This window comes from Hyperolius riggenbachi, chromosome 10, assembly GCF_040937935.1.
Source record: "Hyperolius riggenbachi isolate aHypRig1 chromosome 10, aHypRig1.pri, whole genome shotgun sequence".
Classification (NCBI taxonomy): domain Eukaryota; kingdom Metazoa; phylum Chordata; class Amphibia; order Anura; family Hyperoliidae; genus Hyperolius; species Hyperolius riggenbachi.
In genome coordinates this window covers 251,857,350-252,001,528 of record NC_090655.1, presented here as the reverse complement: position 1 = coordinate 252,001,528, position 144,179 = coordinate 251,857,350, and the positions used below count along the sequence as shown (strand labels likewise).

General features: G+C 45.6%; 2 protein-coding genes across 9 annotated transcripts in view; one reads left to right on the top strand and one right to left on the bottom strand.

The window, feature by feature from the left end:
- LOC137535317 (oocyte zinc finger protein XlCOF8.4-like) overlaps positions 1-20,101 on the bottom strand; it is a 42,292-nt gene extending 22,191 nt beyond the window's left edge. For both annotated transcript variants that reach the window (XM_068257147.1, XM_068257146.1), the window contains exons 1-6: positions 20,031-20,101; positions 7,800-7,916; positions 7,109-7,240; positions 6,905-7,022; positions 6,679-6,776; positions 6,129-6,567 (exon numbers count right to left, since the gene is read on the bottom strand). In XM_068257147.1, coding sequence (XP_068113248.1) covers positions 6,129-6,567; positions 6,679-6,776; positions 6,905-7,022; positions 7,109-7,240; positions 7,800-7,916; positions 20,031-20,093 — 967 coding nt within the window. In that variant the 5' untranslated portion in view covers positions 20,094-20,101. The remainder of the gene's footprint in view (positions 1-6,128; positions 6,568-6,678; positions 6,777-6,904; positions 7,023-7,108; positions 7,241-7,799; positions 7,917-20,030) is intronic.
- A 22,735-nt stretch (positions 20,102-42,836) lies between these two features.
- Positions 42,837-140,554, top strand: LOC137535296 (zinc finger protein 585A-like). Of its 7 annotated transcripts, none has more exons than XM_068257123.1 (8): positions 42,842-42,877; positions 43,086-43,164; positions 43,504-43,623; positions 51,696-51,830; positions 51,948-52,026; positions 52,150-52,247; positions 124,969-125,404; positions 138,783-140,554. In XM_068257123.1, the coding sequence occupies exons 2-8, from the start codon at positions 43,150-43,152 to the stop codon at positions 140,387-140,389; spliced, it is 2,490 nt and encodes an 829-aa protein (XP_068113224.1). In that variant the 5' UTR covers positions 42,842-42,877; positions 43,086-43,149; the 3' UTR covers positions 140,390-140,554. The 7 variants fall into 7 exon arrangements, with proteins under 7 accessions (XP_068113225.1, XP_068113224.1, XP_068113223.1 ...); XM_068257122.1 differs by having other exon boundaries at positions 42,847-42,877; positions 43,039-43,164; XM_068257127.1 differs by lacking the exons at positions 42,842-42,877; positions 43,086-43,164; positions 43,504-43,623; ... (2 more) ...; positions 52,150-52,247; positions 124,969-125,404 and adding exons at positions 88,369-88,388; positions 90,357-90,476; positions 91,006-91,140; ... (2 more) ...; positions 92,061-93,051; positions 102,854-104,342 and having other exon boundaries at positions 139,015-140,554.
- Positions 140,555-144,179: the final 3,625 nt, after the last annotated feature.

Sequence of the window (144,179 nt, the reverse complement as noted above, 5' to 3'; positions counted from 1 at the left end):
ATGGGCCAGATGTTACAGAGCAATGGCATCAATGGATTGTAGCGGCCAGCTGTGTCTCGGGTACCGCTTGCTGCCATAACCAACCTGCTCAGAGCACGTGCGACACACTTCCCCTCTGTGCTTCCTTGTTTCGGATGACGTCAGCCCGTGGCTCCTCCCTATGCATTTCGTTTCCAAAGAAACTCATCAGGGGCTAACGGGCGCGTCAACCTCCCTCTCTGATGTACTTCCCACAACCCCTCCCCTTCCACTGTCACATTCTCTACCCCACGTCGCCGTTTTAGTTACTGGCATCCAGGAAGTAGTTGCCCACTATTATAAAAGTCTATAGTTACAAAATTTAAATAGACAGCTTTATCTCTATCCTCCCTGCAATACATTTATACAGCTCTCACTGCATTTTAACTTTATTTTCATGTCTGAAATCCTATTGTACGCTCTGTATCTGCCATCTTGTGGACACACATAGGTACTACAGCATAACTCATATATATTAATTTCCTCAACATTTGTTGCACTCAGGAATCAGGAAGGGTCCAAGGTATCAGATCAAACTATGAGTCCATCCCCTCTAACCCCTCCTCCCCGGCCAGTACCCTATATCTTTACTTCAACTATTGTCTATGAAACTATTAAGATCCAACTCAATGTTTAACCCATTGGGGGTAAGGCAAACCATTTTGTAAATCCACTTTGTTTCAATTTTGGAAATTTCCCTCTTTGGGTTACAGCCCCTCCAGCTCCTAGTGAGTTTTTCTACCCACATGCTGACAAGTAAATGGGGTCACGCTCATGTTTATCCCTAAAATGGGCTAAGACGCTATGATTAGTAAACCCCTTTTTAATGTTATTCACATGCTCCCCAAACCTTAATTTTAGTGGCCTTGTGGTCCTACCTATGTATTGTAGGCCACAACTGCACCAAAGCAAATACATAACAAATTTTGTAGCACATGTAATTAACTCTTCTGATTCCCATTGACAGAGGAGGTGACATTACTAGCCCTCTTCATCACCCCTATTTTACATAGATTACACCCCCTACATGGGAAAAAAAACGGGCTGTTGGCAGGGGTTAGTGGTCCTAACCGGAGGTGATACACAGCTGGGTGCTAGCAAATTTTTAAGGTTTGGGGCCCTCCAATAAAGAAAATTGGGCTTATCAGGGAGATGATTCCTTAGAACACAGTCCTCATGTAATATTGACCAGTATCTCTGTATGATACATTCCAACTGCCTATAATGACTATTATAGTTTGTAACATAAGAAATTGTAGGGGCTTTATCATCTGGGGCCCTATCCTCCAGTAACCTGGACCTATCCATTTTTCTTACTTGATCTTTTACCCTTTCAAGCTGTTCTCCTCTATAACCCTTTTGTAAGAACTTCTGCATTAGAATCCCTGACTGGATATGAAAATCCCCCATTGTGCTGCAGTTCCTGCGTACCCGCATTTATTGTCCTTTAGGGACATTCCGTAGCCATCTATGGTGGTGACAGCTGTCCATCTGTATGTATCTGTTTCCTTAGCATGCGTTCTTGTGGACAGTCCATCACCATCCTTGTATATTTCCATATCAAGGAAATGTATCTTAGACTCCGGTACTTGCCCCTCCAATTTTATATTGAGATCATTATCATTTAAACTTTTAATTAAAGGATATGTCTAGGCAACTAAAAAAAAAAAAAAAAAAAGGATCCATTTACCTGGGGCTTCCTCCAGCCCCAGGCAGCCATCCTGTGGTCTTGCTGCAGCTCTGGTGGCTCCCGGTCTCCTCCGCTGCAGAAGCCTCGCCAGGTCAGCTTCCAGTTCGGCTTCTTCTGCGCTCCACTGCGCAGGTCACGTCGACGTCATCAGGCCGGTACTGCGCAGGCGAATAACTGCATCTGCGCAGTACAGTCTTAATGACATCAGCGAGACCACGTGACCTGCTTTTTGGAGCGCAGAAGAATTGTATTTAAAAAAAAAAAGATGAAATTAATAATAATAATAAAAAAAAAATGCAGCAGCGAACAGATGCCACTCTGTTGGTGGCAAGAAAAGGAGGCACAAGGCATTTGTGTGCTAAGTTGTATGGCCCTGCAGCAAGCTTTTAAAGCAACAGTGGCCTGAATTGTAAAAAAAAATGGCCTGATCACTACCGGGGTGTAAGCCCGTGGTCCTTAAAGTAGATCCGAGATAAACTTTTACTCATTGCATAATTGTGTTCCTTTCATATAGTTTATAAAGCATTGCTCAAGCTAAATATTTTTTGTTTTGTTTTAATACCCTAATTCCCTATAAACTAAACAAGTCTCGCCCACCGCTTCTCCAGAGTGCCTTAGCACTCTGAGCCTTAGTAGCAAGGGCTTATGGGAGCTCAGTCTGGGCAGGAGGAGGAGGGGTTTACTTACTAGCCAGAAATTTCAGAGGCAGAGGGGAGGGTGGAGGAGGATAGGGGAGTGAAGTTTTCATATGCTGTGGGGTGAAGATGCAGAGCAGTTTGCCTGTGTGTAATGTGACAAACAGAACATGGCCGCTCTCATTGTATCACAGGAATAAATAATCAAACTATTGAAGCTGTTTGCAGCTAGAGTTTCTGTGTAAACTTTAGATAAGATATATAGACAAGTTACTTGTTATAGTTAGTTTTCATCTCGGATCCACTTTAAGTGGTTAAAATTCAGTGAGAACTGTATAAATTTATTGCAGGGAGGATAAGGATAAAGCAGTCCATTTAAGTTTCATAATGAGAACTACACACTTTTATAATAGTGGGCAACTACTTCCTGGATGCCAGTAACTAAAACAGCGACGTGGGGTAGAGAATGTGACAGTGGAAGGGGAGGGTTTGCGGCAGGGCTGTGGAGTCGGTACAAAAATCCACCGACTCCGACTCCTCAGTGCGCATGCTATGCAGCATTACCATGTGTAACATAGGAGCGCATGCTATGCAGCATTACCATGTGTAACATAGGAGCGCAGGCTATGCAGCATTACCATGTGTAACATAGGAGCGCATGCTATGCAGCATTACCATGGGCAACATAGGAGCGCATGCTATGCAGCATTACCATGTGCAACATAGGAGCGCAGGCTATGCAGCACTACAATGTGCAACATAGGAGCGCAGGCTATGCAGCACTACCATGTGTAACATAGGAGCGCATGCTATGCAGCATTACCATGTGTAACAGAGGAGCGCAGGCTATGCAGCATTACCATGTGTAACAAAGGAGCGCAGGCTATGCAGCACTACCATGTGTAACATAGGAGTGCATGCTATGCAGCATTACCATGTGCAACATAGGAGCGCAGGCTATGCAGCATTACCATGTGTAACATAGGAGCGCAGGCTACACAGCATTACCTTGTGTAACATAGGAGCGCAGGCTATGCAGCACTACCATGTGTAACATAGGAGTGCATGCTATGCAGCATTACCATGTGCAACATAGGAGCGCAGGCTATGCAGCATTACCATGTGTAACATAGGAGCGCAGGCTATGCAGAATTACCATGTGTAACATAGGAGCGCAGGCTATGCAGCATTACCATGTGTAACATAGGAGCGCATGCTATGCAGCATTACCATGTGTAACATAGGAGCGCAGGCTATGCAGCATTACCATGTGTAACATAGGAGCGCAGGCTATGCAGCATAACCATGTGTAACATAGGAGCGCAGGCTATGCAGCACTACCATGTGTAACATAGGAGCGCATGCTATGCAGCATTACCATGTGTAACATAGGAGCGCATGCTATGCAGCATTACCATGTGTAACATAGGAGTGCAGGCTATGCAGCATTACCATGTGTAACATAGGAGCGCAGGCTATGCAGCACTACCATGTGTAACATAGGAGCGCATGCTATGCAGCATTACCATGTGTAACATAGGAGCGCATGCTATGCAGCATTACCATGTGTAACATAGGAGTGCATGCTATGCAGCATTACCATGTGCAACATAGGAGCGCAGGCTATGCAGCATTACCATGTGTAACATAGGAGCGCAGGCTACACAGCATTACCTTGTGTAACATAGGAGCGCAGGCTATGCAGCACTACCATGTGTAACATAGGAGTGCATGCTATGCAGCATTACCATGTGCAACATAGGAGCGCAGGCTATGCAGCATTACCATGTGTAACATAGGAGCGCAGGCTATGCAGAATTACCATGTGTAACATAGGAGCGCAGGCTATGCAGCATTACCATGTGTAACATAGGAGCGCATGCTATGCAGCATTACCATGTGTAACATAGGAGCGCAGGCTATGCAGCATTACCATGTGTAACATAGGAGCGCAGGCTATGCAGCATAACCATGTGTAACATAGGAGCGCAGGCTATGCAGCACTACCATGTGTAACATAGGAGCGCATGCTATGCAGCATTACCATGTGTAACATAGGAGCGCATGCTATGCAGCATTACCATGTGTAACATAGGAGTGCAGGCTATGCAGCATTACCATGTGCAACATAGGAGCGCAGGCTATGCAGCATTACCATGTGTAACATAGGAGCTCAGGCTATGCAGCATTACTATGTGTAACATAGGAGCGCAGGCTATGCAGCACTACCATGTGTAACATAGGAGCGCATGCTATGCAGCATTACCATGTGCAACATAGGAGCGCAGGCTACGCAGCATTACCATGTGTAACATAGGAGCGCAGGCTACGCAGCATTACCATGTGTAACATAGGAGCGCAGGCTATGCAGCACTACCATGTGTAACATAGGAGCGCATGCTATGCAGCATTACCATGTGCAACATAGGAGCGCAGGCTACGCAGCATTACCATGTGTAACATAGGAGCGCAGGCTACGCAGCATTACCATGTGTAACATAGGAGCGCAGGCTACGCAGCATTACCATGTGTAACATAGGAGCGCAGGCTGCGCAGCATTACCATGTTTAACATAGGAGCGCAGGCTATGCAGCATTACCATGTGTAACATAGGAGCGCAGGCTACGCAGCATTACCATGTGTAACATAGGAGCGCAGGCTATGCAGCATTACCATGTGTAACATAGGAGCGCAGGCTATGCAGCATTACCATGTGTAACATAGGAGCGCAGGCTATGCAGCACTACCATGTGTAGCGGGCGCACGTTGATGTCTTGCCTCACACTGCTCAATTTATTTTACAGTGCTATAGCAGTGCAGCTTAATGCATCAACCCCTGTGTGAGAACTGAGCATTACCGCTTCCTCCTCCGCCCCAGTGGCCGGTTAGAAAAGCAATTATAAATGCTGCATTATAGACGTGCTCGTGGCCAGGAACAAGCGCTTTTCAACAAGGCTGTTACTAAACAGCTGTACTTCTGGGTATTTAAAGGGGAACTGAAGTGTGAAGAATATGGAGGCTGCCATATTTATTTCCTTGTAAACAATACACATTGCCTGTCAGGCCTGCTGATCTATTTGGCTGCTGAAGTGTCTGAATCCCACCAGAAACAAGCATGCAGCTAATCTTTTCAGATCTGACAATAATGTCAGAAACACCAGATCTGCTGCATGCTTGTTCAGGGTCTGTGGGTAAAAGTATTAGAGGCAGAGGATCAGCAGCACAGCCAGGTAATGTGCATTGTTAAAAAGGAAATAAAAATGTCAGCCTCCATATCCCTCTTGCCGGGCGCCGTGTACTCACAGTCGGCTGCTGTCACGATACTCCGCCCCTGGGTCTAAAGCCATGCGTCTCAGCTGTGGCAGACACACAGGAACATGGGAGACGCAGGCAATTACCTATAGATAGCGATTTCTAAGCAACCAAGGATCACACTAAGGTGGCCAAACCATGACGGCATCAGCACTGGCACTAATTAGCAGAAATGTAGCACTGTATTAGGTTAATCAGCGCTGCTGAAACTAGCAAAAGACCACTGATTAAGTCACAGAGGAAAAGAGGGCAGCCCAGTGTGAGAGAATAAAGAGACCTTTCTCTTCCTCAGGGTGTCTGTACTGCTAATATTAGCAAGCTGTCACCAAATACTATCATGAATGATAGATTTTTGCCATCTATAGTTAACATGAGCACATAGCACAACCCCTAATATGGCCAGTCTGTGAGCAGTGACAGTCATAAGAGCAATACAGATACACTTCATTCCATATTTACTGCTGATTACTCACCTGTACTGCCCTCTGTAACAGTGTCCTCCTCTTTACTTGTCCTCATCATGTCACCCTCCTCCATAGACTGCTGATCACTCCTCACATATGTCTCTTCTTCTTCCTTTTTAATTGTCTTTATCATGTCACCTTCCTCCATAGACTGCTGATCACTCCTCACATATGTCTCTTCTTCTTCCTTTTTAATTGTCCTCATCATGTCACCCTCCTCAATAGACTGCTGATCACTCCTCACATATGTCTCTTCTTCTTCCTTTTTAATTGTCCTCATCATGTCACCCTCCTCAATAGACTGCTGATCACTCCTCACATATGTCTCTTCTTCTTCCTTTTTAATTGTCTTTATCATGTCACCCTCCTCCACAGACTGCTGATCACTCCTCACATAGGTCTCTTCTTCCTCTTTAACCACAGCACTTTCATGTATAAGTTTTACACCCTAAGAGTGCAAAGTGAGAGATAATGTAATATGTGGACACAGATAACAGCATACACAGGAGGAAACAATGTCACACAGTTTCGTGTCTCTGGGACCCTCAGCCCCACCTACCTGATAATGGTTGGGGATGGTGGTATCTTCTTGTGGACAATCCTGGAAATAAAGTGGACCTGTGCATCTTTTTGGTGGTTTACTGTTACTGGATCTATCTGCAGGAAACACACACTGACTGATTACATTGTTTCTATGTGTTTATCAGACTATGGGGGGGGGGTAGGATCTAGGTGGACCCTCCGTACTGCTCTCTTCTTTACAAGAAATTAAAGAATTCTCTTACCCGGTGTTGTGAGGTGCAGCTGATTCTCCATCATAGTGTCCTTGTAGAGGTCCCGGTGTCCTAATATAAACTGCCACTCCCGCATGTAGAAATAGACATCCTGACACCTTATAGGTACCTGACACACACAATTATTAAAGTCACCACACAGACACACCTCTTGCTGTTGCTGGATAATGTCCCATAATTCCCAGCACCGCTCACCTGTCTTGTCAGCAGCTCCATCATCTTCCTCATGATTTCCACAATCTTCTGCTTGTGTTTCTCAGATATCACAAAGTGAGGTGGAGGCGCCATAATGGTCACATAATCGCCAGACTTCACTGGAGGAAAACTCTGTATAGAAAGACCAAGAGTAATGTCACATGTCCTCCCAAAATCCTCCTCAAGTCTCTAATCAGCTAAGTGCAGGGCCGCAACACTGCTCCCCAGCACTAGAGGTGGATATTTCAAACCCCCCCCCCCCCAATTGTGCCCCCCAGTATAGGTAGTCAGATGCACCCCCAGAATTAGGCAGGCCCCACACACACACAAACAGAGTTGTAAGCAGAGCCTGCAGTGCTGCCTACTCACCTCCCCGGGAACTCAGCTGTGTCCCTGTAGTGATGAAAATAACAAAAAACGACACAAGAGGGAGACGGAGAGAAGATGCCACAAGCCTGCGACATGGCTGAGTTCCCAGTGTAGTGAGGAGCAGCAAGGGCGGGGGAGGCAAAAGGAGAATTTGAGGGGGTAGGGTCCACAGGTGGGTCCTCAAGGCTGTGTGCCCAGAAGCTAGTGCATTTCCCGCCTCTGCATGTGACCTACCAGAATCCTCCTCACCTCTCCAGTCAGGTGTGTGTTTTATTATTAGAGAAAAAAGTGGTATCATGTGACCTCCCAGAATCCTTCTTACCTCTCCAGTCAACAGAAAGGTGATATCCAGGGTGAGGTTAAATATCTTCTCGGTCATATGACTCTGGTCCTCATCCATCCTCAGTGATGTGGTCATGTGATCTGTATGAGATGCTGCCTTTTGATAGATAATAAGGGGAGAGTAATGTAGGCTGTACAATTGTCAGTGGTGAAACTACAGATGCAGGATCCCCCCCTCAACCCAGCACTTCCCATTGCTGTCACTTCCCATTCCTGTCATGGTAAAGCTGTCTGTCTCCTCTCCATCTGGCATTCTCACCTCACATCCACCTCCCACTGTTACCATTCCTGTGATGTTACAGCAGTGCTGGTAGTGGTAGATGGATGAGGCTATGAGGAGAGGCAGAGAGGCTAATGGGAGCAGAGGACTGGAGAACACTGTGACAGCTAGCTATAAATCAATGTAAATCCCTCCTTTTACTACTCTACATGGAGGTGGGGAAGGGAGCAATACGGGAGTAATGACATGGCTATCCTAAAGGAGAATTAACATTACTGGAAAATAATGGCAATGCTGGGGGTCACAGGGAGGACATGGCTGTACTGGAAAAGAAATGGCATTACTGGGGTGGGGAGACATTATATACTGGGGGGATAATTGATGAAGTGGAAGTCAATTGCACAACCAGCAAAGTAACGTTGGGATGTGCCTGGAGCCGACAGCCAGCAGTTCCAACCATAAAGTAATAAAGTTAAGTCCAGCACCATCCAATATTATTGCGCTTTCACTTTATTAGAAGATTACTGACATAGTATATTACTATGTCAGTAATCTTCTAATAAAGTGAAAGTGCAATAATATTGGATGGTGCCGGACTCAACTTTATTAATTAATACTGGGGGATAATGGCATTGCTGGGTTCACTGCTACACTAGGAAATACATGGCATTACTGTGGCATACCTCCCAACTTTTTGACATAAAAAAAATGGACACTTAAGCCACACCCCTAGTCATGCATATCAAACATTTCATAGGAAAAATATGTTTTAGAATTTAAAAAAAAAAATCACACTGGTCCTTTCTATTCTGGTTTATTTTCCTTCATATTAACGTGTAAATAAGAAATATATCAAATTAAAGGATGTGAATAAAGTGTAGATTCAATGAAAAACATTTTTCAAATGAGAAATTCATATATTTACACAGATTTATATATTAGTCCTGAAAGAGGGACAAATGAGGAAGAAAATAGGGACAAAGGGAACTATGTTGTGGTGGCGGGACATTACATACTGGTGGATAATGGCAGCACTGGGGACACTGTGGAGATACGGCTATATTGGGAAAAAAAATGGCATTACTGAGGTGAGGGAAATTATGTACTGGAGGATAATGGCAATGCTGGGGGACACAGGGAGGACATGGCTATACTTGATGGACAGATTGCCTTGGCTCTGTGATGTGACAGAACTAAATATGTCCACTCCAACGTCTGCTCCATATATAACAAGAATCTACACAATTACCTCTTCCAACCACAGAGGCGCTCACACGCTTTATGGACTGAACCAGTTTTATATGCTCCTGTACTGCCTGATGAAGCGGGACTGTTGACCGCGAAATGTGTTGTGATTTTATGGAGTTGTGAATAAATTGTATATTTTTTACTCTGCATTTGAGTATATGTCCACTACCAGAGGGAGGCAAGTCCACCTCGACTTCCCTCTTTTTATCATTTTTAGAACATTGTTTTACTCTGCTTGGCGCCTCTGTTCGTACATATTACAGCACTCTTCCAACAATGTCTCCTCGCCATCTCCTGCAGCTTCTATTTCTGGGGTGTTACATCACTTCCTATCTTTGGCTTAATTTTTTTCCTTTCTGTGCATTCCACCTGGGAGAGGCGAGGTTGCCTTCTTGTGGTGAATGGGCTAACTGCAGCCTGTTTGTGGAATCGCCTGCACTCAACCATACGGTAGCCATCAGAGTAGGCCCGGATTTACCTCGCAGGGCACAGATGTCCTGGCACCTTAGACTTCGCCCTTCATGAACCAAACTGCACTAGCACTGCAAGTGTGCTGGCTGGTCCAGCTGTCACTTCTCCCTTACCTGTCATATGTAGCTACAGGTGCCCCTTAGTATTAGGTAGCCAGAAGTACCTTCAATAGTAGCTAGAGGTTCCCCCAAGTATTAGGTAGATAGAAGAACCTCCGTATTAAGTATCATTGTTAAGAAGCAAGAGGTACCCCTGACTGAAGGGAGATCTCATCAGTAGCATGCCGATAGCCGGGTGAGTAACCTCTCATTTACACTCTCATCAGGACTCTGCATAGGGAAGAAGGCGCTCTGGAATGGGAGTGAGCCGTCTTTCCATCATCAGGCGCCCATAGGCATCTGCCTACAGAGCCTTATGGTAAATCCAGCCCTGCAATAGAAGCATGAAAATGAACAGGTCCGTAACGCCCATGACGCAACCTAAATTGCGTGTCAGGTAGTGTCGTCCAAATTTGCCTCAGGCAGCAAAAAGTCTAGAGCACGGCCCTGAAAATGAAATTAAATATTTAAAAACAGTTATAAAGAAGAGGAAAATTACCCCTTCTCAAGGAACACTGTTAAATAAAAGAATAGAGGTGGCAGCCGCCCTCCTAGCCAGAGCAGGTCTCACCTGATGTATGGTAGCCATCCAGAAGGATCAGCCAAATAGAACTTTGTCCCTCTTACGCCAGAGACCAGGCTTGCGAGCACTCCAACCGGATACGGGTCATTAGCCCGTGGGAGCAGTCAGTTAGCAGCAGTGATAGGTGTCTGGGGCCGGCGGCCAGCCGCTCTCTCACTTCGTACTATGCAAGGAAGAAGGGGTTTCTATTAGGTGATCACTGAAAGAGGTCGTCACATGGGAAGTAATATATAGGAAGTAATATATTACAGGAATAATAGGGTAATATGACAAAAGCACTTTATCGTGCATAAAGGAGGTATAAAATTATATAAGACGACGCGTTTCAAAGAAAAGCCACTTTCTGTTTCATCAGGTCAATAATAAAGATAGATAGAATTAGATAGAATTGCTCCCTTCTCAAGGAAAACACTCAAGAACGAGATAAATAATTATAGCTTTAATGTTCCAAAAAACTATCACAGAATGCAATGCGTTTTCTCGGGACTAGATTCCCGCTTCATCAGGCAAATATTGAGAGAAAAATCACAAAAAGAGCTGTAAGCCCAGTGCCTCAATGGCAGTTTTTGGAACATTCATGCTGTAATTATCTATATCATTCTTGAGTGTTTTCCCTGAAAAGAGGTACGTTCATATCCGCCGCCTCTTTTTAAACTGTTCTGAAGTATTTTATTTTAGCATTTGTGAAACTTGTGTCCGTGTTCTACCACCCTGAGTGGAGAGTTTTCTCTGGATTTTGTCCAATTCTACAGAGAGCGACATTTTAACCCAAGTGGGGTCGGGTTTGTTCTGCCCACCTGTGTACTGTGTGGCCACTGCTGTGGCACATTATTTTGATCATAATTGTTCACATCTATCTCCCTCCTGTGGTGAAATAAGATACTGCACTATACTGGCTCTCAGTCTCCTCCCACATTCTCCTCTTTATGTGTAGGCTTTACCTGGGGGGGTTGTAGCTCCCCCCACTAGCTGTCTACCATGTAATGCTTTCTTTAATCTGTTCAGTTTGTGAAAGGACAGAGTTGACTTCCTATGAGAGGCATCCAAGATCAGATTGAGAATGATGTTCAAATCTTCCCCTATTACTACACTGCCTTCTGAAAATGAATCAGGGGTTTCTAGAAATGTATTTAAAAGGGGACAGGGTGGGCATGGTCTGGTGCTGCTTCAGGATGGCTGCATGCTAGAGGAGCTCCGCTTCGGCCCCGTTCAGAGCCGACTCTTCAGCTACACTAAGCAGCAACCCCAAGACCCAAGGGGACCTGGACACTCAGCTCTCTAAGCAAATACCGGAGTTAAGCACATTGGTGTAGTGGTTAGTGCTCTCGCCTTGTACCGCTGGGTCACCGGTTCAAATCCCAGCCAGGGCAACATCTGCAAGGAGTTTGTATGTTTTCCCTGTGTCTGTGTGGGTTTCCTCCAGGCACCCCGGTTTCCTCCCACATCCCAAAAATAATAAGTTAACTGGCTTTCCCCTAAATTGGCCCTAGACTATGATACATGCACTGCATGATACATACATATCTATCGTTCTCCCCAGACTCTTTTAGCCGGGTGCTCCACCCGGCTAGATTTGGTGACCACCCGGCTGTCATCGGCTCAGCTCCTCACCTCCTCCTATGCTGTAAGCAGAGTTGCCCTGCATTTTCATCTTAACCCACCCGGCTACTTTTTCATGCCACCCGGCTACTATTCCATGCCACCCGGCTGGAAAAAAATTCTGGGGAGAACAATCTATCTATCTATCTATCTATCTGAGTAAGTGCCTCAATCTTTAAGCAAGAAGAAGTAGCACCCTGCCCCCAGGGCCGGTCCAAGCAAGAAGAAGGGGCAGGTCCAAGCAAGAAGAAGTAGCTCCCTGCCCCCAGAGCTGGAGGGGGTAGCGGGCAGGAAGGGGGTATTGGGCACAGCAGCGGGTCGGACATCCCCCCCCCCTCACCTGGGTCCTCCATCTGCACTCCCCCTCTAGCTTAAGTTCAGCAGCAGCCGCCACTATTAGTAAGAGGCAGTGGGCGGGGATGACTCACCTCTTCCGCGTTCCACTGTAGTCACTTCCTGCAATGCCGTCCACTTACAATGGGTGGCATTGCAGGAAGTAACGACAGTGGAACACAAGCTGGAACGCAGAAGAGGTGAGTCATCCCCGCTCGCTGCCTCTTACTAATAGTGGCGGCTGCTGCTCAGTTTAAGTTGGAGGGGGGACCCAGGTGAGCTTAAGCTGCCAGGGGAGCGTCTGCTGAGCTTAAGCTGGAGGGGGAGCGCACATGGGGGACCCAGGTGAGGGAGGGGCTGTGCCCAATACCCCCTTATGTGGCGTATGCTACGCCACGGTCGGCTAGTCTGTATACTCTGTAGAGCACTGCGTAAGATGTCAGCGCTATATAAATACTAAAAAATAATAATAATAATAATAATAATAAATAAAAGAGGTTGTTTGGACCAAAAAAAAAAAAAACAGGGCAGACAGGCAGCGCTGGAACTAATATGGCACCCACCTGTCCTTCCTCAGCACAGTACTCACCCACCAAGGTGGCAGCTTCAATCCCACAGAAAGAAAGACGAGTCCTGGACTGTGAAGAAGATGCCCACCACCGCTATCATGAGGGACACAGCAGCAGACATAAAAGAGACCCTGTCTGCTGCCATAGTGGATCTCAGAGAGGATATCACATGGATTAATAACTAGCTCACAGTGGTGGAGCAAGATGGACAATACACAAGGCACCAGGTTAGTGAATTCCAGCCTCACTCTGCCTACCAGGACTCTAAATTACTTGAATTATAACATAAATTAGATTTAGATAACAGAAGATGGAGAAATAATAGAAGATTAAGGCTGCTGTCACAGTGGGACGTTACAGGCGCACGTTAGAGCAGCCTGTAACGCAGCCCACCGCACAGTAATGAAAAATCAATGGGCTGTTCACAGTGCCCACATTGCGTTACATTGTAACACTGCACGTTCTGGGAAAGTGCAGCATGCTGTGCGTTATACTGGACTTTAGCTGTGTTAGACTGTTTGCACATCAGTGTTCTCCCCAGGACTTATTAAGTGGGCGGGCCGCCCGGCTGTTTTGAGCCACCGCCCGCCTGTTTTGAAACCCCACCACCGCCTTTTTTCTGAGTATTTACACTTTCTCTGAGCGGCGATCCTCAAGAAAATGGCCGCCGCAAAGCCATGAGCAGGGGACACTTTTCAAGCTCGCAGTGTACTGGGCGGGATGAGTCAGCGTCTTCCACAAATTAATGCGCCTCTGCACCACCCACCGGCCAATAGGAGACCTCGCCGACCCGACCCGCACTTCGGTCACGTGGTGTGGTGTCACCAGGGTCCTAGCGCTGCTATATGGCGAACCTGAGTGATGGAGGAGCGTGTTCACAATGTGGTTGACAACAGCCTTGTTCTCCTTGTCGTAGTTCTGGCGGTAAGTCATGATGCTGGTGGGATTCGGTGTCGTCTCGGTTAATGAACAGTGAGGATCGGTCCGGCGCACAGAAGCCTCTGTTCCGTTCAAACAAGAACTGAGGTATCTGCCAGACGTGTATTTACAGGAGTGCAGTATATCTCACCCAGCCACGCTCTCTGTTTAGATAGCATGAGGTTCTGTTCAGCCAAGCACGCAGCCTGTTTGCAGCATAGCTGTATTCTGCAGGCTGCCTAACGAGTCACTCATCCTCTGTAGTGGCTGCGACGTCATCTGTCTCTGCCTCTGTCCCGTCCCGCGCCCATGGCTCTGCTCATGTTGCACGTGGAGGTCTGGTGTCATTAATCTTTTGGTAAGACACTCTTCTCTGCACTCCCCTCTCCTCCTCTTTAAAGCACACATTCCATTGCGTTTCTGCTTCTCATTCACTGTGCCTGATGCAGGTAACGGCACACCGTTCTCACTTTGTTTATACAATGCTTTCTGCATTCCTCACTCTGGCTGGTATTGCTTTTTTTGTACATAGCTGCTCAGTGATTTATATTTGTTTTTTTTTATCTTGTATGACTGTATTTTACTGTTGCACTGTTTCATCATTTACTATATTTTCATTAACTGCTGCACTGCCACTTTATGCTGAATGGGCAGATCGACCAAGATACAGATCCCTCACTGATCAGAGAGAGATCTATTGGCTGCCCATACACTGCAGACTGATTACTGAGCAACCTTATGACACTGCCTCATCCTCTCCATTGCTGTCCCATCCAAATGTTAATCTGCTCCCCTGCAGCTGCTCCTGGTTCCGAATTCATGTTGCACATGGCTGGTGTATGTGTGATGTTACACGCCTTTTCCTCCACGCACCTGATCGACAACATTGGTCTGAAATTTTACAGCTTGCTCGATTGTTATATTGGTTTTGGCTCAGAATCTGTTGATTCATTGATTGGGCAGGCTTGTTGTGACACCAGTTTTCATTTAATTACATAAAATTATCCAAATCACTAGATGGATGGACACCTTAAGAACGCCTCTATTATTTGCTAAATGACTTCCTGCTTGCAGCTTTACGATTCTCAAAAAAGCATGGTGTATTATATCAATAAACTAGCCATCTGGTCTTCAACCAGTGCAGGTGGGGGAACAACATTCAGAATCTGAGACTAATCATAGTGCTGCATTTATACTTACCTGCGGATTCTTCCAGCCACCTGTGGTCCGTGGGCTCCAACGCCATCCCCACGGGCCACTCTGGTCCTCCGCTGGCTGGCCTAGTCTCTTCCTTCCGTGGCCCAGTTGTGCAGTAATGCCTATATAAGGACAGTGAGCCCACGGTCCACAGGGGGCTAGAGGAAACCCCAGGTAAGTATAAATACAGCACTTTGATTAGTCTCAGGTACACTTTAAAGAATGCATTAACCACACACACCTCCAACTAGTAAATTAGCGTTACTGGCTGCCAATTGATCCCCAGCACCAGCCAGATCTCTGACATAAATCACACTAGCCAGTGGCTTACAGAATATGGCTGTTTAAGATTTGTATATAGAGACACTTGGCTACTGATTTTATCTTGAGGCACCTAGCTATTTAATAAAAAATTGGCTATTTTATCTTGATGCAAAGGAATACTTGTTTCTATTACCTGGATTCATGTGACTACTTGATTCTTGAATCTGGAGGCATGTGATTAATCAGCTATTGGGTAATGAATTTTGTTTTTTAATATATAATCGATGAATTAAAGTTTTTATTCTGCATGAAGGCTAGTTTCCACTAGGGGTTGTTTGCAGCATTACCGCATGTAAATGAATTTGCCTCGCCGTGGACCCACCCCACAGTGGTTGCCATGCACACCACTGGCTGGCAGAGGAGGATGGAGGAATCCGGGCAATCAGCAGGGATGAGTACCGAGGTGGATGGATCACGCCCATTATCCGCCCCATGTCATAGCCATGCCCATTTTACTCCACCCGGCTACTTTTTCATGCCACCCGGCTGGAGAAAAATTCTGGGGAGAACACTGCACATGCTCAGTGACTAGCCACATAACTAATTAATATTCACTGCACTGTGGTGACGTAACATGGACTCATAGTGTTGTCCGGATCATGAATGAATCGTTCATTTGATCCGGATCTTTTTTGTGAGTCGAATCATCCGGATCATCACAATGAACGATTTGGTTCACAGTGGATGTCTGTCTGGAAGAAACAGGAACATAGAGAATGTACAGTGCAGGGAAAGTCCTGTCCTGCTAGTCATTTCACCCCCAGTCTGCTTTCCTAGTAAAATGATTTAAATGAATCGGTTCAAAGATCCGGATCTTTTTAATGATCCGATTCGAATCATCCGAATCCTTGAAAGGATCCGGACTTCCCATCACTATCCTGGAGCGGCTGTTCTATCAGTATGTAACGATTGTGGAACTTTCTCCGTGATCAGCGCACAACGCGTGCGCTGACACGGCGGAAATCCTCCACAAGCGTGTAATTGCAGGCACCCAGCAAAAGGTGCTACGCACCTGTAGAGGGAAATTCCTGTCGGCAGATGGCGCTGGGGAGTGCAGAGGAACCAATCCTCTGTACCTCCACAAATGCCATACAGGAATTGTACGAAGCACAGAACGCAATCGCAAGAGAGGCGATTGCGAATGAGAACGAGCAAAGGGACAGGTTGTATGTGTGTGCACCAATCCAGTCGCCACCCCGTGACCGCGCACACACACAACAGCAGATATGAAATAGGAACGCGATCGCGAGAGGTGCGATCGCCAGACGTGACACAAGGCAGATCAGAATAGAATACGAGGGTAGCAAAAGGCACAGCAAATAAAACAATGAGGAGATACGGAAAATAACAAACGCTAGCTAACCGTGAACACCGCACTCATTCGCAACAGTGCACGCGGTTATGCGTGGTCTGCACGTGATAAGCACAATAGAGACAAGCACGCCTAACTAACCATTAACAGACAAACATGAAACAGAGGACGCGAGCGCTTGCTTAACGGTTACCTCACCGAGCCTCCAGCAAGCGTAGCAGACAAGACAGACACACGAAAACAGGGACAAGCGAGAGATAGGATCCACAGCACTAGCGAAAAGTGGCTAGCGCGATCCAAGTACAGAGTAGCAGAACAGAAGGATCCCCAGCGCTAGCGAAAAGTGGCTAGCGCGATCCCAGAAGACAGAACAGAAGGATCCCCAGCGCTAGCGAAAAGTAGCTAGCGCGATCCCAGGAGACAGAACAGAAGGATCCCCGGCGCTAGCGAAAAGTAGCTAGCGCGATCCCAGGAGACAGAACAGAAGAGATAGCTGGTAGCAACCGCTGCACCAGCAAGAACAGAGATCAGAACCATTTCCTGTCGACCACCGTAGGGACAGGACAATGGCAACAGGCAAGACAAGACAGAACAGGCAATACAGATAATACAATCTTAACTGCACTAGGGAAATCTGCCTAGCGCAGATTCAGGAATTACTCTAAGCTGATGATCAAACAGAGAGCAAGGCTGACACCCCACCAGAACAGAGAGCAAGGCTGACACCCCACCAGGAGTGTTACATAGGACGAAATCCTTATGACCAGCCAAGCATTGTGGGAAAGACATAGTACTTATAGTACACGCCTCCAATGAATGTGGCCAGGCAATTTGCATGACAACGTATGCAAATTCCTCTGCAAGCACAAGCTGCAAAACTGACAGAAGCTCTTCTTTCCAGAGTCCTGCAGCATGCAAACCTACACAATGGTCAAAGGGCTGCCTGCCTGCACAGGCTGCTGAGCAAATAATCACACAGTATAGATAGAACGAAAACAGCGCATTATGCGGCTCAATCTGACGTCCAAATTCAACACCACCATGCGTTGCGTTAGGGGCACGTTATGCGATCTTAACGTCCCCTAAAACGCAACGTCTTGGTGTGAAAGAGGTCTTAGAGGGCTCTCGAATCAGTGTTGACTCATCAAATCGGACCTGCTATAACTGCTATCTGCAATCTGTTGTTGGATAGCCCAAAAGATGTGCAGATTGGCATAGAAAGAGCCCATAGAGCTCTGAGGAAGAGATGAAGATCCACCCCAAGATGATCTAATGTGTTGCCTTACAAGCTTCACCCTGAAAGATTACATTATGAAAAAAGCAAGTGCAGGGCTGTGGAGTCAGTAAAAAAATCATCCGACTCCTCAGTTTATGAAACCTCTGACTCCAACTCCGATTTCAGGTACCCAAAATGGCTCCGACTCCTTAGTCTAATACTTACCAGGGCTGTGGATTTAGTACAAACATCATCTGACTCCCACTACTCAGTTTATAAAAACCACTGACTCCAACTCCAGGTACCCAAAATGACTCCGACTCCACAAGACAAAATAAGATTTTATGATGCTGTAGTTACATTATTTCAGGACTTATTGGCCATTACGCTACAGAACAGAAGGGTACTGAGGCCCCTGTTGCAGTTACTCAGGGATAGAAACATTGCTTATAGATTGTGCTTTCCTTTTTTCTTACAAGCAAATGAAGTGGACAGTTAAAGCTTTGCTGAAGACTCTGGCGTATACGCCACACTTTTGCAGATATTTTAGGCCTACATATTGTAAACCTCCTAGGATGGCATCATGGCAAATCATAACGTGGGGATTGCTGCAGAAGGAGCCACTCACTGACATTGTCCGCAAAGCCTTGGCCCTGATTGGTTGTCACCAAGGGGTCCAAGTGAACCTTGGAGCAGCAGAAGAAAAGATACAGTTTGGATTCCGATCAAAAGGCTGAGACAGGCCATGAGCAGGTACAAGGGCATAGCAGTGGAAATTAGGCACAGCTCCCTCAGGAAGAAACAGAAGTTACTTGATTCCAGTAGAATAACAGGAAAATTAAAATACTTGCCTAGCAGTAATTTTCCTTTCCTGGAGTTTCTCCATGGCAGCATACTAATGGGGCGGGACTTTACCCATTAGTATGCTGCCATAGAAAACACCAGGGAAAGAGACAGTTGATTTGCCTAAAGGTACAATAGTTAGGGTATGAGCCCTCTAACGCAGTTGTGTCTACTTCTTTCTGCTTTTCAGCATCTGTAACATTGATGTGTAACTGAAAAAGGGACACAACTGTATTAGTGGGCCCAGGCCCAACAACTCTGGAGTTCATGAGAAAATGGAAGTTGAATTTCATGCTGAGTTAAACCGGTTCTTATTGCAATGTTCACTTAAGAAGGCAAATTTCACCAAGCATTGCTTATTAGTAGGAGGGCTTTTCGGTCTCTTTTATCCCCCTATACATTCCTGGTGGTTTGGGTCACCCCAAGCTGCTTGGTTACTCGCTTCCTCAAGCCCCTGGCAGCCGTCCTGTGCCCTCGACGCAGCTCCGGTGGCTCCCAGTGTACTCCGCTGCAGCAGCCGACCTCGTCAGGTCGCGTTCCGGGTCGCTTTTTCCACGTTCCACTGCGCGGGTCATGTGGTCTCGCTGACGTCATCAGGATGGTACTGCGCAGGCACAAAACTACTGCGTCTGTGCAGTACCGTCCTAATGACGTCGGCAAGACCACGTGACCCGCGCAGTGGATCACACAAGAAGCCAACCTGCAATAGAGGACAACGGGAGCCACCGAAGCTGTGGTGAGGGCACAGGACGGCTGCCAGGCGCTGGAGGAAGCCCCAGGTAAGTGGATTTTTTTTTTTTTAATGCCTGGACGTATCCTTTAAAGATATACAAAATACCCTGAAATTCTTGGCACTATCACTTTAAACTTTGGTGCTTAGTACAGCCTGCAGCCACAGTGCTCAACATCAAAGTGACATGGCTGCCACCAGGGTATAAACCACAACAGGCTTTTAGTTTATGCACACCAAAAGATAACACTTTGTGAGGTGTGATAAAACAGTTTAAAAACAAAAAACGATTAAAAAAAAAGGTTCTATTCCGTTAGCCGGGCGCAACCGCTAAGATAATACAGTTTAAAAATTGGACCTTAGTTAAAACTCAGAACCTATAAGGTGTATGCACAGATTTTCGGTATCCAGTGCACATTATGATTACAGAATTGTAATTATTCCTAGGGATAGCCCATTCTCCTTCCCTTCCAGGTTTCGGCCTTCTGCCTTCATCAGGGGATAAGGAGAAGGGACAGATATGGGCTATAAATTATGTAAAGATAATTACCGAGTAATGGAGACAGACAGCAACTATCCAGCAGTACCCAGTCGGTAGGCCATAGGACTGCATTGGGCGCCCGTGATTGGGCCCAGGGAGTCAGCTGAACACTAGTTCCTGGGAACATCATTATTGGTCAGTTGCCTCCCAGCATCATTAGCCCAGCTAGGATTGGCCAGCCGTCGGGGAAGTGTTTCAGTTATGTCAGAGCTACAGGCATCATGGGCACTGTAGTTTATGTATATGTATAAAACGCACTCCATGTGCCTAGTGCTGCCATCTAGTGTCCTTTTCGTAGATTGCAGTTGCAGTTCTGTGGAATAAATAAAAATATAGGAGAGCTTAGAGTTGCCAATAAAACAATTTATACTAAAATTTACATTCAGGCCATTTGGTTTAAGAGTTTTAAGAGTATAAACCCACTTATTCTCCAATTTAAAAAAAAGATCTAAAAGATCTTTGTCTCTATATTGTTCCTGACAGTCATTTTTTAATTTATATCACAAAGGTTTTTTTCCATGTTTTTCTTTAAAATGATTAGGAATTGAAAGATCGATCTCTGTTTAGGGCCGGCGCTACCATAGAGGCAAAGGGGGCAATTGCCCCAGGGCCCCAGAGCATGTAGGGGCCCCAAAGGCATCTTCATCCCATCTTAACTGTTGCTCCCTGGGGCCTTTGCAGAATATTTGGCAGAGTAGCACCTCAACTCTACTGGTGGGCAGGTGAGAAACTACACTGCCAAAGACTGTGCTGGAGCCACAGGGAGCACAGTTAAAGAGAACCTGAACTGAAAATAAAAAGTCAAAATAACCATACCCATGTAATACTTACCTCCTGTGTAGTCTACTCCTCAATTTCTTTCTCCTCTCCTGCGTCCAATTTGTCCACTGTGATCAATGGATTTCTCCGTCCTCCATTTTGAAAATAGCCATTACCCCATAACAGCTTCCTGGTCAGCATACTGTTAAACTGTAATATCACCCACTTGAGCCATAAGGAAATATGGACATTACCTTGCACATTCAGTTGTAACTGACAGCTGCTGATATATAACTGACAGCAACTGGTATATTTCAGTTCTGACAAAATATTGTCAGAACTGGAAGGGATCACTGTAAGAAGAAAATGGTGAGCTTCTGAGAGGAACTGATGGCGAGGTAAGTATGTAATATTTATTTGCAGCTACGTCAAGTGTTTATTTTAAATAATTTTCCTCGCTTCAGGTTCCCTTTAAGTTGGGTGGTGATTGGGAAGGAAGGTCAGCAGCCAGCTCAGGGGTCCTGGAGGCAAATTTGTTGCACAAAAGAGCCCCTAATGCCGCTTTTTGGTGTGGGGGGGAGGGTGTCTATTAGGGGGTCCCCAGATTTATTCTGCCATGGGGCCCCACAGTTAGTTCAGGGGGGAATTGGTAATCACCAAATCTAAGAAGTTCACTCTCTCTGTGCTAAAGTCGCAATTAAAAACAAGATTGTCATCATTACCATTAATATATTCAATAAAAAGTTTCAATGAGTTCACATCACCTTTCCAGATAAAAAAAAAGACATAGTCTATAAAACATTTCCATAAAACCAGATTAAAATATTGTCCAACAAAGACACAAGTCTCCCCCCGCCTTGCCATAAAATGGTTAGCTAGACTTGGAGCATAGCAGGCCCCCATTGCCACACCAAAATTTTGTAGATAACCAAAAATAGTTATGCATTAGGATGAATTCTAATGTCTCTATTTGTAAGTTGCTCAAAAGGTCCTGCCCCTTTAAAAAATAGTCCACCACTGATATCCCCGCCTGCTGTTAGATTACTATATACAATGAGGAGACACCGGCAGTGACCAATATATAAGGTTCATTGAAATAAGGGTGGGTTCAGCGGAGTGGCCATTACTTAGAAGGAGCATGAGTAAGTTAGCAGTACAAGCTATGCTGCACTACCGCAGCATAGCATGCACTGAGCTTGCGCTCCTCTCATTCAGCTTTAGCAGCGCAGCTTGATAAATCAACCCCAATATTTCTGGGCGGTTCCCTGGTTTTGACCTAAGGGTGTGGTTGGTATTCTTGGTCAATGTTTGATGGATGAACCATCAGTTGGCCCAGCAGATCATCAAAGATAGTGTGAATAGTGCTGGGGATCAGCTGCTGTGCAGTGAAGGATTCCGGGAGTCCATTAAGTCATATGTTATTGCGGCAGCTGCAGCTTTGCAGATTCCTCCAGTCCGGTCTGTAAAGAGAGTTGATCGCGCACTGCTGTGTTTGTGCTTCTCTCATCTCTGCCATGCCCGCCTGTAAAGCAGCCACATGCTGCTACAATGAAGTGATCCCCTCATGGTGGAGGGAGAGGTCAGAGTGGATCTCCTGAGGGTCAGCCCTCATGAATGCTGATATCTTATCAGCTAGCTTGGCGATATCATCTTTGGTAGAGAGGCTATGGAGATTTTTCATTGAGGGATGTCATAGCTTCTTGCTGTTCCGAGTCCTTGGCAGCCTTGCTTTTAGTGGCATCGGCCATCTTAGCACGGATTTGCTCTAGAGTTTATGCCTTAAGAAACTCAGTCATGACTGGACAGACGGAGGGAGGAGGTGCTGCGTCATGACGTAGGCGCGCCCACGGACCGCGCACCCGGCAGCCGAGGAGACTCCCCCGACATGGAGCTGGCGTCCCGGCGTCTCCACTGATGAGAGGGGGATGACTGGTGGAGCCAGAAAGAAAGCTGTAACGGCGGCGGCCCCTGCTTCTGCCCCCGCTCCGAAAACACCGCAGCGCTCGGCAGCTGAGTTTTTTACACCGCCGGGACCGAGTGCCTCGGCAGAAAAGGTGGCTGAAAGGCATAGCAGACAGGAGAATATGGCCTCACCGCAGCTAAAGAAACCGGCAAATATGGACGAGGTCTGGAAGCACCTAAGGAACTTACCCACAAAGCAGGATATGTCTGAGCAAACAGAGAGAATCCTGGAGGCGACTAGGGCAGAAGTCACAGCAGTAAAAGAGGAGGTAACGGAACTTAAAACTCGGATGACAAAGATGGAAGAGGAACTTGCGGCCTTAAAAGATAGTATAAAAGAAATGAAGATGTCGGGAGATAGGCAGAAGCAAATGAACATTGCCCTATGTACCCAGCTGGAAGATCAGCAAAATCGCTCTCGCAGAAACAATATTAGAGTACGGGGTCTCCCAGAGGCGATTGGACCGGAAAGACTACAGGGAGCCCTGAGAGCCATCTTCAACTCGATCTTGGGCCGGCAAGGAGAACAGGCCATTTTAATGGATAGAGTACATAGAGCCCTAAAGCCGCCCTCACGGAATATAGAAAATACCAGAGACGTCATATGCTGCTTGCATTACCACGCCGAGAAAGAGGCAATCATGGCGGCTGCATGGAAGCAGGAACGTATCGTCTATGAGGGTAAACAAATAATGCTATTCCAGGATCTGGCCCCAGGAACTTTACAGCAGAGAAGAGTACTAAAGCCTCTACTCCAGCAGTTACAGAAGGAAGGAGCCACATACAGATGGGGCCACCCCTTTGCCTTGATGATTAAGAAGGGGTCCATGCTGTTCTCCTTGCAGAGGCCGGAGGAACTCCCGGAGCTGTTTAGAGTTCTGGGGATGACCCCAATGGAGTTGAAGGAGTGGGATCCGGAAAGAATCTTTGCCTACAGGGGTAAAGAGCAAAGGTGGGGCCCTCCAGTATGATGGACCTCGTCACGTGAGTGTAGGCGGATTGCCGTCTTGAGAAAAGGCAGTTTATGACTTCCTTGCGGGTTGCTTGCCCGGTGTTTCCCTGTTTCCCCTGCCCCCCCTGGTGAAGATGAGTGGGGGTTTGGTTGGGGGTTTAATGATTAAAGACTGGCTTACGATACAGACCCGATAAGAGGGGTAGATGGGGGATTTTCTTTTCTTCTCCTTCCCTTTCCCCATGGTTTGGGCTCGGGCAGTGGACTAAGTGTGATATTTAAAGGCACTAGGAACATTTGGATGGCGTTTTCTATGAAGATAAATGGCATCGTGGGGAGGGGGGGGGGGGGTGGAGGGGTAATTATGAATAATGTATGATAGTTGAAATATGGGCGAAGGTGTGATAATGTGCTAAGTAACATGTTTTTGAATTTCGCAGGTTTTGCTGGAGTGGATGGGGGAGGGGAGAGGGCACGGGGGCGACTTTGAACAATGTGTGACATTTGAAAAACGGGGGAAGGTATTAATTAAGTAATATATAATTGAATTGTGCAAGATTTACTGGGTGTGGGGGAGGGGGGGGATTCTTGGGGAGTAGCCAGAGTTGAAGCTATGAATGAGGCACGGGTGTGGGGCCGGGGGGGGCGGGCCCGGGGGGGCCTCCGCTGACGGGGCGTCCTGAGGGGCCCCGCGTGGGCGGCGGCCCCCCCGGTACCCGTCTCCCCTAGGTGCCCTGGAAGGGTAACGGGCTGGAATGGGGGGAAGATCCCTATATTGTAATGCTTTGAATATATGAAAATACATTTTCTGGTGAGGGAAAGATATCTGATGGGACTGGTAAAAGTCATGAAATCCTGCAATGATATTTGAGATAGGGGTGAAGGTGTTGATGATATGCTAAATAACATGTTTTTGAATTCTGCAGGTTTGGCTGGGGTGGGTGGGGGGGGGGGGATATGGGGGGGATTTTGAATAATATGTGATATTGGAAAAATGGTGAAAGGCATCATGTATTTGAATTGTGTAAGATTCACTAGGGTGAATGAAGATGGAGAGGGGGGGACTTTTGGGGTGTAATTAGAGTTGTAGTTAGAGTTTAAGTTACGGATGAAACACAGATATGGGGCTGGGGGGGGCGGGCCCCGGGGGGGCCCCTGCTGACGGGGGGTCCTGAGGGGCCCCGTGTGGGCGGGGGCCCCCCCGGCGCCCGCCTCCCCTTGATGCCGGGGGGGGGTGATGGGCTGGGGAGGGGGGGGAATTGATATATTGCAATGTTTTGTATATGTGAAAATTGAGGGGGGGGGGAGGGGGATGCTGGAGGGGTGGCCCGGAGGGCTAAGGAAGGGGTTAGGAGAACACACCCAGGAGAAGGCGTGACAGTTGTGGTGGGGGAGTGGAAGGAGCGGGGGGGGAGGGGGCTGCCGGGGAAAGAAGGGGGGGATCCTGGGGGCCGGGTGGGCGGATGGGGTTTTGTCTGCGCTGTGGTGCATTCTACGCTTCTCAAGAGCCCGAAGGAACGGGCGTTACAAGGGATTGGAGAATGATCCCGGGGGAGCCCCAAGAAAGATGGGTAGGTGGGGGGAGATGCCCATTGTATACATCAGGGGAGATCCCCAAGGGGCTCCAAGAGCCCTATGGGAGTTGGTGGATTAATGAAAGGGAAAGGTATGAGAGGGTGTATGTCTTGTTTGTCTGGCTCTTTTTTTTCTGTTCACGGCTGGGGTGTATTTGGTCTATGTCTCTGGTGGGGTTTCCTGGGGAAGGGATCACAGTGGTGACGCTGCTCCTCGCCATTTCTCTCTCCCAGTTGCCCAGAGAAAGGGTTTGCTGGAGAATCTTGAGATGGGATAGGTTGGCGGAAGATGGGAAGAGAAATGGAGGAACAAATTAAGTTTATATCGTTGAATGTCTGTGGCCTAATCATCCCAGAAAAAAGATCTTCACTTTTGCAGCTTCTGCATAGAGAGCACATTCAGATAGCCATGATACAGGAGTCACATTTTAAGGGGACCAATCACCCGAAATTAACCAATAATAGATATCCCACAGCTTACTACAGTAATGCCCCGGACTCTAAGACAAAAGGAGTGTTAATATTAATATCTAAAGAAGTTAAAATGCAGGAAATAGAGGTCCATAGGGATGGGAACGGTAGATACCTGTTCATAAAGGGGATATTTAACTCACAAAAGTTAACAATAGGTAATATTTATGCACCTAATACAGGTCAGCTCTCTTTTTTGAACGGTATGTTGAGGTCCCTTGAAACATTTGCAGAGGGTTCCATAGTTCTGGCGGGGGACTATAACATGGTACTGGATCCATTGATAGATACATCCTCGGGGAGATCCAATCTCCCTTATGGAACAATACGAAAAATTAAGCAGCTTCTGAGTAAACATCAGCTCATGGACGTTTGGCGCCTCCAGCACCCTGGGGATAAAGAATATACATTTTACTCATCTCCCCACGGAACATACTCTAGATTAGATTTTTTTTTAGTATCCCATAATCTGCTATCATGTCCTGTGAGAACAGAGATTGGGATAACTACTATTTCAGACCATGCTTCAGTAGTATTCTGGTTAGGCAAGAAAACTCCTCAGGAAAGAACGTTCACATGGAGAATGAATGGATCACTGTTAAAAAGGAAAGAAATAGCGCAGAGGTTGAGTAGAGAAATTAGAGAATATTTTGAAGTAAATAATAACACAGTATCTTCACCGGTATTGGTATGGGAGGCTCATAAATGTGTGATGAGGGGAATATTAATACAGGAAGGAAGTAGGATTAAGAAGGAGAAAGAGATAGAAATAAGAGATAGCTTAAAAAGGATAGAGAGACTGGAGGCTGAACACAAAAGGGGGTTGGCTAGAGAGATATTAGAGGAGTTAACAGCTGAAAGAGAAAAATTAAAATCGATCCTATTTAGGAGAGCAAGGTATGCAGCACAGAGGTGTAACAGATTATACTACGAACACGGAAATAAGACAGGGAAACTATTGGCGCGTGCGTTAAAAAAACAGCAAACAGCCAATTTCATACCCTATATATGTGATGATAAAATAAAGAAACATTATAGGAGTGAATCTCAGGCGAGGGTATTCCGTGCATTCTATGAGAAACTCTATAATCTGAATGGAGGGGATGAAGAAGTAGGAAGGAAAACTAGAAGAGAAGCTGTACGGGAGTATGTAGAAAATGCAGGGCTGGGAAAGCTTACACAGGAGGAAATAGATAGAATGGAGGCCCCTATTACGCTTCAAGAACTAAGAGAAGTAGTAAAGAACATGCCTGGGGGGAAAGCCCCAGGACCAGATGGCTTTGGGGTAGAGTATTTTAAGCAATATATCCATGACTTAGAGGGCCCATGGGTGGAGGCTTTGAATGCCCTGAGTGGAGAGGGGGAGAGATTTAGTAGAGACTCCTTAGAGTCTCATATTACCGTAATACATAAACTGGGTAAAGACCCGTCGGTTTGCTCTAGCTATAGACCAATATCATTGTTGAATGTGGATCTTAAAGTCTTTGCAAAGATTCTGTCCAGTAGAGTGTCCCCATGGCTTCATAAAATTATACAGACAGATCAGGTGGGGTTTGTCCCCAAGAGGGAGGCACGGGATAATACTTTGAGGACACTCAATGTCCTGCAGTGGATGGACTCCTCGACCGACCCTGTCGTATTGCTCTCCACGGATGCGGAGAAGGCATTTGACAGGGTCGGTTGGGAGAGTATTAGAGCAGTGATGCAGTCTATAGGGGTGGGGAAAAGAATGGCTTTATGGATAGGGTCGTTGTATAAAAATCCGACAGCAAGGGTGAAGGTGAATGGGGTTCTCTCAGAGCCATTTGCGATTTCAAATGGCACGCGTCAGGGGTGCCCTATGTCCCCTCTGATATTTGCATTGGCCTTGGAACCATTTCTAAATTATATAAGAAAGAACCCGGATATCGGGGGAATACGGATAGGACAGAGGGAACATCGAGTTGCAGCCTACGCAGATGACTTACTGTTCTATCTCAGAGTCCCTAGAGTATCATTACCAGTCCTGATGGCGGAGTTTAAGAAATTTGGGAGAATTTCTGATTTTAAAATAAACTGGGATAAATGTGAAGCCATGGGGATAAACATAAGTGATCAGGAGAAAGAATGTCTAAAGGAAAGCTTTCCGTTTAAGTGGGTTAAGGAAGCTATCACGTATCTGGGTACTAAGATTACGACAACTGTGGGAGGGTTATATAAGCTGAATTATGGGACACTCCTTGAGGCTATAAAAAAGGATCTCCTGGCATGGAGAAAGTTAAAACTCTCCATGTTAGGGAGAACTAATATACTAAAAATGAATGTGCTCCCTAGATTGCTCTATATATATCAGACAGTACCAATACCGGTACCAGAGATTTTCTTTAGGATATTAAAAAGAGAATTTACCACATTTATATGGAAAGATAAGCCCCCTAGAGTAAAGTACTTACTGGTGACCCAAAAGAAGGCCCATGGAGGATTAGCACTCCCGGACCCTAAAAAATATTATGAGGCGGCAATAGTGGCGAGGATTGTAGATTGGCATAAAAATATACAACATAAACTATGGGTGGAAATGGATCAGAATATGGTCGATATCCCTTTACAATTGTCCCCGTGGACCACACATACTTATAGGACTATACATTCGGCAGGAATATATGTGAATCACACGCTTAAAATCTTTAACAGTCTGAAAGTAAAGCACGAGTTGTCTCCATTGCCTTCCCCACTCATGCCGATAGTAGATAATGACAGGTTTATGCAGGGGGCCAGTGGAAAGCAGTATGCGAGATGGAGAGATTCAGGGGGGGTTAGAGCGGGGGACCTGAGGGAGGGGGGAGAGTGGAAACCCCTAGACACAATAAGAGAACAAAGGGGGCGAGAAGATTTAGACTGGTGGAGTTTTATGCAATTTAGGCAGTTTTTGCTATCGCAAGGACGAAAACAAGATTTTGACAGAGAGCTGACGCAATTTGAGCAACTTTGCAGATTAGAAGGAGATGGGAGAAGATCATTAGCTAGGATCTATGGAATAATAAACGATAAGAGAGATGTGGTTGAGCCTTACAGGAAGAAATGGCAAGATGAATTGAATCTCCAGTTTACAGATGCCCAATGGAATAAAGTAATAACATTCTCATATAAAACCTCAATATCGACCAGAATACAAGAAACAGGGTTTAAACTATTAACCAGGTGGCATCTCACCCCAGAAAGATTGGGGAATATGTACCCAGATTTTGACCCCAGGTGCTGGAGGTGCCAGACGGAGAGGGGTACTTACCTCCATATATTTTGGAGCTGCAATAGATTGGGTGGATTTTGGGGGGGAGTGAGGCGGCTGGGGGGGGAGATCCTAGGAGAGGACCTCCCTATGGATCCAGCTTTCTTTCTACTGCACCATAATGATTGGGGCATCAGGAAATATAGACAATCTTTATGTAGCTATCTGATTAACGCTGCAAGAATACTTATCGGAAGGCATTGGAAAACACAGCAACCTCCCACTCTAACAGAGTGGATAGGAGAAATAACTAGAATACAAAGACTGGAGGAATTAACAAGATACTTGGCGGGTAAAGAGGAGCAGCACAAACTAACCTGGGAGAAATGGGAAGAGTTTAAACACACTGAAGAATATAAGAGGTTGTGTGGTGATGATGGGACACAGACATGATTAATGATTAATTATGGTTTTCGCTCGGAAGCCCTCTTTGGAGAGGTGGTAAAATATGAGATGGGTAGGACTGAGGTGGGGGGGATGGAACGAGGAGCAGGGAAATGGGTGAAGGGTCTTGGATGGGGTTCTTTCTATTTTTTATCGTTTTAGTTTCCTTTTTCTCTGGTTGTGATCGACTTTTTTATGTGGGCTGTGTGGGAGTCCTTGGGACTCATGGTGGAGTGGGGCAGGAAGTGCGATAAGCGGGTTGGAAAACAGGAGGGAGAAGGTATACTGAGTGAGGGTAATCTGCCAATACTGATTTAGATAGAGGTGTATTAGAAGTGTTTAATATAATCGTATGTAAAAAGAATAGGCGGATAAAGCAGGCCCCCATGTGTTTTTGAGAAGCGATATGTTTTATGTATTTAAAATAACCCGTCTGAGTTTTATGGGATATGATTGTATAATATGTTTGTAAAATCACTTTGAGAAATAAAGAATCTATAAAAAAAAAAAAGAAACTCAGTCATCGGCTGCTGGATCGTCTCTGCATTCTTCTGGCTTTTAGCTTTTTTCCTTAGTCTCTCTAGCCATCACTTTGCAGCAAAGTTGGGATGTAGCAAAGGGGTATTATCTGGCATAAGAGCATCGAAAGCGGCATTGGTTATTATACTGACAAGTCCAAGCTGCATAAAATTACCATAATATTTGTATCAGCCCAAAACCATTAACATCTTATTAACCATTTTAACTGCTAGACTGGCCTGGAGGAATCTGCAAAACTGCAGACGCTGCAATAACATGTGACTGATGGGACTGCCGGAATCCATCACTGCACAGCAGCTGAGTGATCCCCACTCTAACCGCTATCTTTAATGCTTGAAAATGGGGGAGAAACCGAGAGCCCAATATGGTGCAGTATGTTAATATGGAGAGATCTGTTGTGAATAAATGAGATGATTATACTCACAAGGGTGGGTCGCCACAAAGGCAACCACTGGAAAGGCCGGCGGGGAGAATTGTAACCTGACCCCGCTCAGGTTAAAAAGTCGCTCTCTGTAGATAGGAGAAAATGGGGATACACCCCTCCACCAAGGGTGGACTAGATAATATTGAAATACGATAACAGAGGCGCCAAGCAGAATAAAATTAGTTAAAATTGTTAAAAAGGGGGAAGTGGGTGGACTCACCTCCCTTCTGAAAAAAAAGGGCCGGACAATGGACAGGTTACTTACAGTCTAAAATAACATTTATTAGTAACTCCAAAAGTGCAACACGTTTCACGGGTAACAGTCCCGCTTCTTCAGGCAAACGATTATTTGGAGGGTGCTGGGGAAGGGAAACAAAAGGAAAAAAAGGGGATTGCCAGAGGAACGCAAATACCAGGCATCCAAAGGTGCACCACAAGTCTACAGCAATAAAATGTGCAATTATGCATTTAACAGCAAGATATGCATACAAAATAGACTGAGAACGTGTGCAAATAGCATGTATAAAGTGACAGTGCACATATCCATAATATAAAGGCAGAGTATGAGTCACTCTTAGTAAAATGATAAAACAGTAAAAAAGTGAATTTAAAACAGGGAGAAACAGAGAAAGGTTTAGTTTTTAAAGGAGTGAGTGCAGCAGTATATTATGATAAGGCAAAAAGGCATACTAAAAAAAAAAAAAAAAAAAAAAAAAGCAGTGTTTGAAGATGAGCAAATGTTCAACTTACTAAAGTTATGAGAAGCAGAGAAAGGTTTCATTTTTGAAGGAGTGAGTGCAGCAGTATATTATGATAAAACAAAAAGGCATACTAAGAAACAGCAGTGTTTAAAGGTGAGCAAATGCTTAACTTACCAAAATCAGGTCATGAACCAGCGCATAGGATTGGAGGTGGCCTAAATCTTAAGTTTTTACTTAAGATTTAGGCCACCTCCAATCCTATGCGCTTTCCACCATCCACTACCAACCCATACAAGGTACACTATGGGAGTAAGCATGTTGTTACTTATGCATATCCCAGTCCCTTTGCCTATATCCCTCTCTTTCTCCCCCCCCCCCTTCCCTTCCCATCCAGCATCATACACATAGGTTTGCATCCTATTCCCACATTGATCACAGTACTGCACCGCCCTACTACCATATGTCATCAACATGCGACCTCTGTCGCTCCCCCTTCCCATCCCCCATTCTGGGCGATTCCAGTCACTTATAAATTTAAGACAGAGCACCCCACACCTCACAGAGGCGCTCTACCTGGTTCATGACCTGTTTTTGGTAAGTTGAGCATTTGCTCACCTTTAAACACTGCTGTTTCTTAGTATGCCTTTTTGTTTTATCATAATATACTGCTGCACTCCTTCAAAAATGAAACCTTTCTCTGCTTCTCATAACTTTAGTAAGTTGAACATTTGCTCATCTTCAAACACTGCTTTTTTTTTTTAGTATGCCTTTTTTGCCTTATCATAATATACTGCTGCACTCACTCCTTTAAAAACTAAACCTTTCTCTGTTTCTCCCTGTTTTAAATTCACTTTTTTACTGTTTTATCATTTTACTAAGAGTGACTCATACTCTGCCTTTATATTATGGATATGTGCACTGTCACTTTATACATGCTATTTGCACACGTTCTCAGTCTATTTTGTATGCATATCTTGCTGTTAAGTGCATAATTGCACATTTTATTGCTGTAGACTTGTGGTGCACCTTTGGATGCCTGGTATTTGCGTTCCTCTGGCAATCCCCTTTTTTCCCTTTTGTTTCCCTTCCCCAGCACCCTCCAAATAATCGTTTGCCTGAAGAAGCGGGACTGTTACCCGTGAAACGCGTTGCACTTTTGGAGTTACTAATAAATATTATTTTAGACTGTAAGTAACCTGTCCATTGTCCGGCCCTTTTTTTCAGAAGGGAGGTGAGTCCACCCACTTCCCCCTTTTTAACAATTTTAACTAATTTTATTCTGCTTGGCGCCTCTGTTATCGTATTTCAACGCTATCTTTAATGACCTACTGGGCCAACTGACGGATAATCAATTAAAGATTGACTAAGCACACTGCGCTCCTAGGCCAAAAACAGGGAAACACTCAGAGATACTGTGTGCTGCATAATCCACTACAACACAGTTAATGCAGGCAGCATGTAAGAAGGCTGAAGTTATGCATGTGAGCATGACTCGCCTTCTTCCTAGACCTCAATCCACAAAGGGTTTTTTTTGGCGTGACACACCTTGCCCGTGGTCTTGGGTGCAAAGCCAACTCAGCCATCAAAGTCAATGCAAATCAAATAAAGGTAAGGTTAGCACACTGCGGTCCCATTGCAGTTTCTTGGTTTATTGCACAAGTCAGCACAGACTTATGGTCCCCTTCTTCAGAAAAATGCACTTTTAAGACCCCAAGTCTGCACTGACTTATGCAATAAACCAATAAACTGCACTGTGACAATGGTGTGCTGCTAACCGTGCCTTTATTTTATTTGCTTCTTCCTAGACCTGACACCTAGCACACTGGCCCAATGTAGATCACTGCAACCTCTTCTTAAAATGCTGCAATGGAGCAAGCTATAGGTGGGGATTCCCATTTCAAGTGATAAATACAACAAACGAGAAAACCTTTGTGGTCCGGCCACCGCTGGATCCACCAGAGCTATTCCGCACACTGGATCTCCTGGTTATTGAGGTTCCAGACTGGCAGCCAGATCAAGCACCAATTGGCTACGCCAGAGAGTTCAGAGACTGAGGCTAGCCAGGGGACAACAGTAAATGGTTCATAAGTGTACATGGAAATTGAGGTCTGGGTCTGGTTCATACAGCAGATGAGTACAATTTAGCATCCTTATGTCTAAGAGTTTATTATAAAAGGCTTGTGCAGTGCCATCCATTATTCCACACATGTGGCACAGACATGGTGACACTGCACCTAGAATGCTGGAGCATAAGTGTGAGATGATACAAAATTGTGCAGAATCATCAACTCTCAGGAAGATAGTGTCATATTGCAACAGGATCTGGATAGGATGGCTATATGGGCACATACATGGCAGATGAAATTCAATGTTGACAAATGTAAAGTCATGCATTTTGGTCGGACCAATGGTCTAGCACCATACAAAATAAATGGGATACAGTTGGGAACATCAAACTTGGAGAAGGACTTAGGAGTACTCATCGACAACAAGTTAAATAATCGTACTCAATGCCAAGCCGCTGCAGCTAAAGCGAACAAAATTTTGGGATGCATTAAAAGGGAAATAAAAACTCGAGATGCTAGCATAATATTGCCCCTGTTTAACTCTCTAGTAAGGCCACATCTGGAATATGGAATTCAGTTCTGGGCACCACATTACAAAAAAGATATTGCAGTTTTAGAGCAGGTGCAGAGACGAGCTACAAAATTGATACGTGGGATGGAAGGTCTCGCTTACCAAGAAAGGTTAGATAAACTGGGTTTATTTAGTCTAGAGAAAAGACGCCTTAGAGGAGATCTAATTAACATGTATAAATACATCAGAGGGCAATATAATAGCTTGGCGGATGAGCTTTTTGTCCCTAGGCCTTCTCAAAGGACTAGAGGACATGATCTGCGCATGGAGGAAAAACGTTTTAGCCATTTATTTAGGAAAGGGTTCTTTACAGTAAGAGTGATTAAGATGTGGAATGCATTGCCACAGGAAGTCGTTATGGCAAACTCTATACCTGCATTTAAAGGGGGCTTAGATGCTTTCCTTGCGTTGAAAGACATCCATGGCTACAATTACTAGGTTATGCCTAATGATGTTGATCCAGGGATTTTATCTGATTGCCATCTGGAGTCAGGAAGGAATTTTTCCCTTTTGGGGCTAATTGGACCATGCCTTGTGGGGGGTTTTTCGCCTTCCTCTGGATCAACAGGGGTATGTGGGGGACGGGCTGGAGTTGTACTTTGTACTGGTTGAACTCGATGGACGTATGTCTTTTTTCAACCAAAATAACTATGTAACTATGTAACTATGTGAGGAGACTACAGAAGGGAACTTATGAAGATAGGCTTTAATGTGTTGGGTCATCAGGCCATGATGCTGCACCATCGCAGGGACCTTGTGCACCTCACTGCGAGATTCACTGCTATCTATTGCTGAGTTACCATAGATGTGCTCCTCTGCAACCCTCAGCACTCCCTGGAACTACTACTGCCCATAGAAGACTTCTCACCCTTGGCTTGGAATATGAGATAAGTAGGGTTTGTATGTAGTTCTGATTGTGACTTTACTCAGAAATCACGACAGAAGGCAGTAGGTAATGTTACAGACAATGATGTCACTATGCCTGCTCTGTTCTCTATTCTTTCCGATATAACTGGTTTGTGTTGTACGTTTCCCCAATTTGTGCTCATCTATCTGCAACATTGAGAGACATGAGCAAAATTACCAATAAGAGACACACACTATAGCTCATGGATGGTATAATCTTGCATGTTGCCTGTGGGCTCTCCTTCACGCCATTTAAAGAGCTTGCTGCACCTAATTTGATTTATGTACATAATCTATGTCTTTATCAGATGAAAAAGCATACTGTATATGACTGTTTATGGAAATAGAAGTATTGCTCTCATCACTTTGCCTTCTCCCCCCATCCATTTACTATACTATACCCCGGGGTGACTTATAATGGCCTCCCATCACTGGGCTCTCCTATGCTCCCATTTCCCAACTCTAATAATATCATGATCTGCCAGCAGCTGCTGATTAATAACTAGACATCTCCATATGCTCCTGGATAACTATTCTTATGTTGTAGTGGGTGAGATAAGTTAAGAAATTGGCTAGCAAAGGGTTGGAAAATCTACAGAGCTGCTTTGATTCAACAGACTGGCAGAGGCGTAGCTATGGGTGGGCAAGGGGGAACATATGGATCATAACGGATTGCACATTTGGCTATCTAAAGGATTGCAACATTTGGCTATTTAAAGGGCTATCTGAATAACATTTGACTCCACCCGTGACCACATTCTGATGTGTGGCCACATCCATTTTATCAAGAGGGGGGTGCAAAAACTGTCTTTGTTCCCGGGTGCTGAAAACCCTAGCTATGCCTCTGCAGACTGGAACATATTTAAAGAATCCACTTGTGATGTAAATGAATAGACTGATGCTGTAACGTCATATATTATTTTGTGACCAGACCTACATCCCCATCAAAAATGTATTGGGTAAGACAACAATAAACCCTGATTTACATCACAGCTTAGGAAGCTGTACCTTAACAAAGAAAGGGCATACCTTGCAGGTGACAAAGTCCTCTATAAAGCTGCTAGATACAAGCTGCAGAATGGCATCACTGAAGTAAAAAACTTTATTCAAAAAGACTTGATGAAAAATGTACAACAATAAACTCTTCTACGGTATGGAAATCTCTGCAGAAGATCACCAATTAGAAATATAAGGCTTCACGATCCGTAGATAACTTGCAGCTTGCAAATGAGCTAAATACATTTTACTGTAGATTTGACAACAAACGGCTGCAATTTAAATTTCCCCAGGTTAAATTTGGTTGTTGGCTTCGCCCACTTTTTCTACTCACAATGAAGCGTACATAACGATTCTCCTACCGATACTGGTCAGATCTTGAACTGGAATCTCTTAAAGAGAACCTCCATACAAAAAATAAAAATTTGTCAGTGCTGCTGTAATGAAAAGTTACATTTACCTCCGGAGTCTTGACCCACGAAGCTGCCCGAAGACCTTGCATCACTTCACTTCCACTGCATGGCCCCGCCTCCCCCTCTCCTCCGATAAAAAACGCCTGGCAATTAAATGCAGCAAATAGCTTGGCATTTTTCTCGGAGGAGATGGGGAGGCAGGGCCAAGCAGCAGCATACATATGAACTGGCCGCCGGGAGACTTGGGCGCAGGATACAGCCGGTATATGGCTTATCCTGCTGCACAAGTTCCCGGTGGTGTTAAATATTCCCCCTCTAGGTACACATGGATAGTGGGGAATAATGTAATTCGGCTTCCAGCAATAGCGATTGATACTGGTCAGATCTTGAGGACCTCCATACAAAAAATAAAAATCTGTCAGCGCTGCTGACAGATGGTATACGGCTTATACTGTTGCTGCACAAGTTCCCGGTGGCGTTAAATATTACCCCCCCTCTAGGTCCACGTGGATAGTGGGGAATAATGTCATTTGGTTTCCAGTTATTGCTGAAAGCCGAATTACAGTGTTTTAAAAGCTACTTCAGCTCCGTCTTGTGACGGCGCTGAAGTTACTGACTCAAAGCAGCGGAAGTGTAGTGATGTGGGGACTTCGGGCGGCTTCCTGGGACAAGACTCCGGAGGTAAATATAACTTTTCATTACAGCAGCAATGACGTATTTTTATTTCCTCATGCTTCCATGGCAGCACACTGGGTAATGGCTCCGCCCCCATTACCCCATTGGACGTGTAGATATTTAAATAGATTCCCAAGGCAGGGAACTCCGCTTTTTTCTTCTGTCCTCACCTCAGTGGATGTGTGCAGTTTTGTGCTGCAATACAACTTTTTTCTTTTTACCCTTACCTGGCTGCATCATGTAGCCGTCCACTCGATCCCTCCCTCCGAGTGAAGACCCTCTGTCCAGACTGTAAATCAGCCTTATGAGGGTGCCCCGTTCTGCTGGTCTTGGGGGCTAGGCTGGTTTGGCCGCATTTCAGGCGCCAGCGTGGTGTTTTTTTTTTTTCCGGCACTCTAAACGAGTGCATAGAGGGCTGTGTCCTTTCCCTTCCTGGTTGTGCGTTCCAGCGGGGGCGGCGGGCGGAAGTGACGCGGAGTATGACGCGGAGTGGCACGCATACTGCGTACCATTGGTCGCTTCCTCCCCGCCGCTGTTCCTGTGCCCTCTCGCGTTATCTCCTCCCCTCGCTTCCGGGTGCGAGGACGCTAGATATGGCGTCCAGGCGGGCAGTCGCTGCGGACACTCTGGCCGGAGAGACGCTGCGCTCCTGGCTGCTACTGTCGCCGTCGGCTGCTCGCTTATTGGATCGCATCCCTGCATCCGTTTTTGTGCAAGTGAGTGATATGTATGCGGAGAAGGGGTAGGCGGGGGGGGGGGGGATGAACCTTGTATCCTTGGCTCTGTTTTAAGCCCGGCTGTCTCTCTCTCTCTCTCTCTCTCTTGCAGAGCGTTTTTGCTCCTGCCTGTCATGGACACTTATGCGCCCAGAAGAGACCAGCACCGCACCAATAGGTAAGGGGGTTCAGGTAGGTTCTGGGCAAGAATTGGGAGTGCCTGATGCTGACGGTCATAATTTTGACCTCTTGCAGCCCACGAAGATCGCACCATCACCACAAGTCGAAGAAACGTTCCTCAAAGAGGAGATCTCCTTCGAAACACAGATCCCGGTCTCGATCACCGCATCGCAGAAGATCGTCGGGGCACACAGGAAATCCCTCTTCAGATGCTGCTCACCCATCACACTTTGTCCCTCAGGGAGACGGATGTTGGGCCTGTGGAAACCAGCCTCTACCGGGGAAACGAGTCTGTGAAGATTGTTTTGCTGAGATGGCAGGCGAACAAGGACACTCGGCGGTGGATGTCTCTGAGCTCATCAAAAAGGCCGTCAAGGAATCCATGGAGTCTTACATTGCCAGTCAGCCCTCCACTTCCTCTCAACCTCCGCAGCTTCAGCCGGCACACCCGACACCAGAGGCCTCAGACACCATTGATGGTGGCTTCGACTTCACCCTGGTGCAACCGTTTGTCAAATCGGTTTGTGAAGCGATTGACTGGGAGCAGGAGTCGGCACAGGAGACAGTGGATCCCAAAGGGAAGAAAAGATACTACAAACACTTGGATAAATCTAAAGAGACTTTTCCCTTTATGGTGGAGATTGAGGAACTATTCAAGGAAGAGTGGACGAAGTTGGAAAAGAAGCCACCACTGGCGAATCGACTGTCTAAGCTCTACCCGTTGCCAGAGGAGGAATCGAGGTCACTGGACAATGCCCCAGTCATGGACGCCTCCGTTATGCGCTTGGCAAAACATATGACTCTGCCCTTGGATGATTCTGTTTCATTCGCAGACGCCCTTCATCGGAAGACGGATCTGGACTTGAGGAAGATCTATCTCCTCGCAGGTGGCGCCTGTAAACCGGGAATTGCCCTTACTGCGGTAGGGAAAGCTATTGCAGCCTGGGTGGATGGCATAGAGGATGCTCTAAACAGGGACGTGGACAAACAGTCTATCATCGCGGCTCTGGACAACCTGAAGATTTCGGCGGATTTCATAGGGGAGGCGGCATTCGACGTCGTTAGATGCTCGTCAAGGGCCATGGTCTACTCAGTGACTGCAAAAAGGGCCCTGTGGCTGAGATCCTGGTCGGCTGACTCCAATTCCAGGCAGCAATGGTGCAAAATACCCTTTGATGGCAAGTCGGTATTCGGGGAGAAAATGGATGCGGCAATCGCAAAGGTTACCGGTGGCAAATCCGGCCTACTGCCACAAGAACGTCGCAACAAGAAACCCACGACTCCCCAGTCTTCTCAGCAGAACAGATTTAGGGCCGCAAGATCATATCGCCCGGGAAAGAGCTACCGTAAAGACTGGCAGAACGCTCACTCCAACCTTCAGAGGGCCACCAAACAGAAGGCTCCCCCCGCGGGGGGTACCCAGAAGAAGTCCTTTTGACGCAAGTATGGGCCAGGGGATGCCGGTAGGGGCCAGGCTGGCGGCTTTTTCTCAACTTTGGCGTCAGAATATTCAGTCAGCTTGGGTCATCAGAACCATCTCCACCGGGCACTTCTGGACCTTCAGGAAACAACCAGAAGACCACTTTGTTGCGACAAGAATCCCACATTCTCCAGAAAAACGGGGAGTATTGTTTTCATACCTAGAGGAATTGCTCCAGAAACGGGCCATCTTAACTGTACCATTAGAAGAAAGAGGCAGGGGGTTCTATTCCCCTCTCTTCTTCGTGCAAAAAAAGACCGGAAAACTTCGGCCTGTTCTAGACCTGAAGAAACTCAACAAGTACATTTCACTGGAGAAATTCAAGATGGAGTCCCTTCAGTCAATCATACAGACAATAATGCCAAACGACTGGATGTTGTCTATAGACTTGGAGGACGCCTACCTCCATATCCCGATACAACAGGACCTCCAAAAATACCTCAGGTTCGCGGTAGGCGAAGATCACTTCCAGTTTGTCTGTCTCCCCTTTGGGATTTCTACGGCCCCCCGGACTTTCACCAAAGTGTTAGTATCCCTTGTTGCGATGCTCCGTCTCCGGGGGCTGCGCCTCCACCACTACCTGGACGATATTCTCCTCTTGTCCGGCAGTCAAGACCTGATACTCCAGCACAGGACTCTGTTACTAGAGACGCTGAGGCAATACGGGTGGCTAATCAACTCCCAAAAGAGCCAATTAGACCCGACGCAAGATCTGATCTATCTGGGAGCACGGTTCAGGACTCTCTTCAATTCAGTATCCCTTCCCACGGAGAAGATACCAGTGGTACAGGGAAGAGTACTCAACCTGGCAGTGAGGACCTCAGCGCCAGCAAGACAATGCCTAAGTCTGTTAGGTACACTATCCTCCACCATTCCGATGCTGCCATGGGCCCACTGGCACATCAGGGGATTTCAGTCGGGATTCCTGAGACAGTGGGACAGGCTGAGTTTGAGTCAAACGATCCTGATTTCAGAATCAATGAGGGCCAGCCTAGTCTGGTGGATGGAGAGGGCCAACATTTCGGCGCAGGTTCCCTTACTTCCAGAGACGCCAGTGACGATCACAACGGACGCCAGTCTGAGAGGATGGGGTGCCACCTGCGGGACACTCACAGCCCAGGGTCGTTGGGACCGAAAGACCTCTCAGGAGCCGTCAAATTTTCTGGAGCTAAAAGCGGTGTTGTGTGCCCTTCAGTTTTTTCTTCCTCACATTCAGAGCAGGAACACGCTGGTGAGGATAGACAACAAGACCGCTGTATCATACATCCAGAGACAAGGGGGCACCCGGAGTGCACCGTTATTGAGACTGACCAGCAAAATATTTCAGTTTGCGGAAGCACATCTGTCAGATCTAAAGGCAATTTACATTCCGGGAAGGCAGAACGCGGAGGCGGATTTCTTGAGCCGCACGAAACTCGACAACAACGAGTGGTCACTACACCAGGAGGCATTCTTGAGCATCTGTCGCCGCTGGGAAACACCAGAAGTGGACCTGATGGCCTCCAACAACAACAGGAAATGTGCCAGATTCTTTGCCAGAACGTCAGCTCGGGGAGCAGAGGGGGTGGATGCCTTGTCCCTTCCGTGGAAATTCTCGGTGGCTTATGCCTTCCCTCCTGTTCCCATCATCCACAGACTGTTGAGACGCTTAACGATAGAGCCAGTGACACTCCTGGCGGTGATTCCCTACTGGCCTCGGAGACCATGGTTCTCCCTCCTACTTCACCTGGCAACGGACGACCCGTTCCCCCTGCCGCTACGGAAGGACTTGCTGACGCAGGGTCCGATAGTGCACCCCAGGCCAGATCAGCTCAACCTAATGGCCTGGAGGTTGAAAGGGGGAAACTGCAGAGATTGGGCTGCTCAGAGGCGGTAGTGGCGACACTTCTTCAGGCCCGGAAGGCCTCAACCAACTCCACGTATAATAGAATCTGGAGAAAATTTATTGACTTTGCAGCATCAAACTTGTTTGACCCCTTGAATCCAAATACACAGCAAGTCCTGGACTTCCTACAATCAGGTCTGGACAAAGATCTCAGCCTCAGTGCCTTGAGGGTTCAGGTCTCCGCCATCTCGGCCCTGACAGACCACAGATGGGCGACCCAACCGCTGATAAAACAGTTTATGACAGCAGTTCTGAAAATTAGACCACCCAGAAAGGCATCATTTCCAAAATGGGACCTGCCGCTTGTGCTTACATATCTATCATCTGAAATGTTCGAGCCCCTGGATAAGTGTTCAGACTGGAATATCACGCTAAAGACGGTATTTCTGGTGGCTATCACATCAGCACGCAGAGTTTCGGAAATCCAGGCGCTGTCCCATAAGGAACCGTACACGGTCTTTTTCCACGACAGGGTACAGATGAGACCAGTCGACCATTTCCTGCCAAAGGTCTCTTCCACTTTTCATCTGAACCAGGAGTGGTCGCTACCAGCCTTTCATGACACGGACTCAGCCCAGTTGCACTCTTTAGACGTCTCACGTTCTTTAAAGGCTTACATTGAAAGAACACAGCATTACAGACAGTCGGATAGACTCTTTATTGTCCCTGGCGGATACAGGAGGGGACAAGCGGCATCCTCCAGAACGATAGCTTCCTGGCTTGTGAAGATAATACAACAGGCTTACCGGGCTATTGGGGCGGATCCCCCGAATGAGATCAGGGCGCACTCGACGAGAGGAGTGTCGACTTCCTGGGCGGCTTTCTCTAGAGTCCCTCCGACGAAAATTTGTCAGGCGGCAAATTGGACCTCCATAAATACCTTTGTTTCACATTATCATGTTGATGTCTCTGCATCCACGTCTGTGGAATTTGGGAGAGCTGTAATCTCCTCGTCTTTAAGTTCTGTTAAATAAAGTTTCCTTACTCTCAAAACTGCAAATTAGCTTCCCTCCCTGTTATTTAATAGTTAGGTCCCAGTGTGCTGCCATGGAAGCATGAGGAAAGCGGAAAATTGTATACTTACCTACCGGTAATTTTCCTTTCCTAATGCGTCCATGGCAGCACAGGGGCCCCACCCTGACTTCGGTGACTAATAGTTACAAAAGCGGAGTTCCCTGCCTTGGGAATCTATTTAAATATCTACACGTCCAATGGGGTAATGGGGGCGGAGCCATTACCCAGTGTGCTGCCATGGACGCATTAGGAAAGGAAAATTACCGGTAGGTAAGTATACAATTTTCCGCTTTTTTGTATGGTGGTTCTCTTTAACTATAGAAAATCTAACTACAAGAGTAGCAATAATAGATGCCTACACAAAATGAGAATCTTGGTAATCTCATTAAGATGAAGGATATCATACCTCTCCACGCCTTTTGTACTAAATGCTGATATTACCTCTCAGGGAAAATACTCAAGAATGATATAAATAATTTCAGTATTAATGTTCCATAAAATTACTCTGACTGAGGCTCTGGGCTTGGGATTTTGCACTGGATATTTGCCTGATGAAGCTGGAAGAGGAACCTAGTCCTGAGTTGCATTTTGCATTCTATGAGAATTGCTTTTTGGAACAGTAAATATATAATTATTTCATTATTGAGTGTTTTCCTTGGCAAGGGGTAATTTCATATCTTTATGTTCACTGTTACACTGTTTTTAAATATTGTATTTCATTTTCATGTCTCTGATGGCTATCTTATATGGTTGAGTGCAGGTGATTCCACAGAGGCTGCAGTTAGCCTATTCACCACAAGATGGCAATCGCACCCCTTCCAGGTGGAACGCACAGAAAGGAAAGAAAATAAACCATAGATAGGAAATTATGTAACAGCAGAGAAATTGCAGGAAGTGAAGGGAGATATTACTGGAAGAGGTAATTGTGTGATTGTTGTTATATATTGAGCAGAGCAGAGGTCGAGGCGGGCATACTTTGTTACAGAGGAGGTCATAGTACACCTGTCACTGTCCTGATCATCCTCCTTGAAGTAAATGCCATACAAGAGACTTATATAACTGCTGTGACTTGTTTGTCAGTTTCTAGTGGTCCCTCTACGATTATGACTGGCATCTTACCTTTCTAGTCACATCACAGGGAGAAGACAGCATGCCTAAGAGAGGTGGCACTGCTGTCCTGACTGAGGAGCAATGGAGTGGCTGAAGGTGAGCAGTTTGTTTGTCACAAATTCACAGCCAGCGTGCTATTGTGTTGAGCTGCAGCATGTCATGTGAGAACATTAAATGAAGCAGAGTACATTGTCGGATGCTGTGCGATCATTCCAGATTGGGGAGGGGGCGCATCTTCACAAGTTTGGTTCAGGCAGCAAAAGGTCTAGAACTGGTGCAGGCTATAAATCAACTTTTTATGCTTTCCTGTGATACTCTGCAAGGCCCTACCACCCACAAGTGACAGCAATGGGGTGAGGGGGGAACCTGTATTGGTAGTTTCACCACTGACAACTATACAGCCTAGATTATCCTCCCCTTATTATCTATCAAAAGGAAGCAGCATCCTGTACAGATCACATGACCACATCACTGAGGATGGATGAGGGCCAGAGTCACATGACCGAGACGATATTCAACCTCACCCTGGAGATCATCTGTCTGCTGACTGAAGAGGTGAGGAGGATTCTGGGAGGTCACATGATATCACTCTTTTTTTAATAATAAAACACACACCTGACTGGAGAGGTGAGGAGGATTCTGGGAGGTCACATGCAGAGGCGGGGTAATGCACTAGCTTCTGGGCACACAGCCTTGAGGACGCACCTGTGGACTCTCCTCCCCCTTCGAGTGCTCCCCTTGCCTGGCCAATGCAAAGTCATGAGTGGAGCTTGTAGTGCTGCTCCTTACCTCTGTCTCCTTCTTACATCATCATTATCACTGGAGGAAGACAAGAGGAGATGCTGTGACTATTAATTGGCCTCAAGCTCCATTTCATCTTGGTTCAAATAGTGAAAACTTTATTGCACATACATAGATCAAGTCACAAAAGGGCTCCTTTACCTCCTGAGCGGTATGGACGAGCTCAGCTCGTCCATTACCGCCGGAGGGTGCTGCTCAGGCCCTGCTGGGCCGATTTTGATAAAATAAAAAGCAGCACACGCAGCCGGCACTTGGCCAGCCGCGTGTGCTGCCTGATCGCCGCCGCAGCGCGGCGATCCGCCGCGTGCAGCGGCGAAACAGGGTCCCCCCAGCCGCCCGAGCCCTGCGCAGCCGGAACAAATAGTTCCGGCCAGCGCTAAGGGCTGGATCGGAGGCGGCTGACGTCAGGATGTCGGCTGACGTCCATGACGTCACTCCGCTCGTCGCCATGGCGACGAGGAAAGGCAAACAAGGAAGGCTGCTCATTGCAGCCTTCCTTGTTAATTATGATCGCCGGAGGCGATCGGAATTATGCTTCAGGAGCGCCCTCTAGTGGGCTTTCATGCAGCCAACTTTCAGTTGGCTGCATGAAATAGTTTTTTTTTAATTATAAAAAAACCCTCCCGCAGCCACCCTGGCGATCTTAATAGAACGCCAGGGAGGTTAAGGGACCAATGCACAAATATAGGTTAAAAAACTATTTTCTGCGCAGAAAGTTAATACGTTAAAAACCACCAGAGCCTGCCCACATTACCCCTTAGTAGATGCTAGGCTTGTGTGCATGGAGTCTGTCCGCAGACTCTTATGCTCCATGCACTCAAGCCCAGACCACCTAACTGTCACTCACCAGCACACCACCAAGCACACAGCAGCTGCCTATCATAGATATGAAGCACAAAGCTGCAGCACAATTGTATTAGCCGGCTTAAGCACAAAAAAGCAGGTTACTAGACTTGGAACATTTTAGGGAAATTGAAGAGGGGAAGGTTGAGATGCCACTATATAAACATTATAGGGAGCAGCATGGAGCTTCCCTGAGGGGTACAAAAGTTAAAGCTATATACAGGCTGAACCTCTCGGAAAGGAGGGGAGATTTTGATGATGTGCTTTTGGGAAAGGAGTCCATGTGGATCTACAGATTAAATACTGTGGAGCCGCATGGATTCAACTCTGAGTTAAATTTAACCCCTTTTCTACGTCAGATGGCCTACAAATGATAAGAATGTAAAAATAATAATAAAAAAATACAGATAACAAGGATCACTTACAATAAAATGTGAGAGAAGAATAAGTTGATCTATGAATAGAGTGGTAAAGGGTGAGATGAGAAAAGAGAGAAAATAAAAAGATAGAAAAATAATAGAATATAAATAAACTCCCTCAATAGATTTACTGAAGGTATAAAAATCAAAACTTAGTCCCCAGTTAACAACAAACAACAACAACAAATAACATTTGTAAAGCGCTTTTCTCCCGTGGGACTCAAAGCGCATAAGCATGGCTCAGACCATCGTGGTACAGAGGAAGACATTTTATAAATCTGGAAATGCCAGGCTAAACAGGTGGCTTTTCAGTCTGGATTTGAATAGCTCCAGGGATGGTGCTGACTTTACTGGGTGTGGTAGGGAGTTCCAGAGAGTAGGGGCAGCATGGCAGAAGGCTCTATCTCCAGATTTTTTGAGGTGCACTCTGGGAGTGACCAAGTTTACAGAACTTGCTGATCTGAGGTTGTGAGAGGTGTGGTGCAGCTTCAGCAAGTCCTTCATGTATCCAGGGCCTAGACTGTGCAGGGATTTGAATGTCAGCAGTCCAATCTTGAAGAGTATTCTCCATTCTACTGGTAGCCAGTGCAGTGAGCGAAGGATCGGTGTAATATGACAGTGGCGAGGCTGGTTTGTTAGCAATCTGGCAGCAGAATTCTGCACTAATTGCAGGCGATGCAGGTCCTTTTTGGGGAGGCCAACATAAAGGGCATTGCAGTAGTCCAGACGTGATGTGATGAAGGCGTGGACTAGGGTTGGAAGATCCTCTAGGGGAATCAGATGTTTAATCTTTGCAATGTTCTTCAGATGAAAGAAGGAGGATTTAACTACAGATGAAATTTGGTTTCTGAAACTCAATTCCCCATCGATTAGTACGCCAAGGCTGCGCACAAAGTTGGAGCTGTTTATGTCTGAATTCCCAATCCTGATTGGTGTTGCTTTAGGATAGAGCTGTTTTGATGGCGGGCACTGGCTTTGGACAAAGAGGACCTCAGTTTTGTCAGCATTCAGTTTCAACCAGTTATCATTCATCCATGCCTGTAGCTCAGCTAAGCAAGAGTTTATTTTTGGGGTAGGGTCTGTTCCACCAGGTTTGAAGGACAGGTATAGCTGTGTGTCATCGGCGTAGCAGTGGTACGTCAGGTAAACAGGCTCCTTTGAAAATTATATAGTGGTACGTCAGGCCATGTCGTTGGATAAGTGTGCCGAGTGGCAACATGTAGATTGCAAACAGCAGAGGGGATAGGATTGATCCTTGTGGCACTCCGAATTGTAGAGGTGCAGGTTTGGACATTATGGGTCCTAGGGATACTCTCTGTGTTCTGTCAGTCAGGAATGATCTGAACCACTGGAGGACTGATCCACTGATGCCACAGTACTCCTGCAGTCTGTTAAGCAGGATTTCATGGTCAACTGTATCAAAAGCCGCTGAGAGATCCAACAGGATTAGGATGGAGCATTCCCCTCTGTCCCTTGCCATGAGCAGATCGTTGCAGACTTGGATGAGGGCTGTTTCACAGCTGTGGTGTTTCTTAAAGCCAGATTGTAGAGGGTCCAGGATGTTGTTTACTGACAGCCAGGTTTCAAGTTGCAGATAGACAGCCTTTTCAATAACTTTACCTAAGAAGGGGAGGTTGGAGACAGGTCTGTAGCTGCTCATAGCATCTGGATCCATGGAAGGTTTTTTAAGAAGGGGCTTGATGATTCCTTCTTTTAGAGAGGTAGGAAACCTCCCTGCTTGTAGAGAGCAATATACTATTTTGTGAAATGCTGGACCAAGCAGATCAGGGCATTTCAGCATATGTTTAGTTGATCCAGGGTCCAGGTCGCAGGTTGTCTGGCGGAGGCGACGGAGGATGTCTGAGATCTCTTCCTCACTAATACTTTTGAAGTCAGTCCAGGGTGTTAGGTTGTTTTTGCAGCTATTTCCAGGAGTTGCATGAGTCTTGGGTGCTGTGGATTGAATGAGAGACTGAATGGAGGATACTTTGTCAGCAAAGTAGCACGCAAATTTCTCACATAGCTCCTTTGAGGGAGTTATAGTAGGTTTTAGACAGGATGGATTACATAGTCTATCAACTGTGCGGAATAGTTGGGCTGGTCTGTTGGCGGCCTTTGCGATCTCCTGTGATAGGTAGAAGGATTTTTTCTTGGTGATCGCATTTTGGTAGTTTTCCAGGTGAGAGACAAGGGTGTGTTTATCTTTTGAATTCTGGGATTTTTGCCACTTCCTTTCTAGTCTGCACACTTCTTTCTTCATGTCCTTTAGTGAGCTGTCAAACCACCGTGCATGGTGAAGTGGTGTAGACTGTTTAATGCGAACTGGAGCAAGGGCGTCATAGGCAGATGACACTGCATGGTTGTACATCAGGACCATGGAGTCTGGGTCTGCGCAATGATTGGTTAATGCGTCGAAGTTGAGGGTATTCTGAATGTGCTGGGGTGAGACATCTTTCAGTGGACGGTATTTTATGAGTTCTTTCCCTCTGTGTTTTATCGCTGGTGCTGTCAGAGAGAAGTGGATGGTGTGGTGGTCTGACCATACCACTGGGTTTATATCCATGTGTGATATTAAAAGTCCGGAATGAAATATAAGATCCAGGGTGTGCCCTTTCGTGTGGGTGGGGAGGTTGACAGCCTGAGAGAGACCCAGTTCATTCATTATGAGAAGTAGTTCACTTCCTAGGTGGGAGTCGTGATCATCCACCCATGCATTGAAGTCTCCCAGGATGATCCATCTAGGGTGTTCCACTGTTAGGCAGGATAAGAGTTCAGATATTTCCTTAAGAAAGGCTGGACCATTTTTTTTTGGGGGGGGGGGGGGGGGGGGGGCGGTATATGAGCAATATGTTGATGTTTACTTCTGCTGACAGTTGGGCTGCAAGACATTCAAAGGTTTCAGTGGGGCCTATGGGCAGGGGCCTTATGTTCAAAGAGGATCTGAAGCATATGGCAACCCCCCCACCCTTGCGGACTTGTCTCTCACAGTGCAAAACTGAATAATTGGTCGGCACGGTTGCTTCAAGAGTTTGGCCTGCATGCTTCCCAAGCCAGGTCTCTGTCAAAAAGGTCAAATCAGAGAGCTCTATTAGGTCATGTATAGTTGCAGTCTTATTATTTATCGATCTGGCATTGCAGAGTGTGGCTGTGATTGAGCTTTGCTGGGGATGTTTTTTAGGCTTCACTGTCAAAGTTGTTATCCTTTGCCTGGTGTTGCTTCCCTGGTGTTTATTTTTGGATCCACTACCAGTTAAAGATATGTAAGAACATAGCCAGTTGTATGCATGACTGATGGGTGAATGTCATAGGGAAAATAGACTGACAGTCTTTCTGGCAATATATATACTTGTAATATTAAGAAAGCCCACTAGATGGCGTTGGAGAACTGAATAATGATGATACATGGGTCAACCCTAACTTGACCCATCCCTACCCTCAAGCTACCGACCAATCTCCCTCCTTCCCTATGCTTCTAAACTCCTTGAACGCCTAGTCCACCAGCGCATTACCCATTACATCAACACCAATACCCTACTTGACCCCCTACAGTCTGGATTCCGACCTGCACACTCAACTGAAACAGCCCTCGCCAAGGTGGTCAACGACCTTACCCTTGCCAGGGCCAAAGGCAGTTATTCCATCCTGCTCCTCCTTGACCTCTCTGCAGCATTTGACACTGTTGACCACTCCCTCCTCCTCCAATCACTACAGTCCATGGGCATCCATGGTCTTGCCTTGGCCTGGATCTCCTCCTACCTATCCAATCGCTCCTTCACCACTTCCTTCAATGGCTCCTCCTCAACCCCTGCCCCCCTCTCAGTTGGGGTCCCCCAGGGCTCTGTTCTAGGCCCCCTTCTTTTCTCCATATACACTTCCTCAATTGGCAAGCTTATCTCCTCCCTGGGCTTCAACTACCACCTTTATGCAGATGACACTCAGATTTACCTCCATACCCCCGATCTCTCATCCACCACCATAAACAAGGTCTCCTCGTGTCTCTCAGCAATTTCCTCCTGGATGTCAGCTAGGTTCCTAAAGCTTAACCTAGACAAAACTGAGCTTCTGATCTTTCCACCCCATGCTGCTGCACCCCTCCCAGATTTCCACCTCACAATCGACAACACAACTATTCTCCCTAGTCCCTACCTCCCAGGCCCGCTGTCTGGGTGTCACCTTGGACTCTGACCTCTCCTTCATCCCACACATCCAAAACATCACCAGAGCCTGCAATTTCCACCTCCGTAATATCTCCAAGATCCGCCCCTTCTTAACCACGGACACGACCAAACTGCTCATCCATGCCCTCATCATCTCCCGCCTTGATTACTGTAACTCCCTCCTTTCTGGCCTCCCCCTGAAACGCACTGCCCCCCTTCAATCAGTGATGAATGCGGCTGTAAGACTCATCCACTCTTCGCACCGCTCTGCATCCACATCTCCCCTTTGTGAATCCCTGCACTGGCTCCCTATCCGTTTCAGGATAAGTTTCAAGATTCTTTGCCTGGCGTATAAATCTGTGCACAAAACCTTCCCTACCTACATCTCGGAGCTTGTTCACAAGTATACACCAGGTCGCCCCCTCCGTTCCTCCAACGACCTTCGCCTCATCACCCCACGCATTTCACACTCCCATGCCCGCCTGCAGGATTTCTCAAGAGCTGCCCCCACCCTCTGGAATGCCCTTCCACCACCCATCAGACTTGCTCCCTCTTTCAACACATTCAAGCAAGCCCTCAAAACCCACCTCTTTATAATGGTCTACCCACCTCCTACCACACAGTAACTCTCTAAGGAATATTTAACAGCCCCACCTAGTGTTTCCACCCCTCCCTTTAGACTGTAAGCCTCTGGCAGGGTCCTCCACTCCCTAGTGTAATCTACAGGATCATGTGCTCCTGTCCTATGACAGCCTGTACTTGTATTACTGGGCCTACCTAACCAGCCCATATTGCATGATCATGTATTCTGTACAATTTGTATGTATAACTTTGTTCTATGTGTATAACCCTATGTATGTCATCCTTGTATCATTGTATATATTTATTGTCCAGCGCTGCGTAATATGTTGGCGCTTTATAAATACAATAAATAATAATAATAATACATCGTGTTCCAGTCAAATATACGATCTTTTCACATTAAAAAGCATAGAAAACGCTAAGAATAGTGGAAGAAATGATGTTTATCTAAGGACTGGATAAGTGACATATGGAGGAGAAAAGAAAGGGACTTGAATAAACTTGTGATGACTATCATGGGATAATTTGAACAATAAAGCTGTCTTCGATTGAATAACAGTGTGACGTCACTAAGAGGTGAGTGAGTCACACGAGGAAGCAATCTGACTCTCCTATAAAGAGATGGACATAGCGTCCTTAAGCCACGCCCTGATGAAGCGTCATGTGAGGTGGGAGGAGCCTGATCTCACACCACGCTGTAATAGCGTCACCCGCCACCTTACACTGACACGGCCAGCCGGCAAGAGTTAGGACTGCTCGCAGGGCCTGACAGGGTGATGGCAGCTGAGTGCGGATAACCCATTGGGGGATACTGCTTGTGGTGACACTGGGGTGAATCAGTGGGCAGCGCCAGGTGAAAAGCTCCCACATAAGAAATACATGCGACAAGTGACTGCCTTAACAGTGATAGCCACAGACCATCTGAAGGAAAAAAGCGCTTTGGCATCTAGTCGGGAGAAGCTTTACCTTGAGGACTAACGCAAGTATAATGATTTATGCATAACGCTGGAGGAAAGATGTTTGGGCAGCATTGTCTCCATGTGGCTTGCAAAGTCTACTAACCTGCTTTTTTGTGCTTAAGCCGGCTAATACAATTGTGCTGCAGCTTTGTGCTTCATATCTATGATAGGCAGCTGCTGTGTGCTTGGTGGTGCGCTGGTGAGTGACAGTTAGGTGGTCTGGGCTTGAGTGCATGGAGCATAAGAGTCTGCGGACAGACTCCATGCACACAAGCCTAGCATCTACTGAGGGGTAATGTGGGCAGGCTCTGGTGGTTTTTAACGTATTAACTTTCTGCGCAGAAAATAGTTTTTTAACCTATATTTGTGCATTGGCCCCTTAAAGGAGCCCTTTTGTGACTTGATCTATGTATGTGCAATAAAGTTTTCACTATTTGAACCAAGATGAAATGGAGCTTGAGGCCAATTAATATTTGCTCTTCTTTTATGTATCTCATACTGGCCGCACCAAACCACGGGTTTATGAAGTTAACATAAGATATCTGCACTACAAGGCCACAACCCTTTGGCAAACCCCAAAGTCTTTGAGGAGATGCTGTGAGCCTGACACAGCTGAGTTCCCGATCTGGTGAGGTGAGTAGGCAGCACTACAGGCTCTGCTCACAACTCTGCATATTGGGCTTGGCTAAAACTGGGGGTGCATCTAGCTACTTATACTGGAGGGGGGGGCACAATTGGCAGGGTGAGATTTGAAATCTCTGCCTCTAGTGCTGGGGAACCTTGTCCCGCCCCTGCACTTAACTAACTGGAGAGGTGTGGAGGATTCTGGGAGATCATGTTTCATTACTGTTGGTCTATTTATACAGAGTTTTCCTCCAGTGAAGTCTGGTGATTATGTGACCATCACTGTTCCCCCACCTCACTCCCTGATATGTGTGAGACACAACAAGCAGAAGATTCTGGAAGTCATCAGGAAGATGACAGAGCTGCTGACAGGAGAGGTGAGCAGTGCTGAGAATTATGGGACATTATCCAGTAACAGCAAGAGATATGTCTTGGAAGTGACTGTATCATTGTGTGTGGCAGGTTCCTATAAGGATGTCTATTTCTCTATGCAGGAGTGGCAGTATTTAGAAGGACACAAGGACCTCTACAAGGACACCATGATGAAGAATCAGCTGCCCCTCACATCACCAGGTAAGAGAAGACTTTAATTTCTTGTAAAGAAGAGAGCGGTATTGAGGGTCCACCCAGATCCCCTCTCCATAATCTGTTAAACTCATAGAGATAATGTACTCAGTCAGTGTGTGTTTCCTATAGATGTATCCAGTAACAGTAACCGACCAGAGAGATGTACAGGTCCTCTTTATTCCCAGGATTGTGCACAAGAAGATCCCACCATCCTCCGCTATTATCAGGTAGGTGAGGCTGAGGATCACCCAAGACTCCAAACTACAAGACATTGAGGTTGATTCACTATTGACAATGGGCCGACACAGTGTGAGTATTAGGCACCCTAATAAATTATCGCAACTTAATGAAATCTCGGGGCACGCTACAGGCAGCATAGTGTGCGTTACTTAGCAACGGCCGATTCTTTCACTTGCCATGTGGTAGTGATGTGTCGCTACCACGATACTTCAGTAGCATGGTGGCTACTATGGAGGTGATACATCACTGCCGAGCAGCAAGTGGAAGGATCGTACGTTCCAAAGCAACCTACGCTACACTGCCACTAGCACCAATAGCTTGCCCTGAGGTTTCATTAAGTTGCGCTAATTTATTAGCGTGTGTAAGAGAAGTTTACTTGCTCTGTGTCGGCATATTATCAATAGTGAATCAACCTCCTTGTTTCCTTCTGCGTATGGTGTTATCTGAGTTCACATTTTACATTATCTCTCACTTTGTGCACTTAGGGTGGAGAATTTGCACATGGAGGTGCTGTGGTTAAAGAGGAAAAAGAAGAGACATATGTGAGGAGTGATCAGCAGTCTATGGAGGAGAGTGACATGATGAGGACAATTAAAGTGGAAGAAGAGACATATGTGAGGGGTGATCGGCAGTTCACAGAGGGGGATGATATGATGAGGACACATAAGGAGGAAGAAGAAGAGACATATGTGAGTAGTGATCAGCAGTCTATGGAGGAGGGTGACATGATGAGGACAATTAAAGTGGAAGAAGAGACATATGTGAGGGGTGATCGGCAGTTTACAGAGGGGGATGATATGATGAGGACACATAAGGAGGAAGAAGAGACATATGTGAGGAGTGATCAGCAGCCTGTGGAGGATGGTGACTTGAGGACAAGTAAAGAGGAAGAAGAGACATATGTGATGAATGATCAGCAGTCTATGGAGGAGGGTGACATAATGGGGACAATTAAAGATGAAGAAGAGACCTATGTGAGGATTGATCAGCAGTTTCCGGAGGAGGGTGACATGATGAGGACAAGTAAAGAGGAGGACACTGTTACAGAACGCCGAACAGGTGAGTAATCAGCAGTAAATGTAGAATAATGTGCATGTGTATTGCTGTTATGACTGTCACTGCTCACAGACTGGCCATATTAGGTGTTATGTTATGCATTCGTGTTAGATTTTTGCCATCTATAACTATCATTCATGTATATATATGGTGACAGCTTCCTAACAATAACAGTACAGACACCCTGAGGAAGAGAAAGGTCTCTTTATTTTCTCACTGGGCTGCCCCCTCTTTTCCTCTGAGACTTTAGCAGTGGCCTTTTGCTAGTGTCAGCAGCGCTGATTAACCTAAAAAAGTGTTACATTTCTGCTAATTTAGTTACAGCACTGATGCCCATATGTCATTGTTCAGCCACCTTAGTGCAGTCACAGGTTGCTTAGCACCCAAGTACGCTACCTATGGGGAATTGTCTACGTCTCAGCTGTTTTTGTACGTCTGACACGGCTGGGATGCACGGCCTTAGACCCAAAGGCGGAGTATTGTGATGTCAGCTACAAGTGAGTACGCAGCCCTGGGTTTAAACATCTGCAAGTATTGCTGTACAGCGATACAGCCTCAGAAGAAGTGGCTGCCTCCCTGAAACTACTGTCAGGCTTTAGTGCCCTGCACCCACTGCCTGACTCCTCTCATCACCTCGGTATGTCAGGCTTGCTTTAGTGCCCTGCACCCACTGCCTGACTCCTCCCATCACCTCTGTGTGTCAGGCTTGCTTTAGTGCCCTGCACCCATTGCCTGACTCCTCCCATCACCTCAATATTTCAGGCTTGCTTTAGTGCCCTGAACCCACTGCCTGACTCCTCTCATCACCTTGGTATGTCAGGCTTTGCCCTCACATTTCAAAGCAACAGATTTTACATCAGCAGTGTCAGGTGTTTTTTGATCTCTTTCTGTGGCTGTAGCGGATCATGGACTCATCTGAAAAGCGCTTGTTCCTGGCCAGGAATGCTTCTATAATACAGCATTTATAATTGCTCTGCTAGCCGGGTGGAGGAGGAAGCGGTAAGGGTCGGTTCTCACTAAGCCTGCAGCCGCCAAATGAACATGTCAGCAGATCCTGTGCTGAGCAAATTCTGACTAGTGATGTCCGGCAGTTCACAGCAAACATTTGCTGTTCATATTTACTGCAAACTTTATGACAAGTTTGCATTCTCCCCATACTTTACTATGTAGCTTTATTTTAACCCTTCACCCTTAAAGTGGACCTAACCTCACTTGCACAGGACAGAAAGAAAACAGAGAAATGCACCCTGTATGTATTAAGAGAGTTTAGCCAGTTTAATTCCCCCTCGTTTGTGTCTAATCATTAGTTGTAATTGGATCTCTCCCCTATGTCACATGACTGCCACGGCAGAGATGGCAGATAAGCTCATTTGAAAGCACAGGCTGTTAGGAATATGTCTGCTTCCATGAATCAGAAAGTTGAAACAGTGCAGATTTATTTTAGGACTAGCTGATGGCCCGGCATTGCCCAGGTATGTATTTGGCTGTTGTTGGCTGCGTCCACTTTTTCTAACCCTAACACACAATTATTCAGTTATTCAATGACCCAAGTTTGTGAGCTTTACGGTCTTTGGCATCAATAATTTGCTTTGAAATGAAACAAATCTGATTGGCTGTTTGTGGCTCCACCACCTTTTCTGAATTTGAACCCCAGTCACCCAATGACCAACTGTACCAGGTTTGAGGCCTCTTCCATTAACATGCTAGAGTAGCAGCAATCAAATATTCCCCTTGAAAATCAAGAGGTGAATTTTGATGGGCTTGTGTAGGCTCCACCAACTTTTCTGAATGTTAATCCCAGTCACCCAGTGACCAACTGTGCAAAGTTTGAGAACCCTGCCATTAACAGTGTAAGAATAGCTGCAGTTTACATTTTCCCAGTGAAATATGTATTTGTCTCCGCCCCCTTTTTGGTTATGGGGATAAAATGTATCCTATACGTTATTCCAGGTAATGTACTAGGTGTGTGCCAAATTTCATTCAAATCCATTCAGCCATTGTTGCGTGATTGAGTAACAAACATCCAAACTTTCACATTTATAATATTAATTATTAGTGAGATTTGTATCATCTTTAACAAAGAAGTGTTTTTTGTTTAAAGGTTATTATGCTGTTGTGTATCTTTTAGAGTAAAGAGGGCGTTCTGAGTTTAAAATTTACCTCTTTTTATTTCAGGATCCTCTTCAGCCTTAAGATGAAAGATGATTTGCCACTTTTCGATGCAGAATGAGGTCTTTGTCCCCCCAAATCCCTGGGCAAAATTCTACGACTTTCCAAGCCGCAGATTTTGCTGCCCAGGGGAGGCAGAGCTTTGTGCTGTAGCTCTGCCTCTAGTCGCGTCAATCTCCACGGATTTCTGCCCCTTCCCGCCCCCCTCAGTGAAAAAGGACTGAGAGGGGCGGGGAGAGGCGGCAGTCGGCTCAGATTGACTGGAGCAGAGGCAGATTTACAGCACAAAGCTCTGCCTCCTCCAGGAAGTACCAGAGAATTTTGCCACGTGGATTTCGGGGGGATGCGGCGAATCATCTTTCATCTTAAGGCTGAAGAGGATCCTGAAATAAAAAGAGGTACATTTTAAGGCTGAATACTTAAAGAGAGTCTGAAGTGTCCCACGAGGTTTTTATTCCCCCCTCCCCCCCCCCCACAAATCACTGGAGCAAAATTCTCCGTTAGCCTCTCCCCGCCCCTCTCAGTCTTCTTTCACTGAGAGGGGAGAGGCAGAGATCATTGGTGAAATAATTGACTGGAGGCACAGCTACAGCTTAAAGCTCTGCCTCCCTGGGCAGCAAAATCTTCGACTTTGAAAGTCGTAGAATTTTGCCCAGGGATTTGGGGGGATAAAGACCTCAGACGGAGAATCATCTTTGCTATTACTGCTCAAGAGGACTCTTAAATAAAAAGAGGTAATTTGGGACACTTCAGAGTCTCTTTAAGTGAGGTCAGACAGGCTGGCATTTTTACCCCCCAATAACAGAAACAAACCTGGCAGCCATTTTACAGTCAGACTGGAGTCAGTGTAAGGAGAACTGTGCTGCTGATTGTGGGACAGAGGGATAGAGCACTGTAAAAACAGTTCAAGAGATTTGGGCACAGCTGACGCCACCATAGGCCGTAATAGGAATTACGGCTATAGCAGCGCTCAGTGAGTGATTTGGGCGCCATCAAAACATGGCGTGCAAATTACTACAAAAACACTTTAATTTGGCAACCAGCAATAGCTTTACGTCTTTCCCCCACTATCCATGGCGGACTGGAGGTAGAATAGTAATTACGAGTAATTCGTAACACCGCCGGCACGTGCTGGAGCAGAGTAAGCTTTTTAACAGCTTTACCTTGCACCCAAATCTCCCATTGGCAGTTGCGTAGGTGTGCTACAGAGATAGATTTCTAACAGTGTTCTGTGTTATTCAGTTGTAGCTGCTTCCATAGGCGTTCTGCTCCTTGCAGTTTACCAACTAAGGACTCCAAAAGTCCTTTTGAGGACTGATCCTGTTATTTTTTTATTTTGTTTTTTAGCTTACATGCACCACCACCAGTGTGTGGCTTTGTCGCTGTTACAGCGCATCACTGTGCTAAAAACAAGTGATTGAGTGACCATATTGTACTGTAAAAATGTAATGTCACTTGACATTGTCACACAAAGGGCTCAATTCACAAAGCGGTGATAACCCAGTTAAAGACTTTAGGCGTGATAACCATTTTATCATGCCTAAACTCAGTTTAGGCATGATAAGTTTAGGCGTGATAAGTTTAGGCGTGATAAGTTTAGATCGCAAAGTCCCGCGTGCAAAGCAGCGCCATTAAACTCTATGCGACATTTCGCGCACCAGACTTTGCTAGCGCAAAACTTTTGATCAGCTGTGCACTGCGGTGCTAACCCAGTTGGTGCTATACTTATCATGCCTAAACTTATCACACCTAAACTTATCACGCCTAAACTTATCATGCCTAAACTGAGTTTGGGTGTGATAAGGGGCATTTCACCAGCGTGCTAACAGTTTGCACCACTTTGTGAATCAGGCCCAAATCGTTTCACATCATTGTTAAGCTTGTAGTGCGGTGTTAGGCCCACACTGCGCAAGCAGCATATTTTGTGACGGCAGTGTACTTTAAAAATTAGGCAGGTATATGTCAAGCCCTCCCTTGGTACGCATATCTACACCCCATAAAACGTCACTTTACCTCACAGGAGCAAGATATGCGTTCACTGTCTCAGATCACTGCTGCCCACGAATGCGCATATGCTAGCGCGGGTGCTGTGAACATGCATGCTTATGCTTGTCAGCTGCAACAGTAGCATTTATTGGAGCAAGGGAACGTGTGATCCCTGAGCCAATGAATGCCTGTTGTTTGTGAATAGTAACTGTTACAGCCAGTAACGGCCAGTAAAGGTGATCATTCTCCGCCTAGGGCTGTCTCATACTGAAAATCATTGAAAAATCTCAATCTTTAAATGCTTAGTGATTGTGATTTTTTAGCAAAATCACCAGAAAAAAAAATCGCAATTGTTTGGCGATTGCAGTTTTTTGGTAATTGTGTTTGCAATTTTTGGTTAGCTATCAAGAATTGCAACAGGATTGTTTCTAATATGCGGGTGCTCATGTGGGCACATATACTCTTGTGTACGTGTACAGGCACACTTCTGATAACTCCCAAGGCAGCACTGATTGGGACAAGGAAACATGCGTTCCCTGAACCAGCTTGTGCCCGTTTTTTGTGAATGATCACTGTTATAGCCAGTAACAGTGATCATTCATAGGCTGCAACCACACTTACATTGTGGAAAAGGGGTACGCTGTTCTGTGGATGACTTTGCATACGTAGTGCGCACTTTAAAGTGCATTTCAACGACCATAGGCCTCCAGCATTTGCTGGCAGTCTATGATAATCACAGGTGCTTTGCGATTTCATGTGGGGGAGGGGGTGGGTACAGTTTTTAAGTGCTTTAGAATCACGCTTGAGAATTCTTATAGTTTGGAACAAATGCACATGTCACTACTGAAAAGCATTGCATGTGGTTCCAGCTCTTGTTGAATATGTTCATAGGATCCCTTGTGCTGGAACAGCTGTGCAAATAAAGAATGTGAAATGAAAAATTGGAAGGGATTAACTCAATCCAACAATAAAGAAAAATGTCATTTTAAACATTATGAACAAATTTGGGGAAGTTTCAGCAAAGATACATGAGCTGGTAGCTCAGAAAACACCCACTTTTGAATAGCCCTGGTTGTTAGCATTGCATATTGGTGATATTTGTGGCCTTTTGGTAATGTCCAGACAATAACAATTTTATTTATTTCGGTTCAGTTTGTCAACTTTTTGCACAAAGTAGTTTAGAGCCATTCTTTGTTTGCATAGCCTCATAAGACTGGGGCTATGCAAACAAAGAATGACTATAAACTACTTTGTGCAAAAACTTGACAAACTGAACCAAAAGCAATAAAATTGTTATTTTCTTATATTCTCTACTGTGAACTGTTACACACTCTTACAGGAGTTAGTCGTGCAGACACAGTTAGAGCGTCTGGCTCCTGCCTATCTCACTCAGTGGCACTATCTATACTAGTAACACAAGATACAATAATCACAGTCAGTGGAAACCTAGAGCAACTTACAATTCAGCAGATTTGCAGGGAATTTGCAATCACTCCCTTACAGCTTTCAGATAGACTGCACATAGAGCTCTCCCTGTGTCAGGCCTGCTGACCTAAATACTACACATGTGTGAGCAGCACACAAACAGGTAAAACCCGGAATGACTCTGGGTGGTCAGGGAACCCACCCAGCTCTTTCTTGACCAGCTCCAGGACCCTTAAAGTGAACCTCCAGACTAAAAATCTACTCAGCAGCACTGAAGCGGCTTGGTGTTTAACAGTTTCACAGCATCAGAACTTTGCTTTTCTTACCAAAGCCTAATTTTTAGCTGAACAGAAGCTAAGCTCCGCCCCATCAAATAAATCTGCCCAGCATTTTTCCCCTGATGCTGTGCAAAGCATGATGGGATTTCTGATGTTGTTCTCGTTGCTTAGCAACCGGGAGGGGTGATCAGGACACAGGAGAGTTGGAACTGTGTCTCCTGCTCACCTCCTTTCAACCAAAAGATGGGTGCCCCCATGAAATCACAAACATTTGGATGTTCTTTTAAAACAGGGTGAGTAAGAGATTATATTACCTATCTATTTTAATTAACATAACTAATGTAACCTAATGACAGTATGTTTGTTAAGGCTTAAGTTCCTCTTTAACTGGCTTTCTTTTATCAAAGCAGCTTCAGGAGAAAAAACAAAAACCCAAACACGCCTGCAGCATTTTAACACATGAAGTGCCGGAATCCTGGTGCAATGTATACACCATCCAGCACATTCTCTGCGTAACATTGTTACACCCTGTCACATGTACCAAAAGAAAAAAGAAAACAGAATTTAAAATAGTATGCACAGATTGTTACCTTAGCGACTCAGCTTTTTAAATATGTATTCTATGAGGGTAAATTACTGTTACTTTTGCAAAAAAAGGGCTTGTATTTATAGAGTACAACATGAAAAAAAAAACAGAAAAAAATACACCTTTATTTTCAAATAATATATTGTCCTCATACTTTGTTCTAGGAACATTATTTAAATGTTGAGATAACCAGGACGAATGGGCAAATAAAATATGTGAGGTTTATCTACAGTAGCATTGTTTATCTTAAAACTATAGTAGATGGAAATGAAGAAATTGTATATTTTTTCCATTTTCTCCTCTTTGAGGTGCATAGAAAATGAATTGCAAAACAAAATAGAACCCACAAAAAGTCTAATTTTTTTGAGAATAAATGAATAATTCCTCTACCTCGCAGCTCCTATAAGTTAGTGTTGTGTAATATAATATCTTTATTTATCGGCAACCTCTGCTGTGCGCTTGTAATCATGTGCTGAGCACTTGTAATCCGGTGGTGTAATGGCCATTTAGTGGTTAATTCACCTCAGAGAGAAAGGAAGACGCTTCACATAGCGTAAGTGTGTAAAAAGGATTCCTGCCTTTATTAAAATGGCTTTAAAAAGGGTCCAATTAGGATCCAAAAAGTATACAGCTAAATGTAAAATATACAGTCCAGCATAGAAAATAAGGAACGGGTATGCAGTAATGGGGAGGCACGCAGGATTACAAGCGCACAGCAGAGGTTGTCGAGGTGGCTGAGGGGTGGCCTATACCCCACATGTGCTGACGGGCCCATTCTGGCCAGCTGATCCGGTGAGTTTATTCATCTTGAGGGGGAGTCGTGCCTGGCATACCCCCCTTATTGTGGATTGAGTGCAAGAGACTGTACCAGAGACTGTTCTATTTGAGCGCTGAACCCATTTATACTACTAATATACAATGTATGACCAATTCTAATATAGTAAACTACTTTTCCTGGTCCCTTGGAGTTTACTATAAAGGGATTCTAATATATAAGTACACATAGGTCTGTTGTGTTTTATCAAGCTCTATAATTTACTACTTTTCCATGTGTGGCCAATGCTTTATGTGTAGGGAGGGTTAATGAGATGCAAATAACTCTGACTTATATGCAAATATAATGCAGATTGTATGCAGCTTATCACATCTTTCAGGAAATTAATTTGATTGCCAGTAGAATAAATTAGTACGGGATATCAACTTACATATTCCCCTCTCCGTCTCACCTTACAAATATGCCAAACTTTACACCAAAAAGATCTAAGGGAGCCAGAACCTATTCCTAATATTGGTCAATTTATTGCATATGACAGTATTACTGTCATATGCAATAAATTGACCAATATTAGGAATAGGTTCTGGCTCCCTTAGATCTTTTTGGTGTAAATTAATTTGATTGTCCCAATTCCAAGATATGTGAAATTTGCTTGCAAGGCAAAGTTATTGTCATGTGATTGGTTGCCTGTATTGAGCACAACCTTATTGACATGTCACTGACATCGCTACTTATCAGCCTCTGTCCGGCATGTCAATAACTCTGAGATGGGACAAATAATATGCTAATTATATGCAGAGTAATGCTGGGAATACACGGGTCGATCCGGCGGCCGATTAGCCGCCGTATCGACTCCCGCCGCGTCCCCGCTCGTCCGCACAGATCGATTACCGCTTGTCCCCGCCGGCGCTCCTTATCATCTGCTCGATTCACTGCCATTGTCCGCCGGCGGGATTGAGCGGGCAGGTGTCGAGCAGCGTGATCGAACCAGCTGAATATTATCAGCTGGCCGGATCAGCTGCTCGATACACGGTACAGAGACGTACCGTGTATCCCCAGCATTACACAGATTCTGCATCCGGCCCATTTCCAATCTGCATCATCTTTGCATCATTTTAGAATTATCAGCTGCTCACTGACCCTCCCTAATGATAATTGTTCCTTCCCTCAGAATTCTCTAACAGGAAGTGATGATGTTTCTCTATTTGCAGCACAGAGTCCTGGCATCAGGAACCTCTCAGAGACTCGTCTCTCTGTATCCACAGACTGTACAATGGATGATGATGTCACTGGACAAAAGTCTCCTGCAGATATCCTGGTTACCCCACATATTCCCCCAGACTCCCCTCACCTGTCTAACCCTGAGTGGCCTCATACCCAAAACAGCTCTCCCCCTGCTGGTGGATCTTATGGCTGTTCCACATGTGGGAAGTGCTTTGTAGGGAAACCACAGCTTGTCATACATGAGAGATCTCACACTGGTGAGAAGCCCTATTCATGTGCTCAGTGTGGGAAATGTTTTTGGAGGAAGGGACACCTTGAGGTACATGAGAGATCTCACACTGGTGAGAAGCCCTATTCATGTGCTGAGTGTGGGAAATGTTTTGGTGATAAATCAAGTCTTGTCTCACATAAAAGATCCCACACTGGTGAGAAGCCCTATTCATGTGCTGAGTGTGGGAAATGTTTTGTTCAGAAATCAGTCCTTACCATTCATAAGAGATCTCACACTGGTGAGAAGCCATACTCATGTGCAGAGTGTGGAAAATGTTTTGCGTACAAAGGACACCTTGTCAGACATGAGAGATCTCACACTGGAGAAAAGCCCTATTCGTGTGCTGAGTGTGGGAAATGTTTTGGACAGAAAGGAAGCCTTGTCATACATGAGAGATCTCACACTGGTGAGAAGCCCTATTCATGTACAGAGTGTGGGAAATGTTTTGTAGATAAGAGAAGCCTTGTCAGACATGAGAGATCTCACACTGGTGAGAAGCCCTATTCATGTGCAGAGTGTGGGAAATGTTTTGGGAGAAAAGGATACCTTGTCCAACATGAGAGATCCCACACTGGTAAGATGCCCTATTCATGTGCTGAGTGTGGGAAATGTTTTACGGAGAAATCATTCCTTGTCAGACATGAGAGAACTCACACTGGTGAGAAGCCCTATGCATGTACTGAGTGTGGCAAATGTTTTGGGCGGAAAGGATACCTTGTGACACATAAGAGATCTCACACTGGAGAGAAGCCCTATGCATGTGCTGAGTGTGGGAAATGTTTTGGTCACAAAGAATACCTTGCGATACATAAGAGATCTCACACTGGAGAGAAGCTCTATTCATGTGTTGAGTGTGGGAAATGTTTTGGTCACAAAGGAAGCCTTGTCAGACATGAGAAATCTCACACTGGAGAGAAGCCCTATTCATGTGGTGAGTGTGGGAAATGTTTTGGTCACAAAGAAAGCCTTGTCAGACATGAGAAATCTCACATTGGAGAGAAGAGAGGTCCTATTTAAGCCCTGATTCAACAGACTCACAATTAAAGAATCCACCTGTGATCTAAATTGATACACTGATACTGTAAAAGGATATATTACCTTCTATGTAGAGGCCATCATCCCCACCAAAAAAATGTATCGGTACAGTAACAACAAACCCAGGTTTACATCATGTGCAGGTGATAAACTCCTCTATAAAGCTGCTAGATACAAATTGCAAAAGGGCATCAGTGAAGCAAAAAAATTTAACTTTTTGGGGACCCCCTGCTGCTTGCACTCCCGACACAATCAAGCACGCCCCATATGACAGCTGGCATCTCCCCTCAGTGGTCAGGAGCCATCGCGATTGGCTCCTGATCACATGATCACTACGATAGCCCACGGATCATAGTGATCACCATTAGAGCTGCGCCGGGGGGAGGGGGGGGGGAATAGGATCCACTCACCCTCCTGACATTCCCCCAGTGATCATTGCTCCCCTCTCGTCTGGCCGGCATCCCTGTTCACTCTGAAGTAAGTGTCGCGTCCCAGCTTGATGACAACCGGAACTTAGCGTCAGTACGTGCCGGGATGCCAGCCAGAGTGGAGGGGTCCACAGCTGCTTATCGCTGGAGCCTGGGAGGTGAGTAAAAGCTTCTGGCTACAGGGGGGACACCTGGCTACAAGAGGGACACCATGCCCAGCTAGGGATCCGGCTGCCTGACCCCCCCCCCAAATGCACCCCCCCCCCCATGCAAAATCGTCTGGTCCTTAAGGGGAGTTAGGGGGTCAGTCCCAGAAGGGTTAAAAAGGCTTGAAGATAAATGTACTATAAAGGAATCTTCTATAGTATGAAAACCCCTACATGACATCACCAATCAGTAGATAACTTTCAGCTTGCAAATGAGCTGAATACATTCTACTGTAGATTTCCAACATAAATCCTGTTGGGCCACCCACAGGATTTATGCTGGGAATACACAATGAGCTTTTTCAGCAGATTTACTGTCCGATCGATTTTCCGATTGATTTCCATTCACTTCTATGAGAAATCAATCAGAAAAATAATAGAAAAATCAGATCGGACCTGTCGGAAATGATCTATTAAACCATCTATCTGCCAAAAAATCTCATGGTGTATTCCCAGCATTACACCTCTTTACCAACAGACAGCATTTCCTAGATCTGAGCGCTCCAGCCAGACTCCCCTGCTGTGCCGCAGAACACACTATCAATATGCAAATTAGAGATAAGCACATTTTTTTAAAAGTCAAAACATTTGAAAGGCTTCTGGCTCAGACACTGTCTGCGAAATATATTAGAAATTTTGTGCTTATCAACTAGGCCTACCACAAAAATTAATGGTGCAATTCTATAGTACATACATGTCAAACTCCAGGCTGTGGGCCAAATCTGGCCCTTGGAGCCAATCGAATTAGCCCTCTGGTGGTTTCCTCACCTTGCATTAAGTTTGGCCCACTTAGGACCACCAAAGAAGCTATATTGGAGGATAAGCACTAGATCAGCAGGGAGGCCATATGGGGAGGGGGAAAGCACTAGGTACCAGGGAACTGTGTAGGAGAGGTAAGGGGGCTACTAGACACCAGGGAACTGTATAGGGGAAGAAGGGGTTGCCAATAGAAGGCAGGGAATTGTATAGGGGAGGGAGAACCACTAAACACTAGGGAACTGTATAGATCATGGTGGGGGCCACTAGACACCAGGAAACCGAATAGGGGAGGGAGGCAGGCGCTACACACCAGGAAACTGTATAGGGGATGGAGGGGGCTATAAGACTCCAGAGAACTTTATAAGGGAGAAAGGTGGCCACTACACTTTGAGGTTGACCCACGACTTGGTTCCAGAGCTTAATTTTTGCCCACTTTGTATTTGAGTTTGATACCTCTGCTATAGTGCAAACATTGTATCTACAGTGGCTTGCAAAAGTATTCGCCCCCCTTGAAGTTTTCCACATTTTGTCACATTACTGCCACAAACATGAATCAATTTTATTGGAATTCCATGTGAAAGACCAATACAAAGTGGTGTACATGTGAGAAATTGAACAAAAAGCATACATTATTCCAAACATTTTTTACAAATCAATAACTGCAAAGTGGGGTGTGCGTAATTATTCAGCCCCCTGAGTCAATACTTTGTAGAACCACCTTTTGCTGCAATTACAGCTGCCAGTCTTTTAGGGTATGTCTCTACCAGCTTTGCACATTTAGAGACTGAAATCCTTGCCCATTTTTCTTTGCAAAACAGCTCCAGTTCAGTTAGATTAGATGGACAGCGTTTGTGAACAGCAGTTTTCAGATCTTGCCACATATTTTCGATTGGATTTAGATCTGACTTTGACTGGGCCATTCTAACACATGTGTTTTAAACCATTCCATTGTTGCCCTGGCTTTATGTTTAGGGTCGTTGTCCTGCTGAAGGTGAACCTCCGCCCCAGTCTCAAGTCTTTTGCAGACTCCAAGAGGTGTTCTTCCAAGATTGCCCCGTATTTGGCTCCATCCATCTTCCCATCAACTCTGACCAGCTTCCCTGTCCCTGCTGAAGAGATGCACCCCCCGAGCATGATGCTGCCACCACCATATTTGACAGTGGGGATGGTGTGTTCTGAGTGATGTGCAGTGTTAGTTTTCTGCCACACATAGGGTTTTGCATTTTGGCCAAAAAGTTCCATTTTGGTCTCATCTGACCAGAGCACCTTCTTCCACATGTTTGCTGTGTCCCCCACATGGCTTGTGGCAAACTGCAAACGGCACTTCTTATGCTTTCTGTTAACAATGCCTTTGTTCTTGCCACTCTTCCATAAAGGCCAACTTTGTGCAGTGCATTACTAATAGTTTTCTTATGGACAGAGTCTCCACCTGAGCTGTAGATCTCTGCAGCTCGTCCAGAGTCACCATGGGCCTCTTGACTGCATTTCTAATCTGTACTCTCCTTGTTCGGCCTGTGAGTTTAGGTGGACGGCCTTGTCTTGGTAGGTTTACAGTTGTGCAATACTCCTTCCATTTCTGAATGATCACTTGAACAGTGCTCTGTGGGATGTTCAAGGCTTTGGAAATCTTTTTGTAGCCTAAGCCTGCTTTAAATTTTTCAATAACTTGATCCCTGACCTGTCTGGTGTGTTCTTTGGACTTCATGGTGTTGTTGCTTCCAAGTTTCTCTTAGACAACCTCTGAGGCCGTCACAGAGCAGCTGTATTTGTACTGACATTAGATTACACACAGGTGCACTCTATTTAGTCATTAGCACCCATCAGGCAATGTCTATGAGCAACTGACTGCACTCAGACCAACGGGGGCTGAATAATTATGCACACCCCACTTTGCAGTTATTGATTTGTAAAAAAATGTTTGGAATCATGTATGATTTTTGTTCCACTTCTCACGTGTACACCACTTTGTATTGGTCTTTCACGTGGAACAGTGTTCTCCCCAGGATTTTTTTCCAGCCGGGTGGCACGAAAAAGAAGCCGGATGGGGTGCGAGGGGGGGAATGCAGGACCACGACTCTGCTTACAACATAGGATAAGGAGGCAAGCCGATGACTGTCGGGTGCTCACCAAAATTAGCTGGGTTAAGCACCCGTCTTAAAGAGCCTGGGAAGAACACTGAATATGGGTGTTATAGTTTCATTTCACACTGGGGTGATTATTGCATTGAGAGTGGTTAAAGGACAACTGAAGTAAGAAGAATATAGAGGCTGCCATATTTATTTCCTTTTAACCAATACTAGTGCCCTGTCAGTCCTGCTGATCTATTGGCTGCAGTAGTTTCTGAATCGCACCAAAAACAAGCATGCAGCTAATCTTGTCAGATCTGGCAATGTCAAAAACACCTGATCTACTGCATGCTTGTTTAGGGGGCCTAAAAGTATTAGAGACAAGGGCTCAACAGGATAGCCAGGCAACTGGTATTAAAAGGAAATACATGTGACAACCTCTATATCACTCTGACTTCAGTTGTCCTTTAAACTGAGGAAGTGTTTGGGCAGCATGGTTGCATATGGGCAGCACAGTGGTGTAGTGAATAGCACTCTTTCTTTGCAGAGCTGGGTCATTGGTTCAAATCCCAGCTAGGGCACGAGCTGCAGGAGTTTGCATGTTCTCCCTGTGTCTGTGTGGGTTTCCTCTCACATCCCAAAACATACAGATGATTGACTTCCCCTAAATTGGCCCTAGACATATATACACTACATCATACATACATAGACATGACTATGGTGGGAATTAGAGTGTGAGCCCCTCTGAGGGGCAGTTGTATGACAAGACAATATACTCTGTACAGAGCTGCAGCGCTATACCAAATAATATTATGGGGGTTAAGACAGACAGCATTCAGCAGCAGCCTCCATCCCCAGCAAGTCATCTTATCTAAATTGCAGCTGACTGCAATCATTGTTTGTTTGTTCAGGTCACCTAGCCTGCATTACAAGTCCTTTGGAGACTTTGCATTGTATACTCTGCACTTTATCAGATTAAAAGTACTCCTGCTGGTTACAAGATATTAGCAGAGATCTCCTACCAGAGGATCACAGGTCACGTGCAGAGTTCTCCCGGCATCAAAAGAAACAAACAGTCGGGAAAGAGGGGGCGGGGCGCCGAACTCGTGCACTCACTGCGTGATTACATGTCAGTCGGCCTCGGAGCTGCTTGGAAAGGATGGGACTGGCTGCTGACATTCATGCAGCCTGAGCTCAGGAGGACAGAGAAGGCACACTGTCCGGATTCACTGGGGGAGAAGAGTCTGCCTAAAGCTTCAGGCTGTCTCCAGCACTAGTGTCTGGCTGCGTGTTCATCCCGACTTCTGTTGCGTGATGGTCCCGCCCCCTCCAACACGCACAGACAATCACAGAATCACCAGGAAGCGTGAGGTCACACAGGCAGAGGGAGCGCTCCTGCAACTATTGTGTACAGTGTCAGCGTTATGGGAGAGCTGAACGCCGCTAATTGCTAGCAGGCTATGGAGTGCTACTGCCTGCAGTTTAATGTTTATAGAACGGACTTTTGCCAGGCGGGCGGGGTTTTAAAACACCCGGGCGGTCCGCCCACCTAATCAGTCCTGGGGAGAACACTGTGGAATTCCAATAAAATTGATTCATGTTTGTGGCAGTAATATGACAAAATGTGGAAAACTTCAAGGGGGCCGAATACTTTTACTGTATCATGACACCAGCTATGAATGCATGGTTTGGCTCATGCTCCGTACAAGAAAAGCTGGTCAGAGTTGATGGAAGATGGAGCCAAATACAGGGCAATCTTGGAAGAAAACCTCTTGGTGTCTGCAAAAGACTTGAGACTGGGGCGGAGGTTCACCTTCCAGCAGGACAACGACCCTAAACATAAAGCCAGGGTAACAATGGAATGGTTTAAAACAAAATCTGTGGCAAGATCTGAAAACTACTGTTCACAAACGCTGTCTATCTAATCTGACTGAGCTGGAGCTGTTTTGCAAAGAAGAATGGGCAAGAATTTCAGTCTCTAGATGTGCAAAGCTGGTAGAGACATACCGTAAAAGACTGGCTGCTGTAATTGCAGCAAAAGGATGTGTAATCCATTATACACACACATATGATGTTGTATGTTTGTTTGAAATTTTCTTTGGTTATTCTTTGTTCTATTTCCTTTTGCTTGTTAAATTGTAGTTAAGTAGTAGCACAACTTATGTCATGTTTATATGATGTAAAATGTATGATAATCACTGTACATGTTTTGATTGTGTAATTCTCTTAATAAAATCTTTTGATTGAAAAAAATAAATATGGCAGCCTCCATATCACTCTCACTTCAGGGTCCCTTTTACACAACAACTACAACTCTTCGCAATATAGTGATTCATTGTTGCTGCTCAAAATAAAATGTCACATCTCCCAAGATTGATTTTTTTTTCTTGTGTCCAAAGTCAGCAGAAGTTGTTTCGGTAATGCTAGGTACACACCATACAATTTTCTGTTATTATTTTCTTTTAGATTTACCTGCCAGATAGATAATTTCCAACATGTTGGAAATTATCTAACCATCTATCTGCCTAGCAATTAGGCATTGTTCTACTCAGCAGGAGGTAACCAGGGACAATGCACCAGAGATAATGACCAGTCTCTACCAGTACTTTACAGAAAATAATCTAACAGAAAAAAATCTAATGCTGGGGCATACACGGTTCATTTCTTTCTTATCAATGGGCTCGATTGATAATATCCGACAGGTCCGACCACGAATGGATCGATTCGCCGCTCGATCCCCGCGGACGGACAATGGCAGGGAATCGAGTGAAAGATAAGCGGCCCTGGCGGGGACGAGCGGTATTCGATTCGGGCGCACGAGCGTACGCGCGGGGACGCGGCGGGAGTCGATCCGGCGGCTAATCGAGCCACCGGATCGCACCGTGTATGCCCAGCATAAGGCAGCCATACAGTGGGTCGAATATGCCACCAGATCGACCAGCAGATAGATCCCTCTGTGATCAAATCTGATCAAAGAGGGATCTATTGGCTGCCTACACTTCACACAGATTTTTAATAGATTTTTAGTATGAAACCGCTTCACAATCTGTGGAGGGAGCTCAACTGTTTAAACTTCCTCCGACAGGAAGTAAGTAAAGCCAGCCGGATCAGAGCGCCGAGAAGGGACCACGGGGACACGTGCCGGCGGAACAAGTAATGTATTGCCGCTAGCATCTGTCGTTGGACATTGGAACGCTGTTATCGACGCACTCCCGACCCGCCGGCGATCTAGCTAAATGTTCCGCACGGGCAGATCGACCGTTTTTGGGCTGGGTTTGTGCATCGATTTCATAGCAGATTCAATCACAGTGATCGAATCTGCTGTCTATCGGCGGTAAATCAGCCAAGTGTATGGGCACCTTAACAGAAAATTGTGTGGTTTGTACTAAGCATAAGACCTTTAATGACAAACTGTAACAGATTACTTTACAAGCTTTCCACTTGCTTCACTTACAAGCTTTCATAACCTTTAATTTTGGTCTTCAAGCATGATATCGAACTAAATCAGAACATTACCAAAGTAATGGAACCCCCTTTAACCACTTGCCGACCGCCCACAGCCGATGGGCGGCGGCAAAGTGGATGCCTTAAGGACCGCAATACGTACATCGGCGGCGGGTCCTTAAGGCGTGTCCGGCCAGCGATCGCGTCACTGATGATGCGCGCTGCCGCCAGCAACAGCCCCCGCCCACCTGGCGCGATACCCCACCGGCTAATTAGCAGCGCCGGCGGGGTTTAAAAGCACCGATCGGGCCAATCAAAATGTATAATACACTGTTTACATTACAAAGTCTATTATACAGGCTGCCTCCTCCGCACTCTTCGTCCGTGCGACCATCAGAGGAGGAGGCAGCCCTGTAAGTGATCAACAAAACACCGGTTTTCACCCACACAGACCCCCCGATCGCCCACCCCAGCCCTCAGGACCCCCCCTGACCACCCCAGCACACACCTGTGAGCACCCACCTAAAAACCCATCAATCACCCCCTGCCACTATCTGCCAACGCTATTATTTAGATTAGGCCCCTAACGGCCCCCTAGGGTCCCCTGATCACCCCCCCCCCTACCCTCAGATCCCCCCAGACCCCCTGTATACTGTATACTATTGTATACATCTGCCTTACCCACTGATCATCTGTCTATCACCTGTCTGTCACATGTCTATCACCCCTTGTCACCACCACCCATCGGAGCAGACCCTAAACTGTCCCTTGGGGGCACCTGATCACCCACCCAGACCCTCAGATTGCCCTCAGACCCCCCCTCCTGATAACCTCCCCAGTGCATTGTTTACATCTATTCTCCCCTGTAATCCCTCACTGATCTCCCATTGTCACCCCCTGTGTCTGCCACCCATCAGATCAGGACCCAGTCTGCCCTGTGCGGGCACCTAATCAACCCCCCTCACCCTCAGATCGCCCTGAGACCCCCCCCCCCCCCCCCATCACCTTCCCAGTGCATTGTATTTGATTGTGCTGACATTGTATATGATTGTGCTGACATTGTATTTGATTGTGCTGACATTGTATTTGATTGTGCTGACATCGTATTTGATTGTGCTGTAATTGGCTTTGATTGTCCCGTGACCGGCTTTGATTGTCCCGTGACCGGCTTTGATTGTCCCGTGATTGGCTTTGATTGTCCTGTGATTGGCTTTGATTGTCCCGTGATTGGCTTTGATTGCCCTGAGATTGCCCTGTGATTGGCCTGTGGCTGGCTTTGATTGGCCCGTGATTGGCTTTGATTGTCCCGTGATCGGCTTTGATTGTCCCGTGATTGGCTTTGATTGCCCTGTGATTGGCTTTGTTGTCTCCAGGCATGGTCGGAAAATTCAGCGGAATTATTAATTCCGTGATTCCGGTCGGAATTAATAATTCCGATTTTGTTAGTCGGAACGGAATTCCGTGGAAATTTATAATTCCGATGGAATTTTCCAGAACCACATCAAAATTCTCTCTCTCTCTCTCTCTCTCTCTCTCTCTCTCTCTCTCTCTCTCTCTCTCTCTCTCTCTCTCTCTCTCTCTCTCTCTCTCTCTCCCTCCTCCTCCTCCTCCTCCTCCTCCTCCTCCTCCTCCTCCTCCTCCTCCTCCTCCTCCTCCTCCTCGTAGTATGGTTTATGCTAGGATAGCTTTACCATGTAGTGTGGTTCATGGTCTAGAGGTTAAGACAGATACCTACTACACACTGCATCCTGGGTTCAAATCCCAGCTATGGTATATAAGCTGTTTTGAAAATCTGCAATTCCCTACTGGATGATATAAGAGGATGGATGGAGGAGGAGGAGGAGGAGGAGGAGGAGGAGGAGGAGGAGGAGGAGGAGGAGGAGGAGGAGGAGGAGGAGGAGGAGGAGGATGATTTTAGTATCACTAGTGTTAGTAGTTAGGCCAGTTAGCTAGGCCCCTTTGTAAGTGTCAGTTAGTGCTCAGCCCACTGCACCACAGTCACTAATTAGCGTCATCACTGTCGCTAATCAACATTGGTACTATATAGTATCTGTAAGCGATCATTACTGATCGCAGTCAGATATATTAGGGTCACTAGGATCCACTAAAAAACGCAGGTTTTGCCCGATCAGACCTGATCGTTCGCCTGCACTCGCGTTCAGCCCGCAGCACCGCAGTGACAGAATTTTTTTTTCTGATCACTGCAAAAAACACTGTGGCACTGTAAACATCAGTTTTGATTTTTTTTTAATCAAAACTCAGTGACCACAGCTTTCTACTTCTCAAATACTCCCTTTCGCTAGGTAGGTGCTCTTTTTCCTGGGTAGTCTCAGAGGAATAATAAATTTAATAAATTTAATTTAATAAATTTAATAAATTTAGCAGTCCACCATGGCAAGAAAGGGGTATTCCGATGATGAGGTGTTCAGGTACATGGCCCAGTCGGATAAGGACGATTGGGACAAACCATTCAACGAATCATCTGGGTCAGAGTTTGAACCTGAATTGAGCAGTGGCTCACTGACCGATAGCGATGACGAGGTTGAGGTCCCGGCTAGAGCCAGGCGTACCACACCCCATGTTGTTGGACCGCAGGTGGCGCAAGATCAGCCTCAAGGGCAGCAGAGTGGTGCTAGTGCTGGTCTGATTTTTCATGGTGAGGCAGGCACCAGCAGCACAGCATCTCCTGGACCTAGCACCAGTGCTTCCTTATACCCTGGTAAAGTGGCGAGCACCAGCATGGAAGTTGAAACTGGTGCGGTGGCACGTGCAGTAACACCCCGGTCGCAACCACCAAGTAGACGGGCCCGTACTACCCCTAGTTTACCAGAGGTGCTGGCAAATCCAAATTGGCAATCCCCTGATACCGCCACACCCGTACTGCCCCCTTTCACTGCCCAGTCTGGAGTCCAGGTGGAGACAGATAATCTAGGATCGGCCCTAGAATTTTTTTTATCTCTTCATCACCCAGGATCTCTTAGACCTAGTCGTGGCAGAGACCAACCGTAAAGCCACACAATTTCTAACCGACAATCTGAATTTCTTCCTTGCCCAGCCTTTCCGGTGGAAACCAGTCCAAGTTTCCGAAATTAAATTTTTTTTGGGCCTTCTCCTACAAATGGGACTAATGAAACAGAATGTGTTGCAGTCTTATTGGTCTACGGACCCAGCATGTCATGTTCCCTTGTACTCTGCTGCCATGTCCAGGACACGATTTGAGAACATCCTGCACTTCAATGATGACGAAACCTGTCATCAAAGTGACCACCCTGCTTTTGACCGGCTCCACAAAATTCGGCCCCTCATAGACCACCTGTCATCCAAATTTGCAGATGCTTATACCCCTGAACAGCAAATCTGCATAGACGGGTCCCTCATACGTTTTACCGGGCGCCTTGGCATCAAACAGTACATCCCAAGCAAGCGCGCCCGGTATGGGGTGAAACTGTATAAGCTCTGTGAAAGGGCCACAGGCTATACATCTTATTTTAGGGTCTATGAGGGAAAAGACTCCAAATTGGAGCCGGTCGGATGCCCCGACTACCTGGGGAGCAGTGGAAAGGTTGTGTGGGACTTGGTGTCACCCTTGTTCCAGAAGGGGTACCATCTTTATGTGGACAATTACTACTCAAGTGTGGCCCTCTATCAGCACTTAAAGTTAGAAGGAATCCGATGCTGTGGCACCGTGCGGCCTAGTCGCCGGGGCTTTCCCCAACGACTCATTACCACCAGACTTCAACGGGGGCAGAGGGCCGCCTTGAGTGCTGACGACCTGCTCGCGGTGAAATGAAAGGACAAGAGGGACGTTTACTTTCTGTCCACCATTCACGCAGACACGACAGTCGAAATTCAATGGCGAACTGAGGTCATTGAAAAACCCCTTGTCGTCCACGAGTATAATACTAACATGGGAGGGGTGGACTTCAATGACCAGAGGTTAGCGCCCTATTTACTTTCCCGTAAAATAAGACGCTGGTATAAAAAAGTGTATTTTTATCTAATTCAATTGGCAGTTTACAACAGCTTTGTTCTCTACAGTAAGGCTGGGAGAACTGGATCGTTTCTTCAATTTCAGAGACAGATCACTATGGAACTCCTGTATCCAGGAGGTGTCTGGGCCCAACCCCAAGATGCAACTAGCCGGCTGCATGGAAGGCCTATCCGATTCCATGTACCCCAGGTCCATGCACCCGAAGAAAACGTTGTCGTGTCTGCAGCAGGGCTGGAACAAGGCGTGACACCACTATTTATTGTCCCCGCTGCCCTGACCAGCCTGGCCTATGCCTAGGGGAGTGTTATGAGAGGTACCACGAGCAGGTACACTATTAGAGCGTAGGGAACTACAGACACAGCAGTAGGCACACAAGGGTCTCTCAGTGCTATTTCACACTGCTGCGATGCGTTAGGGCAAATTGCCTAGCGAAAGTCACACTTTGCGGTCCCCCCCCTACGCTGGAAGTGCTTGACTTAACGCTAGTGCATGCCTACGTTACTGCGTAGCTTCTGCGGCAATTTCGGTTTGCCCGGAAGTCATGCTAGTCTATGGCGACGCAGTTCATTACTAGGCCAAATGCTACTCTTGTGGTATTCCCTGAAGGTCTGTTTTGGACGATATGGTGCGGATATGTCAATATGCAGTGTGAAACCAAACTTCTGGTTTCAAGAGACCGTAATACACAGGGCTGCCAGAAACCTCTCCTTTCACTTGAGACAAAATGCGTAATGTACTTCGCCACAACTCTGTGCCATTTGCACTTCGCACATTGTCCCATGGGGGAGGAGAGGTTTGTCCACGGAAGGTAAGTTAAAAAAACAAAACAAAACAAAAAACAGGTAAGCAAAAAAGTTAATGTTTGGTTCGCAATGTTGAGGTTTTGTTTAAAAAAGTTAAAAGTTCATTAATGTTAATGAAGTAATTGCTTTGCTGCTTGCTTGTTTTTTGTTTTGTTTTTTTTTGTAATTTTTTTTCTCTTTTTCCATCCATTAACCTTCCAGGTGGACCGAGCGAACGACTAACCAGCTGCAGCACTGATGGTGCATCCTGACAGAACATTACGCGTCTGCCAGATTACACACAAGTCGGTGCATGCAGCGCTGCAGGACGAGATTTCTCCTCCGCAGTAAAAAAGATACGTTTGCAGAGGCATATGAGCTGAGGAGCGGTGTTGGAGTTCATATGCTTTGGCAAACACTTTGTATCAAAAAAGAACTCAAGCAATGATTTCTCCATTCACATCGATCGATGTGGATGAATAAATCAGGTTTGCCTGGGCATACGAGCTGGTGGGTTTGGATTTTTGGGGCGGCAGCTTCTATGTCCTGGCAGACGCCTTCCCCTCCTTTTTGTTTTTTCATTTTTCTTCTCTCTTTTTTTCTATCCAGACCGACCAACTAGCTGCAGCACTGATGGTGCATCCTGACAGAGGCATTGTGCGTCTGTCAGATTACACACAAGTCGGTGCATGCAGTGCTGCAGGACAAGCTTCTCCTCCGCAGTCAAAAAGATACGTTTGCCGAGGCATATGGGCCGAGGAGCGGTGTTGGGGTTCATATGCTTTAGCAAGCACTTTGTATCAAAAAAGAACTCAAGCAATGATTTCTCCATTTACATCGATCGATGTGGATGAATAAATCAGGTTTGCCTGGGCATACAAGCTGGTGGGTTTGGATTTTTGGGGCTGCAGCTCCAATGTCCAGGCGGACACCTTCCCCTCCTTTTTGTTTTGTTTTTTTCTTTTTTCTTCTCTCTTTTTTCTATCCAGACCGACCGACCAATCAGCTGCAGCACTGATGGTACATCCTGACAGAGGCATTGTGCGTCTGTCAGATTACATACAAGCCGGTGCATGCAGTGCTGCAGGACAAGCTTCTCCTCCGCAGTCAAAAAGATACGTTTGCCGAGGCATATGGGCCGAGGAGCGGTGTTGGGTTTCAAATGCTTTAGCAAGCACTTTGTATCGAAAAAGAACTCTGGCAATGATTTGTAGTGGATGATTGGTGTCAGGACACCTTCTGGGGAAAAGGCACGGGAAACAAAAAACACGGGAGCCCAATAGTGTAATATGTTTAGTCAAAATTGTCAATGTAGAAGATAAGAATCTACTCACAAGAGTGGGTTGCAAGGGGGCAACCGACCACAGGAAGCAGGTGGAGACAATTAACCCGACTCCACTCGGGGAGGTCACTAAGGACCTGGATGCGGTCGCTCTCCTTGGAAAAAAGAAGGGAGGCAGATGTCCACCGTGGTGTAAACCACATATGTTCTGCCTCCACCCCTCACACGGGTATCGTATGGGGGTTGGGGATGCACTAAATGGTTTAAAGAGGCGCCCTGGTGGTATATAAAAGCGTTTAAAAGCAGTTTAAAACCGAGAAAGGTTTGAGGTTGCTTACCTCAAGAACGACAAATCTTTGTAGGGAGAAAAGATTTTATTGGTAGCACAGGCAACGCGTTTCACGGGTCTGAGCCCGCTTCCTCAGGCCAATAGCAGTGCCAGGCCAATTGAAATAGCAAGCTAAAGGAGCCTCTTCTGCTGAGTCGCCGTACTCAGCAGAAGTAGTATAATGTGTTTTGGTGTGTATTTTTACACATACCCATGCTGGGTGGGAGAAATATCTCTGTAAATGGACAATTGTGTGTAAAAAAAGCAAAAAATTGTCATTTACAGAGATATTTCTTCCTTGTCTGGTCTCAGTTGTAAAGGAGTTTTCGGATAAGGCTTGAGTCATTTCCTTAAAATCTGCTGTCAACTCGGTCTGCATGGACAGGCATGCTGTTTCCCAGGCAATACCCCTATCACATGCAAGTTCAACCAGAAAACAAAGTACAACACCAGCCTGCTCCCTCACATATCCCTGTTGATCCAGAGGAAGGTAGAAAACCCGTACAAGGCATGGTCCAATTAGCCCCAAAAGGGAAAAAAAAATCCTTTCTGACTCCAGATGGCAATCAGATAAAATCCCTGGATCAACACCACTGGGCATTACCTAGTAATTATAGCCATGGATGTCTTTCAATGCAAGGAAAGCATCTAAGCCTCCTTTAAATGCAGATATAGAATTTGCCATAACTACTTCCTGTGGCAATGCATTCCATGTCTTAATCACTGTTACTGTAAAGAACCCTTTTCCTCAATAAATGTCTAAAATGTTTTACCTCCATGTGCAGCTCATGTCCTCTAGTTCTTTGTGAAAGCCTAGGGACAAAAAGCTCATCCGCCAAGCTATTATATTGCCCTCTGATGTATTTATACATGTTAATTAGATCCCCTCTAAAGGCTCATACACATGTCAGATTTTTCAAAACGACCAGTTGTTTGGACATCCAAACGTCCGGTCGTTTGGACATCAAATCGGGCATGTGTATAGTCGGTTGTTCAGCTGATAACGCTAGTTTTCACCGATCCGCCAAGTGGATCCATCAAAACCAGCGTTATCTGCTGAACGACCGACTATACACACGCCCGATTTGACATCCAAATGACCGGACATTTGGACGTCCAAACGACCCATCGTTTGGAAAAATCAGACGTGTGTATGTACCTTAAGGCGTCTTTTCTCTAAACTAAATAAACACAGTTTATCTAACCTTTCTTGGTAAGTGAGACCTTCCATCCCTTGTATCAATTTTGTTGCTCGTCTCTGCACCTGCTCTAAAACTGCAATATCTTTCCTGTAATGTGGCAATACGAGACACACACAGTGGTATTTAAGAAGTGAAATTACGTTTATTGGATTTACAGAAAGTGTGCAATAATTGTTTAAACAAAATTAGGCAGGTGCATAAATTTGGGCACCACAATAAAGAAATTAAATCAATATTTAGTAGATCCACTTTCTGCAGAAATTACAGCCTCTAAATGCTTTAAAGGTATTTTGGACCATTCCTCTTTACAAAACATCTCTAGTTCTTTCAGGTTTGATGGCTTCCGAGCATGGACAGCTCTCTTTAACTCACACCACAGATTTTCAATTATATTCAGGTTTGGGGACTGAGATGGCCATTCCAGAACGTTGTACTTGTTCCTCTGCATGAATGCCTTAGTGGATTTTGAGCAGTGTTTAGGGTCATTCTCTTGTTGAAAGATCCAGCCCCAGCGCAGCTTCAGCTTTGTCACTGATTCCTGAACATTGAATTCACATAAAGAAAAGCTTCCTATTGATGGTTGTGGGTCAGCAAGTGCCCCATAAACAGGGCCGGATTTACAGCTCAGGAGCCTATAGGCACAGAAGTTCTTGTGCCCTAAGCTCCACCCCTCAGCTAAGGTCACACCCCTTTTCTTTGGAAATAAAACCATGCAAGGTAATGCAGATATTACCCAAGACAAGCAGAGCACCAAGACAAGACCAGCACCAAACATATCTCCATATTACCTACCATTGTCATGTCTATGTAGTGTATGTATCATTGTCTAGAGTCAATTTAGGGGAAGCCAATTAACTTTTCTGTATGTATTTGGTATGTGGGAGGAAACCCACGTAGACACAAGGAGAACATACAAACTCCATGCAGATAGTGCCCTGGCTGGGATTCGAACTGGGGACCCAGCTCTGCAAGGCAAGAGTTCTAGAAGGTGTCTCATGAAAGACTGGCCCAGCTGCCTGTCTTCAACATGAATATACAAGCAAATGCTGTCTGGCCTGTCCTCCTCATGTGCCTCTTACTCTATCCCTGCTGTGTCCTCTGCGGCTTTACTGAAGCCTGAGTTACCTGCATTTATGTATAGGAACATTACTCATACAGCAGCAAATACAGGCAACACATGCTTTAACCTCCTTGGCGGTAACCCCGGTAACGTAGTTCGGGGTAAGCCGCGCAGGAGGTTTTCTCAGGCCCTGCTGGGCCGATTTCCGTAATTTTTTTTTTTTGCTGGACGCCAGCACACCGATCGCCACCGCCCCGCGCTCGATCGCCGCTATCCGCGCCGCTATCCGCGCCGCTATCCGCGCCGCCGTAGAGCCCCCCAGACCCCTGCGCTGCCTGGCCTATCAGCGCCAGGCAGCGCTAAGGGGTGGATTGGGACTCCCTTAGACGTCCATGACGTCGGTGACGTCATCCCGCCCCTCGCCATGGCGACGGGGGAAGCCCTCCAGGAAATCCCGTTCTTTGAACGGGATTTCCTGATCGCCTATCGCCGGAGCCCTAGGCTTGCTACATGATTTAAAAAAAAAAAAACAGGTTAATAAAGCTGGGCACACACAGCTGGAACTGATCAAGAGGTGCACAAGGACTGGTTAGCACCTGCCTGTAAACCTGCACATGGGACTGGAAAAAGGGTCAGTCTTTTGTACACCACCCTGTATAGAGCTAGCTCATAGCCTACAGAAGAAGCTGAGTACACTCAAAAACAGGCACTTGTAAAATAGGAAAAAGTGGCTGTGGGGTGAATCCAACGGAACAGTGGTATAGAGATTAATGTAATGCCTCAACCAGGGCAATGACCGCTAAAAAGAGGGACGATAAAATAGCGGGCAGTGAGGTTGTCAGCTATGCAAAGTGCAGCTGCAAATGGTAAACCTGGCGCCTGCTATTTTAGTGGGCAACAACCGGTGCCCTTTTTATTGGTCCTAACCGTGGCAATTTACATTAATCTGTATGGCACCCTTTTTAACAGATCTGACACCACCCTCCTCCACAGATCAACTAATGTAAAGCTCTGATACTTACCAGGATCTTCCTCTCGCCCCATAAACACTTCTAAGTCCCACGCCGTCCTCCTGCGGTATGCCACTTGGCTGCGGTGAGCCATGGTAACAGGCTCAGTGACGTACGTCCGGGTCTACTGTGCATGCGTGGGACGCTTGTGTGTGCGCAGTTGATTCAGACTGGCATATTTTATTCCAGCACTGTCCCACAGTGTGCAGTGCAGTGGTAAACCTTGCCTTTTACCTAGATGCAAAACACACACACACACACACACACACTGCAGATGCAATACATACACACACACACATGCACACACTGCAGATGCAATACATACACGCACAGTGTACACACACTCACGATTGAAGAGGCAATACACACACACACAGTGTACACACACACTCTCACTGCAGATGCAATACACACACACACAGTGTACACACACATACATGCTGCAGATGCAATAAACACACACACAGTGTACACACACACACACACGCTGCAGATGCAATACACACACACACACAGTGTACACACTCACACGCTGCAGATGCAATACACACACACACAGCATACACACACATACACGCTGCAGATGCAATACACACACACACAGTGTACAAACACGCTGCAGATGCAATACACACACAAACACAGTGTACACACACACACACACACACTGCAGATGCAATACACAGTGTACACACACACATACTGCAGATGCAATACACACACACACACAGTGTACACACACACACACACTGCAGATGCAATACACACACACACAGTGTACACACACACACACACTGCAGATGCAATACACAGTGTACACACACACACGCTGCAGATGCAATACACACACACACAGCGTATACACACGCTGCAGATGCAATACACACACACAGTGTACACACACACGCTGCAGATGCAATACACACACACATAGTGTACACACACACGCTGCAGGCGCAATACACACATACACAGTGTACACACACACGCTGCAGATGCAATACACACATACACAGTGTACGCACTCACGCTGCAGATGCAATACACACATACACAGTGTACACACACACACGCTGCAGATGCAATACACACATACACAGTGTACACACACGCTGCAGATGCAATACACACATACACAGTGTACACACACACGCTGCAGATGCAATAAATACACACATACACAGCATACACACACATACACGCTGCGGATGCAATACACACACACACAGTGTACAAACACGCTGCAGATGCAATACACACACAAACACAGTGTACACACACACACACACACACACACTGCAGATGCAATACACACATACACAGTGTACACACACACACACACTGCAGATGCAATACACAGTGTACACACACACACACGCTGCAGATGCAATACACACACACACACACACACACAGCGTATACACACGCTGCAGATGCAATACGCACACACAGTGTACACACACACACGCTGCAGATGCAATACACACACACATAGTGTACACACACACACACGCTGCAGGTGCAATACACACATACACAGTGTACACACACACGCTGCAGGTGCAATACACACATACACAGTGTACACACATGCTGCAGATGCAATACACACATACACAGTGTACACACACACACACGCTGCAGATGCAATACACACATACACAGTGTACACACACATACACGCTGCAGATGCAATACACACACAGTGTACACACACACGCTGCAGATGCAATACACACATACACAGTGCACACACACACGCTGCAGATGCAATACACACATACACAGTGTAAACACACACGCTGTAGATGCAATACACACATACACAGTGCACACACACACGCTGCAGATGCAATACACACATACACAGTGTACACACACACACTGCAGATGCAATACACACACACATACATGCTGCAGATGCCATACACACACACATAGTGTACACACACACGCTGCAGATGCCATACACACACACATAGTGTACACACACACGCTGCAGATGCAATACACACACACACAGTGTACACACACACGTTGCTGTGCAATACACACATAGGCCCAGTGCACACACACACTGCAGAAAAAGTAACCACAGCCTTTCCCTGTGTTGTCACCAGCAGTCACATGTGTGACTGTATCACTGCCTCTCTCTCAAGGGCAGGGGGAAGGAGCTGTAGCCTACAGGCTTTCTGTAGAAAATATCTGAAGGCAACTCATTGCTGCACCCCCGCTGTGAAGTCCCTCTTTGTCCCCAGCAGCACTTGAAAGGAAAGAGGGAGGGGGCGTTTTTAATTGACACTGCTAAATTGCCCAGCTCTGCCCCCCCCCCCCTCCTCCCCCAGCTTCATGGTAGTTCCTTTTCACAATTCATGCACGGAAGTGAGAAAATAAAAGTGAGTGTGCGCTGCCTGGTGATGACACGCAGCAGGGGACACTTGCCTGACGGAGTTGCATAGCGGCTGCCAGACTGCCGCTGGATCCGATCGGCAATGCAGGGGGGCAGGGGAGGACCCGCCTCTGCAATAATAAGGTGCCTATAGGCATGTGCCTATAGTGCCTTATGGGAAATCCGGCCCTGACTTATACTTCTGCTGCACAAGTTCCCAGTGGCGTTAAATATTATTCCCCCTCTAGGTCCACGTGGATAGTGGGGAATAATGTAATTCCGCTTTTAAAAGCAACTTCAGCTCTGTCTTCTGACGGAGCTGAAGTTACTGACCGAAGTCACTGTGCGCCACTATAGCCGTAATTCCTATTACAGCCTATGGTGGCGGCGGCTGCGCCTAAATCTCCTGTAATTACAGCACTCGAAGCAGCGGAAGTGTAGTGATGTGGGGTCTTCGGGGCGGCTTTGTGGGACAAGACTCTGGAGGTAAATATAACTTTTTATTACAGCAGCAATGACGTATTTTTTATTTTTTGTACGGTGGTCCTCTTTAACTATAAAAAATCTAACTATAAGAGTAGCAATAATAGATGCCTACACAAAATGAGAATCTTGGTAACCTCATTAACCACTTCAGGACCACAGTCTTTTCGCCCCTTAAGGACCAGAGCCTTTTTCTCCATTCAGACCACTGCAGCTTTCACGGTTTATTGCTCGGTCATACAACCTACCACCTAAATGAATTTTACCTCCTTTTCTTGTCACTAATACAGCTTTCTTTTGCTGCTATTTGTTTGCTGCTGCGAGTTTTAGTTTTTATTATATTCATCAAAAAAGACATGAATTTTGGCAAAAAAATGACTTTTTTAACTTGCTGTGCTGACATTTTTCAAATAAAGTAAAATTTCCTATACATTTGAGCGCGAAAGTTATTCTGCTACATGTCTTTGATAAAAAAAAAACCATTCAGTGTATATTTATTGGATTGGGTAAAAGTTATAGCGTTTACAAACTATGGTGCCAAAAGTGAATTTTCCCATTTTCAAGCATCTCTGACTTTTCTGCGCACCTGTCAGGTTTCATGAGGGGCTAAAATTCCAGGATAGTACAAATACCCCCCAAATGACCCCATTTTGGAAAGAAGACATCCCAAAGTATTCAGTGAGAGGCATGGTGAGTTCATAGAAGATTTTATTTTTTGTCACAAGTTAGCGGAAAATGACACTTTCTGACAAAAAAAAGAAAAAAAAAAAGTTTCCATTTCTTCTAACTTGCGACAAAAAAAAATGAAATCTGCCACAGACTCACTATGCTCCTCTCTGAATACCTTGAAGTGTCTACTTTCCAAAATGGGGTCATTTGTGGGGTGTGTTCACTGTCCTGGCATTTTGGGGGGTGCCTAATTGTAAGCACCCCTGTAAAGCCTAAAGATGCTCATTGGACTTTTGGCCCCTTAGCGCAGTTAGGCTGTAAAAAAGTGCCACACATGTGGTATTGCCATACTCAGGAGAAGTAGTATAATGTGTTTTGGGGTGTATTTTTACACATACCCATGCTGGGTGGGAGAAATATCTCCGTAAATGACAATTGTTTAATTTTTTTTACACACAATTGTCTATTTATAGAGATATTTCTCCCACTCAGCATGGGTATGTGTAAAAATACACCCCAAAACACATTATACTACTTCTCCTGAGTACGGCGATACCACATGTGTGGCACTTTTTTGCACCCTAACTGCGCTAAGGGGCCCAAAGTTCAATGAGTACCTTTAGGATTTCACAGGTCATTTTGAGAAATTTCGTTTCAAGACTACTCCTCACGGTTTAGGGCCCCTAAAATGCCAGGACAGTATAGGAACCCCACAAATTACCCCATTTTAGAAAGAAGACACCCCAAGGTATTCCGTTAGGAGGATGGTGAGTTCATAGAAGATTTTTTTTTTTTGTCACAAGTTAGCGGAAATTGATTTTAATTGTTTTTTTTTCACAAAGTGTCATTTTCCGCTAACTTGTGACAAAAAATAAAATCTTCTATGAACTCACCATACTCCTAACGGAATACCTTGGGGTGTCTTCTTTCTAAAATGGGGTCATTTGTGGGGTTCCTATACTGCCCTGGCATTTTAGGGGCCCTAAACCGTGAGGAGTAGTCTTGAAACCAAATGTCGCAAAATGACCTGTGAAATCCTAAAGGTACTCATTGGACTTTGGGCCTCTTAGCGCACTTAGGGTGCAAAAAAGTGCCACACATGTGGTACCGCCGTACTCAGGAGAAGTAGTATAATGTGTTTTGGGGTGTATTTTTACACATACCCATGCTGGGTGGGAGAAATATCTCTGTAAATGACAATTGTTTGATTTTTTTTTACACACAATTGTCCATTTACAGAGAGATTTCTCCCACCCAGCATGGGTATGTGTAAAAATACACCCCAAAACACAATATACTACTTCTTCTGAGTACGGCGATACCACATGTGTGACACTTTTTTGCAACCTAGGTGCGCTAAGGGGCCTAACGTCCTATTCACAGGTCATTTTGAGGCATTTGGATTCTAGACTACTGCTCACGGTTTAGGGCCCCTAAAATGCCAGGGCAGTATAGGAACCCCACAAGTGACCCCATTTTAGAAAGAAGACACCCCAAGGTATTCTGTTAGGAGTATGGTGAGTTCATAGAAGATTTTTTTTTTTGTCACAAGTTAGCGGAAAATGACACTTTGTGAAAAAAAAAACAATACATATCAATTTCCGCTAACTTGTGACAAAAAATAAAATCTTCTATGAACTTATCATACACCTAACAGAATACCTTGGGTGTCTTCTTTCTAAAATGGGGTCACTTGTGGGGTTCCTATACTGCCCTGGCATTTTAGGGGCCCTAAACCGTGAGGAGTAGTCTTGAACCCAAATGTCTCAAAATGACCTGTGAAATCCTAAAGGTACTCATTGGACTTTGGGCCCCTTAGCACAGTTAGGCTGCAAAAAAGTGTCACACATGTGGTATCGCCGTACTCAGAAGAAGTAGTATAATGTGTTTTGTGGTGTATTTTTACATATAACCATGCTGGGTGGGAGAAATATCTCTGTAAATGACACATTTTTGATTTTTTTTACACACAATTGTCCATTTACAGAGAGATTTCTCCCACCCAGCATGGATATGTGTAAAAATACACCACAAAACACATTATACTACTTCTCCTGAGTATGGCGATACCACATGTGTGACACTTTTTTGCAGCCTAGGTGCGCTAAGGGGCCCAACGTCCTATTCACAGGTCATTTTGAGGCATTTGTTTTCTAGACTACTCCTCACGGTTTAGGGCCCCTAAAATGCCAGGGCAGTATAGGAACCCCACAAGTGACCCCATTTTAGAAAGAAGACACCCCAAGGTATTCCGTTAGGGGTATGGTGAGTTCATAGAAGATTTTATTTTTTGTCACAAGTTAGTGAAAAATGACACTTTGTGAAAAAAACAATAAAAATCCAATTTCCGCTAACTTTTGACAAAAAATAAAATCTTCTATGAACTCATCATACACCTAACAGAATACCTTGGGGTGTCTTCTTTCTAAAATGGGGTCACTTGTGGGGTTCCTATACTGCCCTGGCATTTTACGGGCCCAAAACTGTGAGTAGTCTGGAAACCAAATTTCTCAAAATGACTGTTCAGGGGTATAAGCATCTGCAAATTTTGATGACAGGTGGTCTATGAGGGGGCAAATTTTGTGGAACCTTTCATAAGCAGGGTGGCCTCTTAGATGACAGGATGTTTTGGGCCTGATCTGATGGATAGGAGTGCTAGGGGGGTGACAGGAGGTGATTGATGGGTGTCTCAGGGGGCGGTTAGAGGGGAAAATAGATGCAATCAATGCACTGGGGAGGTGATCGGAAGGGGGTCTGAGGGGGATCTGAGGGTTTGGCCGAGTGATCAGGAGCCCACACAGGGCAAATTAGGGCCTGATCTGATGGGTAGGTGTGCTAGGGGGTGACAGGAGGTGATTGATGGGTTTCTCAAGGTGTGATTAGAGGGGGGAAATAGATGCAAGCAATGCACTAGCGAGGTGATCAGGGCTGGGGTCTGAGGACGTTCTGAGGTGTGGGCGGGTGATTGGGTGCCCGCAAGGGGCAGATTAGGGTCTAATCTGATGGGTAACCGTGACAGGTGGTGATAGGGGGTGATTGATGGGTAATTAGTGGGTGTTTAGAGGAGAGAAGAGATGTAAACACTGCACTTGGGAGGTGATCTGATGTCGGATCTGCGGGCGATCTATTGGTGTGGGTGGGTGATCAGATTGCCCGCAAGGGGCAGGTTAGGGGCTGATTGATGGGTGGCAGTGACAGGGGGTGATTGATGGGTGGCAGTGACAGGGGGTGATTGATGGGTGGCAGTGACAGGGGGTGATTGATAGGTGATTGACAGGTGATCAGTGGGTTATTACAGGGAATAACAGATGTAAATATTGCACTGGCGAATTGATAAGGGGGGGGTCTGAGGGCAATCTGAGCATGTGGGCGGGTGATTGGGTGCCCGCAAGGGGCAGATTAGGGTCTAATCTGATGGGTAACAGTGACAGGTGGTGATAGGGGGTGATTGATGGGTAATTAGTGGGTGTTTAGAGGAGAGAAGAGATGTATACACTGCACTTGGGAGGTGATCTGATGTCGGATCTGCGGGCGATCTATTGGTGTGGGTGGGTGATCAGATTGCCCGCAAGGGGCAGGTTAGGGGCTGATTGATGGGTGGCAGTGACAGGGGGTGATTGATGGGTGGCAGTGACAGGGGGTGATTGATAGGTGATTGACAGGTGATCAGTGGGTTATTACAGGGAATAACAGATGTAAATATTGCACTGGCGAATTGATAAGGGGGGGTCTGAGGGCAATCTGAGCGTGTGGGCGGGTTATTGGGTGCCCGCAAGGGGTAGATTAGGGTCTAATCTGATGGGTAACAGTGACAGGTGGTGATAGGGGGTGATTGATGGGTGATTGATGGGTAATTAGTGGGTGTTTAGAGGAGAGAATAGATGTAAACAATGGATTTGGGAGGTGATCTGATGTCGGATCTGCGGGCGATCTATTGGTGTGGGGGGGGTGATCAGATTGCCCGCAAGGGGCAGGTTAGGGGCTGATTGATGGGTGGCAGTGACAGGGGGTGATTGACGGGTGATTGACAGGTGATTGACAGGTGATTGACAGGTGATCAGGGGGGATAGATGCATATAGTACACGGGGGGGGGGGGGTCTGGGGGGGGGGGGGTCTGGGGAGAATCTGAGGGGTGGGGGGTGATCAGGAGGGGGCAGTGGGCAGGGGGGGGATAAAAAAAAAAATAGCGTTGACAGATAGTGACAGGGAGTGATTGATGGGTGATTAGGGGGGTGACTGGGTGCAAACAGTGGTCTGGGGGGTGGGCAGGGGGGGTCTGAGGGGTGCTGTGGGCGATCAGGGGGCAGGGGGGGGGAAATCAGTGTGCTTGGGTGCAGACTAGGGTGGCTGCAGCCTGCCCTGGTGGTCCCTCGGACACTGGGACCACCAGGGCAGGAGGCAGCCAGTATAATAGGCTTTGTATACATTACAAAGCCTATTATACATATGTGCAGCGGCGATCCGGGTGGTAGTAACCCGCCGGCGCTTCCGAACGGCCGGCGGGTTACTACGAGCGGTGGGCGGAGCCAGTCCCCGGCGGCTGATCGCGTCACGAATGACGCGATCGCCGCATAGCCACTCCCGCAGCCGCCCCCGCCGATGGGCGTATTGCGGTCGTTTGGGCCCGGACTTTGCCGCCGCCCATCGGCTGGGGGCGGTCCTCAAGTGGTTAAGATGAAGGATATCATACCTCTCCACGCCTTATGTACTAAATGCTGATATTACCTCTTCTTACCTCCTATCAGGGAAAATACTCAATGATCTAAATAATTACAGTATTAATGGTCCAAAACATTACTCTGACTGAGGCTCTGGGCTTTGGATTTTGCACTGGATATTTGCCTGATGAAGCTGGAAGAGGAACCTAGTCCTGAGTTGCATTTTGCATTCTATGAGAATTGCTTTTTGGAACAGTAAATCTATAATTATTTCATTATTGAGTGTTTTCATTGGCAAGGGGTAATTTCACATCTTTGTGCTCACTGTTACACTGTTTACACTGTTTTTAAATATTGTATTTCATTTTCATGTCTCTGATGACTATCTTATATGGTCGTGTGCAGGTGATTCCACAGAGGCTGCAGTTAGCCTATTCACCACAAGATGGCAATCTCACCTCTCCTAGGTGGAGCGCACGGAAAGGAAAGAAAATAAACCATAGATAGGAAGTGATGTAACAGCAGAGAAATTGCAGGAAGTGGAGGGGAGATATTGCTGGAAGAGGTAATTGTGTGATTCTTACTATATATATTGAGCAGAGCAGAGGTCGGGGTGGACATACTTTGTTACAGAAGAGGTCATAATACACCTGCCACTATCCTAATCATCCACCTTGAAGTAAATGCCATGCAAGAGACTTATATCACTGCTGTGACTTGTTTGTCAGTTACTAGTGGCCCCCCTACGTGTGCCATAGATTATGACTGGCAACTCGCCTTCCTAGTAATAATTCATTCACATCACAGGGAGAAGACAGCATGCCTACCCAGTATAGCCATGTGTCCCCCCCCCCCCCCCGCATTGCCATTATTCTCCAGTATGTAAAGTCCCCCACTCAGTAATACCATTTATTACTGTATATTTCCCAGTATAGCCATGTCCTCCCTGTGTCCCTCAGCATTGCTATTATCCTCCAGTATATAAAGTCCCCCACCCCAGTAATGCCATTCCTTCCCAGTATAGCAATGTCCACACTAGTATTGCTTCCCTTCCCCACCTCCTTGCAGAGTAGTAAAAGGAAGCATTTACATTGCTTTATAGCTAGCTGTCACTGTGTGCTCCAGTCCTCTGCTTCCATTAGCCTCTCTGCCTCTCCTCTCCTCATATCCTCATCCATCTACCACCACCAGCACTGCTGTAACATCACAGGAATGGTAACAGTGGAAGGTGGGTGTGAGGAGAGGAGGCGGAGGGAGGGCAGCACGCTGTGAGTATAGTGCACAGGTAGCTGTAAACAGGGCCGGTGTAGTGAAATTTTTTGCAACTTTATCAGATTTTGCAACCGGTTGCACTTATTTATAGGTATAGCTATCAGAAAATGCAACCCAACCAAACCCTATTCTCACACAGAACCCTCCCCTCTTGCTCAACTAATAACCCCCCTGGAGGGAAGAATCCCCCCTCTTGCTCAACTAATAACCCTCCTGGAGGGAAGAATCCCCCCTCTTGCTCAACTAACACCCCTCCCCCCCGAAGGGAAGAATCCCCCCTTCTTGCTTAACTAATAACCCCCTGGAGGGAACAACCCCCCCCCTTCTTGCTCAACTAATAACCCCCCCCCCCCCCCGGTGGGTACAATCCCCCCTTCTTGCTCAACTAATAACTCCCCTGGAGGGAACAACCCCCCCTTCTTGCTCAACTAATACCCCCCCCCCCCTTGGAGGGTACAATCCCCCCTTCTTGCTCAACTAATAACTCCCCTGGAGGGAACAATCCCCCTTCTAGCTCAATGGGATCCGTGGTTGCAAAGAATTACAGGCATGTTAACAGAGAGAAGCCACGCCTACGCAGTTATACACTGTCCTCTATGGCAAGTTGCAAAATATAATGGGTTGCAAAGACTTTCATTACACCGGCTCTCTCATGAAGCAAGGTGAAACATTTGCATCAGGTGCAGAGATTACAGGGGCAGCATGTTTGTACTGTGTTTACACTAACAGCATACAGTCAGAGTAGGAGGAGAGCAAGGTGAAGAGGTAATCTTTGGGGAAAAGCAGCTTGTTGTGCTGTGTGAGAAGTCTGACAGTGATTGGGGAGGCAGGAGAGCAGTAGTTTTTCATTTGACTTGCACAGCTGAAGAGAAGAGGTGGCACTGCTGCCCTGACTGAGGAGCAAAGGAGTGGCTGAGAGTTAGCAGTCTGTTTGTCACAAACTCACAGCCAGCCAGCGTGCTATTGTGTTGAGCTGCAACATGTCATGTGAGAACATTAAATGAAGCAGAGTAAACTGTCGAATACTGTGCGATCATTCCAAATTGGAGAGGGGGCGGGTCTTCACAAGTTTGGTTCAGGCAGCAAAAAGTCTAGAACTGGCCCTGGCTATAAACCACCTTTTTATGCTTTCCTGTGATACTCTGCAAGGCCCTACCACCCACAAGTGACAGCAATGGGGTGAGGGGGGAACCTGTATTGGTAGTTTCACCACTGACAACTATACAGTCAAGATTATCCTCCCCTTATTATCTATCAAAAGGCAGCAGCATCCTGTATAGATCACATGATCACATCACTGAGGATGGATGAGGACCAGAGTCACATGACCGAGTGGATATTCAACCTCACCCTGGAGATCATCTGTCTGCTGACTGGAGAGGTGAGGAGGATTCTGGGAGGCCACATGATATCACTCTTTTCTTTAATAATAAAACACAGACCTGACTGGAGAGGTGAGGAGGATTCTGGGAGGTCACATGCACTAACTTCTGGGCGCACAGCCCTGAGGACGCACCTGTGGACCCCCTACCTCGAGTGCTCCCCTTGCCTGGCCAATGCAGAGTTACGAGTGGAGCTTGTAGTGCTCCTCACCTCTGTCTCCCTCTTACATCGTCTCTTGTTATTTTCATCACTGGAGGAAGGCAAGAGGAGATGCTGTGAGCCTGACACAGCTGAGTTCCCGGTGTGGTGAGGTGAGTAGGCAGCACTACAGGCTCTGCTCACAACTCTGCATGTTGGGGTTGGCTAAAACTGGGGGTGCATCTAGCTACCTATCCTGGGGGGCAGAATTGGCAGGGTGAGATTTGAAATCCCTGCCTCTAGTGCTAGGGAACCTGCACTTAACTGACTGGAGAGGTGTGGAGGATTCTGGGAGATCATGTTACATTACTGTTGGTCTATTTGTACAGAGTTTTCCTCCAGTGAAGTCTGGTGATTATGTGACCATCACTGTTTCCCCACCTCACTCCCTGATATCTGTGAGACACAACAAGCAGAAGATTCTAAAAGTCACCAGGAAGATGACAGAGCTGCTGACAGGAGAGGTGAGCAGTGCTGAGAATTATGGGACATACTCCAGTAACAGCAAGAGATATGTGTTGGAGGTGACTGTATCATTGTGTGTGCCAAGTTCCTATAAGGTGTCAGGATGTCTCTTTCTCCATGCAGGAGTGGCAGTATTTAGAAGAACACAAGGACCTATACAAGGACCCCATGATGGAGAATCAGCCGCCCCTCACATCACCAGGTAAGAGGAGACTTTAATTTCTTGTGAAGAAGAGAGCAGTATGGAAGGTCCACCTAGATCCCCTCCCCATCATCTGATAAACACATAGAGATAATGTACTCAGTCCGTGTGTGTTTCCTACAGATGTATCCAGTAACGGTAACCGACCAGAGACATGTACAGGTCCTATTTATTCCCAGGATTGTCCAGAAGAAGATCCCACTATACTCCACCATTATCAGGTAGGTGGGGCTGAGGGTCACCTAAAACTCCAAACTACATGACATTGAGGTTGATTCACTATTGATAATGTGCCGACACAGTGTGAGTAAACTCCTCTTAGGTGCGCTGATAAACCTATGGGCATGCTACATGCACTAGTGGCAGCGTAGCGTGCGTTACTTAGCAACAGCCGATCCTTTCACTTGCCATGTGGTAGTGATGTGTTGCTACCATGATACTTCAGTACCATGGCGGCTACTACGGTAGTGATACGTTACTACCGCGCAGCAGGTGGAAGAGTCATTCGTTCCAAAGCAACGCACGCTACGCTGCCACTAGCACCAATAGCTTGCCCTGAGGTTTCATTAAGTTCCACTAATTTATTAGCTTGTGTAAGAAGAGCTTACTCGCGTTGTATCGGCACATTTTCAATAGTGAGTCAACCTCATTGTTTCCTCCTGCGTATGGTGTTATCTGTGTTCACAGTTTACATTATCTCTCACTTTGTGCACTTAGGGTGGAGAACTTATTCATGGAAGTGCTGTGGTTAAAGAGGAAGAAGAAGAGACATATGTGAGGAGTGACCAGCAGTCTATGGAGGAGGGTAAAATGATGAGGACAAGTAAAGAGGAAGAAGAGACGTATGTGAGGAGCCATCAGCAGTCTATGGAGGAGGGTGACATGATGAGGACAAGTAAAGAGGAAGAAGAGACATATGTGAGGAGTGATCAGCAGTCTATGGAGGAGGGTGACATGATGAGGACAAGTAAAGAGGAAGAAGAGATATATGTGAGGAGTGACCAGCAGTCTATGGAGGAGGGTGACATGATGAGGACAAGTAAAGAGGAAGAAGAAGAAACATATGTGAGGAGTGATCAGCAGTCTATGGTGGAGGGTGACATGATGAGGACAAGTAAAGAGGAAGAAGAAGAGACATATGTGAGGAGTGATCAGCAGTCTATGGAGGAGGGTGACATGATGAGGACAAGTAAAGAGGAAGAAGAAGAGACATATGTGAGGAGTGATCAGCAGTCTATGAAGGAGGGTGACATGATGAGGACAATTAAAGAGGAAGAAGAAGAGACATATGTGAGGAGTGATCAGCAGTCTATAGAGGAGGGTGACATGATGCGGACAATTAAAGAGGAAGAAGAAGAGACATATGTGAGGAGTGATCAGCAGTCTATAGAGGAGGGTGACATGATGAGGACAATTAAAGAGGAAGAAAAAGAGACATATGTGAGGAATGATCAGCAGTCTTTAGAGGAGGGTGACATGATGAGGAGTGATAAGCAGTCTATGGAGGAGGTTGACATGATGGGGACAATTAAAGAGGAAGAAGAAAAGACGTATGTGAGGAGTGATCAGCAGTTTACGGAGGAGGGTGATCTGATGGTGATTAAAGTGGAAGATGAAAAGACGTACATAAGGAGTGATCAGCAGTCTCTGGAGGAGGATGACATGATGAGGACAAGTAAAGAGGACACTGTTACAGAGGGCAGTACAGGTGAGTAATCAGCAGTAAATATAGAATAAAGTGTATCTGTATTGCTCTTATGACTGTCACTGCTCACAGACTGGCCTTATTAGGGGTTATGCTATGTGCTCATGTTAGATTTTTGCCATCTATAGTTATTATTCATGATAGTATTTGGTGACAGCTTGCTAATAGTAGCAGTACAGACACCCTGAGGAAGAGAAAGGTCTCTATTTTCTCACACAGGACTGCCCTCTTTTCCTCTGAGACTTTAGCAGGGGCCTTTTGCTAGTGTCAGCAGCGCTGATTGAACTAATAAAGTGTTACATTTCTGCTAATTTAGTTACAGCACTGATGCCCATATGTCATTGTTCAGCCATTCCACAACCTTAGTGCAGTCACAGGTTGCCTAGCACCTAAGTACATTGTCTACGTCTCAGCTGTTTTTGTACGTCTGACACTGCTCAGATGCATGGCCTTAGACCCAGAGGCGGAGTATTGTGATGTCAGCTACCTGTGAGTACGCAGCACTAGGTTTAAACATCTGCAAGTATTGCTGTACAGCTATACAGCCTCAGAAGAAGTGGCTGCCACCCTGAAACTACTGTCAGGCTTTAGTGCCCTGCACACAGTGCCTGACTCCTCCCATCACCTCGGTGTGTCATGCTTGCTTTAGTGTCCTGCACCCACTGCCTGACTCCTCATCACCTCAGTATGTCAGGCTTGCGTTACTGCCCTGCACCCACTGCCTGACTCCTCTCATCACCTCGGTATGTCAGGCTTGCTTTAGTGCCTTGCTCACACTGCCTGACTCCTCCCATCACCTCAGTATGTCAGGATTGCTTTAGTGCCCTGCACCCACTGCCTGACTCCTCCCATCCCCTGGGTATGTCAGGCTAGCTTTAGTGCCCTGTCCCCACTGCCTGACTCCTCCCATCACCTCGGTGTGTCAGGCTTGCTTTAGTGCCCTGCACCCACTGCCTGACTCCTCCCATCACCTCGGTGTGTCAGGCTTGCTTTAGTGCCCTGCACCCACTGCCTGGTTCCTCCCATCACCTCGGTATGTCAGGTTTGCTTTAGTGCCTTGCACCCACTGCCTGACTCCTCCCATCACCTCGGTGTGTCAGGCTTGCTTTAGTGCCCTGCACCCACTGCCTGGCTCCTCCCATCACCTCGGTATGTCAGGCTAGCTTTAGTGCCCTGTCCCCACTGCCTGACTCCTCCCATAACCCCAGTATGTCAGGCTTGCTTTAGTGCCCTGCACCCACTGCCTGACTCCTCCCATCACCTCGGTGTGTCAGGCTTGCTTTAGTGCCCTGCACCCACTGCCTGGCTCCTCCCATCACCTCGGTATGTCAGGCTAGCTTTAGTGCCCTGTCCCCACTGCCTGACTCCTCCCATAACCCCAGTATGTCAGGCTTGCTTTAGTGCCCAGCACCCACAGCCTGACTCCTCCCATCACCTCGGTGTGGTAGGCTTGCTTTAGTGCCCTGCACCCACTGCCTGACTCCTCCCATCACCTCAGCATGTCAGGGTTGCTTTAGTGCTCTGCACCCATTGCCTGACTCTTCCCATCACCTCAGTATGTTAGTCTTGCTTTAGTGCCCTGCACCCACTGCCTGACTCCTCCCATCACCTCAATATGTCAGGCTTGCTTTAGTGCCCTGCCCCCACTGCCTGACTCCTCCCATCACCTGGGTGTGCCAGGCTTGCTTTAGTGCTCTGCACCCACTGGCTGACTCCTCTTATCACCTCAGTATGTCAGGCTTGCTATAGTGCCCTGCACCCACTGCCTGACTCCTCCCATCACCTTGGCATGTCAGGCTTGCTTTAGTGCCCTGCCCCCACTGCCTGACTCCTCCTATCACCTCGGTATGTCAGGCTTGCTTTAGTGTCCTGCACCCACTGCCTGACTCCTCCCATCACCTTAGCATGTCAGGCTTTGCCCTCACATCTCAAAGCAACAGATTTGACATCAGCAGTGCTAGGTGTTTTTTTTATTTCTTTCTGTAGCTATGGCGGATCATGGACTCATCTGAAAAGCACTTGTTCCTGGCCAAGAGTTTATAATTGCTCTGGTAACCGGCCACTGGGGTGGAGGAGGAAGCAGGAAGGGTCGGTACTCACTAAGCCTGCAACTGCCAAATTAACATGTCAGCAGATCCTGTGCTAAGCAAATTTTGACTAGTGATGTCTGGCAGTTCACAGCAAACATTTGCTGTTCGTATTTACTGCAAACTTTATGCGAAGTTTGCATTCTCCCCATACTTTACTATGTAGCCTTATTTTAACCCTTCACCCTTAAAGTGGACCTCACCTCACTTGCACAGGACAGAAAGAAAACATAGAGAAATGCACCCTGTATGTATTTAGAGAGTTTAGCCAGTTTAATTCCCCCTCGTTTGTGTCTATTTACAAGTTGTAATTTGATCTCTCCCTTGTGTCACATGACCATACTCTTTCCATTTCTGAATGATCACTTGAACAGTGCTCCGTGGGATGTTCAAGGCTTTGGAAATCTTTTTGTAGCCTAAGCCTGCTTTAACTTTCTCAATAACTTTATCCCTGACCTGTCTGGTGTGTTCTTTGGACTTCATGGTGTTGTTGCTCCCAATATTCTCTAAGACAACCTCTGAGGCCGTCACAGAGCAGCTGTATTTGTACTGACATTAGATTACACACAGTTGCACTCTATTTAGTCATTAGCACTCATCAGGCAACGTCTATGGGCAAGTGACTAAACTCAGACCAAAGGGGGCTGAATGATTACGCACACCCCACTTTGCAGTTATTTATTTGTAAAAAATGTTTGGAATCATGTATGATTTTCGTTCCAATTCTCACGTGTACACCACTTTGTATTGGTCTTTCACGTGGAATTCCAATAAAATGTATTCATGTTTGTGGCAGTAATATGACAAAATGTGGAAAACTTCAAGGGGGCCGAATACTTTTGCAAACCACTGTATTTTGTGACTGCAGTGTACTTTAAATATAAGGCAGGTATATGTCAAGCCCTCCCTTGGTACGCATATCTACACCCCATAAAACGTCACTTTACCTCACAGGAGCAAGATATGCGTTCACTGTCTCAAATCAATGCTGCTCAGCGGGTGCTGTGAACATGCACGCTTATGCTTGTCAGCTGCAACAGTAGCATTTATTTGAGCAAGGGAACATGTGATCCCTGCGCCAATGAATGCCTGTTGTTTGTGAATAGTAACTGTTACATCCAGTAACGGTAATCATTCTCCGCTTAGGGCTGTTTCATACTGAAAATCATTGAAACGTCTCAATCTTTAAATGCTTAGCGATTGTGATTTTTCAACAAAATCCCAGAAAAAAAATCACAATAGTTTGGTGATTGCAGTTTTTCTGCAATTGTGTTTGCAATTTTTGATCAGCTATCAAGAATTGCAACAGGATTGTTTCTAATATGCTGCAGCGCTTTTATGATTGCAGCTCGATTGCAATGCTGCAGTGTGAAAGCTCCGTAAGCTATCGGCAAACGCGCAGCACAATAACTCCCCCAGTGTGAAACAGCCCTTACCGCAACTTGACTTGAGACCCATGTTCTCTTTTCTTACCCCTACCCATGCAAAGACGCCTGTCTCACATCATTGTACCCTCACCACGATCACGCAGATTTGTATGCGCACTTGCATGATCGGCTGTCATAGGCTTCTGCCTATGAGAGCCGATCGCTCTCTTGTCCCCCAAGGAGACAGCCGTGTCACACTGCTGATCGCAGCGCTGTACTAACAGAAAAGACGGCGTCTAACAGTGATTGCCGCTCGGAGACTGAAGGCGGGGCGGAGCTCCGCCCCTTGAGCAGGAGATGCGTGCGCAGTTTGCACGTGGGGCGGTCTTTAAGTGGTTAATGTGTGCTTAAACCACCAAAGGTCTCCAGCATTTGCTGGCAGTCTATGATAATCACAGGTGCTTTGCGATTTCATGCGGGGGAGGGAGGGGGGGTACAGTTTTTCAGCGCTTCAGAATCACGCTTGAGAATTCTCATATTTTGGAACAAATGCAAGTGTCACTACTGAAAAGCATTGCATGTGGTTCCAGCTCTTGTTGAATATGTTCATAGGATCCCTTGTGCTGGAACAGCTGTGCAAATAAAGAACGTGAAATGAAAAATTGGAAGAGATTAACTCAATCCAACAGTAAAGAAAAATGTCATTTTAAACAATATGAACACATTTGGGGAAGTTTCAGCAAAGCTTACATGAGCTGGTAGCTCAGAAAACACCCCCTTTTGAATAGCCCTGGTTGTTAGCATTGCATATTGGTGATATTTGTGGCCTTTTTCTGAAGTCCAGACTTTTCTGGGGCTATGCAAACAAAGAATGGCTTCAAAATACTTTGTGCAAAAACTTGACAAACTGAACCAAAAGCAATAAAATTGTTATTTTCTTATGTTCTCTACTGTGAACTGTTACACACTCTTACAGGAGTTAGTTGTGCAGAAACAGGAGTGCTGACATGTTTGTATCATAAAAACCAGTCTGTTGTTGCCAGTGCTTTATTTTTTATTTTTTTTTGTAAGTTGCTCAAAATAACAAACAAAGCCAAAATAAAACATATCCACCTGGCTCCTGCCTATCTCACTCAGTGGCACTATCTACAGGATCTTCTCAAAAAATTAGCATATTGTAATAAAGTTCATTATTTTCTGTAATGTACTGATAAACATTAGACTTTCATATATTTTAGATTCAAATACACACAACTGAAGTAGTTCAAGCCTTTTATTGTTTTAATATTGATGATTTTGGCATACAGCTCATGAAAACCCAAAATTCCTATCTCAAAAAATTAGCATATTTCATCCGACCAATAAAAGAAAAGTGTTTTTAAAACAAGAAAAAGTCAACCTTCAAATAATTATGTTCAGTTATGCACTCAATACTTGGTCGGGAATCCTTTTGCAGAAATGACTGCTTCAATGCGGCGTGGCATGGAGGCAATCAGCCTGTGGCACTGCTCAGGTGTTATGGAGGCCCAGGATGCTTCGATAGCAGCCTTAAGCTCATCCAGAGTGTTGGGTCTTGCGTCTCTCAACTTTCTCTTCACAATATCCCACAGATTCTCTATGGGGTTCAGGTCAGGAGAGTTGGCAGGCCAATTGAGCACAGTAATACCATGGTCAGTAAACCATTTACCAGTGGTTTTGGCACTCTGAGCAGGTGTCAGGTCGTGCTGAAAAATAAAATCTTCATCTCCATAAAGCTTTTCAGCAGATGGAAGCATGAAGTGCTCCAAAATCTCCTGATAGCTTGCTACATTGACCCTGCCCTTGATAAAACACAGTGGACCAACACCAGCAGCTGACATGGCACCCCAGACCATCACTGACTGTGGGTACTTGACACTGGACTTCAGGCATTTTGGCATTTCCCTCTCCCCAGTCTTCCTCCAGACTCTGGCACCTTGATTTCCGAATGACATGTAAAAGTTGCTTTCATCCGAAAAAAGTACTTTGGACCACTGAGCAACAGTCCAGTGCTGCTTCTCTGTAGCCCAGATCAGGCGCTTCTGCCGCTGTTTCTGGTTCAAAAGTGGGTTCATGCTTCCATCTGCTGGGAAGTTTCAGCAAAGCTACATGAGCTGGTAGCTCAGAAAACACCCACTTTTGAATAGCCCTGGTTGTTAGCATTGCATATTGGTGATATTTGTGGCCTTTTTGTAATGTCCAGACAATAACAATTTTATTTATTTCGGTTCAGTTTGTCAAGTGTTTGCACAAAGTAGTTTAGAGCCATTCTTTGTTTGCATAGCCTCATAAGACTGGGGCTATGCAAACAAAGAATGGCTATAAACTACTCTGTGCAAAAACTCGACAAATTGAACCAAAAGCAATAAAATAGTTATTTTCTTATATTCTCTACTGTGAACTGTTACACACTCTTACAGGAGTTAGTCGTGCAGACACAGTTAGAATGCTGACCCATTTGTATCATAAAAACCAGTTTGTTGCCAATGCTTTATTTGTAAGTTGCTGAAAATAACAAACAAAACCAAAAGAAAACATATCCGTCTGGCTCCTGCCTATCTCACTCAGTGGCACTATCTATATTAGTAACACAAAACACAATAAACAGTCAGTGGAAAAATAGAGCAACTTACAATTCAGCAGATTTGCAGGGAATTTGCAATCACTCCCTTGCAGCTTTCAGACAGACTGCACATAGAGCTCACACAGACAGGTAAAACCTGGAATGACTCCAGGTGGTCAGGGAACCCACCCAGCTCTTTCCTGACCAGCTCCAGGACCCTTAACTGGCTTTCCAACAAAGCTTCAGGAGAAAAATACAAAAACCCAAACACTCCTGCAGCCTTTTAACACATGAAGTGCTGGAATGCTGGTGCAATGTATACACCATCCAGCACATTCTCTGCTAAACATTGTGACACCCTGTCAAAAACCCGAGCGGTTCTTGCCTTTTTCATGATTGCTAACTCAGTAAAGGACCAGCCCTTAAAGCGTTGCTATCATATAAATCCAGCATAGTGGGGTCTGAACCCTCTATAACAGTAATTATATATTGACGGTATACCTTGCAGTGAATCAGAGCACTCAGTATATGATTTTATGTAAAAAAAATTGTATTTGCTTGTCATACAGCTTATATACAAAATATGAACAGTTCCAAGTAGTGTTTCCTTCTAACAGTATTCCATTTCATCAAGGCTTTATAGCCAAGCAATCATCAATCTTCTAAGCACATTCAAAAAAGAATATAACAGTTGTGTTATGTAGAATAAGATCAAAAATAGTCTCATCTGTATCAATAGCTGTGTATATAGTAACTGTGTAAAACTTGTAGTAATCTTCTTCAAGAAATGGCATAAAAATAGCTTCTAAAAAAACTTCTTGCTAACATCTTAAAGGATACCACAACTGAAATGTGACATAATGAGATAGACATGTGCATGTACAGTGCCTAGCACACAGATAACTATGCTGTGTTCCTTTTTTTCTTTCTCTGCCTGAAAGAGTTAAATATCAGGTATGTAAGTGGCTGACTCAGTCCTGACTCAGACAGGAAGTGACTACAGTGTGACCCTCACTGATAAGAAATTCCAACTATAAAACACTTTCCTAGCAGAAAATGGCTTCTGAGAGCAAGAAAGAGGTAAAAAGGGGAATTTCTTATCAGTGAGGGTCACACTGTAGTCATTTCCTGTCTGAGTCAGGATGAAGTCAGCCACTTACATACATGATATTTAACGCTTTCAGGCAGAGAAAGAAAAAAAGGAACACAGCATAGTTATCTGTGTGCTAGGCACTGTACATACACATGTCTATCTCATTATGTCACATTTCAGTTGGGGTATCCTTTAACAGAACTTAATGCTGAAAAATTAATAAAGTAAATCCCCAGAATATTAAGCATATTACCCCTTCTCTGTCATCTCTTCAGCATCTAGAACCACTTGTGGGAAGGTAGCTTCTGCCTCATGTGTCTTCTCAGGAGATTGTTGGGCTTCTGCAAACTATGAGCTTACAGCTCCTACCTTTATAGGGGCAGGATGCAATATGGCTGCCTAATCTGGAATTTCCCTGAATCCCAGGTTCTAATTGGCTAAAGCTTCCGTGCGTCAAACGCTATCTATGTTTTGAATACCTAAATCACAATATTATTGTATATAAATTCTTAATTACCTTATCTTGTGGGAATTTACGTAGGTTTGCAATGTTTACTCATTCTAATCAGGTCATTTCTGATGCAGTTAATTAAAAATGGACGTCACCAGCCATCTTGTCTGCTGGCTGTCCCAGACATTGAGACTAAACAATGTCATTCATGACGCATTTCTGATAAAGTGTTCTCTGTTAATTAGTTTTTGGAATGTGTCTGTACTTTCCCAGTTCAGGTTAACCCTATAACACTGTACACAGATCTGTAAGAGCCTTCAGCAATTTAAGGCTTATTGAAACATACAGGGCTTCTAATATACTCATTTAAATATAAAGCTTATTATATAATTCTTCTTAAAACAATTAATCATATAAGAAATAATTGCATATTAAATATTAATAATATAAAATCATTTTCCATATATTTGTCTTTCTTATGAAGAAATAAATATAATAATGTCCACCGGCAGAGGTCAGCATTTCATAACAAATAACAATCTATTAATAATAATTTTATAAGACTATGAAACCGCCAGGTGGCATCATTGAATCATCTTTAACTAATTGGGAAAACACCTTCTTTGTTTTATTTTCTTCATATTTTGACTTTCTATGTCTGGGAAATTTTTATCTTTTCTTGCTGGCTGTAATGGTCTTCAAACAAAGGAACATGTTGTCAACAATCTTCTAGCTTACAAGTTAAAACAATCTTATAAAAGTTTTACTTTCTCTAACTATCACTGACAGAATCCAGCAGTAAATGCAATTCAAAGTAATAGACTCTATCATATAGGGTTTAACAATAATTATTTATTTCTTTAGAAGGACTGTATTGATTATTAATGTTTATATATACATACACATATGACAGCTTTTCCTGTATAAATAAAACCGCTAGAATTCTGACAACCCTGTCACATGTACCAAAAGAAAAAAGAAAACAGAATTTAAAATAGTATGCACAGATTGTTACCTTAGCGACTCAACTTTTTAAATATGTATTCTATGTGGGTAAATTACTGTTACCGTACTTTTGCAAAAAAGGCTTGTATTTATTTATAGAGTACAACAAGAAAAAAAACCCAGAAAAAATACACCTTTATTTCCAAATAATACATTGTCCTCATACATTGTTCTAGGGACATAATTTAAATGTTGGGATAATCAGGGCAAATGGGCAAATACAATAAGTGGGGTTTATCTACAGTAGTGGATGGAAATGAAGAAATTTTATATTTCTCTAAGATGCATAGAAAATGAATGCAAAACAAAATAGAATCCACAAAAAGTCTATTTTTTTGAGAATAAATGGATAATTCCTCTACCTCGCAGCACCTATATTTAGTGTTGTGTAATATCACAATCTCTTTATTTGCACAATTGGGAAAAAGAGAGAGATAGAGGTACATTACAAGGGGCATATTAGTGATAGGAGGATACAGTGGTAATAAGAATGTGTACAGACATTACACAGATTATTGCTACAGTAGAATCTCATTATAGTAAACTCTGATATAGTAAACCTCTGGATATAGTAAACTCGGTCCTCAGGTCCCAGAAAATGCATCTGTATAAATATACAATGTATGATCAATTATGATATTGTAAACTACTTTTCCTGGTCCCTTGGAGTTTACTATAAAGGGATTCTAATATATAAGTACATAGAGGTCTGTTGTGTCTTATCAAGTTCTATAAGTTACTACTTTTCAATGTGTGGCCAATGCTTTATGTGTAGGGAGGGTTAATGAGATGCAAATAACTCTGACTTATATGCAAATATAATGCAGATTGTATGCAGCTAATCACATCTTTCAGGAAATGTATTTGATTGTCAGAATTCCAACATATATGAAATTTGCTTGCAATGCAAAGTTCTTGTCATGTGATTGGTCGCCTGTATTGAGCACAACCTTAATGACATGTCACTGACATCGCTACTTATCAGCCTCTGTCAGACTGATAAGTAGCGATGGTCAGTGGCATGTCAATAACTCTGAGATGGGACAAATGATATGCTAATTATATTCAGAGTTGCGCAGATGCTGCATCTGGCCCATTTCCAATCTGCAACATCTTTGCACCATTTTGGAATTATCAGCAGCTCACTAACCATCCCTAATGATAATTGTTCCTCCCCTCAGAATTATCTAACAGGAAGTGATGATGTTTCTCTATTTGCAGGGCGGAGTCCCGGCATCAGGAACCTCTCAGAGACTCGTCTCTCTGTATCCACAGACTGTACAACGGATGATGATGTCACTGGACAAGAGTCTTCTGCAGATATCCTGGTTACCCCAAATAATCCCCCAGACTCCCCTCACCTGTCTAACCCTGAGTGGCCTCATACCCAAAACAGCTCTCCCCCTGCTGGGGGATCTTATTGCTGTTCCATATGTGGGAAATGCTTTGTAGGGAAATCACAGCTTATCAGACATGAGAGATCTCACACTGGTGAAAAGCCCTATTCATGTGCTCAGTGTGGGAAATGTTTTTGGAGGAAGGGACACCTTGACGTACATGAGAGATCTCACACTGGTGAGAAGCCCTATTCATGTCCTGAGTGTGGGAAATGTTTTGCAGAGAAAGGAAGCCTAGTCAAACATGAGAGATCTCACACTGGTGAGAAGCCCTATTCATGTGCCGAATGTGGGAAATGTTTTGGAGAGAAAGGAAACCTTGTCAAACACCAGAGATCCCACAATGGTGAGAAGCCATATTCATGTGCTGAGTGTGGGAAATGTTTTGGTGATAAATCAAATCTTGTCTCACATAAGAGATCCCACACTGGTGAGAAGCCCTATTCATGTGCTGAGTGTGGAAAATGTTTTGTTCAGAAATCAGTCCTTACCATTCATGAGAGATCTCACACTGGTGAGAAGCCATACTCATGTGCAGAGTGTGGAAAATGTTTTGGGTACAAAGGACACCTTGTGAAACATAAGGGATCTCACACTGGAGAGAAGCCCTATTCGTGTGCTGAGTGTGGGAAATGTTTTGGACAGAAAGGAAGCCTTGTCATACATGAGAGATCTCACACTGGTGAGAAGCCCTATTCATGTGCTGAGTGTGGGAAATGTTTTGGGAGAAAAGGATACCTTGTCAAACATGAGAGATCTCACACTGGTGAGAAGCCCTATTCATGTGCTCAGTGTGGGAAATGTTTTGGGAGGAGGGAACATCTTGTCATACATGAGAGATCTCACACTGGTGAGAAGCCCTATTCATGTGCTGAGTGTGAGATATGTTTTGGAGAGAAAGGAAGCTTTGTCAAACATGAGAGATCTCACACTGGTGAAAAGCCTTATTCATGTGCTGAGTGCGGGAAATCTTTTACAGAGAAATCATTCCTTGTCAGACATGAGAGAACTCACACTGGTGAGAAGCCCTATGCATGTACTGAGTGTGGCAAATGTTTTGGGCAGAAAGGATACCTTGTGACACATAAGAGATCTCACACTGGAGAGAAGCCCTATGCATGTGCTGAGTGTGGGAAATGTTTTGGGCAGAAAGGATACCTTGCGATACATAAGAGATCTCACACTGGAGAGAAGCCCTATTCATGTGCTGAGTGTGGGAAATGTTTTGGTCAGAAAGGAAGCCTTGTCATGCATGAGAGATTACACACTGGTGAGAAGCCCTATTCGTGTGCTGAGTGTGGAAAATTTTTTGGGCAGAAAGGAAGCCTTGTCAGACATGAGAAATCTCACATTGGAGAGAAGAGAGGTCCTATTTAAGTCCTGATTCAACAGACTCACATTCAAAGAATCCAACTGTGATCTAAATTGATACACTGATACTGTAAAAGGATATATTACCTTCTATGTAGAGGCCAGCATCCCCACCAAAAAATGTATCCTTACAGTAACAACAAACCCAGGTTTACATCATGTACAGGTGATAAACTCCTCTATAAAGCTGCTAGATACAAATTGCAAAAGGGCATCAGTGAAGCAAAAAAATTTAACTTTTTGGGGACCACCTGCTGCTTGCACTCCCGACACAATCATGCACGCCCCATATGACAGCTGATATCTCCCCTCAGTGGTCAGGAGGCATCGCGATTGGCTCCTGGTCACAACCCCTACATGACATCCACAATCAGTAGATAACTGGCAGCTTGCAAATGAGCTGAATACATTCTACTGTAGATTCCCAGCATAAAGCCTGTTGGACCACCCACAGGATTTATGCTGGGAATACACAATGAGCTTTTTCAGCAGATTTACTGTCCGATCGATTTTCCGATTTCCATTCACTTCTATGAGAAATCGATCAGAAAAATAATAGTAAAATCAGATCGGACCTGTCGGAAATTATCTATCGAACCATCTATCTGCCAAAAAATCTCATGGGGCTCGATTCAGTAAACCGTGCTAAGTGTTAGCATGCCTGTGAAAAGCCCTATATCATGCCTAAAGTTAGTTTAGGCATGATAAATTCACATCTAAAGACTTTAGGCGTGATAACTAGGGTGCTAACTGGGTTAGCACCCTTTACTAAATTCACATCGCGCGCACAGTCCAGCACGCAAAACTTTGCACGCGCACCGCGAAAACGGCGCACTCGATGCGCCTATAAGGTCGCATTGGGTGCGACCTTAAAGTCGCACCATGAGACGTTAAAGTCGCACACAATGCAACCTTATAGGCGCATCAACGCACTGTTTTCGTTGCACCGCGATGCGACATTTCGCGCACACCACGCTGTGGGCACGCAAAGTTTTCAGTGTGGGACTTTGCGCGCGATGTAAATTTAGTAAGCGGTGCTGACCCAGTTAGCACCCTAGTTATCACGCCTAAAGTCTTTAGGCGTGCTAACTGGGTTAGCACCGTTTACTGAATCAAGCCCATGGTGTATTCCCAGCATTACACCTCTTTACCAACAGACAGCATTTCCTAGATCTGAGCGCTCCAGCCAGACAATGTCTCCTCCCCCCTGCTGTGCCGCAGAACACACTATCAATATGCAAATTAGAGATAAGCGAACTTTTTAAAAGTCAAAACATTTGAAAGGCTTCTGGCTCAGACACTGTGTCTGTGAAATATATTTGAAATTTTGTGCTTATCAACTAGGCCTACCACAAAATGTAATGGTGCAATTCTATAGTACATACATGTCAAACTCCAGGCTGTGGGCCAAATCTGGCCCTTAGAGCCATTAGAATTAGCCCTCTGGTGGTTTCCTCACCTTGCATTAAGCTTGGCCCACTTAGGACCACCAAAGAAGCTATATTGGAGGATAAGCACTAGATCAGCAGGGAGACCATATGGGGAGGGGGAAAGCACTAGGTACCAGGGAACTGTGTAGGAGAGGTAAGGGGGCTACTAGACACCAGGGAACTGTATAGGGGAAGAAGGGGTTGCCAATAGAAGGCAGGGAATTGTATAGGGGAGGGAGAACCACTAAACACTAGGGAACTGTATAGATGATGGTGGGGGCCACTAGACACCAGGAAACCGAATAGGGGAGGGAGGCAGGCGCTACACACCAGGAAACTGTATAGGGGATGGAGGGGGCTATAAGACTCCAGAGAACTTTATAAGGGATAGAGGTGGCCACTACACTTTGAGGTTGGCCCGTGACTTGGTCCCAGAGCTTAATTTTGGCCCACTTTGTATTTGAGTTTGACACCTCTGCTATAGTGCAAACATTGTATCTATCACAACACCAGTTATGAATGCGTGGTTCGGCTCATGCTCCGTACAAGAAAAGGTGAGACTGAAGCGCTTGATCCGATCAGCAGAAAGAATAATTGGCTGTAGATTACCTTCCCTGCAGGATCTTTACACCAGCAGGTGCAGCAAGAGAGTAACCAACATTACCTCTGACCCTCCTCACTCCATCCTCCAGCCTTTGACTTCAAGAGTGAAATACCGGTCAGTCGCTACAAAAACTTCCAGGCACAGCTTTTCCCCTTAGGAGGTAGCCATGCTTAAAGGACCATGATAGTGAAAAAATCTGACAGAACCAACAGTCTTTGGACTAGTCCATTTTCTCTTTTTTTTCTTTTTTAACCTTCCCAGCGTTCAATTTCCCCAGGATTTCTGTGCAAACAGTGATAAAATTTATTTTTAAAACTTTTTTTTTTCCTGTAACTTGCCAAAATGTGTCAAGCAAGGGTCTAGTATACAGTGCAGGAGAGTATTGATGTGTATGCATGTTTATACTGTTCACAGCATGTTTTTTTGAACGGACATTTCTGTCCATACCGCTAGGAGGGTTAAAAAACAATTTTCTGAATGGCAGTTGCAAAGTCTGAAGTGCTTTTGAAAGCAAAAAAAAACAAAAACGTAGAGAGTCCCCCATGAGGAGATGGAATTAGTCCAAAACCTGTCCGTTCTGTCAGATTTTAACTGCTTACTTTTATTCGCTGTAGTGGTCCTTGAATGCGGAATCAGGCTAGAGCTGCTAGGACCTAATAGCATTACAGCACAGAACCGAAAAGTAACGCTTCTCACCCTGTTTACTACCACTTTATCTGTATATTGTCGTTGACCTGTAATACCTACACAGTGTGTCCTTGTACTGTTTTTGTCTGTGTCCATAAAGCAACTGCCAAATCAAGTTCCTTGTAAGTGCTTACTTATTTGGCCAAATAAAATTGATTCTGATGTGCTGAGTGTGGGAAATGTTTTGTTTAGAAATCCTTATCATGAGTCATATCCAGCCTATCAAATGGCTGGATAGTGTACTGGTTAAGGGCTCTGCCTCTGACACAGGAGACCAGGGTTCGAATCTTTGCTCCTCCTGTTCTGTAAGCCTGTAAGCCAGCACCTATTCAGTAGGAGACCTTGGAAAAGACTCCCTAACACTGCTACTGCCTACAGAGCAGGCCCTAGTGGCTGCAGCTCTGGCTCTTTGAGTCCGCCAGGAGAAAAGTGCAATATAAATGTTCTGTGTTTGATATCACACTGGTGAGAAGCTCTATTCATGTGCTGAGTGTGGGAACTGTTTTGTTGGCTGCAATCTACATCCTGTCAAAGCCGCACAGCCACCAGCAGGACCTAGATTGCAAATATGTTAGTCTGGAGCAGGCTAATCATAGTGGTAATTGCGCCCAGGATGCATGTAGTGCCTTTTCTAGGTTCATGTTTGAGAAGTGATAAGTGTCCCAGTCCCACATGTGCTTTGCCAAGCAGGCCAGATTACTTCCTAACATTTGGTACTCCCAGTCCCCCTAGATCTTCTGGCACCTGTAGCCTATGAAGATGTATTCTCACTCCCTTTCCCCTCCAGAAAATGTCAGAGTGCTTTATCAGGAGCGGAGAGTCTGCATGGGGTACAGGAGTCTCCCAGAGCTTATCATTTTTATGATAGTAGCTCTACCAGAGTCCCACTGGAATGTTGGCCCATCAGCTGTATAGCACTATTGATTAGGGGGGTGAATGTAACCCATATAAGAGTGAGGGGTCTCAGTTCATTTTAAGGCCCAGATAGGTTATCTCCTTTGAATCCCAAGAGGGCTTGGTTATGGGTCTCTAATTTCTTTGAAAGGTATAAGAGTTCACTCTTCTGTTCATTAGTCGTAAACCTGATTCTTTTCCCATTTCTCTAATTGCAATCCTCCCTCTGTCCTCCGGGAGGCACTGTAACCCTGTAGTGAGACCGCCGTCTGTCATCATGACGACAGATGGCGATCTCACCCGAGAGATCCGGAGCCACGAGAACCAGAAGAAGATTGGCTGCCAGTGTCTTAATCCTGGGGGAGGTGCCTTGAAACCTCCACTGCACTTAAAGCTCTGCACAAGCCTCCCGGCAGCTACGCTGAGTCAGGCTCGGGATTACTGCTCCTGGCTTCTTTTTTCCACTCCGAGTCTGACTCGGGGATACTGTCAAGGAGGTTAATATGTAGTAAATCATTGTAAACACCAAACAATGGTGTTATATTTTGTATAACATTACAATATACCTTATCTTACCTTACTTAACAATTAAGTTCTCGGCTACCCATCTTTTTCAGAGCTGTGTGTGTTGTCTGATCCTCTCCAGCTTGGCTCTGCTGTCAGTTCTGGTTTCTTTATAAGCTTACGATTTTTAATGACTCCATTTACACCACATAAATGGCAAAGCTTTCCAGTGTTAGATCCTATCACATTCCCTTTGCTTTGTGTTACCATCACTGGAGGGCAGTGAATGGGCAAAGCTGGTAAAAAGTAATAATAGCTGTGATTAACGGCAACGATCAAAAATGTAAAAGCCATTGTTTTGCCCCAAAATATATGGTTTTTAAACCCTGCTACGAAGTGCACACTACTTGTAGTAGGTTAAAAAGAGATATAGGCAAAACTGAATAATTCAAACAATAATAGTATTTATTGTTCTATCGTTCTGTTATAAATGTAAATGTATCTTTAAGAAGGTATTTGCAGATTTATAGTTTGTGTTAGTACTTATGAGTAAGCATGCACCAACATTCTTTACTAAGCGTTGTAGTAACATCACCCAAGGAAGAGTGGACTCCGTCGATCCTCCATAGGGAAAACACCTGGCGACACAATCCAACATGTCTGTTGGTCTCAGCAGAAAAGTCCCGGAGTCCAGGTGTTTTCCCAACCCAATTATACCCCCCTAAACTATAACACACACAAGCGCATACACGGTCGCTGTCATAGGTCTGTGATCACAGTACAAACCTATGATATCCGCTTCTGTGCAATACAGCACAGCCAAGCGTGGGCACCTTGTGCACAGGCAATAGACAGTATGGTCTTCGACCTTCATGAAGTATGAAAAACATACTATGCAAAAACCGGATAAAAGCGGTTAGAACAAGATAAAGGTGGAACTGCAATGGAACAAGCATGTTATGCTGACCTAAAGTTACCTCCAGAGTAATTCTAGAGGCTCGAGGGTAACTCCAGGGCTCAATTGTAACTTTATAGATCAGATGGGATGTGAATAGTAATTGATATTAGTAAAGATTATAGCACAGGTGCCCACACTTATCAGTAATTTTATTGATATTCTACTTGCATCAATCCTGCCTTTTCTTCCAGGTGCCTTTATTACATGTACGTATGAATGGGAGTGGACATCTAAAAATTAGTTTAATTATTCAAAGTATCATTTATAAAATAGTGATGACTAGCCGACCCGCGGCGTACTATACGCCGCATAATTATTAATGCGTGAAGACTTCCTGATAGACGCCTGCCCCCAGGGCCGGTCCTAGACTTATTGCCGCCCGCCCCAGCCGTTAGTGGGGGGGCGCCGAGCTGGAGGGGGTAGTGGGCAGAAAGGGGGTATTGGGCACAGCAGTGGGGAGGGGGCTCGGACCTCTCTCTCTCACCTAGGTCCCCCCATCTGCGCTCCCCCTCAAGCTTAAATTCAGCAGCAGCCGCTGCTATTAGTAAGAGGCAGCGGGCGGGATAACTCACCTCTTCCGCGTTTCAGCGTGCGTTCCACTGTCGTCACTTCCTGCAATGCCGCACAATGTATTGTAAGTGGACGGCATTGCAGGAAGTGACGACAGTGGAACGCACGCTGGAATGCGGAAGAGGTGAGTCATCCCCGCCCACTGCCTCTTACTAATAGCAGCGGCTGCTGTTGAATTTAAGCTTGAGGGGGAGCGCAGATGGGGGGACCTAGGTGAGGGAGAATCAGAATCATTTATTTCGCCAAGCATAAGAGGTCATGCCCGGAATTGTTTTTGGCACAATACACTACAAATAGCTCAGGAAGAGTGCATAGAAAGAAAGAGTCACAACAGATTTCAGATTAACATTACATTGTAAAACACATCACATGTCACTGAGATGTCTAATAGTTAGTCTAGTGGGCTGGTCGGCTGTTCGGCTGTCCTCGCTGGCCTCGCCGCTCGTTGAAGCTTGCTTTGATGGTAGAATGTGGAGGGAGTTTAGGAGGTTGACTGCCGAGGGGAAGAACGAGTTCCTGTGTCTCATGGTTTTAGTGGAGATGGCTTGTAGCCTCCGTCCCAAGGGCAGATTGCTGAAGTAGCGGTGGCCTTGGTGTGAGGAATCATTTGCAATCCTCAATGCCCCGGCTTTTAGTCTTTTGCTGTGTAGTAGGGCAAGTGAGGGGAGGGGGTACCCAATAATCCTCTCTGCTGATCTGATGACCCTCTGTAGTTTGTCCCCTATCATTGACAGTGGCGCCAGTATACCACACCAAGATAGAAGAGCAGAGGATCGACTCAATGGTGGCGGAGTAAAAGCTGGTTAGAATTTCTTGAGTCATGCCGAACTTTCTCAGCTGGCGGAGGAAGAAGAGTCTCTGTTGGGTTTTACGTTGGGTGACAGTGATGTTGGGCTTCCAGCTGAGGTCACTGGAGATGGTAGTACCCAGAAGCCGGGCGCAGGGCACTCTGGTTACCTCATTGCCGCCAATGTAGATTGGAGGTGGGGTGGGAGCAGCCTTCCTGAAGTCGATGATTAACTCAACGGTCTTTGCGGTGTTTAGCACCAGCCTGTTCTCCTTGCTCCAGTTGCAAATTCTCTCCACCTGCTGACGGTACTCCTGGACATTATCCTTGGTGACAAGGCCAACGATGGTGGTGTCATCAGCAAACTTGATGACTTTGACAGAGTCTGCCTCAGACCTGCAGTTGTTCGTGTAGAGGGAGAACAGCAGTGGTGACAGTACGCAGCCAACCCACCTCCCCACCGCTGTGCCCAATACCCCATTTCTGCCTGCTACCCCCTTCAGCTCAACGGCCCCCAGCCATGGCTGGGGAGGGCGAAAAGTCTAGGACCGGCCCTGGGGGCAGGGCACTACTTCTTGCTTTAACGTTGAAGCACGTAGCGTATATTTTATATAGATAGATAGATAGATAGATAGATAGATAGATATAGATATATATATATGGAGAATAGGGGTATTTGATTTACGGATCAGCCACTGAGTACCAATGCTGAGAATATCCTGAATATGGCACCACCAGGGGATAGCCAAATAGTACAGCACTGGATACAGATATAATCACTTCATGTCCATAGGGGCCAGGGAGGGGGACAAACATTCAATTAAATTCCCAATTTCCACTTAGTAAGTTCAACCCAACCGCCACAATTGTACATCAATAAGTAAGCCGTGACCTAGTTGCCTTTAAAAAGGGTAATAATTTATTAGTTGTGTGACTCATCAAGGTATAAAAACAGTGTGCAAGACACAATTTAAAACCAACAGCGCTGTTGTCCACATATACGTCAGGGCGCCCACCAAACTCACCACATACTGTGACGACACACACACAGGCCAGCCTGAGGGCATAAAGGAGGGTTAGCATAGACTTTATAGGCGCCCAGGTAGAGTCACTTTGGGCGTATATTTTATATATATATATATATATATATATATATACATATATATATAGATATAGATATATATATAGATGGAGAATAGGGGTATTTGATTTACGGATCAGCCACTGAGTACCAATGCTGAGAATATCCTGAATATGGCACCACCAGGGGATAGCCAAATAGTACAGCACTGGATACAGATATAATCACTGATAGATATAAGAACCTTTATAAAGGAGACTGCTGACCCCAGAGATCCATCACCTGATGCCTGCCACAGCATGGTTCTCACGCGTTCCTTGTGTAGGTAAAGAATACATACAAACTTCATAACAGAGAAACAGCTCACTGGCACACAGGTGACAGCACTATCCACAGGTCACAAGTGGGTGTACTCAATTAGCTCTGTTCAGCCACACTGAGATATAATTTGTATGATGAGAGACAAGATTTGGGCCTTGAAGTGAGCATACAGAGACCGGCTGTGAATGGACATAGCTCCCAACTGTCCCTCTTTCGGAGGGACAGTCCCTCTTTGGTAGCCCTGTCCCTCTGTTCCTCTTTCCTCCTCATTTGTCCCTCTTTCAGGACTTTGTCCCTCTTTCTATGTAAATATATATATTCTACTAAAATATTTGTTTGACTCTAAACTTTATTCCCATTTTTTAAATTGATTTATTACTAATTTTAGAAGGTTAATATGAAGGAACATGAACCAGGATAGAAAGGACCAGTGGGTTTGAATTATAAAACACCATATTTTTCTTATGAAATCTACATGGTATGTGTGATGGGGCGTGATCAGGGGTGTGGCCGGGGCGTAGCTTAAGTGTCCCTCTTTCTCATCTCAAAAATTTGGGAGGTATGAATGGATGTTAAAGTGAACCCGAGGTGAAAATAAACTGATGAGATAAACAATTGTATCTATCCTCCTACTCCTAAAAATGACCTTTTTAGATATCCCATGGTTTCATTTTATGTTTAAACATTTACAAAGTAGATTTCATGTTGCATTGTCTCTGCTCTATGGCAGTATCTTAAATCACCCAGAGCTAAAATACATGAACAATATTTATGGTTGGAATTCCTGATCAGTGAGGGTGACACTATAATCTGACAAGACAGAAACTTGCATGCCTGAAGATTAACTCTTTCAGGCAGTAAAATAAAAAAAACAGCCTGGTTATTAATGTGATATGCACTATACACACACCATATGTTTATCTCGTCATGTCATGTGTCACCTCAGGCACACTTCAAGAAGGTACAACCACCCACCTTACAGCCATTTGTTTGGTGACCAGGGCCAGATTTGTACTCCCATTCCGCCATGCCCCCCTCCAGGTGTTACACCTCCTGAAACATCTTTTCCATCACTTTTCTGGCCAGAATTAATGTTTTCATTTTTGAAAGTTTGCCCGCCCATTGAAGTCTATTGCGGTTCGCGAAGTTTGCGCAAACCCGAACTTTTGCGAAAGCTTGCATTCTAGGTTCGCGAACCTAGAATCGGAGGTTTGAGCCATCTCTACATAATAATAGCCACGCTGCCAATGCTGTTAAAGACTGGTTTATTCCAGCTCTCCAAGGCACCAGCACAGTACTTAAAGACACCCTTGAAAATTGCAGAGAATAGTCCTAGAGGGTTGCTACAGACCTTGGTCCCCAGGTAGGTAATTTCCTTGGGCTGCCAAATGAAATCCATAAAATAATTGACCGGGGTCACCATCTCAAGACTACATCCCCAGTTAACCACTTAAGGACTGCAGTCATAAAACCCCTTAAGGACCAGAGCCTTTTTTTCCATTCAGACCAATGCAGCTTTCACGGTTTATTGCTCGGTCATACAACCTACCACCTAACTGAATTTTACCTCCTTTTCTTGTCACTTAGAAAGTTATTCTGCTACATGTCTTTGATAAAAAAAAAAACCATTCAGTGTATATTTATTGGATTGGGTAAAAGTTATAGCGTTTACAACCTATGGTGCAAAAAGTGAATTTTCCCATTTTAAAGCATCTCTGCCTTTTCTAACCACCTGTCATGTTTCATGAGGTGCTAAAATTCCAGGATAGTATAAATACCCCCCAAATGACCCCATTTTGGAAAGAAGACATCTCAAAGTATTCACTGAGAGGCATGGTGAGTTCATAGAAGATTTTCTTTTTTGTCACAAGTTAGCGGAAAATGACACTTTGTGACAAAAAAAAAGGAAAAAAAAAGTTTCCATTTCTACTAACTTGCGACAAAAAAAAAAAATGAAATCTGCCACGGACTCACTATGCTCCTCTCTGAATACCTTGAAGTGTCTACTTTCCAAAATGGGGTCATTTGTGGGGTGTGTTTAATGTCCTGGCATTTTGGGGGTGCTAAATTGTAAGCACTCCTGTAAAGCCTAAAGGTGCTCATTGGACTTAGGGCCCCTTAGCGCAGTTAGGCGCAGTTGTGACAAAAAAAATAAAATCTTCTATGAACTCACCATACTCATAACGGAATACCTTGGGGTGTCTTCTTTCTAAAATGGGGTCACTTGTGGGGTTCCTATACTGCCCTGGGATTTTAGGGGCCCTAAACTGTGAGGAGTAGTCTTGAAACCAAATGTCGCAAAATGACCTGTGAAATCCTAAAGGTACTCATTGGACTTTGGGCCCCTTACCGCAGTTAGGGTGCAAAAAAGTGCCACACATGAGGTATCGCCGTACTCAGGAGAAGTAGTATAATTTGTTTTGCGGTGTATTTTTACACATACCCATGCTGGGTGGGAGAAATATATCTGTAAATGGACAATTGTGTGTAAAAAAAAATAAAACAATTGTGATTTACAGAGATCTTTCTCCCACCCAGCATGGGTATGTGTAAAAATACACCCCAAAACACATTATACTACTTCTCCTGAGTACGGTGATACCACGTGTGGCACTTTTTGGCACCCTAACTGCGCTAAGGGGCCCAAAGTCCAATGCGACATTTGGTTTCAAGGCTACTCCTCCAGGTTTAGGGCCCCTAAAATGCCAGGGCAGTATAGGAACCTCACAAGTGACCCCATTTTAGAAAGAAGACACCCCAAGGTATTCTGTTAGGAGTATGGTGAGTTCATAGAAGATTTTATTTTTTTGTCACAAGTTAGCGGAATTTGATTTTAATTGTTTTTTTTCACAAAGTGTCATTTTCCGCTAACTTGTGACAAAAAATAAAATCTTCTATGAACTCACCATACTCCTAACGGAATACCTTGGGATGTCTTCTTTCTAAAATGGGGTCACTTGTGGGGTTCCTATACTGCCCTTGCATTTTAGGGGCCCTAAACCGTGAGGAGTAGTCTTGAAACCAAATGTCGCAAAACGACCTGTGAAATCTTAAAGGTGCTCATTGGACTTTGGGCCCCTTAGTGCAGTTAGGGTGCAAAAAAGTGCCACACATGAGGTATCGCCGTACTCAGGAGAAGTAGTATAATTTGTTTTGCGGTGTATTTTTACACATACCCATGCTGAGTGGTAGAAATAGCTCTGTAAATGAGAATTTTTTGATTTTTTTACACATAATTGTCCACTTACAGAGCTATTTCTCCCACCCAGCATGGGTATGTGTAAAAAATACACCCCAAAACACATTATACTACTTCTCCTGAGTATGGCAATACCGCATGTGTGGCACTTTTTTAGCAGCCTAGTTGCGCAAAGGGGCCCAAAGTCCAATGAGCACCTTTAGGCTTTACAGGGGTGCTCACAATTTAGCACCCCCCCCCCCCCACATGCCAGGACCGTGAACAAACCCCACAAATGACCCCATTTTGGAAAGAAGACACCCCAAGGTATTCCATGAGGGGCATGGTGAGTTCATAGAAAATTTTATTTTTTGTCATAAGTGAGCGGAAAATGACATTTTGTGAAAAAAACATACAACAATTTCTGCAACTTGTGACAAAAAAATAAAATATTCTATGAACTCACAATGCACCTCACGGGAATACTTTGGGGTGTCCTCTTTCCAAAATGGCATCATTCGTGGGGGCTGTCCTGGCATTTTAGGGTCTCTGCAATCATTACATGTATGGCCAGTATTAGGAGTTTCTGCTATACTCCTTATATTGGGTATACGGGTAATGCACTCTGGGCTGAAAGGAAAAATTACAGTCAATCAATCAATCAATCAATGTGGATGAAAAAATATCTGCCAAAAAAATGTGGGAAAAAAAGAGGGGAAGGCATCTGCCAGGACATAGGAGCTGCCACCCAAAAACGTCCACCCACTCAGCTCGTATGCCCTGGCAAAGCCGATTTATCCATTCACACCGATCGATGTGGATGAACAAATCATTGCCAGAGTTCTTTTTTGATACAAAGTGCTTGCCAAAGCATAGGAGCTCCAACACCACCCCTCAGCTCATATGCCTCGGCAAACGTATCTTTTTTACTGTGGAGGAGAAATCTCGTCCTACAGCGCTGCATGTACCGACTTGTGTGTAATCTGACAGACACACAATGCTTCTGTCAGGATGCACCATCAGTGCTGCAGCTGGTTGGTCGGTCGGTCGGCAAGCAGCAAAGCAATAACTTCATTAACATCAACTTTTATAAACTTTAATGAACATTTTTAACCCAAACATTAACATTGGGAACCAAACATTAACTTTTTTGCTTACCTGGTTTTTTTTTTTTTTTTTCTCTTACCTTTTTGAGGACAAACCTCTCGTCCCCCATGGGACAATGTGCAAATTGCAAATCGCACAGAGATGTGGCGAAGTACATTATGCACTTTGTCCCAAGTGAAAGGAGAGGTTTCTGGCAGCACTGTGTATTAGGGTCTCTGGAAACCTGATGTCTGGGTTCACACTGCATATTGGCGTATCCGGTGGGTCGCGCGCACCGCATCGCCCCAAACAGACCTTCAGGGAATACCGCTAGAGAAGCATTCGACAGTAATCGCATTCAGCCTAGTAAGTAACTGCGTCGCCGTAGACTAACATGACTTCCAGGCCGACCCAAATTGCCGCAGAAGCCATGCAGTAACGTAGGCATGCACTAGCGTTAAGTCAAGCACTTCCGGCGTAGGGGGGGACCGCAAAGTGTGACTTTCGCTAGGCAATTTTCTCTAACGCATCACGCCAGTGTGAAATAGCACAGAGACCCTTGTGTGCCTACTGCTATGTCTGGAGTTCCCTACTCTCTAAAAGTGTATCTGCTCATGATACCTCTGAAAACACTCCCCTAGGCATAGGCCAGGCTGGTCAGGACACATGGGACAGTAAACAGAGGTGTCACGCCTTGTTCCAGCCCTGCTGCAGACACGACAACGTTTTCTTGGGGTGCGTTGATTTGGGGCACTCGGAATGGGAAAGGCATAGTGCCTTTCATGCAGCCGGCTAACTGCATTTTGGGGTTGGGCCACGGCACCTCCTGGATACAGGAGTTCCATAACGATGTCTTCCTGGAATTTAAGGAACGCTCCAGTTCTCCCAGCCTTACTGTGGAGAACAAAGCTGTTGTAAATACCCAATTGAATTAGATAAACAGACACTTTTTTATACCAGCGTCTGGTTTTGCGGGAAACTAAATAGGGCCCTAACATCTGGTCATTGAAGTCCACCCCTCCCATGTAAGCATTATAGTCATGGACGGCGAGGGGTTTTTCAGTGACCTCAGTTGCCCGTTGAATTTGGACTGTCGTGTCTGTGTGAATGGTGGACAGAAGGTAAACGTCCCTCTTGTCCTTCCATTTCACCGCGAGCAGGTCATCTGTACACAAGGCAGCCCTCTCCCCCCGTGCAAGCCGGGTACTAATGAGCCGTTGGGGGAAGCCCCGGCGACTAGGCCGCACGGTGCCACAGCAGCGGATCCCTTCTATCTTTAAATGCTGATAGAGGGCCACACTTGTGTAGAAGTTGTCCACATAAAGATGGTACCCCTCCTGGAACAAAGGTGACACCAAGTCCCACACAATCTTGCCACTGCTCCCCAGGTAGTTAGGGCATCCGACCGGCTCCAATTTTGAGTCTTTTCCCTCATAGACCCTAAAACCATAAGTATAGCCTGTGGCCCTTTCACAGAGCTTATACAGTTTCACCCCATACCGGGCGCGCTTGCTTGGGATGTACTGTTTGATGCCAAGGCGCCCGGTAAAATGTATGAGGGACTCGTCTACACAGATGTGCTGTTCAGGGGTATAAGCATCTGCAAATTTTGATGACATGTGGTCTATGACAGGCCGAATTTTGTGGAGCCGGTCATAAGCATGGTGGTCACTTCGATGACAGGTTGTGTTGTCATTGAAGTGCAGGAAGCGCAGGATCATCTCAAATCGTGTCCTGGACATGACAGCAGAGAACATGGGCAGGTGATATATTGGGCGCGTAGACCAATAAGACTGCAATACATTCAATTTAACTAGACCCATGTTAAGGAGAAGGCCCAAAAAAGTTTTAAGTTCGGAAACTTGGAGTGGTTTCCACCGGTAAGCCTGGGCATAGTACTTATCCGGGTTGTCGGTGATGTATTGTGTGGCATAACGGTTGGTCTCGCTCAGCCACAATTAAGTCGTAGAGATCATCGGTGAAGAACAGATGAAAAAAGTCTAGGGCCGTTCCTAGATTATCTGTCTCCACCTGGACTCCAGACTGGGCGGTGAAAGGGGGCAGTACGGGTGCGGCGGAACCAGGGGATTGCCAATTGGGATTTGCCAGCACCTCTGGGAGTCTATGGGTACTACGGGCCCGTTTTCTTGGTGGCTGCGACTCGGGTCTTAATGCACGTGCCACCGAACCAGTTTCAACTTCCCTTCTGGTGCTCACCGCTTCACCAGGGTCTACGGAAGTACTGGTGCTAGGTCCAGGAGATGCTGCGCTGCTGGTGTATGCCTCATCATGAAACCTCAGACCAGCGCTTGCACCACTCTGCTGCCCTTGAGGCAGATCCTGCGCCACCTGCAGTCCAGTGACATGGTGTGTGGTACGCCTGGCTCTAGCCGGGACCTCAACCTCATTATCGCTATCGGTCAGCGAGCCACTGCTGTCCACAGGTTCGTACTCTGACCCAGAAGATTCATCGGATGAGACCTCCCAATCGTCCTCATCCGACTGGGCTATGTACCTGAGAACCTCATCATCGGAATACCCCTTTCTTGCCATGGTGGGCTGCTAAATTTAGGGGGTATTCCTCTGAGACTACCCAGGAAAAAGAGCACCTACCTAGCAAAAGGGAGTACTTGCGGAGCAGAAAGCTGTGGTCACTGAGTTTTGAAAAAAAAAATCAAAACTGATCTTTACAGTGCCACAGCTATTGTACAGTGTTTTTTGCAGTGATCAGAAAAAAAAATTCTGTCACTGCGGTGGGGCGGGCTGAACGCAAGTGCAGGCGAACGATCAGGCCTGATCGGCAAACACTGCGTTTTTAGTGGATCCTAGTGACCCCAATATAGATCTGTGTGCGATCAGTAATGATCACTTACAGATACTATATAGTACCAATGCTGATTAGCGACAGTGATGACGCTAATCAGCGACTAATTAGTGACTGTGGTGCGGTGGGCTGAGCGATAACTGACACTAACACAGGGGCCTAGCTAACTGGCCTAACTGTTAACACTAGTGATACTAAAAACACTGTTTTTAGATCACTAGGATAGTGACCGGGGGGGGGGGGGGGGGGGGGTGATCAGGGGGCAAACAGACAGCAATGGGGGCAATCAGAAACAATCAGAGTGCAATCAAGGCAATTACAACACAATTAGAGCCAATAAGAGTGATTAGAGGGCAATCACAGCCAATCAGCGCAATCAAAGCCAATCACGGGGCAATCGAAAACCAATCACGGGACAATCGAAGCCAATCACGGGACAATTGAAGCCAATCACAGGACAATCGAAGCCAATCACGGGACAATCGAGCCAATCACGGGACAATCGAAGCCAATCACAGCACAATCGAAGCCAATCACAGGACAATCAAAAAACCAATTGAGGGACAATCAAAAACCAATCACGGGGCAATCAAAAAACAATCACGGGACAATCTAAGTCAGTCACAGGGCAATTGGGACAATTGGAGCCAATCAAAGCACAATCAAGCGTTACAGACAGGAGATTACATGCACACAATGGCAGGGGGTGATCTAGGGCAGGGTGGAGTGATCAGAGGGAGATCTAAGACCAGGGGGGAGGGTGATCAGGAGCCCGCGGTGACAGGTGGTGACGGGGTGATTGATAGGTGATCGGTAGGTAATTACAGGGGAGAATATACGCAAGCAATGCACTGGCGGGGGGGTCTGTGAGCGATCTGAGGGTTCCGGTGGGTGATTGGGTGCCCGCAAGGGGCAGATTAGGGTCTAATCTGATGGGTAGCAGTGACAGAGGGTGACGGGGTGACTGATAGTTGATCAGAAGGTAATTACAGGGTCGAATATATGCAAGCAATGCACTGGCAAGTTGATCAGAGGGGATCTCAGGGCAATCTGAGGGGGTGGGCGGGTGATTGGGTGCCCAAAAGGGGCAGATTAGGGACTGATCTGATGGGTAGCAGTGACAGGTAGTGACAGGGGGTGATTGATGGGTGATCAGTAGGTGTTTAGAGGAGAGAAGAGATGTAAACAATGCACTTGGTAGGTGTTATGAGGGTGGGCCTGGGCGATCTGAGCGTGTGGGTGGGTGATCAGATGCCCGCAAGGGGCAGGTTAGGGTCTAATCTGATGGGTGGCAGTGACAGGTGATGACAGGGGGTGATCGATGGGTGATTGACAGGTGATTGACAGGTGATTACAGGGGAGAATAGCTGTATACAGTACACGGGGGGGGGGGGGGGGTCTGGGGAGGATCTGAGGGTGTGGGGGGGTGATCAGGCGCCCCCAGGGGGCAGTTTAGGACCTTATCTAAAAGATAGCGTTGACAGTTAGTGACAGGGGGTGATTGATAGGTGATTAGGGTGGTGATTCGGTGCAAACAGTGCTGTCAGGGGGTGGGCAGGGGGGGGTCTGATGGGTGCTGTGGGCGATCAGTGTGCAGGGGGGGCAGGATCAGTGTGTGTGTGGTGTCACTTACAGTGCTGCCTTCCTCTCTGGTGGTCGATCGAGCGCTGTGACCACCGGGGAGGAGGCAGCGTGTATAACACGCTTTGTTTACCTAACAAAGCGTATTATACACTTTCTATAGGCTGGTTTAAAACGCTGCAACCCGCCGGCACTGCTGATTGGCCGGCGGGTTGATGTCACATGTGGGCGGAGCCTAATGCCGGCGATGCGCGCGCAGTCTGCGCACGCGATCGCCCGCAATCCCCTCCCCCAGGACCCGACGCCATTCTGCGTTACGTGGTCCTGGGGCTGCCACTTTGCCGCCGCCAATATGAAGTAGGCGGTCGGCAAGTGGGTAAAGAGGAACTTTTGCAAAAATCTTAAAGTTTAAAACTCATACAAATAAGAAGTACATTTCTTCCTGAGTAAAATGAGCCATAGATTACTTTTCTCCTATGTTCCTGTCACTTACAATAAGAAGTAGAAATCTGTCATTACCGACAGATTTTGGACTAGCCCATCTTCTCATAGGGGGTTCTCAGGGTTTTCTTTCTTTTTAAAAGCACTTAGTGAATGGCAGTTGCTCTGTTCAACTGCCAAAATAGTGTACAGTGAGCAGGGAGGCTGGCCAGCATCTTTGTATAAATCTTTTTCAGGGAATGTCTTTATAAAGAATAAAGGCCATACTGAGAATTCCCTATGGAGAGAGGGACTAGCCCGAAACCTGTCGGTAATGTCAGATTTCTAGTACCTACTGTGAATGAGAGCAACATAGGAGAAAAGTAATTTATGGCTTATTTTACTCTGGGAGAAATGTACTTCTTATTTGTATGTGTTTTACATTTTAAGATTTTTGCGACAGTTCCTCTTTAAAGAGAACCCGAGGTGGGAATTACTTATGCTATTGGGGCACACTAAGACCAGCCTCTGTTGCCCCATGGTGTGCCTCCATGTCCCCCCTGCATGCCGCTATACCCCCCGCAGTGCTGGCGACACGCAGCGCGTCGCCAGCACAATGTTTACCTAAGCGCTGTCAGTCAGCGCCGCTCCCCTGCCTCCTCCGCATCGGTGCTACCCGCCCGTGTCACTTCCTTCCTATCAGCGGGAGGGAAGGGACACAGGCGGGTAGCGCTGATGCGTAGGAGGTGGGGGAGCGGCGCTGACTGACAGCGCTTAGGTAAACATTGTGCTGGCGACATGCTGCGTGTCGCCAGCACTGCGGGGGTATACAACAGAGGCTGGTCTTAGTGTGCACAACCAGCTTCTGTGCCCCAATAGCATAAGTAATTCCCACCTCGGGTTCTCTTTAAGGACCTGGGTCTTCTTTACATGCAGCCTGTAGTTAGTGCATAAGGAGAAACTGTCAAGGATCGGTACAATCTCCTTCAGAGAATTAACCAGGTCCATCGGGGTTAAAATAAGGTCGTCTGCATAAGCTTGCAATTTAATCTCTAATCCTCCACAAAATAATCCTCCAAAAATAACTGACTGAGCCACTTGGCTTACTTATGGCTCTTTTTGTGATTTTGCCTCAATATTTGCCTGATGAAGCTGGAAGTGGAAGCTAGTCCTGAGGAACGTGTTGTATTCCATGAGAGTTGCTTTTTGGAACATTAAATCAGAATTAATTTTGCCAAGTACAATGGGGGTTGTACCGGAATTGATTTTGGCACAATCTATAATTATTTATCTCATTCTAAAGTGTTTTCCTTGAAAAGGGGTAATTTCATATCTTCCTCTTCTTTTTACTCTGTTTTTAAATATTTTATTTTATTTTATTTTCATGCCTTTGATGGCTACATTATGGTTGTGTGCAAAGAGGTCCACAGAGGCTGCAGTTATCCTATACACCACAAGATGGCATGGTCACTTCTGCCAGGTGGAACGCACAGGAAGTACGAAAATTAAACCAAAGATAGGAAGTGTTGGTAACACACCGGAAACAGAAGCTGCAGAGTCGGAGAGGAGACGTTGTTGGAAGAGGTAATTGACCTGGTATAGACTTGTCCTCCCTGTGTTCCCAGCATTGCCATTATTTCTGTACAGCCCAAATGTTCCCATTATTTAAAGAGACTCTATAACAAAAAAAAATCCCATGGGGGGTACTCACCTCGGGTGGGGGAAGCCTTATGCCCCCATCCCTGTAGCTGCAGGCAGTCCAGCGCTGGCTCCCCCGAAGCGTCCCGCAATCCTCCCCCGACAAGCCTGATAAGTGCTGATTTATTTACCTTTCCGGGATCCAGCCCAGGCGCAGTAGCAGCTCTTCCTTTCGGATAAGGTGGAAATAGCTGAACCCGATTGTATCCGCTCTACTGCGCAGGCGCAAGAGGACTCGTGCAGTAGAGCGGATCGATCAGGTTCGGCTATTTCCGCCTTAACCCAGAGGGAGATCTGCTAGTACGCCTGCGATGGATCTCGGGAGGTAAATATTTACATCGTCGCACTTCGGGGGGCTGCAGCCGGACAACGGAGGGACAGAGAAGAACGGCGGAAGCCTTGTTAGGATCCAGAGACTTCCCCCTCACGAGGTACGTACCCATCAGGGGACTTTTTCTTCATTACAGGTTTTCTTTACGAAGGGCAAAAAAAATCAGATCCTGGAAACTATAGACCTGTAAGCGTAACGTCAGTTGTGTGCAAACTACTTGAGGGGTTACTAAGAGATACTATACAAGACTTCATAGTAGAAAATAATCTTATTTCTCAGCATCAGCATGGGTTTACTAAGGACAGGTCCTGTTTGACTAACATGCTCAGCTTTTATGATGTAATGAATGCTAATGTGGATATTGTGAATGCTGTAGATGTGATATACTTGAACTTTGCAAAGGCCTTCGACACTGTTCCCCACAAAAGTCTGGTGCAAAAGTTGAGGATGCAAGGACTGGGGAAGAGTCTGTGCATGGATAGGGAACTGGCTAATGGACAGAAAATAAAACAGAGTTGTGGCCAATGGATCTTATTCAAAATGTCTGTTAGCAGTGGGGTCCCACAGGGGTCAGTACTGGGTCCAATGCTCTTCAATTTATTTATGAATGACCTATAGTAGATGCAGTTGAAAGCAATGTTACTATTTTTGTAGATACAAAATTAAAGATTCTGGAAGTCACCAGGAAGATGATAGAGCTGCTGATAGGAGAGGTGAGCAGTGCTGAGAATTATGGGACATTATCCAGTAACAGCAAGAGATATGCCTTGGAGGTGACTGTATCATTGTGTGTGTGTAAGGTTTCTGGATGTCTTTCTTCATGCAGGAGTGGCAGTATATAGAAGGACACAAGGACCTCTACAAGGACACCATGATGGAGAATCAGCCTCCGATCACATCACCAGGTAAGAGGAGACTTTCATGTCTTCTAAATAAGAGAGCAGTACGGAAAGTCCACCTAGATCCCCTCCCCATCATCTGATAAACATACAGAGGTAATGTACTCAGTCGGTGTGTGTATCCTACAGATGTATCCAGTAACGGTAACCGACCAGAGAGATGTACAGGTCTTATTTATTCCCAGGATTGTGCACAAGAAGATCCCACTATACTCCACCATTATCAGGTAGGTGAGGCTGAGGATCCCCAGAGACGCCAAACTACATGACATTGAGGTTGATTCACTATTAATAATGTGCCGACACAGTGCGAGTAAACTCCTCTTAGGTGCGTTATTAAATTTGTGCAACTTAATGAAACCTCAGGGCATGCTACATGCGCTAGTGGCAGCGTAGCGTGCGTTACTTAGCAACGGCCGATCATTTCACTTGCCACGTGATAGTGATGTGTTGCTACCGCGATACTTCAGTAGCATGGTGGCTACTATGGAGGTGATACATCACTACCGCACGGCAAGTGGAAGGATCGTTCCTTCCTAAGTAACCCACGCTACGCTGCCACTAGCACCAATAGCTTGCCCTAAGGTTTCATTAAGTTGCGCTAATTTATTAGCATGCGTAAGAGGAGTTTACTTGCATTGTGTCAGCAATTTACTTCTGCGTATGGTGTTATCTGAGTTCACATTTTTCATTATCTCTCACTTTGTGCACTTAGGGTGGAGAACTTGTACATGAAAGTGCTGTGGTTAAAGAGGAAAAAGAAGAGACATATGTGAGGAGTGATCAGCGGTCTATGGAGGAGGGTGACATGATGGGGATAATTAAAGAGGAAGAAGAGGAGACATATGTGAGGAGTGATCAGCAGTCTACAGAGGAGGGTGACACGAGGAAGGAAATTAAAGAGGAAGAAGAGACATATGTGAGGAATGATCAGCAGTCCATGGAGGAGAGTAACATGATGAGGACAAGTAAAGAGGAAGAAGAGGTGTGTCTTAGGGGTGACCAGCAGTCTATGGAGAAGGATGACATGATGAGGACATTTAAAGAGGAAGAAGAGGAGACATATGTGAGGAGTGATCAGCAGTCTATGGAGGAGGGGGACATGATGAGGACAAGTAAAGAGGAGGACACTGTTACAGTGGACAGAACAGGTGAGTAATCAGCAGTAAATATAGAATAATGTGTATCTGTATTGCTCTTATGACTGTCACTGCTCACAGACTGGCCATATTAGGGGTTATGCTATGTGCTCATGTTAGATTTTTGCCATCTATAGTTATCATTCATGATAGTTTTTGGTGACAGTTTGCTAACAATAGCAGTACAGACACCCTGGGGAAGAGAAAGGTCTGTTTATTCTCACACTACGCTGCCCTCTTTTCCTCTGAGACTTTAACAGTGGCCTTTTGCTAGTGTCAGCAGTGCTTACTACCTTAATAAAGTGTTACATTTCTGCTAATTTAGTTCCAGTGCTGATGCCCTTATGTCATCGTTCAGTGTCAGGTGTTTTTTAATCTCTTTTTATGGCGGCTCATGGACTCAGCTTAAAATGGCTCATTCCTGGCCAGGAGTGCTTCTATAATACAGCATTTATAATTGCTCTGCTATCCAGCCACTGGGGTGGAGGAGGAAGCGGTAAGGCTCGGATCTCACTGAGCCTGCAGCTGCCAAATGGACATGTCAGCAGATCCTGTGCTACGCATGTTCTGACTAGTGATGGCCGGCAGTTCACATCGGTGGACAATTCACGGCAAACATTTGCCTTTCACTTTTACTGCAAACTTTACTTGAGGTTCACGATCACATGGAGCCATATTTTGACCCTTTACTCTCAAGTCAGGTGGAACAGGACAGCCAATTAAGCATTTTTGTTATACAGCCCACACTCCCCATAAAAGACACAAACCTGGCAACCATTTTAGAGACAGGCTGGGGTCAGTGTAGGGAGAGCTGTGCTGCTGATTGAGGGACAGAGCGATTGCTTGCTGACACTGCTCTGTGTTATTCAGTGCTGTGTAGCTGCTTCCATAGGTGTTCTGCCCCTTGCAGTTCACCAGCTAGGGACTCCAAAAGTCCTTTAGATGACTGATCCCGCTGTTATTTTTGTTGTTGTTTGTGGTGTGGTGTGTAGCTTATATACACCACCTGTTTTAGTATAGTGTAGTGTGTGGCTGCGTCACTGTTACAGCCCGTCACTGTGCTAATATAAAGTGATTGAGTGGTCGTGTTGTATTGTAGAAATGTTGTGTCACCTGAGATTGTCACACAAAGTGTTTCACATCACTGGTGATTTTGTAGTGCAGTGTTAGGCCCATTGAACAAAGTGGAGGAAAAGTCTGGCACTGTCACTTTTAATGATCGGAAGAAACAAGCAGTGTGGTGAATGCACAGCAAAGGCATGAATGACTACAATGAGCAATCATGAGAAGTACTTATCCCATCCGGGCGATTCTGTGAGCAGGGGGTGTGTCAAGGGGTGGGACTTGAGCCGGAGGACCGGAAGTTGTCTCTGAGGGAGATGCACTTAACAGCTGCCCCCAGCACCACTAATTGTGCAAGTTTTTGGCCTGGGAAGAAGCTAGGCATCACCCTGCGAAATGGCGTTAGGCTGTCACCAACTGGTGCCACCTGTCTACACCCCCTCAGCACACAGAACCACCCGGATGGGATAAGTCCTGCTCATCATTGCTCATGATTGCTTGTTCCTTCAGATAATTAAAATAATAATAGTTATTATTATCGATTTATATAGCGCCAGCATCTTCCGCAGCGCTGTACAATAGCATACAGGGTATAACAATACAAAGCATACAATACAAACAGTTGATACAAGACAAGAGGGTATAACAGCTAAAACCGTGAACAAATTAACAACATATTTTACACAGAGGTTGGAGGTATGTACACCCATTACATAGCATTGTGAGACGAAAGGGAAGAGAGCCCTGGCCAAAAGGCCTTACAGTCTAAACATTTAAGGTATAGGACAGCAGGTAAAGGGAAGCTGTGTATGGGGTGGTATAAATGGTGGTTAGTGGGCGGTGTCCTAGATAGGACAGTATGCTTGCCTGAAGAGGTGAGTTTTCAGATTGCGCCTAAAAATAGTAAGTGTGGGTGAGTGGCGGATGTTTTGAGGGAGAGTGTTCCATAGGAGGGGAGAGGATCGGGCGAAGTCTTGTAAGCGGGAGTGGGAAGTCGTGATCAGGGAAGAAGACAGAAGGATATCGTTAGCAGAGCGGAGATTGCGTGTAGGATGGTGTCTGGAAATAAGTTGATTAAGATAGGAAGGAGCTATGTTGTGGAGAGCTTTGTAGGCGAGAGTAAGGATTTTATATTGTATCCTTTGTGTAACTGGCAGCCAGTGAAGGGACTGACAGAGGGGGCTTTGGCTGGAGAAACGTGAGGAGAGGTGGATGAGTCGTGCAGCAGAGTTCATAATGGAGTGTAGCGGGGCTAAACGGTTGTCAGGGAGACCGCAGAGCAGAGAGTTGCAATATTCTAGTCGGGAAATGATCAGGGCATGCACAAGAAGTTTGGTAGTGTCCTGTGTTAGAAAAGGGCAGATGCCGGAGATGTTTTTTAGGTGGATGCAACAATAGGAGGAGAGTTTGTCAATGTGTGGTTTGAATGAGAGACTTGAGTCCAAAATTACACCTAGACAGCGTGCCTGGGGGACAGGAAGTGCCATCAACAGAAATAGAGATGTCTGGCAAGGGCATTGATTTGTGAGGTGGGAAGATTACTATTTCAGTCTTGTCCATATTGAGTTTTAGAAAACGGGAGGACATGAAGGAGGCGATGGCATTGAGACAGTCTGGGACACGAGCTGTTAAGGTGTCCAAGTCAGGTGCTGAAATGTAGATCTGGGTATCGTCAGCGTATAGGTGATATTGGAAACCATAGGAGCTGATGAGCTGACCAAGACAATATGTGTAGATGGAGAAAAGAAGTGGTCCAAGGACTGAGCCTTGGGGAACTCCAACAGTGAGGGGACGTGGAGAGGAGGTGGTGCCGGAGTAGGCAACTCTGAAGGTCCTATCTGAGAGGTAGGAGGAAAGCCAGGAGAGAGCAAGACCCTGGATGCCCATGGATGAGAGGATTTGGAGAAGTAGGGGGTGGTCCAAAGTGTCAAAAGCGGAAGAGAGGTCTAGGAGGATAAGAATATAGTAGAGGCCTTTAGATTTAGCAGTCGCCGGGTCATTGGTTACTTTTAAAGTTCTGGATATCCCTCTTTAAAGCGGAATGTAACCCTGCATTTCAACTTTGCTCTAAAACATTATTTACAGTATATTATATGCAACCAGCATTTTCTTTTTACTAGACCAGCATTGGAAGGGTTACACAGGGCTTTAAAGTTCCTGGAGATTTCTGCAGACGCATCCAAAGCTGAAATAGATACATTTTGTTTACATAAATGTATCTAAGTGTTGAATGTGACTCATCTCTCTGACTGAGAAGGAGCTTGGAGGACAGCCAGAGAGTGTGTAACATTTATCAATAGATACATATAACTAAATAGAATGCAACAATCTGAACTTCTGCATATCTCTCCACGGAACTTTAAACCTCTGTGTTTAACCCTTCCAATGCTGGTCTAGTTTAGAGCAAAGTTGAAATGCAGGGTTATATTCTGCTTTAATAAAGCCTAAAAAGATGCTAAAAAGGCAATGGCACAGTAAAGATCATTCTCACTTTTAAATTAATCTGACTTATAAATCCTCTTGCTCCCAGCTCCTAACTCGTACGCAGAGCCGCAAAAGAGAAGTAGCAATGAATGCTGGGCGGCTTTTTTTCCTTTGCTGTTCCCTGTTCCTCCCCTTCATTTAATATTCCTCCCCTTACGCAGTGGTGCAGCCTGATTGGCTGCTTCCTCTGGCCCTGAAGTTTTCCCAACTCCCACCTCTGTTCCTCTCTGATCGGCAATACAGACGTCCGCATACATTTATTGTAGCTGCCTGCCTGAGTGAGGGGCTCTGCAGAGTGGGGTAAAGATGGCAAGCGGCACGCTCCAGACCCCTGCTGCTGGTGGCAAGGCTGTGTGTAGTGCACGGAGAGGTGGACTTCAAATAGCGGCAGTGTGGCTCATCTGCCGCGGCTCCCTCCTCCAGCATTGTGTCTGTGAAGCCGAAGCTGCCAGAAACTACGCGATTCCTGGATTGCTGATGACAGAAGCCTCACATACACTATGCTGGAATGAGAGAGTCCCTGCAGATGAGCCCGCACTGCTCGGCAATTAAGGGGAAAAAAAAACATAGGGCGGCCAGAAACCTTCAGCGCTCTCCTCATCTTCTCCTCCTAAGGCGGCACACCGTGTCCAGCTCCACTGCATTCTGTCCGGGAGGATCTGTCACTGGGCAGAGGCTCTGACAGTTCCAGGAGCAGAGGTGATGTGCGGGAGGAGGGGAGGGGGGGACTCTGGGCTCACATTCCTCATGGATAGTGAAGGGGGACTCTGATTTCAGTAGGAGGAGGGGGAGGAATACCAGCTGCAGCAGCTTTCTTTATCTGCTGCTAGTTTCCTAACTGAAGACTGGCTGGCAGCATATATCAGCTTAGCTTACTACAGTAACTACTAGGATTGGTAGTGCAGCACTAATAATGGGTGACTGTGAGCAAGTGTGGTTTAGCACTTCATGCAAACAGACTGGCTACTTCACTCAACTACTGAGCAGCAGGTGGGAGTGTCTGAGGGCTTGGAAGAGGGAGTGCTAATGCATATTAAGTCAAAAGGAGGAGGGCAAACCGTAAGGGAGGAAATTACATCACAATTGGCTTCACACACAGTCATCCTAAAATGGAACCTCTCAGGAATAGAAATCTTTTTATTTACTATATATAATTCACTGCAAAGCAAAACATGGACAGTGCAATGCATATGTTGTGTAAGTACAGCAAGTATTTATCTACTTGTATATGTGGGGTTTTTTTTGGAGACACTATGCGTAACAGCTCCTCTTTAAGTAGGGAAGTTTCGGTTGAGTGGTTGGGACGGAATCCAGATTGGAGGTCGTCAAACAGAGAATTGGCAGTGAGGTGACGGACTAAGTCAGTGTAGACGTGGCGCTCAAGTAGTTTAGAAGAGAAGGGGAGGCGAGAAATGGGTCTGTAGTTGGGCAGGGAAGAGGGGTCAAAAGAAGGTTTTTTCAGTACAGGTGTTATAAGGGCTTGTTTGAAGGAGGCTAGAACTATGCCTCTGGTGAGAGAAAGGTTGAAGAGGGTGGTTAAGGCAGGTGAGATGGTAGAGGATAAGTGAGTAATGAGGTGAGAGGGCATGGGGTCAAGGGGGCATGTAGTGGGAAGTGATTTAGAGATGAGAGAGGAGACAGTAAGTTCAGTTAGTGGTGAGAAGGTTGTCAGGGAGGATGTAAGGTGTAGTGTATGTAGGGAAGGAGGAGGCTGCTGGTTAATTTTTTTACGGATGTTGGTGATTTTATCACTAAAGAAGGAGACAAAGTCCTCGTCTGAGATGCAGGGAGTGGGAGGGGGAGGTGGGGGCCGGAGGAGGGAGTTGAATGTAGCAAAGAGTAGTTTAGGGTTGTGGGAGTGTAAGGAGATTAGTGAGGAGAAGTATGAATGTTTAACTGCTGTGAGGGCCTGTCTGAGTGTGTGCAAAGCCTCTTTGAAACTTTGAAAATGTTCAGGCAAGTTATTTTTACGCCAGCGCCGTTCAGCTATCCGGGAGAGGCGTTTCAGTAGTTTGATCCCCTCGCTAAGCCAGGGTTGTCGAAGGGCCCGGCTGGAGGAGGGAGCCACAGAGTCAATGGCTGAAGTTAAGGTGATGTTATAATGATCAGCTGCTAGGGTCAGGGTCAGTAAAAGAGAATAGAGGATGTAGAGGAGAGGTTGATAGTGTTTAAAAGTGACAACAGTACCAGACTTTTCCTCTGCTTTGTTCATTTGGACTGTTCTCTGTTGTCTTGAGTGCGTTGCCAAGATTCTGTAGCATACGTTATGCAGAATTGTGACACTTGATTAACCAATATGCCCATTATCCGAGTGCCTACCAGTTCTCTTGTTTACACCCAGTGTTAGGCCCACACTGCACAAGCAGCATGTTTTGTGACCACTGTGTACTTTAACCTCCCTGGCGTTTTGATTATGCGGAGCCGTAAGGCTGTGCATGGTTTTTGAAGCTAATTTTTTTTTCTCATGTAGCTAGCCTATCGCTAACTACATGATACCCCCTCCCTGCGCTTTCCCACCCACCCCTCCGATCGCCACCGGTGCGCTTGCCCATAAGGAAATCCTGTTCTGAACGGGATTTCCTTTAGGGCATCCCCCGTCGCCATGGCGATGAACTGAATGACGTCATCGACGTAGTGACGTCATAGGGAGTCCCGATCCACCCCTCAGCGCTGACTGGCCAGGCTGCGCACGGGGTCTGTGGGGGGGGGGGGCCTCTTTTGCGTCGGGTAGCGGCGGATCGGCGGCGAGCGCAGAAAACGTGCAGCTAGCAAAGTGCTAACTGCGTGTTTGAAAATAAAAATATTCAAATCTGCCCAGCAGGGCCTGAGCGGTGACCTTCGGCGTCTCTGGACGAGCTCAGCTCATCCAGAACGCTAGGGAGGTTAAAGTGTACCAGAGATGAAGCAACCTGCTTTAATTAATACTATATACTAGTAGGGACATGAGAACAGACACTTACCCTGCTGCCTGTTTCATTCTGATCTGTCCTGTCAGCTTGTAATCCCCCCCCCCCCCCCCTGAAAAACCACTAACTGAGCTCTCAGTCAGCTGCTTTATCAGGAAGCTTTGTCAGGGAATTTGGGATAACCAACCCATATAGCAACATATACAAACAAGGTTCAGAAAGTGAACCAGAATTCCCAATGCAAGTCACAATAGACTAAATGAAATATGGGAGGACTGGCCGCTGCTTCATTAATCATAAATACTTAATTACATCAAACTTGCATAATTTAAAAACAAGGCATGGTCACATGATCCCATATGTCAAGGTATAGACATCATATAATAGATGGGTAACACTCAATACTCATTACATAGGACTCCTGTTATTCAGATTTATAGTCACCATGAACTAAAAGGCTAAATATCATAGCAGCATAATTGGATATAAAAAATCTTGTATGAAGTTTGCAATCTCCCTTAGAAAACAACAATCTGTAGTGTAACAGTGAAGCATATAAATCACAATGCAGTAATGGTTATATAAAGTTATTCTAGAACAATTGTAAGGAGTTTGATATGGAGGCTGCCATGTGTATTTCTTTTTAAGCAATACCAGTTGCCTGGCAGCCCTGCTGGTCTGTTTGGCTGCAGTAGTGCCTGAATCACACCTGAAACAAGCATGCAGCTAATCTTGTCAGATCCGACAATAATGTCAGAAACACCTGACCTGCTGCATGCTTGCTCAGGGTCTATGGCTAAACATATTAGAGGCAGAGGGTCAGTAGAATAGCCAGGCAACTGGTATTGTTTAAAGGATACCCGAAGTGACATGTGACATGATGAGATAGACATGTGTATGTACAGTGCCTAGCACACCATTAACTATGCTGTGTTCCTTTTTTTCTTTCTCTGCCTGAAAGAGTTAAATATCAGGTAGGTAAGTGGCTGACTCAGCCCTGACTCAGACAGGAAGTGAATACAGCGTGACCCTCACTGATAAGAAATTCCCCTTTTTGTCTCTTTTTTGCTCTCAGAAGCCATTTTCTGCTAGGAAAGTGTTTTATAGTTGGATTTCTTATCAGCGAGGGTCACACTGTAGTCACTTCCTGTCTGAGTCAGGACTGAGTCAGCCACTTACATACCTGATATTTAACTCTTTCAGGCAGAAAAAGTAAAAAGAAACACAGCATAGTTATTTGTGTGCTAGGCACTGTACATACACATGTCTGTCTCATTATGTCACATGTCACTTCAGATATCCTTTAAAAGGAAATAAATGGCAGCCTCTGTATCACTCTCAGCACAGTTGTCATTGATGCCATTAAGTAAAAATCAGTATCTCACAGTGCTTGTGTAGGAGGAATAACACGTTTACCACACACCATAGAAAAAAGAAAGATGGAATAGATGAATACTATAAGAGCACACGTCTACTCACACAACACCTACTCATAAGGTGCAGAATTCATGAATAGACGTGCCAGATAAGAAAGAAGCACTCAGTGATGTAAGATTTGGATATATACACAAAATCCTTACTGTGATAAATAGCAGCCAGTAAGGATTTTGTGTATATACTGTATATCCAGATCTACGGTCTGTGGTAAGGAGATTGGACTTTGACCAGGGGGGTAACATGTCCAAGAATGCACCAGGTGGGGTCTAAATTACTTTTCATTTTGGTGACTGAAGTAATAAAGTCGCAAATGTGTTACATTATGCAAGTTTGATGTAATAAAGTGTTTCTGATTAGTGAAGCAGCGGTCAGTCATCCCATATTCCATTTAGTCTATTGTGACTTGCGTTGGGAATTCTGGTTCACTTGTGAACCTTGTTTGTATGTGTGGCATAGGTAGCCATGACAACAATGGAGAGTTACAGCACATGTTACATCACATCCGCTGTGACTGTCCTCCTGTTACTCCAGATTGGCCAGCAAGCTCATGGTGAAGCAGAACTCCTAGGAGTGTGTAAGGGGCTAAAGAGGATCAAAAAGCCCTCTTAGTAGAATGCTATGCAAAGCAGAAATCTGCCTTCTTAACACAGAAGGTATTTGTGATTATTCAGTCTAGAGTGAGTATATGAGGTGTCCCACAATGCACCCCTGCTGAATATGCAAATCGTCCCTTTGTTGTCCCTGAAAGCTAAAACAAGCTAACGCATCATTGCATTCCAGCAGTTCTGGAGGGGTGTTTGGCTTTTAGGGGCAACAAAGGGACACTTTGCATATTCAGCAGTGGTGCATTGTGGGAGGCATCAAATTCTCCCTCCAACCTTAATAATCATAAATACCTTATGTTTTGAGAAGACAGATTTACGTTGCAGCTCAGATGTGACCAGCCTGAGAGCTTCTTATGGCAGAACCTGTGTGACATGATTACACAAAAGAGAATGTGGTTTCCTTTAAAGGGGGTATAAAGCCTGACATTCACACAGGAGGCATTTAAGGGGGTTTTCATGCAGACATGGAGAATAAGTGTGTGTGTGTGTGTGTGGGGGGGGGGGGGGGGTAGAGGAGGCACTGAAAGGGGGCACACAGGAGAGGCAGGGGAGGCCATGTAAGAGGAAGAGGAAGGTGGAGGTTTCCCAAGTTTTGCAAGGGGGGTCCAGTGATTTCTAGCCCCACCCTTTCCCCGCCCCCACTGATCTCCTGTCCAATAGGAGCTGCAGTGTGCAACAGTTTGGTTCCTCATTGGACAGAATGCTGGGAGGAGAGATATGACTATACTGTATATATAGGAATATATATGGATGTATTTATTTCCAGCTACAGAAGTATTAGGGGTTTTGGATCTCCATGGCATAAATGGATAATTCCTCTACCTCGCAGCTCCTATAAGTTAGTGTTGTGTAATATCACAATATCTTTATTTGCACTAATGGGAACAAGAGACAGGAGGCTACAGTGGTAATAAGGATGTGTAAGTGACACCACATTGCTCTACAAACGTAACACAGATATCTTGCTATAAGTACATATAGGTCTGTTGTCACAAGAGTAACACATTGCTTCCATTGTCTCATTACTGCCTTTTAGTTTATGGCCTATGCTTTATGTGCAGGGAGGTCATTGAGATCCTAATAACTCTCAAAATCGGCATCCTCCCGAAATGTATATATTTGTTTTATCCAACTGCCTCCTTCATAGGAAATCACTCAGATCAATGAATACCCACTTTATTTGGGGTTCAGGCCATCCTAGACTTAACATGCTCTTTTGATGAGACGTAAGGGTGGGGGAGGTCTGACTTCAGTCTGCACCACAAGGCAACACTGCTAGCCAGGATAATAGACTGAATGTATTTGGATGAGACTGTCTGGGGATCCTATTTTGAGGAGTCTCTCCCCTCCTGTTCCCTTTGGGCCTTGCTGTGGATAGGGGATGACCTCGTCCTCTTATCCTATTACATCCCTTACCTAGCGAGACAAGTCCTATCCGTTTGGAATACAATTAAATCTAAACACAAACTCCCCTCATACCCTAGTCTGCTTTCACTCATGTTTGGTAATCCTGCTTTCATGCCGGCTATTAAATGCAACTCTTTTCTTTCGCTTATCGGGAGTACCTGGCCACAAATCCAACATATTAGGTCAGACTCCCCACCTGGTCTCTCTATTTCTGACACTGGTTTTTCGTTGGGTACTGAGTGGCTGGTTTGAAAGCAATTTATGACCTTTCGGAAGTCTTTAGGAGACAGGAGTACTCTGGCTCGTGCTTTCACTCATTATAAAACTCTTTGCTCAGAGCAATCCAAACCTACCCACCTGGTCTCTGTCTGCTGCGGGCTGCTGAGGGAAGTGGGACTGGAGGAACCCCACACTTTTTTGTTCACAAAGGGAGAAAATGTTAGGGAAGTCCTTCTCTGCTGAGCAGTGGTCCAAGGCTTTTACACTTGCCCATGCATTTTCAACCACTACAAGATTGCAAGAAAGGAATCACAAATGACTTTCTAACTGGTATACAGTAGGTTCCCGCTCTCTCTTCATAACAGAGGTCAGGAACCTTTTTGGCTGAGAGAGCCATAAACGCCACATATTTTAAAATGTAATTCCGTGAGAGCCATACAATATGATTCAAACTGGGACAGTAGGGCTCACATCCCTGTTGCCATGGTGATGTGTATACAGTTGATCCGCTGGACAGCGGAAGTGTCAGACACGTCTTCAGCTTCTCTTGGGTTTCAGCAACATCAGCAATTTCCCCGAGAGCCAGACAGAATACTGACTAACAGCTTGTACAATTAGCTAGCTGACTTGGGGGTTGATTCATTTTGTAGGACGAGATCCCCGCTCTATGGCCCAAGTGATAGGCAGCCTATTGGGCCAATCAAAGTGTGGGGATCTCGTTTTACAAAGTCACTGGAACCGACAGGCTGAAACAATTGGAGCAGCCGTTCGTTTTGGGGTAGTGCAAAATGTTACTTTTGCTGCCACACTAAGCTGAGCTGCTTGAGCAATGTAGCTTAGTGAATCAACCCCTACTGATTTGTCTGTGAGCCAGATGCAGCCATCAAAAGAGCCACATCTGGCCCCTGAGCCATAGGTTCCCTACCCCTGCTTAATAAGATGGTTCCCTCCACATCAGATTACCTCCACATCAGATTTATGCTGGTGCTGCCATTCAGATGCGGGATCTCAAATACATCTTTGGTGGTCTTGCTCCTTAGTCACAAAGTTTGGAACAGCATCTTCAATATTTATAATGACATTTGTGGTCTCTTTTCCCCTCCTCCAGGCCTGAATTGGCACTTCTTTCTATAATTCCTGGGCGGTTATCGTTCCTGAAGAAGGGCCTCCTTCAGTATTTCCTTTCTGCAGCTCAAATCATGATTGCTAGAGGTTGGAAATGCTCCCGCCCCCCCCCATCTGTGGTCTCATGGGCCGAGGCTTTGCATGATATTATGTATATAGAGGACCTGGTCTCCTCTGATTTAGGCACCGAGGAATCCTTTACATCCACCTGCTCCGTTTGGATTGACTATAGGATTTCAGATTCATTTAGAAGGATGTTCCTACCTTGCCCTACCTGGCTTACCCTCCATTATATGTTTTCCACCCATTAAGGGACCTTATTTGATGGATATGGTACCTCTTGGCCACTGTTTTTATGATTTGTGCTTTTTGCTTTGGTTTAATACTATCGATTGAACTACATGCGTTATCCTGTGATGTGTGTTGTTTCAGATTGCCATTCAGTTACTTTTTGAGGATGCTCAAATGTTTTGTTCTGTCCTGTTCTGATCTTTGTTTTTTCTCTAGCCTCTGCTTCATTTGCCACCTTTTACTTCCTATTGTTCCTCTCTCTTTCTCTGCCTAGATGGGGGGGTCTGGAGATGGCTCCAGTCCCCATACACTCCCATCTTTCTTTTATTTTATTCTTCATTACTATTTAGTCTTCTCCCACAAAGCAGGTGATTTCAGCACACTGAGCTCACCTCCGACCACCAAAATCACACGTCCCATAGCAGTAATTTGGGGCTCCGGGGCTGCTGGACCCCAAATTACATCAACTTAGAGGGGAATCGTATTTAACCTCCATTATGATCGCAGCTAGGAGAATGTTAGATGGCGAAACCGCCGTCTATTTGCAATTTACAGCACTGCGATCTAATGCAGCTCTGTACTGGGGAGAGCCGTGTCACTCAGGTGTCCCCTCTGGAGGCATAAGAGTGATTGGCTGATGCCTATGACAGCTGATCGCTGTCTTTGGCTAGCGAGGATAGCAAAAAATAAACAATAAGAGCCCACCAACAGAAAGCTCTGTTGGTGGGCAGAAAAGGAGGGAGGGGAATAATTTGTGTGCTGAGTTGTACGGCCCTGCAGCGAGCCCTTAAAGCTGCAGTGGCCTAAACTGTAAAAAATAAACTGGTCACGGGGGGGGGGGGGGGGTGTAAGCCTGAGTATGTACAGTGCCTAGCACACCAATAACTATGCTGTGTTTTTTTTTCTTTCTCTGCCTGAAAGAGTTAAACATCAGGTATACAATTAACCGTTTCTGTCCGGGTCGGGACTATAGCATAACCCTCACAGATAAGTAATTACAGCCATAAAACACGTTCCTGTCAGTAAAGGCTTCTGAGATCAGGAAAAAGATAAAAAATGGTTAATAGTTCATAGATTTTAGCTTTTTAGGAGAAGTAGGACAGATACAATTGTTTTTCTCATCAGTTTATTTTCACCTCAGATGTCCTTTAACGCCGCCGGGGAGTTTTGGGGCAGCAGGGAGAGCCGTCATTCAGCTCGCCCGGCACCCAACTCACCGGCGACGCAACCACACATACGCTCCTCCTACTTTTCTTTTTCTCTTTGCTTTCTGAGGTACACCGTACACCGTACAGTCTGCTAGTTGTAACTGATGCATTATGTTCTATCATCTTTGCCTGCATTGTAAAGCATGCTGTATGGGCACTATGTGTCATGCTCTTTTTCCCTGATTGCATACTTTGTATATGTCGTTATTACCTTTCTAATAATACATAGATTCAATAAGAGATTCTAATAACTCTGTATTTGTATGCACATATAATGCAAATTGTATGCAGCTAATCACATTTGTCAGTAAAAACTTTTGATTATCCAAATTCCAAGATGCATAACATTTGCATGCAAAGCAAAGTTATTGTCATGTGATTGGCCGCCTGTAATGAGCACAACCTTCTGCAGTTCCCTGTCAGGCTGATATCTAGAGATGGTCAGTGACATGCCAATAACTCTGAGATGGGGAAAATTGTATGCTAATTATTTGCAAGGTTATGTAGATGTGGCATCCGGCCCATTTCCAATCTGCATTATCTTTGCATCAGCTTGGAATTATCAGCAGCTCACTGACTATCCCTAATGATAATTGTTCCTCCCCTCAGAATTCTCTAACAGGAAATGATGTTTCTCTATTTGCAGGGCGGAGTCCTGGCATCAGGAACCTCTCAGAGACTCGTCTCTCTGTATCCACAGACTGTACAACGGATGATGATGTCACTGGACAAAAGTCTCCTGCAGATATCCTGGTTACCCCAAATATTCCACCAGACTCCCCTCATTTGTCTAACCCTGAGGGGCCACATAATCAAAACAGCTCTACCCCTGCTGGTGGATCTTATTCCTGTTCCATATGTGGGAAATGTTATGTAAGGAAATCATATCTTGTCAAACATGAGAGATCTCACACTGGTGCAAAGCCCTATTCATGTGCTGAGTGTGGGAAATGTTTTGGAAAGAAATCAGACCTTATCATTCATGAGAGATCTCACACTGGAGAGAAGCCTTATTCATGTGTTGAGTGTGGAAAATGTTTTGGGCATAAAGCAAACCTTGTCATACATGAGAGATCTCACACTGGTGAGAAGCCCTATTCATGTGCTGAGTGTGGGAAATGTTTTGGGCAGAAAGGACACCTTTTAATGCATGAGAGATCTCACACTGGTGTGAAACCCTATTCATGTGCTGAGTGTGGGAAATGTTTTGGAGAGAAAGGAAATCTTGTCAAACATGAGAGATTGCACACTGGAGAGAAGCCCTATTCATGTGCTGAGTGTGGGAAATGTTTTGGGCAGAAAGGACACCTTTTAATACATGAGAGATCTCACACTGGTGAGAAACCCTATTCATGTGCTGAGTGTGGGAAATGTTTTGGAGAGAAAGGAAGCCTTGTCATACATGAGAGATCTCACACTGGTGAGAAGCCGTATTTATGTGTCGAGTGTGGGAAATGTTTTGGACATAAAGGAAGCCTTGTATTACATGAGAGCACTCACAGTGGTAAGAAGCCCTATTCCTGTGCTGCGTGTGGGAAATGTTTTAGGAATAAATCAGACCTTATCATTCATGAGAGTTCTCACACTGGTGAGAAGCCTTATTCATGTGCTGAGTGTGGGAAATGTTTTGGACAGAAATCACATCTTGTGGAACATGAGAGATCTCACACTGGTGAAAAGCCCTATTCATGTGCTGAGTGTGGGAAATGTTTTGGGTGGAAAGGACACCTTTTAATACATGAGAGATCCCACACAGGTGAGAAGCCATTTTCATGTGCTGAGTGTGGGAAATATTTTGGATATAAAGCAAACCTTGTCAGACATGAGAAATCTCACACTGGTGAGAAGCCATATTCATGTTCTGAGTGTGGGAAATGTTTTGGGCAGAAAGGAAGCCTTGTCTTGCATGAGAGATCTCACACTGGTGAGAAGCCCTATTCATGTGCTGAGTGTGGGAAATGTTTTGCAGAAAAAGCAAAACTTGTCATACATGAGAGATCTCACACTGGTGAGAATCCTTATTCATGTAATGAATGTGGGAAATGTTTTGTTCAGAAGTCAGGCCTTGTCAGACATGAGAGATCTCACACTGGTGAGAAACCCTATGCATGTGCTGAGTGTGGGAAATGTTTTGGAGAGAAAGGAAGCCTTGTCATACATGAGAGATCACACACTGGTGAGAAGCCCTATTCATGTGCTGAGTGTGGGAAATGTTTTGAGCAGAAATCACTGCTTGTGAGACATTTGTGTTGAGTGTTGGGAAATGTTTTGGCCATAAGTGTACTTTTCCAATGTTTCTTTTACTTCTTGCAAAGCGCACATGGCAGCATTCTTACACTGAATCCAGTGGATTGTTGCTGCTCTTTGACTGTCCATATCAGGGGTCCCCAAATATTTTGGGTCAAGGGCCGGGTCAACATACTTCAGACTGCTGGGGGGGGGGGGGCACAGTATATATAAGATGATGTAGAAGTCTTTGCTGGCCAGACAGTGAAACATACCCAGGTGACAACCTGCAGTCCAATTGGACAGCAGTGTCACCTGATGTGGAATTTGATTGGAAACCAGCGAAATTACTGCTTTCTGGCTTCCATTTGGATGGTTGGTGCCAGCACTGCTATTCCATATGCAGATCACCAATATTTAAAGGTGTAGCTGACCGCATCTACAAGTAATACATTTTCTGTGTGTGGGGGGGAACAAAAAGCCTCAGGGGGCCACATTCGGCCCGCGGGCCTTAGTTTGAGGACCAATGGTCTATATCAATCCCCTTCAACTTCTCCAGCACTTGCAGGCATTTGTAAGCATTGAAGCCTAGTGTACGTCAGGCATTTCCCAGGTTATGGCATTGGCTGAACGCTCTGCCTAAGCCAAAAGTCATCTGCCTGCTTGTTCATGGTGTATGGCAAAGACTATTCCAGGCAGAGGATGAGCAGGACAGCCAGGGAACTGGTATAGGAAAAATAGGGGCGTGGCTTGGTTGCAGAGTGTTATGGCTGCTTCAGCCTAGAATTTCAAAACTTAATGAAGATCGATTTAAAAAATGTTGCCCCCTTATACCCACTGTCCTTCCCTCACATACCCCGCACATTTAGCACATAAGGGGTCTTTGCTATTTACTGCTAAAGTCGGCGGACGCTCATCTGCCATTAAAGTCTAAGGGGAAAATGCAAACTCAATTTAAAAAAAAAATTGGATTAAACACAAATTTTGAACAACCTTTGTTTGCTGCAAATTATTCGCCAGCAGAACAGTTCAGCCCATCTCAGCTGCAGAAGTGAATAAAGCAATGACAACGCTGAAAGCACATAAGGCATCCGGCCCAGATGGTCTGAGTAATGAATATTACAGAGTCTATGCAGATATTCTGACACCGCACATAACTGCCTTATTTAGCACTGTCCTTACGACTGGTTCCTTCCCTGAAGACCTGCTACATGTCACCATTACAGCAATCCTGAGACATGGAAAACATCCTGCTGATCCGGCTAATCTTAGACCAGTCTGCCTTTTAAAAATGTTAGCGTCTAGATTATTAAATATACTACCTTATTTAATAAAATCCTGTCAAGTAGGATTAGTCAAGGGCACCTATGCCTGGCTATCTATACTGGGCGGACCTATAGCTGGCTACCTATACTGGGGCACCTATGCCTGGCTATCTATACTGGGCGGACCTATAGCTGGCTACCTATACTGGGGCACCTATGCCTGGCTATCTATACTGGGGCACCTATGTATGGCTACCTATACTGGGGGGACCTATAGCTGGCTACCTATACTGGGGCACCTATGCCGTGCTACCTATACTGGGGGGACCTTTAGCTGGCTACCTATACTGGGGCACCTATGTATGGCTATCTATACTGGGGGACCTATAGCTGGCTACCTACACTGGGGCACCTATGCCTGGCTATCTATACTGGCGGCACCTATGTATGGCTACCTATACTGGGGGGACCTATAGCTGGCTACCTATACTGGGGCACCTATGCCTGGCTACCTATACTGGGGCACCTATGTATGGCTATCTATACTGGGGGGACCTATAGCTGGCTACCTATACTGGGGCACCTATGTATGGCTATCTATACTGGGGGGACCTATAGCTGGCTACTTATACTGGGGCACCTATGCCTGGCTATCTATACTGGCGGCACCTATAGCTGGCTACCTATACTTAGTGCAACTAGACCTGGCTAACCTATACTGCGGGCACCTATATCTGGCTCCACGGGTGGGGGTCGCAATTTTTACACCCTCGCCCTGAGTGCATTTTAGCCTAGAACCTGCCCTGATTGTCAACACTATAGGCTTATATGCGGACAAAGTCATAGTTATTGTCATTGATCCAGTGAAATGTATTTTAGCAACTGATACAGTGCTGAAGCAATTTAGTACAATATTCTATTATAAAGTCAATGAAGGAAGATCCCAGATTTTGCCTATCAACATCCCACAGCAGACAAAAGAAATTATACAAGCCAACTTAAGCTACTAATGGGTTTCCTTACACATTTCTTACCTCAGTATTCCCCTTACTACAAATTCTATGCAGCTAATTATATACCATTACTTAAACAGAGTGTGTATTGGCAGTAGCGGTGCGATCAGCACACAGGCAAAATCAGGCCTTTGGGGATTACCGCGTTAGTACGCAGTAATCCCCGTCTGGCAGCTGGCTAAGCAGGAAGTAACGCTCACTTCCTGTGGCCAAATCAATGACGTGACGCAAGCATATTGCTAAAATATGCTTCCGCACATGCACAACGCATAAAACTTGCAGTGGTCATTTTAAAAAACATGCGTCGCCATAGTAAGTATACTTCATATAAGTATGCTTATGACAAGCTGCATCCATGTGCTTCAATATGCATTCAAATTTTAGATTAGGAACTAGATTTGCATTCAAGGCATGTTTTTAGCCCCTGTGGGGCCCTGCATGCCTCTGTTGGTCTTCATTTCAGTTGCAGCCTGGAGCGCTGTCACTTGTGTGATGTCTGTCTGAAGAAATGTGTATACCATTTTATGATTAGCAGCACTAGGAAACAATTATGTTTTTATATTTAGACTAGCGGTAGGTCTTTCCCGTGAGGGCCCGTCATCACCGTGGGGAAGTCTAGTAGGGAATAATTTGTGCACATATTTATACTGAAGCTAACGCCCTCCTTGGCTGTACTTGTTTTGAATGCAAGTTGTGTAATTTTTTCCATATTGTGGAGCTCTGCACAAGTTTGCAGGTAGGTAATTCGGGTACAGCCTCTGTTTGGAAGCGCTGCGAATGTCTCCTGCTGTACATGAATCGCCATAGATTTACATTATTTTCAGTCTGATACATGTCACTGCAGGAGCCCCATGGTAACATAGGTATGTGCTCGCATTAAATTAGTGGCTTCCAGCACATCGCATGTAGTGTGATATGCCACATAGACTTTTATTGCCCTAGAGGTAGGCTGCTATAAAATGTTGTGCTGCACAGTGTGAAAGGGCCCTGAAGAATTATGCAAACAGTATAATAAATTCATGGTTTCTTGGGCAGGTAGAATTGCTGCCTTTATGCTCATTCTTCCAATCATATTATATAAATTTCGCACCCTGCCCATTCCAATACCACAAACCTTCTCCTCAATACACAGAACACTCAGTATGTATGAACCAGAAGAAACAGAGAATACGCAGATAAATAATGTGTACTTCTCCAGAAAATGCGATATGGAACTTCCTCACCTATATCACTATTACTTGGCAATACTGCTGGATCAGTCTCCATCTTGGCTGTCAGTACAGAATCCACTCACTTGGGCTCTAATAGACCAAATGGACAATTTAAAGGTACACCATCGTGTCGCCCAGCAGCTAATGCATCATGAAAGCAATACACTATGGCTTCTAACCATACAAGCCTTTACCAGCGCGGGAATAATATGCAAAAATTCCTAAACCTAAAACAGCATTTAATCCCACCCATTTACCCTTTCATTGGTTGTCCTACTGGATTGCTGACTGGAATCTCGATTGCTGGATTTCACAAGGAGTTAAAAAG

Coding starts and splice junctions, on each gene's coding strand:
- LOC137535296 (XM_068257127.1), top strand. CDS start 90,381: ATGATCACATCACTGAGGATGGATGAGGACCAGAGTCACATGACCGAG. Junction 90,477..91,005: donor TCTGTCTGCTGACTGGAGAG/GTGAGGAGGATT, acceptor CTATTTGTACAG/AGTTTTCCTCCAGTGAAGTC. Junction 91,565..92,060: donor CTATACTCCACCATTATCAG/GTAGGTGGGGCT, acceptor TTGTGCACTTAG/GGTGGAGAACTTATTCATGG.